The sequence below is a fragment of the Saccoglossus kowalevskii genome, chromosome 7, assembly GCF_978046115.1.
Source record: "Saccoglossus kowalevskii chromosome 7, keSacKowa6.1, whole genome shotgun sequence".
Taxonomy (NCBI): Eukaryota; Metazoa; Hemichordata; class Enteropneusta; family Harrimaniidae; genus Saccoglossus; species Saccoglossus kowalevskii.
Genome location: NC_140647.1, coordinates 38,919,045 through 39,044,807, shown reverse-complemented (window position 1 = coordinate 39,044,807; position 125,763 = coordinate 38,919,045). Strand labels below are relative to the sequence as shown.

The following is a 125,763-nucleotide window of genomic DNA, read 5'->3' as shown; positions in this document are numbered from 1 at the left end:
CTGACGTGCTAGTTTTGCCTGTATGATGACACACAAACATAGCCCTTTGATTAAAACGTAAATGCTCGTAGTGCAAAATGGCTTTTACCGGACACAAAGCCTTCTCCAGTGAATTATTGAGTTCAGCCTGTCTATTGAAGGAAGGTATGATAATATCAGTAGCCTCCTGAAGCAATGGTTGATTCTTGGCCCTGAATTCCAACACCGTTCTCAGTATGATTTTGCCTGGAAGAACCTGAGTGTCTTTCTAGACCACACCTCCAATGATGCTCTACTCATCGGTTCATAAGGGGCATGTCTCAAAGAATTCAGCACTTGGATAAAGACCAGTCTGGCTGGGTTCTTGGGCTCCGTGGACCCTGCTCCCTGGTTAAGCCCTTCAAAGAAAGAAAGCTTCAATTCCGGGCAATTCAGAAATGCTTAACCCCAAACTAATATGCAATACTGAATTCAGAGACGTCCTGACATTTCTTATTGCGTCTGCTTTCAGCTTCTTTGTATCAAACAAATATGAGAAGTAGTTTGTCAGGTCTGGAATAGTGGGATAGAGTGGATGCAAGTTTCTTTCACAACACCAAGCTCTATATGCCCTCCAGTGACTCTGGTACAACCCAGTAGTGGATTCTCTGACTTGTCTACACATACGTTATGATACCTCGTCTGAAAATCCGTGCAGTCTGTACAATTGCTTGATAGCCTCCATGCGTGTAACTGGTACAAGGTGGGGCTTACCAGGATGCAATCGGACTGATGATGTAAGCCTGGTTGTGATAGCAACTGGGGGTCGTGGGCCCGGGGGTGGGGGGTGGTTGGGGGTTGGGGGGTGGCTACTTCCACATTAAGTAGGTTAGGGTGTGCAGCCCACCTCTCGTAAACCATACTCACTTCTAAACCATTTTTTTTCGTGTTTTCAGCAAAAAAACACACCAAACTCACAACTTTCGCAACCAGTGAGCGGCGCATCCGGGCCATGCATTTTTTTTAGCCTTTCCCGGTATTTAGCTTTGAATATAAGAACCTGTAAAAAAGGAAATAAATGCTACACACACTAAACTAAACCATTCATTCATTGATAATGACACCCCAGTCGGGCGGCACATACCCGTATTGCACTTCTATGCAAGTAGCCCCCCAGCATTGTCAAATTGGAGGGTCAGTGTTGGTACTCTCACGGTACGGGTACAAGTAGGGGAGTAATGGTGATTGCCAGCAATATCAATATATCAGTAAGCAGGTTTATTCCGGACCCAGAGGGGAGGTTTATTTTATTAAAAGCAGTTATTGATGATATCCCATATTTATTAGTGAACACATATGCCCCTAACAGAGAATCCGAGCACAAGAAATATTTAGCCAAAATTGGTGGACTCTTATTAGAAAATTTTACAGACAAGGAGCACATAATCTGGGGGGGGGGGGGGGGGGTGATTTAAATTTTCCGGTGGATATAAGCATAGACAGAGATGGGGGAAATATGAGACCATGGCACCAGTCAGTATAGAAAAACTGCAGGATATTATGGAACAATCTGATCTAGTGGACATTTGGAGACTGCATCACCAAAATGAAAAAAAGATTTACTTGGCGGAGATGCCACCCCACAGTCATTCAAAGCAGACTTGACTATCTCATGATTTCCAATGATTTACAAAGCAACATAGATCGAATTGAAATTATCCCTGGATTCTCCTCTGACAACTCTGCTGTTAAATTATGTAAAGTTTTGAATCAGAGAATTCACAATTGACTATAGCAGAAATAAAGCCAAAATCTGATGGGAAAAAAATTGAAAAGTTAGAAAATGAACTAAACCAATGGGAGAAAATTTGTTCATGGACCCCAAGTGATGGAAATTTGAATGAATTGGAAAGAATTAAAACTGAGTTGGAATTGGAGTATGATTACATCACAGAAGGATTGATAATCCGCTCCCGTGTGGGATGGTACGATTAAACAGAGATTAAACTCTTTTATTCAAGACTCTACTCTGAATCTAATACTAATGAGCAACACATAAATGATTTTTTAAATTGTACAGTACCCCCAATTGAGCACTACTAAAAAGTTGTTATAGTACATACTTTATTGACATCATTCTGTTTGAAGAGAACATACAGTCAAGTTCTAAACTAATAATTAAAATTAAAAAAAAGGAAGAAATTAATATGTAGTTTAAATAAATACATATTTAAAATTATGAAATATTGATATATATATTTAAAATGCACCACATTCTCTAATATAGTTCGCAAGTTCCTTATCTACATTGCTCATAATGTATATGAACTTGTCATCTGGTTTCATCAAATTAAAATATGGATGTATATGAGCAATTTTTCCAAACAGCTGACATCTTGCATTTTTATGACTTGGACAATCAATCAGGAAATGGAATTCATCCTCCACTGCATCCGTATCACACTTTTTGCATACCCTTTCTTCAAACTTTATTTTTGGTCTAACATGCCTACCCTTCTCTATCATTAGACCATGGTCACTTATCCTGAATTTACAGATACTTTTTCTATAGTGGGGGTCTTTAATTTGTGTTAAATACTGTTCCATTTTGAATTTACAATAAGTTCTTAATTTATTATTTTCACCTGATGATGATTTTTTTGAGGTTATTTGTTTTTTCCATAATTCAATATAATTCTTTTCTATTTGGCTACTTATTTGTTGTATAGTTTTGTTACCTCTACTCCAAAATCCATTTATTTCACTTCCTATTATTTCCTGTACTGATTTTGCCCATTTTAGCTGATTATTAATATTGCATGTAATTGCATCATTTATTAGGATGTGTTTTTTGGTATTGAAAGTATTATGCCAATATCTAATCATCATGTTATATGAAGGACCATTAACTATGGGGGAGCTCTTTGCGGTCCTGTCCGAAATGCCGAAAAACAAAAGTCCTGGTAATGACGGACTGTCAACCGAATTCTGGCCTATAGTTGGTAAATTGGTAAGGGAATCTTTGAACGAAGGACACCGTGCAGGAGAATTCTCAGTGTCACAAAGACAAAGCATAATAACGCTAATAGAAAAACAAGGCAGAGATCAGCGATTAATTACAAATTGGAGGCCCATCTCTTTGATGAACGTTGATATTAAACTCGCATCTAAGTGCCTTGCTAAACGTATTGAAAAAGTCCTACCAGATATTGTGGGACCTACATGTATTCAAGGGGCCTTGGTTAAGGGACGAAATGTGGGGGAATATATCTGCCTCATAGAGGAAATTTACCAGTATACCGAAGAACAAAATACACCAGCCATATTGCTGGCTGTTGATTTTGAAAAGGCCTTTGATATGGTGAACTGGAAATACTTGAAATGTACCCTAAACAAATACTTCATTGCCTGGATTAAGGCTTGTATGCTAATAGTAGTGATTAAGAACAATGGATATAGTATGGGATATTTCAAAATATAAAGAGGCATCAGACAGGGGGACCCATTATCACTTGCCTTATTCATTCTGGTCCTGGAGACCCTGCTTATTTCAATTCGGGATAATGAAGATATTGCTGGAGTCACCATACAGGGGGAAAAATATTAAAGAATCAGCATTTGCAGATGACATGACCTGCTTCTTATCTAACTATGAATCGGTTGGGAGGCTTTTCGATTTGCTGGAGCTATTCCGGCTGGGTTCAGGATTCATAAGTCAATGTAGACAAAACGAAGGCAGTCTGGTTGGGGAAATGGAAAGACAGAGAACAAACTATGTTTGGGGTGAAATGGCCCACCACGCCTATCAAAATAGTTGGTGTACACTTTTCATACAACAAAAAAAATACTTACCTGAAAAATATTACCAAACCAATTGAAAATTTGAAAAAAATACTCAACTTATGGAAATGTAGAAAACTGACACTATTGGGAAAAATTCAGGTGGTTAAAACTTTAGATCTGTCACAGTTTCCATATATCATGAACCATACATTTGTACCTCTAAACAAAATTAAAAAAGTGCACACAATTGTATACAACTTCATATGGGAAGGGAGGGACAAAATTACAAGGAAGTCTATGATAGGAAGGGTGGGCAGTGGAGGGCTATCCATGACAGATTTGTATATTACTTGGAAATCACAAAGAGTCCTATGGATTACACGTCTTCTAAATGAAGAAATCAATCACCCCTGGAAATGGTTTGTCCAAAAAAAATTACAACAAGTAGGAGGAGAGATTCTCTTCAACTGCAACTTTAGGACCAGGCTGCTCCCAGTTAACTTCTCAGAATATATAACAGACTGTCTTGATGTGTGGGTTGAAGTGAACAGTAAAACATATGATGGGGTGGATTCCTGGAATAACCACAATATTAAAATAGGAGGAAAATCCATCTATCAGCAAAGATTTAACGCAATTGGAATTAAATACATATCAGCCTTGTATAAAAATGGAAGATTAAAACCATGGGTAGACTATGAACAGAAAGGCATGACAACGATAGATAAACTCAAATGGATAGGAATGATTCAGGCAATTCCGGGGGGTCTGAAACACAATCCACATGTGGACTAAAATACAAACGTGGAAATAAGCAATGTGACAAAGAAGGATCTGAAGCAGGAGCTGGTGAGTCAAGTTCTTTTAAGACCTAAGAGCGAAAGAACTATAAAACAGAATTTAAACGTTGTACTGGAATGGAAAAAAATGTATAAAATGATCATAAAACTATCTATCGAAACTAGGTCTAGGGAATTCCACTTCAAGCTACTGCACAATATACTATACACAAACCAGCGTTTACACAATATGAACCCACAAACATTTCCTACTCCCAACTGTACTTTCTGTAAAACAATTATAGAAGATTATGCACATCTTTTTAGTAACTGTAATTTTGTTGTAGCTCTCTGGAGAGATTTACGTTTTACACTGGGAAGACCATTGAAACTGAAATCACCACCTAGTAAACTGTGTATGATCCTCGGAGATCCAGAATTCAGCTGGCAAATCAATTTTATCTGCCTTCTGGTAAGAAAATATGTTTACTATGCTAAAATGCAAAACAAATTGCCAAACTTTACACAGTTTATTCAACTTTTGAAAAGAATATACCACATTGAAAGTTACATTGCTAAACAAAACAATAAAAAAGTGAATCATTACAAAAAATGGTCTTCCCTGATACCGTATATTATAAGATAAGATAACTTTATTGACATTATTCTTTCTATAGAAGATGAACATAGTCAAGTGAAATAAAAAAAAGTAAAAAGGATAATCAAAAAATTAAAATAACAGATTAATTAAAAGGCAATTACAAGGTAGTACAGAATCAGGTGTTTTATTAATACACACCTGTTTGCATTATAAACACACCAAGCTTAATGTGGCAGTTTGTCATAATGTAAATAAATTTATCGGGATGATCCATTGAAGTAAAATTAGGATTATCCTTATGTAAGTCTGTAAAAAGTATTTGCCTCATTTCATTGTGCTGTGGGCAGTCCATAATGTAATGGTACTCATCCTCAACTGAGTTATTGTCACATCTTGTGCAGATTCTGTGTTCCAGTTTTGTTTTTGGTCTAGTACTGTAAAATCTGTATTAGAAGCTGCGGCTTCTATTAAAATGGTACAATGCAACAGAGGGTATGCGGCTTCAATTAGAGCATCTACACATATGAGAAAATGATGAATGCTTGGTACTCAATTGCTCAAAAAGAATGGGTGCGACTTATATTAGAGATGCGGCTTCTAATACAGATTTTACGGTATACCTCCCTTTCTCAATCATAAGCTGATGGTCACTAATTCTTAATTTACAAATATATTTTCTATATTTTGAATTATTCACATCCATCAAATACTTTTCCATTTTGAAGTTTGTTTTAAACTTCCTGTAGGTGCGAAGTTTGTTGAGCTCTCCTGAATCAGATTTTTCTAAATTAATGTCACTCTTCCACTTTTTTGAATAATCATCTTCTATTTTTTCTAAAACTCCCTTCACACTTTTATCATCCCCCTTCCAGTAATAATTAATATTATCAACACCAGTTATTTGACTGATTGTTGTTGCCCACTTTGTTTTGTTGTCGATATTGTAAGACATTGCCTCGTGAATTAGAGTGTTTTCTTTCACAGTGCATGATCTATGCCAGTATTTTATCATCATTTTATTAATAAATACTAACAGTGGATGTCTACCCAGCTCTCCTCTTACAGCCAAATTTGTTGCAGACTGGTTAACTTGGAGGAGTAGTTTGCACAATTTTATGTTAATTTTTTTGATGACTGTTTTGTCTATATACTTTTCTATCCCCCAAATCTCGCAGCCATATGTTAATATAGGTCTAATAACATGATCAAAGACATTCAGCCAAGTTTTTATATTAATTTTGGTAGACTCACTAAGAGATTTTTTAATAAAGGAAAATGCTTTGACTGCCTTTTTATATAAATTTTCTTTTGCCAAATCAAACTTTCCATTTGGCTTAAACTCCATACCTAAATATTTATAACTACTGACAATATCAATTTCTATATTATTATAATAAAAATTGTATTTATGATTGAGCAACCTGCCATTTTTGTTAAATACGATTACTTTGGGTTTGGAAGTGTTTACTTCCAAATTCCAATCAGTGCAATAGGAATGTAGCTTAGTAAAACAATTTTGTAACCCTTCCTCTGTTTCAGAGAGTAATACTAAGTCATCTGCATAAAGTAGGCTACTTATTGATGACTTTCCAATTTTAACAGGCTGACATGTCTCATCCAATTTATCTGGGAAATCATTTAAGAAAAGATTGAACAATATGGGGCTAATGTTACAACCTTGTCTGACACCTCTGAGTGATTTAAACTGTTCGGTAATTATATGATGTAGTCCAGGTAATAATGTAATTCATACTTATGTAACCTTAAGTGTAAAGCCCAATTAAAAAAAAAAAAAAAAAAAAAGTTGTCCCTCCTATTGTGAACCTTCTGACTCTGAGGATGTATACCTATATGGTGATATGTGTTAGGGAGTTAGCCTTATGTAAGATATGGCGCCCTCAGCGTCCATACTGATAACCCGCTTGTTTATACACTTAATGTATGCAGCCTCTTTCTGACCTCTCGGTGTAGAATATAAACATGGCGTCTTAGATATGCTGTCAGTGTTCAGTCACTCGTCTTGTCATTAATTATCTTCAATGAACAGAACCCATAACATGGTGTCAGAAGTGGTGAAGTTTTGGCGAAAATAGTGTGGATCACAGTAGAAAAGCCTGGATTACAACACAGCTACCAAAACGAAGACCATTGAGCAAAGAAAAATACAAGACTGGCAAGTTTGACTCCGTACATGTGTTTGAGCACAGATCGCCGCTATTATTGTTGTGAACAGTTTGACAATATCACCGATTGAATATATGTGAGTGCAGACATTTTTTTTGAAGTATCCAGCCTTCAAACTGACTCAGATGTGTGCAGCACAACACCTCAAAACCGTGAGTAACATAGCGTAAAATTTTTTGTCAGAGTTGACCCCAGTGATTGATCATGGCAACGAACAATTCCATTCCCGCTCCAGAACCAATGAACTGTAATGGAAATATAGCAATAAATTGGCAGACATATCGTGAATCATATGAAGATTACAAAACAGCCACTGAGCTTGATAAGAAAGATAAACCCATCCAAGTTGCTACTCTTAAGATGTTAATGGGTACAGAGTGCAAGAAAATACTGAAAAGATTGCAACTCACAGATGATGAAATGAAAGAGCCTCAGACAATCTTAGATAAGTTAGAAGCACACTTTGTACCAAAACGCAACGTTCTGTATGAAAGATATGTTTTTCACAACGCAGAACAACAACCCAATGAAACCATAGACCAGTTAGTAATCCGACTACGTCAGTTAGCTGAACCATGCAAATTTGGCACATTCGAAGATGAGATGGTTAGAGATAGATTGGTCCTTGGCTGTAAAGATTCCATAGCAAGAGCAAGATTATTCAGAGAGCAAGCAAGTGACTTACACAAAGTCATAGAATCGCTTAGAATAAGTGAAGTTTCACGGCAACAGCTAAGTCAAATGGGAAATGATGTCACAGTAAACCCAGTCAACTATGTAAAGAAAGGAGGTAAACATACAGAAAGCAATCGACATAAATATACTGAGCAACGCAAAGAAAGACCCAAGTATAAGCAAACGAAAGATAAGTCCTCCCAGTGTAGATATTGTGGTAGCAACCATGAACGTGACAAGAACAAATGTCCAGCCTATGGTAAGACTTGCAGGAATTGTGGTAAGCAAAATCACTTTCAATCTGTATGCAAACAGAAGCGTCAAGTACAACAGAATCTACACCAGCTGCAGGATGAAGTATCAGATTCTGATGATTCCATATATAAGGTAGATACTATTGGTGCAGTTCAATATGGAAATAGAAAGAAATTCTATATACCAATAACATTTCGAGATACGACTGGTGAAACAAGAATAAATTGTCAATTAGACACTGGTGCAACCTGTAATGTGATGACATATAATGACCTGTGTGACATAAAACAGCATGGCAAGCCAGCATTAGAGAAAACAACAGCAAGGTTGAAGCTCTATGACGATAGCATAGTAAATGCTATTGGTGAATGTAACCTGATCTGCAAAGTTAAAGATAAAGAATACACACTGAACTTCAAAGTTATAGCAGGAAAACAGAAACCACTACTATCTGGTGATACATGTACAAATATGGGACTGATTACTCTTAATGTTGTGAATAGTATTTCACAGGAAGCAACTCCTACATGCACATCTAAAGATAACGTCATCAAACAATACAATGATGTGTTTGAAGGTCTAGGGTGCCTGCCTGGTGAATACAAAATTGAAATAGACTCAACTATTAAGCCAGTACAGCATGTACCAAGACGCGTTCCCATTCCACTTAAAGCAAAATTGAAAGCCAAAATAAATGAAATGGAAAGGAAAGGCATAATAAAGAAAGTTACTAAATCCACAGACTGGATAAGCAGTATTGTAGCTGTTCTGAAACCAAACAAGTTGAGAGTATGTCTCGATCCCAGAGATTTAAATCGAGCAATTAAACGTCCCAAGTATCAGATGCCAACGCTAGACGAAATTCTACCTAAGTTATCCGATGCCAAAGTATTCTCGATTCTAGATGCCAAAGATGGTTTCCATCAGGTCAAACTGGATGAACAAAGCTCCTACCTGACAACGTTCTGGACACCTTTTGGCAGGTACAGATATGTACGGATGCCGTTTGGCATTTCATCAGCTTCGGAAGAATTCCAACGCCGCCTTCATGACGCATTGGATGATATTCCTGGTATTGAAGTCATTGCAGATGACATACTTGTGTTTGGATGTGGAGACACTCCTCAACAATACATGGAAGACCATGACAAAAAGCTAAGAAGTTTACTGCAGAGAGCGAGAGAGGTTAACTTGAAATTAAACAAAAAGAAGCTAAGATTATCGCTCAAAGAAGTACCATTTATGGGAGAGCTGATTACCACTGATGGACTCAGACCAGATCCTCAGAAAATACAGGCGATACAGAATATGCCCAGACCAGATGGCAAAAAAGCAGTACAACGTTTACTTGGTTGCGTTAACTACTTAGCTAGATATTTACCCAAACTAGCAGAAATCAGCGAACCGTTAAGACGACTGAAAGAAGACAAAGCTGTATTTGTATGGGAATCGCAGCAAGAAGAATCGTTCAGTCAAATAAAGCATCTTATCACCCATGCACCAATTCTGAAATACTACGATGTAAATGACGAAGTAACCATACAATGCGATGCTTCGGAAAAAGGATTAGGTGCCACACTTCTTCAAAACGGACAACCTGTGACATTTGCGTCAAGATCGTTGTCTCCCACTGAGCAAAACTATGCCCAAATAGAGAAGGAATGTTTAGCAATCGTTTTCGCATGTGAACGATTTAATCAATACATACATGGACGAGAAGAAATCACCATAGATTCAGATCACAAACCGCTTGTACCTATCTTCAATAAACCGATACACCGAGCACCGAAACGCTTACAGCGCATGATGCTACGGCTTCAAAAGTACAACATCAAAGTACAATATAAACCCGGCAACCAAATGCACATTGCTGATATGCTCAGCAGAGCATACTTAACAGAGAAGAGTACTAGCTCCAACATGCCAGAATATCAGTTATTTCAGCTAAAAATAGAAGACAAGTTGTTTCAAGAAATAGAGTCCATTAACCAAGCTCAATACCAACACGTTAGTGATCCTACTCATCAGCAAATTCAAAAGCTAACACAAACAGATACAACTCTACAATCCTTAATGACAACAGTATTAGCTGGATGGCCAGACAACAGAGATGATGTTCCAATATGTGCAAGAGACTATTGGACATACAGAGAAGAAATCACAGTACACAATGGTGTTCTATACAAAGGAAATCAAATCATAATTCCAAAACAATTGAGACCACAAATGCTCAATAGAATTCATTCAAGTCACTTAGGTGCTGAAGCATGTATACGGCGAGCACGCGACGTACTATTTTGGCCCGGAATGACAGCGGAAATAAAGGACAAAATCACACAATGTAGTCCTTGCAACGAATACCTCAGTAAACAACAAAAAGAACCTTTGATGTCATATGAGATTCCATCACGACCATGGAAAATGGTTGGACAAGATTTGTTTACATACAACAAAACTGACTACCTAATTACTGTTGATTACTATAGTGATTACTGGGAACTTGACAAATTAGATACAGATACAACTTCATCAACTATAGTTAACTGTACTAAATCACACTTTGCCAGACATGGCATTCCAGAGAATGTAATTTCAGACAACGGACCGCAATTCATATCCAATGAGTATGAAACCTTCGCACGTGAATGGGAATTCGAACATATAACCTGCTCACCGTACCACAGTCAAAGCAACGGGAAAGTCGAGTCAGCTGTCAAGATATCAAAAAAGATCATCAAGAAAACAAACAAAGACAAGAAAGACTTACAGCTAGCAATTTTAGATTGGCGAAATACACCCAGCACTGATGGCAGCAGCCCACTACAGAAATTAATGTCACGTAGAGCCCGCACACTATTACCAACTCCAGAAGTATTACTTCAACCACAAGTTGTCCAAGGTGTAGCAGAAAACATAAAACTTAGAAAACAGAAGTCCAAATTTCATTATGACAAAAGTGCTAAAGAACTACCAGAGCTAAATATAGGTCAACAAGTTAGATTGCAACCTACAAACCCCAGAGAACCATGGAGAAAAGCCTCATGTGTCAACAAAGTGGGTCCACGTTCATATATATTGCAAACAGAGGATGGAAGGATGTATAGACGGAATCGTAAATTCATACGTGAAACTGCAGAACTATCTAGTCAACCACCGACTAATCAACCGTCTCAACTAGCAAGTCAGCCTGAATGCACTGTGTTACCAACTCAACAGTCAACACCAGCAGTGAGTAATGGTAAGCCAGATCATACATCTACACAACCAATTCCAGTGACAGAGACCTCACTGAGTCAAACAACAAGATCAACTCGAACCAGAAGCAACATTAAACCATCCGCCAAATACAGAGACTTTATAATGACATGAACACTAAGTTTAGTATTTAGATTAGTGATTTAGTTATATACATAGTACTAGCGTAGTATAATGATCGGACAATTATGCTGATATAACATTCGATATTTGATTCGATATTTGATTCGTTGTTTTATACGTATATGTTACTTGACACTGTTCGATATTTGATTCGATATCTGATTCGTTGTTTTATACATACATGTATATGTTACTTGACACTGTTCGATATTTGATTCGATATTTGATTCGATATCTGATTCGTTGTTTTATACATACATGTATATGTTACTTGACCCTGTTCAATATTTCATTCGTTATCTGATTCGTTCAAGATCTTTGCATATGAGAAATGACTTTTAGCATCCTGATGCAGCATCAACATCCAGTGTGAACATTGAACTTTAATCTTGATAAAAGAAGGGAGATGTTAGGGAGTTAGCCTTATGTAAGATATGGCGCCCTCAGCGTCCATACTGATAACCCGCTTGTTTATACACTTAATGTATGCAGCCTCTTTCTGACCTCTCGGTGTAGAATATAAACATGGCGTCTTAGATATGCTGTCAGTGTTCAGTCACTCGTCTTGTCATTAATTATCTTCAATGAACAGAACCCATAACAATATGCATTTCTCAGGTCCAATGAAGTTAGCCATTCGCCGATGCGTAGACTCACTCACATGGCAACTGGTGTTATCATTCTGAACTTGTCTGCTATTACAAACCTGTTGAGTGGTTTGAAGTTCATCACCAACCGATAACCACCTGAAGATTTCTCGACTAGAAATACTCCGGAGTGGAAACCGGGCTCTGATAGCTTCTTTACCGGAAACACTATGCCTGTCAACATAAGCTCGTTTACCAACTGTAACAGAGATTTGACCTTGTCCCTGGGGAGAGGGGTACACAAGCCATGACTGGGAATAAAATTGGGTTGCCTGGTCAATGGTATTTTGTAACCAAAACGGACTGTGTTTAAAACCCACTCGTCCGTTATTAATTATTTCCACACTGAGAATCTCTCCCTTAAGCGGAAAGCAATCGGTTTCTGAAATATTGACTGTTTTTCTAACAGCGCCCCATCTTGGGTTTATTAGCATACTCAACGATCTGCCAATCAGTGTTGAATACGCTGTTACCTTTTTCATCTCCCCGCCCCCAACGAGGCCAATTTCTTTTTTGCAAGTCCGCCATCTTGCTTGTTCAATCGAGGCAACTGCAATAGGGTCTGCACCGAGGATTCTGTGGGAACGCGTCCATCCTGCCTGGGAGAGTGCGCCGATTCCCGGTGAATTTCCGAATGTCCCACCCCCTCGATTTTTTTTGATCGATTGTGGGACATTGACATAATATCGCCTTGGAAATAATCTTCCGCTCTGACAGATTTTATGCCTGGAAATAGCCCTGAAAAGGGCTTTTGAGGTACATTTAACCCTATTACACATAAATGATTTACACAATAAACAATATGATCGTTTCCTGAATTTATTCTTAATAATTCGTAAGACATTTAGTCAGGATGATTCTTCATTAGCCGCTGGCGCTTTTGAGTCAGTATATCTTTTCTCAGAATTGCCACCGACACCCTACATCAACCTCTAGGGCGGTAATTACTTCGATTACCCCTAGAATCACCCCTTTGGTGATAATATGCATTTTTCAGCTTGGCAGATTTCTCAACAGAATCATATTTGAAAGAGTTACTGTTCTGTAAAGCTCTGCTCTTGCTCGGTGCGCCGGAAAACAAAGTCTTCTTGGTAAGTTGGTTTGATGTTTTGGAATTCAAATCGGCGACAGTCCCTGACATCTTCCCGTGTCCTCTCTAAAATCCGCCCTGCTTAGCTCGGCTTTAGTAGTGGATAAATCGGTACTAGCAGAATCCATTTCTTTCCAAACACCCTGGCGTTTCCAAAGCGAAAAAGTTGAACGCATGGCTAAATTTGCTTGCAACAAATCCTCGTCAGCTACCGTGAGCTTTCTAATATTGTCCACGATCAGGGCATGGGCTTCCGCACTTATATATTCGCCGCTGATCAGTTCCTGGACCGACATATCCAACGATAATGTGAACCAATCCTGATAAGAGTGCCAGCATGGAACAGTTAATAGGGTCATCTATACGCATCAGTGCCCTACAGTGTGGATCAAACGATACAAAATGACGGTTGTGTTGCACCGAATGAATCCATTCCGCGGTACGAAATCCCTGGTATCGTTGTCCCATAAAGGTGGATCGATACTGAGTGGCCATATAACCCGAGACGGAAGGATGTTTGACGGAATGCGTTTCTCATTGTCTGTAAGATCTCTACAAACGGATCGTTGTTTTAAGTCGTGGTTGGATCGCTGTTCGACCTCACAGGCGTCATCGTCTCCAATGTCCGTATCCTTATTACCAATAAACCCCCTGTTCTGTAGGGTTTCCCTGGTCAAATCCATGATTTGCTGTGAGTATGACGTGTTAGCCAAGGCTTCGCCCTGTTGGAATTGAGCTACCAACAAAGCCCATGTACTCTCTCCCCCAAAAGTAGATGCCCATTGTTGCATAAACTGTGACATCACCGCCATGGGGTCTTCTCTAACTCTCTTCGCATCGAAAAACGTCTCCGGTAGAGGCGATCCAGAATCACCATTCCCCGTCAGCAAAGTACGTTTCTGAGGCTGCTTCTCCCAATCCATCGACGGACGAAGGCTTAAATACCACCCGTCCGTTGACCAGTTCTCACAAACACGACAAGTATTCTCCTTAGAACAGGCACTGCCGCATAAATTACACAACGTATGCTTGTCAAACGTCGGAAAAGTGAAACCACATTGACATTTTGCCGCAAGTTCCGCCATTTGTTGAGGGTCGTCTGCCATCACTCGTGAGCGGGAAAACGGTTAGAGAACTGATGAGTGAGAAATTTCTTCCTAGTAGTTGTTTCGGTCTGAAACGTTGTCCAAACAATGACAAATGTCCCAGAAAGCGATAGACTGAGAGTCTGACAAAAAATGTAACGTTATTTTTCGCGGTCACTGACAATATCCTAAGAAAATTCTAGACTACAATGGTCGGATTTATAAAGGGAGTGATTGCCCGAGCGTACACACGCTATTCCAGGGATGGGGGCCACTCCCTCTGGAGGTAATCCCCACCCAAAATATTTTAATCCGAGTTGGGGTTACTGACAAGTCAATGACCAGATGTTAGATAACTTTTAGTTATCATAACAGTACGGTAGTATCATCCTATATGACATAGTTTCCCGGACAGATGGGCTGTGTTGTCCACATCAAGGAAAATACTGCACGGAACTGAAATATACGTAAACGAAGATCTCTGTGACGAAGACTACAGAAGAAAGAAAAGCAATATGGCGGGAAGGCAGAAGACCAAGATTTCAGAACGGGCGACTCTACATTGATGGAAAACCATGTGATAGCAGTGAGTAGATAGAAGACAAAATTGACTGATTGTGAACATTGGGACAATTATGATACTGGGGAAAATTGGGGAGGGTGAATTCTTAGATTTAGAAGGTTAGTTCAAAGGGGTGGCTGTAGCGTTAATGTGCATCGGTGATGGCAGACTTGAGTTTAGTCCTTTGGGGCTGGCACGTTTGTTGTGTTGTAGGTCGTGAGGCATGGGGGAGGGATTGGGAGGGAGCCCGTCGGGAAATGGGTATGGGTTTTGTTCTATTTTCTTGTTTTCTTTGTTGTTTCGTTTTTAATTTTGTTATTTTCTCTAAAAACTGAGTCCAAATGTTCATATAAATACAACAGTTATGCCGCAGTCAAAAATTAAAATTTGACTTTGAATGTTAGAGGAACTGGCCAATTCAGGGAAGCGTAAGCAAGTTTTTAATTGGCTGGCTAAACAGGGCAGCGATATCATAATGTTGCAAGAAACCCATAGCACAGCACAGTGTGAAAGTAAATAGCAGAGCCAATTTCTGGGAAATTTTGTGTTCATCAACAGCAAGGGGGGGGGGGGGTGATGAAAATTTTTAAAAACATTGACTATGAGATTCAGATGGTGACCTCTGACCCAGACGGTCGGTATCAGATCCTGGATGTCACATTATATGGTAAGCATTTTTTTATTATAAATTCCTATGCCCCCACTTTGGAAAAAGAGCACGCTATATATTTAAAAAAGTTACTTAAGGTAGCGGGACTATTATTTGCATACTTGTTTTCATCTTCTAATTGTGACTAAATGACTACAAATAGACCCGGGAAAGTATATATTTTTAGAATCGCCTAACTTCAAGCTTTTTACAAGTGTATTTTGCATGCCCGTATCTGCAATCTACGACGCATTACTCAATCAAAGGTGAAAAATTACTTTTTCTGTAAAAAAAATAATTACGCATTTATGCTGGCGATAAGAAGTATTTTTTTCACTTTTCCTAGTTGTTCAATAGTCTGGTAAATTGAATGTGTCTGGTTAGTTTTATTCAAGCAACGCGTTTTAAAAAATAGTGTCCTGAATTTCAATTACTGTTTTAGTCGCATTGCCCCCAACTCAAACCACAACTCGTTGGTAAATAATCGATGAAATAGTTTGTCTGGACACATTCAAGTTCCTCTCATTGTCACCTTAAAGCTGTGAAAATTTGGTGTTAATCCGACGACAATAAGTATACGTTATTTTTTGTTAAAGACCTTGTATTTTGAAAAACATAAACTCCTAGAAAACGTCCATGAAGTAACAGCAAAGATTTTCAAGCTTGTTTATCGGCACAATCAATTTGTTTTCCCATCAAGGTCTGTTTTACCATGTGTAGGGACATCCAAATGTGTAAGGCTATTAGAAACCAAAAAAATATAGGAATGGGATAGCTATAATTGGATAAATTCGGCATATGAAAACACCAAAATCAATGATTTTTTTTCAGTGGCTGTGTGACCTTGTGTCTGACACATTCATATGCAAATGACTAATCTGTGAAACAAACAGGGGCGGAGACAAACCACCCAAATGTTTGGAAACACTCATTGTGTGTCAGATAGCTACTGATAACACATCCTAACATTGCTTTGTCTTGAGTTTATCTTTGAAACTTATAGGCACACAGATTAAACCTGTGTTGTTGATTTTGGAAAACACTACTGAGGCTGCCTTGCTTCCCTTCAGAAAATCTGTATTTTAACCAACTTACATGACATTCTATGTTATGTTGACTTTATCATATGAAAGTTTATGGTGCATTTCATCAATTAATAAATAAATGTGAAAATCATAATTTTCAACACAAATAATAGTCTCGCTACCTTAAGGAGATCCAAGACGGTATGTCAGACCCAGAAGTGTGTTTGTTATGGGGTGGTGACCATAATTTGGTACTTTATATCAATAAGGATAGGAAAGGAGGAAACCCTCAGCCATGGCGCAAATCAAACAATCTACTAGTTGAATTCATGGAGGCTTTGGACTTAACTGATGTGTGAAGGGCACTCCATCCAAACAAAATTGCTTTCACTTGGAAACGTTTTCACCCACAAATAGTGCAGAGCCGTTTGAATTATTTTATTATTAATGATGCCCTTATGGGATGCATTCAGGAGTCTTCTATTGTTCCCTGTGTCTTGTCCAACCACTCTGCAGTTAGTCTAAATATTAGATATGAAGAAACAACCAAAGGGCCTTCCTATTGGAAGTTGAACACTAGTTTGTTGAGGGACTCTGACTATATTGAGTTAATTGAGGAAAATTTTCCAGACTGGGTGTTATTGTCAGCCGGGACTTTAATTTTATGTAACAGTTGAGATCTCTGCTGTTCATATTTTTGACAATCTAAAAGGAAATGGATCTCATCTTCAATGCAGTTATTACAAAATTGACAAATGATCAATGCAACCCAAAGACACAAATTATTAAATTTAACTTCTCTTTGTACCCTAATTTCAAAAGGAACTATAACGCTGTTACTGTAAAACATCTTGAAAATACCATATTCCAGCTTGCATCATGTTTCTGTTGAAGATTGGCTTATTATTAATAAGTACATTTCTATTGCTCCATACACAGCAAGACTCGCTACCGGAATTTGCTTGTGACCAGGAAAATAACATTTCTGTATAATAAATTGGTAGGTCCTTATAATATTTAACGTCATAATTACATAATAAAAATAGTTGTAAACCACCATATTTATGCATATAATTGTGCAGATATGAACAATCCTGGTAAGACACTAAGTGTCGTTTCAACCACATGATTTGTGATGATGCATTCATAGTTGGCAAGTGCTCTTAAACCACCCCCATCAAGATCCAGATTTAATATATCTCTACGCACCTTTTCGTTTTTGTTAGCCCAAATAAAACGGAAAATAATGCTTTCCATTTGTTTGACATAATTGTTTGGGACATGTAATAAATTGGCAGGAAACATGAATTTAGAGACAATATAAGTTTTGGCAATTTGTATTCTTCCTAGAAGCATGAGGTTTCTGGATCTCTAAATATTAAAACAACCGACAGCTTCTACGATTCTTTTTTGAAAATTCAATTCATTTGATCGCATTTCATCTTACGAGATATATATTCCTAGTATCTTGATAAGCGTGTCAGGCCATTTAATACCCAGTGGTTTATCTTTCCTGTAACGAAGTGACCCAATCCACATAACTTTGGTTTTGTAATTATTAATTTTAAGACCAGACATTTTTCCAAAGCATTTTATAACAGAAATTAACGATTTGGCAGAATTAGATCATGCAAGAGGGCAGTGGTATCATCTGCATATTGCGCCAATTTGATTACAACATTGTGAATATGAATACCTTTAATGTCATTGTCATTTCTAATTGCAATCGCCATAAGTTCGACTGCAATCAAAAATGGGTAAGGCGATAATGGACCTCCTTGTCTAGTGCCTCTATTGATATTGAAATAACCAGAGCTAACCCCATTGTTCAGACAGAACAGATGCACAGACAGATATGTGAAATATTAATCAACTAATTTGCATAATTAATCAATATTCAGCTTTTGATATTTCAAGTACTATTACTTCATTACTTTTCAATGAAACTTGGTACATAGATGCTCTAGAACAATCCAAAGAACTGATTAATTTTAAGCTAAAAATGTGTGCATATTAATCTAAACTATTTTGCATAATTAGTTAATTTTTGGCTTTTGCACTAATATCGCAAGTACTAATTATCCCATTTCAATGAATCTTGGTACATAGATGTTCTAGGACAATGCACATGTTTTGGGTTAAAATCAGATCATATTAATTACTTAAGTTGCATAATAAATCATAATTTTTGGTTATAATTACATTTCAATGAAACTTCGTATATAGATCTGTGACAGTACTTATCCTAATTTAATGAATCTTGGTACATTATGTACTCTAACACAATGTGATGATCTAATTAGTTTTAGGTTTATATACATCTATAATAATTACCTAATTTGCATGATAATTTACTTTTCACTAATTTAGTTAGGATTAATCATTAATTGTATTTTCTGTATGTATTATAAATTTTGATAATGTGAATCACATTTTTTTCATGTTATGCATCTCAAATAGCAGACAAAAAATAGTTGCCAAGCTTCTTGTTTGAAAAGCAAATCTTAAATTTTGAAGTAATTTTAATGTGTCTCCAATACTTGCAGCACACAAGAGTTCTTTCTAAGCTTTTATTACTTGTTTAATAAAACATGGTTCCATACAATCATGAATGTATCTTGTCTATTATTGTGGTCACATAACATACCGTGGAATGCTTTATTTGCACTGGCTTTTTATTTTCCCTGTTTTACCAGAAGTCAATTTTCCACAAAATAAATTCCAGTGAAAATGCAGCTTTCTCTATACGTTGCATTGAGCCTTAATACAGCATAGTGAAAATTAGATCCACACAATGCCAGAAATCTGTTTTCAGCAAAAATAAATTCCAGAGAAAATAAAGTATTTTACAGTAGTCAGCAATATTTCAAGCAACTTTTTTAACAATGTTTCTGTTTTAGTCTGTAAAATGTATTTAAACTAAAACAGTTAAATTGTTAGAGATATTGCATGCAATACCGTATTTGCTCTATTAGTAGCGCATGCTCTAATGTAAATAACAGAGGTGTTTCTATGGTCAAAATACATCATATTTTAATAAATAAGTATACAATCAATGCAATTGTTTCCGTACATGTGCTTCTATTGGAGATGTTCTTCTAATAGAGCATGTATGGTATAAAATCTAAATGCAACCAGAGTGAAATTGTTTCTGAATGTCGCATACGACTTATTTACCACTTCCGTGTCACTGAGAATGTTCTAGAACCGTACTGTGTCTGGGTGGAATATTCTATATTTTTAGAAATAGGTTGAATATGTAATAGAACACTGTAGGAGGCAATAGAAGGTAATGGAACATTCTAGAAATTTGTAGTAAGTTCCAGACTCATTATGTATGCTGATGTAATGGTCTATTTATAGACAGTGGGGGTATATATAGGGGAGTTGTTCAGATCGGAGATCTCGTTGAATTGTATTGGAGTTTAAGTATCTAGTTATTGGAGTAGTGGAGTTTTACCGCGTTATTGTACCAGTTGAAACCTCATCTGTTTGCTCCGTGTTCGTATGTTATCATCGCCGCCAGGGAAGTCTTTCTGTTACTGTTGCCATTTTGGTATTTGAACCATCACACCTGTACTATACCAATTACGGTAATAATACGTTGCGTGTGACACTGAAACTAATATTGAAATGCAAATATTAATTTTTCCTCTGCTATTAATTACAAACCAGAATCATTGACATCCATTTATATATGACCTAGTTTCTTCTTGCACTCTGTGCCCCCTTATCTTGGCAGGAAGAATTGGCATATTCTTATGACGCAGTAATTCAAGTGAATCTACTGTGTTCAGAGATGACACAACAACAGCTGACGGAAACATTTTTTTCCTAAGTCATACAGTAAAAAATATGTTTTTTACACTGGTGAAGCAATAATTCAGAATTTTTTTTTTTTTAATTCTGACCCCCCCCCCCCAAATCAAATGTTCCAACCCTTAGTCAACGTTCGAGGTTTGGTGGAAACGACTGTAAATACTGGTATCGTATTAGTGACTCACAAGACGGTAATATTAAAAACAAGCCTTTGAAGAACAAAAACAACAACATTTACATGTCTTAGGTACCAAACAAAAAGACACAAATTATTCTAAATTAATAATATCAATACTCCAGAAGAATTAAAAAGTGATGGCCAGATATTTAAATATATTATGAGTTCAAGGGAAGACAGAATAATAAGACAAGTTGGTGAATACTTGTATATATATATATATATTGTACTTTATTACTAACTATTCTCAAGATACAATAAATTTATTATTATTATAGTGGTTGTATTATGTTGTTTTTTACCAGAAATTGCATGCTTCAGCTCAGTAGAATGGCAATGCATTCACGCAGCTCATCAATATGGAAATCGTGGAGACTTCACAAACAAACAAACAAAATATGGAATGCAATGCAGAAAACACACATTTGTATCAAAACGTGGGTCTTGAAATATCAGTGGTAACTTACAGTCATTAAACAAGTTTACCATTGAAGGAAAACAGTTAAAATGCAGCTGCTAATAGCGAGTTGTTTGATTATTTGGGCAGGTATGTGGTCATCTATGGGCTAATAGTGTTTATTTGAATAGTATTCTTCCAAATGGAGTATGTTATATTATTGATGGTGATCTGGATTTGGCCAGTAATGTGAGGAAAGTTAGGCCTTGTTTAGGAGGTGAGTATTACATCTAGGCTAGACTATTTTACCACACTAGATTATTATAAAACTACAATTGAGCTGACTTAACCAGAGTAGAACAGACGAGAAAACAATTGATTTATTTTACAAAAGCCACTATGTATTTTTCCACACATATGAAAACCAATCTAGAAACGCAGATCAAAGCTGGTCCAGATCTTCGTGGTATAGCGTGGCATGGCTGGTGTCAAGCTGGAATTAGTGCACATTATACCAAAGATGGTTCATTATTATTGTTAGGAGCAGTTGGCTCCATCGCATGGAGAGGTGAGTTCAAGGACATCAATATAATTAAATAAACAATATTTATATATGAATATGCACCAACATGGACTTGATTGTTACTGTTGGTAATATGTAATATGTCATTTAAAAAAAGTAAAACAGCATGGTAACCCTGGTAACAATTGTTTATTAACTGTAGGCATGGTTAACAAGTGTTTAATAACTGTAGGCATGGTAACAAGTGTTTATTAACTGTAGGCATGGTAACAAGTGTTTATTGACTGCTGTACTTTGTGGTTGCTTATATAGGTACAGTGATATCAGTCTCTGATAGCTCTATAAGAGTTCCTACATTGACTTGGTACCCCGACGGTGAACAGGATGAAAGTTATATAGGTAGTTAATTTCTGTCTCAATGCAATAAGTGAAACAGCTGCAATCCCCATGACAACACATATGCCAATTTATGTTACATGTAATTATATTGTGATATAGAAGCATCAAGTGTAGTAAATTTGAATCACTGTACGAAAGTTTATTTGACTTTTGTTACTTTCATGTTTCTAGGCTATTCTATGAGTTCTGGAAATTTTTATTCAGATGATACAACAGAAGGAGTGACTGGAGCTCCACGTGCTAAACATGTTGGTAAAGTGTTTGTGTATGACTTACAAGATTTTTCAGTTTTAATTGAACTAGAAGGCCAACAGGTAATTTGTATACACATTGTATAAAATTTGTGGTTTTGTGAAATGTCAAGTCGGATTGGGATAAATCAAACAACTAATACATCATAATTATGCTAATGAAATGTCAGTATTACACATTTTGTAAGTGAAAGGTACAGTACTATATATTGGTAAAAGCGCCATGTGTATGTTCAGTATTGTATATTAATGAAAGCACCACATTCAGTGCTATACATTGAGCAAGACAGTCATACATATTGGTGGCAAAGCCAGCTGCAATACAATACATTAGTGTAAAAGCCATTACATTTATTAATGACAATTTGTTTTGTGAACTGCAACATTCATTATTGGTGAGATATAATAACACGTATAATAAAGACTAGTAAAGGAATCTAATTCATTGTACAATTCTGCATTTTATACATCAGATGGGTGCATATTTTGGCAGTTCTGTTTGTGTACTTGATCTAAATAATGACGGTTTATCAGATTTGTTTGTTGGTGCTCCATTGTATGCAGATATTGTGGAAGAAGGACGAGTGTATGTGTACATCAACCATGGACAGGTAATTTACATGCCAAAAAAACAGCGGATGCAGTAATTACACCCATTACGTTTATATAAACATACAATACAAGATGCAAAATATCTTGCCACTATGTAACCATAGTTTGATAGTAACCTGATTGATATTTTAAGCTACATAGCGGTATATACTTGATATTATCTTGCATTTATTTACAGGGTGTATTACAACCTTCCAATGAACCACTGCAAGGATCTAGTACTGCATATGGTAGATTTGGTTCAGCTATAGAACACATCGGAGACATTAACATGGATGGTTACAGAGGTAGGTATTATAAATTCGATAACAAATAAACCCATATTGAGCAAATAATAAACTTCAATCTGGTAAAACTACAAATTGAAATTTAGCATTTTCGAAATGAAACACACTTCTGCAGTTTTTGTATGTTATGGATGTAATATTTTGTTAAAGTTGATGTCCTTGTGAATTGATTTTTCGATTTCTTAGTTATTGAGACATATATTTAGTAATAAAGTATTTGCATCATTAGATGTTGCAATCAGTGCTCCATATGAAGGATCAGGTGTGGTTTATATATACCATGGTAGTCGGACAGGAGTTACAACCAAATATGCACAGGTAAACAAACCATAGAACGTTTAGTAAACATACACATACTTCTGATATGAAACAATATACATGTTAAAACAATAAATAACATGGCAAGGCAAATACTATGAAATCATAGTAAATACGTACTGCATGCATGACTTGAGCCAACACTCACGTATACGTCTTCCCATCGACCACTGGGCATCCCCCTAAATGTGGTATGACAAATATTAATAGATTGAATAGTTATGACGCCATAGAATAAAATTAGTATATTTTCTAGGCTATTATTGGCGAGACAGTAGTTCCTGGTATCCAGTCGTTTGGTATATCAATATCTGGAGGTTTGGATATGGACGGAAATGCTTATCAAGATATTGCTGTTGGTGCATATCTTAACAACACTGCTGTACTTTTTAGGTAAATGTTCCATTTCACCCAAATATATACTATATTAAAGTGGGAGGGTCGTCACCTGCGCACGCGCGAGAATTGAGTTCCAAGCGACGATAACAACACACACTAAAAACGCAAAGGCTCATGGGTAGACAGTGACACGCTATGGCCATCTGACACATGCACAGGTAACGACTCCCTCGCTTTAAGACGTACTGATATACACATATGTAATCAATAAAGTTTGCAGGCGAGTTATGTTGATTGTACCTCATTATTCTGAGAAACAAGTCCAGCATTTTCTTGAACTTCACAAAATAAGCTAGAAGTGGTTGTTTATTTCATTGCAGAACCCAACCTGTTATCAATGTGTTTCCAGAGTTACTCATTGAACCAGAACAGATAAATCTTAACACAACCCAATGTATATATAATAATGAACTGGTCAATTGTCTCATAGTATTGGTGTGCTTAAAGTACTCTGGTACAGCACTCCCAACACGAATTGGTATGTGGTAATTAAATTCTCATTTATTTATCTGATATGATATGAATGTATACTATAATGTTTATAAATTAATCCAGTGGCAAGCATAAACGTGTACTCCATATTCTACATCTTACAAAACCAATCTAACTCAAATCAAATTAAGATATAATTGTGATGTATGTTCTGTCAACAATTCAATCATTTGTGTTCTTAAACTTGTACACTAGAAAGCCATTGTTCCTAACTAATTAGTTATGTTGTCTATTCGCCACACAAACTGTTCCATATACAGTATAGAAGTGATTGTCAGGTTTTTAGATAAAACAAGCAGCCTCTCGGCTGAGATAGCTCCGCTGTTAGCAATGCACATTTCAATTGCGGTTTTCAACAAGAAGTCGAAAATTTCACTTTTTACCAAAAATATTCACCAAAATTAGAGAATTAAAGATATACAAAATGAACAAATCTGAGAGAGGTCCACATGTAGTATCTATATATGTAATATCAAAGCAATTGGACTTGCGGTTTTCAACAAGAAGTCAAAAATTTCACTTTTTACCAAAAATGACAAAAATATTCACCAAAATAAGAGAATTGAAGATATCATCATGAAATGAACAAATCTAAGAGAGGTCTGCCCAAGGTACATATACACCAAGTATCAAAGCATTCAGGCTTGTAGTTTTCAAGAAGAAGTCGAAAAAGTAAAACATTGACACGAACAATGACTGACAATCACTCATTTGATAAGCTCCGCTCGACAAAGTCGACAGCGGAGCTAAAGAGTACACAGTGACCTGTTTCACATAAGGCACCAATTTGGTCAGGTATTTGTTTCAGATTTCTTTATACCTGACATTAGCACATTTGACCAGACCATTTCACAACTAATTATGAATTCATAGATTATACTTCAACTACACAAATGCTGATATTCTTACATTTTCTTTGCAAGTTTTGTCATACAGACTTGAAGTAGAAAAGTTCAAAATATCCAATGGTCAGAATTCAAGGGTTCAGTTTGTCTCCAATGACACTGTCCTTGGCAATACACTAGAAGACAGGATTGTTTTGCGATATGGACAGAAGTATTGTGAACCATATAAAGCCCTTTTGAAGGTGAATATACCACATATTCAGGTTTGAGCTGATTTGGGTCTATCCCCATCTCATTTTAAAAACAGTACATTTGAAATAAATTGCATGGTTTACCGTTGTAAGTACCAAACCACCTTACTGAATATACATTATACAAACGAAAATGACTTACATTTAGAAATACTGGTTCATATAGTATAGCTATGCTACATTAATGGATAAGACGATACCTTGGCTAACTACATAATTTTATGTGTTATGTAATGTAGATAAATAAGTTATTACATGTATTTGCAGTCAGCAATATGAATTATATCTTTCTCTTTCAGAGTTCTATAACAGACTTATTGACGCCTATTCAAGTTGAATTATCATACGAGTTGAACACAAATGACAGTAACATTAGCATATGTGATGAATTATGCCCAGTGTTAAATGTAAATAGAATGAAAACAGTACAGAAAGAGGTACAGTTCAAAATATATTAAATAGTTAATAGAATTATTATTATACCCAGTCAATAACACCAAGTAATTGCTTACAAACATGCATCAGTGAGGGAAACTTAGGTTTGCTTCTAAAAGCCAAAAGCTTTCATTACCTTATAGACGATTAGATGGTGACCTTCCAAATGAAAGATAGTTGTATAACTCCTGGAAGTACCCATTGTTTTGCAAGTGAGATGTCTAGTTGGTAGTGATTAAGCTTTTCTACTTGGTTAGAATTAACCTTCTAGTTGATACCTCCATGGTATAATTGAATGCTAAACATTGTTACATCTCAACATTTGATTGACAGGTAGCATTTGTTCGTAATTGTGGTCCTGACAATGAATGTATATCTGATCTTCAACTTAAGGCTGCTTTTCAACTTCCAAGGTATGGCATCAAATGTCTAAATCTGTCAAAATTTCAAATGTATATTTTAACTAGTTCTGCTTTTTAAAAAATGGATTATTCCCAAATTGATGTTATGTGATATACAGTTATTGCTTCAGATTGTATTTATTTGGAAAATAAAACTAGTAATTTGTCAATTATAATGTATTTCAGTGGATATACCACATTTATACCCCTGGGTGTTACAACACAGATTATAATAGATGTAACCATTGGCAACCAGGGAGAGGATGCACATCAAACTAAAATAATGATCAATTACCCCAGCGTACTCAACTTCATCAGAATCGAAAGTGGCAGTTTGGTAAGTCATCAGAAAATCTGTTCATTTTGGATCAGTCTTTATGTATTAGAGTGTCTTATATTACCGGTAGGCTACAATACAAATCTGTAGTAGTCGCTGTGTCTGATAAAAGTTCAATATCATATGTAATCACTAAGTTTGTAAACAGTTTAAATAACATTGTATACACAATTGGATACAGAAACCCAGATGCAGAATATATGCTGTGCAAGTAAAAAATATATGTATGTTTTTATTGTTGCAGGGTAGTGTGATTCAGTGTCTACCGGATACTGACATACTAGATGATCAAATATCTGGCCTGACTTGTCATGTGGGAAACCCAATGATGTCAAATTCAAAGGTCTGGGATCATATATTTCAATTATTCAAATTTGTAAATTATCAATGACATAGACCAGTTACATTGTGAAATGTCACGATAGGGGTGGTAATATTGTACATCTAGTGAAATTATTGTGAAATGTCACGATAGGGGTGGTAATATTGTACATCTAGTGAAATTATTGTGAAATGTCACGATAGGGGTGGTAATATTGTACATCTAGTGAAATTATTGTGAAATGTCACGATAGGGGTGGTAATATTGTACATCTAGTGAAATTATTGTGAAATGTCACGATAGGGGTGGTAATATTGTACATCTAGTGAAATTATTGTGAAATGTCACGATAGGGGTGGTAATATTGTACATCTAGTGAAATTATTGTGAAATGTCACGATAGGGGTGGTAATATTGTACATCTAGTGAAATTATTGTAAAATGTCACGATAGGGGTGGTAATATTGTACATCTAGTGAAATTATTGTGAAATGTCACGATAGGGGTGGTAATATTGTACATCTAGTGAAATTATTGTGAAATGTCACGATAGGGGTGGTAATATTGTACATCTAGTGAAATTATTGTGAAATGTCACGATAGGGGTGGTAATATTGTACATCTAGTGAAATTATTGTGAAATGTCACGATAGGGGTGGTAATATTGTACATCTAGTGCAATTATTGTGAAATGTCACGATAGGGGTGGTAATATTGTACATCTAGTGAAATTATTGTGAAATGTCACGATAGGGGTGGTAATATTGTACATCTAGTGAAATTATTGTGAAATGTCACGATAGGGGTGGTAATATTGTACATCTAGTGAAATTATTGTGAAATTTTTTTTTTTTTCACAACTACCAATCTGTTTTATTATTAGAAATCCTTCCTGGTAATATTAGACTCATCCAAGCTATCTGGCATTCATAAAAATATTACCATATCATTAGTTGCCGTTACTTCAAGTGTAGAATTCAGTACACTGTCTGATAACTTCATTGAGTTGACTATACCTGTGTTTATAATGGCTGATATAACAATCACTGGGTAGGTCATTCATAGTAACAATGAACCCATCAGTATTTTCCCCATATACCGGTAGTATACAACACAAAAACACATACTACGATCGTGTGCCAAGTGTGAAGACATTAGCTGTTTCTCACTTTTAAACATCTATACTTCCATATGCCACTGAATTCACTGTGCATTGCTATGCATATTGTACTTGGCTTTTGTTTTAATACCCAATATTACAGATCAAAATTTGAATTTGTAGCCAATTGACATTTATCCCTATATGCACATATTTCACATCAATTGATGACTTGCCTCGATGTTTTATTTTGTACAATTTCTGATATTTTCTTTAATTAAACTTACACTATTTCAGCATATCCTATCCTGAACAAGTACATGTTGGTTTTGAAAAAGAAATATCCAATTGTGATAGTATAGGAGCACCATTCAGTGGAGCACATGTGACACACACCTATGATGTGAGTAAACACTCAAATACTAGTGTAGTAATTTGGTTGCTTAGCTTGTTTGTACAATTCACAAATGGTAAACACATGTTATATTGTTTACTAATGTTAACAATACAGGGCAACATTTCAATGCTTATACATGTCACAGGACTCTAAGTATTTAGACAAAAACTATCATGCAAACTACTACGCAACTTAATAAGCGACTTGAATTTTAGTTGGCTTATTTTAGGCTTGAGAGTGAAACCCCTAGCTGTTGGCCATTTCACAATGGTGCCCAATAATGAGAATAAATTGTTAACAAAATAGGTGAGAAACCAGAAGTTGAGTTCTTTGTCACCATGAATGCACAGCTACACTATTAAACTAGTATATTCTTGAGATCTAGATGTTAATTTCTGGCACATTAAGAACATATAAACATACAATAAGAACTCATGACACAACAAATGTGCCTTGTTTGTGAAGATACAATGACTACAATATACATAGAATCTGACATTCTGATGTCACAAATACCATGCACACATATAAAGCCATGATTGAGAATCACATATAAAATTGCATTTGCTCTCAGCAACTAGTATAACTAATACAATTATAACAGCTATTAGTAAATTGTACATGCAAACAAACAGACAAATATTACAACATGAAACAGATGATTCAAACTCACGATGACAACAATCACCTCACCTCACCAGTGCAGACAGTGCTACCTGCCCCTCCAGATTCACTGTGTCAAACAACACAGTTCAAAATGACGTATAGCCATTAGATGTAATGTAACTATAGGCTGGACTCCATGGCATGACACTATAACAGGACGGAATAACTGATTTTTTTTCAGGTCCGTAACATGGGGCCAAGTAATATACCCTACAATAGTAAAATTATTGTACACTTGCCGTGGAAGACACTGCATGGAAATTATATACTTTTTGTCAATCACATACATGTAAGTAAAATTTACCTGTAATTTTGATTTGATTCCTATATTTATTACTAGTTTCTTTGTTTTCAAGGAGGTTTATAGATGCATCGTCACTAAGCAAGTGGTTTGTTGTACATGTGGCTATACTGACACATACGTAAATATATGTCCTTTTATACAACACATATACACTGTGACAACACACAAACAGTCTTTGGCTGCAGAAAAATCATATAAAACTCGCCAAACTCACAGAATTTCTTCATCAAAGTATGGCAACCAGGATGCTAATGGTACCGGGTAGTTAGTGACCTGTTTATGGGCCTCTGCAAGTTATGAGAATCAAACCACAAACAGAATATACCATTAGCATCCTTGTAGCCATCCAATAACTGTAAATCTCTCTATATAACTATTTAGGTGGAAGGATCAGCTGGCAGCTGTCTTGCACAAGATATTTTTGATGAGCAAGCCATTGACACAGCTACATGTGACACCAGAGTACTAGTTGACATAGAACAAATAACTGAAGAAGCTTTGGTAGGTTGTTTTTTAACCGTGAAGCAAATGTTATTGTTTATTCAATTACTTTTTAGCTCTGCTGTCGACTTTGTCGAGCGGAGCTTATCATATGAGTGATTGTCCCTTAGATTTATTCATTTCATGATATCTTCAATTCTCTAATTTTGGTGAATATTTTTGTTATTTTTGGTATAAAGTGATATTTACGACTTCTTGTTGAAAACCGCAAGGCCAATTGCTTTGATATTTACATATATAGGTACTACATGTGGACCTCTCTCAGATGTGTTCATTTCGTGATGATATCTTCAATTCTCTATTTTTGGTGAATATTTTTGTCATTTTTGGTATAAAGTGATATTTACGACTTCTTGTTGAAAACCGCAAGGCCAATTGCTTTGATATTTACATATATAGGTACTACATGTGGACCTCTCTCAGATGTGTTCATTTCGTGATGATATCTTCAATTCTCTATTTTTGGTGAATATTTTTGTCATTTTTGGTAAAAAGTGATATTTTCGACTTCTTGTTAAAAACCGCAAGTCCAATTGCTTTGATATTAAATATATAGGTACTACATGTGAATCTCTCTCAGATTTGTTCATTTTGTAATGATATCTTCAATTCTCTAATTTTGATGAATATTTTTGTGATTTTTGGTAAAATGTGATATTTTCGACTTCTTGTAAAAAACCACAAGTCCAATTGCTTTTATATTGCCATAATAGGTACTACATGTGGACCTCTCTCAGATTTGTTCATTATGTAACGATATTTTTATTTCTCTAATTTTGGTGAATATTTTTGTCATTTTTGGTAAAAAGTGATATTTTCGACTACTTGTTAAAAACCGCAAGTCGAATTGCTTTGATATTACATATATAGGTACTACATGTGGACCTCTTTTAGATTTTTTAATTTTGTGGTGATATCTTCAAATATCTAATTTTGATGATAATTTGTCATTTTTGGTGAAAAGTGATATTTTTGAATTCTTGTTAAAAACAGCTAGTCTACATATTGTTCATTTTCTAATGATATCTTTTGTTCTTTAATTGAAATGTGCATTGCTAACAGCGGAGCTATCTCAGCCGAGAGGCTGCTTGTTTAATAATGTAATTAAATTTCTGAAATCTGTAAATCTCTCATTCATTTGAAAGGATTGTAGTTTGGTACAGTGTGCAGTATTTACATGTTATGTTGGACCATTAGATGTAAACGCAGCTACAGCAATAGAAGTGTCTGCTACACTCAAGAAATCAACTCTTATGGTAACTATCACAAATCTCTGTCACTATTTTGTTGTTTTATCAACAAACTAGATACACCACATTTCATAAAGTCATGAATGTTTTTTACATAAATATTTCTAAATGTTTCATGATAGTCAAATATTGGTTAAAAAAATAATTTAGCCAATCACAATGCAAAAATAGTTACTATGGCAACTGACTTGTCACAATTTCTTTTGTTACCTGCAATTGAATGATTCTATGTCAAACTGTAGTGACAATACTTCAATATAAACCAGTGAATAATCTATGTCAAACTGTAGTGACAATACTTCAATATAAACCAGTGAATAATCTATGTATTAGTGCAGGGGTTTCACAATAATAGCAGGCCATCATCCTGTAACAGCTTAGAAAGAACTCCTGTGTGCTGAGAGTATTGAAGACGCATTAACAATTAATTCAAAATTACTTGTACCTGAGATATTGATGGAAAAACTGAAAACTAATTATGTAAATCAGGTAATTATTATGAACAGAACAGAACAAAAAAATTATGAATTATTATGTTAATTAGAGAATAAGAACAAATTTTAACCCAAAATTAATCAGGCCTGTCTATTGTCCTAGAGCATTTATGGACCAAATTTTATTCAAATGTGATGATCAGTAATTGAGATATCAGTGTTAATTAATTATGTTAATTAGGTGATTAATAAGCACAAATATTTACTAAAAACTAATTGGGTCTCTGCATAGTTCTAGGTTCATTGAAGTGTGATGAGTACTCTTTAAAAGTTTCATTAAAACCCAATTCGTGTTTTTTTATATATCAGTCGAACATTCATAGAAACAATTAACTAATTATGCAAATTAGGTAATTAATATTCACAATTATTTACCCTAAAACTAATCAGGTCTCTGCATAGTCCTTTAATGATCTATGTAGCAAGTCTCATTGAAATATGACTAGTACTTGAGATATCAGGCAAAAAGCTAAAAATGAACTAATTATGCTAATAACGTAATTAATATGCACAAATATTTACCCAAAAACTAATCAGGGGTCTGTACAGTTCTTAAGTAACTATGTACCAAATTTCATTGAAATGTGATGATTACTGCTTGAAATATCAAAAGCTGAAAATTAATTAATTATGCAAATTAGGTAATTAATATGTACTTGTATTACCCTAAAAACTATCAGGTCTGTGCAGGGTCCTATGACATCTATGTACCAAGTTCCATTGAAATGTGATGATTAGTACTTGAGATATCAGTGGAAAAGCCGAAAATTGATTAATCATCATGCAAATTAGGTAATTAATATTGCACAGATTTTCACCCAAAACTAGTCAAATCTGTGCATTAGTTTGGAGCATCTATGTGCCAAGTTTCATCAAAATCCAATAAGTGGTTCTTTAGATATCAGTGGAACAGTCATGGAACAGCTAAAAATCAGCTAATTATCATGCAAATTGGTTGATTATTATGCATGGATTTTTACCAAAACCTAATCAAATCTGCGCATTGGCCCAGAGCATCTATGCACAAAGTTTCATAAAAAAAAAATGTATGGTTCTTGAGATATTGATGGAACAGACACACACACACACAGACACAGACACAGATAGACACACTAACTGCAAAGACTCCCTTTTTGTGCTTCGCACACGGGAGTCAAAAAGGCTCTCAGCAGTGCGAGCCGCTGCAGTGAGACTGTCATAGGCATGGGGGGGGGTAAGACAGTAGACTGCCAATTTACAATTGTAGCTCGCCGGCTCTCAACGAAACCCTTGTGAGTGGGAAAATACAGATTCATGAGTGAGTCTTCTAGGATGAGTGCTTTATAAATCTCCATGAAAGCATTCATACCTAAATGTCAAACGTAATAGTTTTATCAAGTGGCATATACAATGATTGAAAATGGTTGCATTATTATTGATATAATTTGAATATGCATTTGTAAAATAATATATTGTATATCTTGTGTAGAAACTGAGCAGCAGTTCATTTGTAGATATAATCTCATTAGCTAATGTGTCTGTAGTGGTGACATCATTAGGACAGTTTATACAGCCAGCCAATCAACTACCAGATACAGTACAGGTAATTGTTTTCCTCCATTGTATTTTTAAATATTTATTTTAATTGTCTTTCGGCATTATTCAAACTTTGAAATAAATAATATACACGGGAAAAATAATATTAAAAAAAGGCCAAAAGTAGAATGTTATACTAATGAGATTGGGTTTCTCTTCTCAATTCAGGTTGTGTCAACCATATTTCATTCATTGAACCAAGAGAAAAAGCAAGTTGCAGCATGGATCGTTATATTAAGCATTATTATCGGATTATTGGCATTGGGAATATTTATTGTAGGACTTTGGAAGGTATTTTATTTTTGTCTTTCAAATTTAATACATGTGTCAAGAAGTGATTTGTTGAGACATTGAATATTCAGTGTTAGTGGCTCGTGTTTTAGTGAGTGAAAACACATATGCATGTTTAGCACATCAATAGTACATGATTTCAGTTACTGATATTATCTCCATTACTGTTGGTTGGCAGTACATAATCTCAATCAGTTTAGTTGGTTACTGTTGGTTGATAGGACATGATCTCAATATGTTATAATAGGTTGATAGTATATGGTCTTACTACTTATCGGTAGTTACTGTCTAATGTTCAGAGTTTTTAATTTTACAAATAAACTAACATGACAAACCAACCAAAACAAATTACAATGTAGACAGAGTGTGGTGTATTGTAAACTTCACAATTCATTTACAGGTGGGTTTCTTTAAACGAAAAGAAAAAGAAGAACTCAGAAAATTATTAGATGCCAGAGATGAGGGTGAAGTATCAGACTGGAAACTACCAAGTGAGATTGAAAACTAATATGGAATAAATTCGGAACAACCAGTACACGAGTAAGAAAATGTGAACCCAGTAATTAGTAACAATGGGTCACTGTGAACCAATCGGTACAAGTTATTTTTAGTTGTCCCAAATATTGAAGATCAAAATTGTCAGTATTTATGAAATTATTTACATACATTATATGTCAATAAAAATATATTTACAATTATTAACACAAAGAAAACAAATAATTGCCTTAGTTATCAAGTTTAAGAAATAGTTTTGTATATCAAAATTTAGTTTGGATATGAAAGGACATATCAGATGGATTCAGAAATGAATTTATTAAAACAAAATGGCCAGTAGTGAGCTATTTTAAAATTGTTCTGAAAAACATCAAGGTCCCATAATGTCCAATGTATGTATCAAGTTTGAATGAAATGAGTCCAAACACGACAGAAATGCTAAATTTTGATGAATTATTAGCACAAAAATGGCTGCCATTCAGCCATCTTGAATAGAATCATGAAATAAATGTATGTGCATACATGTATGTCACCCAAAGATATGTGATGTATTTGTGATCGGACTAGGCATGTCTGAGATACAGGTGGAGATACATGGACACAAGCAGAGAGGTCAAAATATGAGTGAATAGTGAAACATACTAAATATATCTATTTTCAATCAATATTTTATTACATATGATACACAGTATAAAACAAACAATGATTTAAATGTTATGTTTAAAAAAAATTCGACACAGACAAATTATAATGTACAAATTTGGCAGTGAAAAATTACAACTAAATATACAAGCAGCCTCTCGGCTGAGATAGCTCCGCTGTTAGCAATGCACATTTCAATTAAAGAACAGAAGATATCATTAGAAAATGAACAATATGTATAGTATCAAGCAATAGGACCAAAAATATTCATCAAAATTAGAGAATTAAAGATATCATTACAAAATGAACAAATCTGAGAGAAGTCCACATGTAGTACGTATATATGTAATATCAAAGCAATTGCACTTGCGGTTTTTAACAAGAAGTCGAAAATATCACTTTTTACCAAAAATGACAAAAATATTCACCAAAACAAGTCATTATCAATGACACGTCCCCGTTCCGTTCATATTTGAGTGACATATACATTCAAAGCAGATCATGACCGAAATGCACCTGCATATGTACAACACATTGTACTAAATCTGAACAAAATCCATCCATGCATGACTGAGATCTGGTTCCGGAATTGTGAAAATACGTGATTTTAATGCATTTTCGGTCTTAAAATGGCCATCATTCAGCTATTGTTAAGCGGATCATGAAATAAATGCACATATCTATTTGTGACATGATGCACCATGTGTGTGTGAAGTTTGAACTTGATCAATCCAGACATGTCTTGGATACGGATCCAGAACTGAATTCTTTAAGAAAATGGCTGCCAGTCGGCCATTTCGAACTTGATCCGAAAAAAAAAATGACGTGCATCAAGGTCCTATTATGTTTAATGTAAGTACCAAATTTGAACGAAATCCGTCCATGCATAACTGAGATCCGGGTTCGGAATGGTGAAAATGTGCGATTTCAATGCATTTTCGGCCTTAAAGCGGCCGCCATTTCGCTATCGTTAATGGGATCATGAAACAAATGCACATACATATTTGTGACATGATGTACCTTGTGTGTGTGAAGTTTGAACTTGATCAATCCAGACATGTCTCGGATACGGATCCAGAACTGAATTCTTTAAAACAAAATGGCCGCTAGTCGGCCATTTCGAACTTGATCTGAAAAAAAAAATGACGTGCATCAAGGTCCTATTATGTTTAATGTATGTACCAAATTTGAATGAAATCCGTCCATGCATAACTGAGATCTGGGTCCGGAATGGTGAAAATGTGCGATTTCAATGCATTTTCGGCCTTAAAGCGGCCGCCATTTGGCTATCGTTAATGGGATCATGAAACAAATGCACATACATATTTGTGACATGATGTACCTTGTGTGTGTAAAGTTTGAACTTGATCAATCCAGACATGTCTCGGATACGGATCCAGAACTGAATTCTTTAAAACAAAATGGCCGCCAGTCGGCCATTTCGAACTTGATCCGAAAAAAAAAATGACGTGCATCAAGGTCCTATTATGTTTAATGTATGTACCAAATTTGAACGAAATCCGTCCATGCATAACTGAGATCCGGGTCCGGAATGGTGAAAATGTGCGATTTTGATGCATTTTCGGCCTTAAAATGGCCGCTATTCGGCTATCGTTAATCGGATCATGAAAAAAATGCATGTGCATATGTCCCATATAATGTGTGATGTATGAGTGAAGTTTGAACATAATCGGTCCATGCATGTTCCAGATACAGGTGATCACGGACGGACGCACGGACGCACACAGGGCAAAACATAAGTCCCCGTTTTCGGACTCCGTCCGAACGGGGACTAATTAGAGAATTGAAGATATCATGAAATGAACAAATCTAAGAGAGGTCTACCCAAGGTACATATACACCAAGTATCAAAGCATTCAGGCTTGTAGTTTTCAAGAAAAAGTCGAAAAAGTAAAACATTGACACGGACGACGACGACAATCACTCGTATGATAAGCTCCGCTCGACAAAGTCAACAGCGGAGCAAATGATACATGAAAGGAAACATCAGATTACATAACAATCAAACACATCTACTGAATATGTCTAGTTTTTTGTAGAAGGTGGAACATTGGAGACATGAACAAATCTGACAAACATTCAGTAATTTGGACAGCAATGATGTAGAAAACAAGCAGCCTCTCGACTGAGATAGCTCCGCTGTTAGCAATGCACATTTCAATTAAAGAACAGAAGATACCATTACAAAATTAACAATGTGCATAGTATCAATGCAATGGGACTTGCTGTTTTCAACAAGAATTCAAAAATATCATTTTTCACCATAAATGATTGTGGTTTTTAACAAGAAGAAAATATCACTTTTTTATTACCAAAAAAGCCAAAAATATTCACCAAAATTAGAGAATTGAAGATATCATCATGAAATGAACAAATTTGAGAGTGGTCCACATGTAATACCTATATATGTAATATCAAAGCAATTGGACTTGTGGTTTTTAATAAGAAGTCGAAAATATCAACTTTTTACCAAAAATGACAAAAATATTCACCAAAATTAGAAAATTGAAGATATTATCATGAAATGAACAAATCTGAGAGAGGTCTACCCAAGGTACATATACACCAAGTATCAAAGCATTCAGGCTTGTAGTTTTCAAGAAGAATTTGAAAAAGTAAAACATTGACACAGACGACAGACAATCACTCATATGATAAGCTCCGCTCGACAAAGTCGACAGCAGAGCTAAAAATGGCAGCTATTTTTAAATAACATAATATGGTATTACCGTGACACAATCTTAACAATTTGCACTTCACAATATTTACTAAAATAAACAAAACAAAACTAGTTCTCTTTTGTTTTTGAATGAGTAAAAGTACATTTTAAAGGAAAGAGTAGAAAGATTGTTGGGGAGGGAGGGAGGGGGGTAATATTGATACATTATCAGTACATTATTTACATCAGCAAAACATTTTGATTCACATAAAAACAACTAAACCAGACATGAACTTCAAATTTCGATTTGATTCTGTAGCACCTGAACAAAAAGCCTACAATGCATTTATGGAAAGCGTCCTCAACACACATAAATTATTGCCCAGCAATTTCAAAGTGGGGTCGTCACCTGTTCCTGCCACAGGCGATCTTAGCATACTGCTGTTTACAAACATGAAAATGACTACTTATAAGCTTTTGTAGTTTTAGTGTGCATTGTTATCAATGACCCCCCCCCCCTCTTTAATGGTGATATATACCAGTATAAAAATCAACCCCCGGAGACATAGTCACACAAATCTGTGCCAATCACCATATTGTCTGTACACTAATTAAAATATTGAAATTACACTACATTGAACAGTTTATACAGTTTACAAAAATAGAATTTAAACAATGTGCAAAAGCCACCCCCTCTTTTTTTGACACAGTGGGCCAGACAGTAATAATATGATAGATAATAAAATGAGACATGAATATTTCAACTCAAAAAAATAAATAAATTATGAGGAATGAGTTTCTAAGAACCCCAACAAGATGAAACACCATAGAAACAGACATTACTATAACGACCAAATACATTAAAAAAAATATCTATGGATACAAAATTTTCTTGGACTTGCTCTCTACAGCAAAAACAATTTCATTTTTTAAAATTTTAATATTAATATATGTGAATGTATAAATATATCCTTTTTTTGTCAATAAATATGACTAAACTTTACTGTAGCAACTGTTTGTGAATAATTTCCCAGACCATTCGCCGACGGAAATATGGCATGTGTGCCTGAAATGAATGAGAGTGTTTATTAATAATACTATAGTGCTCAAACTGTTCAAAATGTCATAACAAATGCAACCAATGTGTGGGCCAAATGTTTTTGCTCAGTGTAAAGTCAAATTATTTATGTTCCAATGGTGTAAAAAATAAAAGTGAACTTGACAACTGTATGAAAACTAAACAAGCTGGTTACATGAGTGGCAGTTATCCGAGTGATGGTAATTTTTGTTCCTTTTGTCAATTAGGCAAAAACTTCTGTTTCACCAACAAGGGATTTGCAAAATATGGCAAAGATTTTTATCGTGTAGAGTAAGCAAAGGTAATCGAAGATACTATCATAAACTCAAGTGACTGAGAGTTAAAGCGCGGTGGTCGTCGCGCAGCGTGTGTTTGAATTTCATGTAAATAAACAATTGTATTTTACATGCGTTGTGTATGTCGCTATGAACAGGACGCGGCGTGGCGTGGCGTGACGACTACCGCCCTTTAATCAAAACTCTTAAAAGATCCAAAAACATTTTTTAGTATGATGTCACTACAGAAGAGGTGTGCACCTACATAAAAAAGTAACATACATTGGTCAGCAGAGATTTACTGAGGACAATATTTCGTATTGTGACAAACATGATTTTTTTGCACAAGCAAGAGGCAAACAAAGTTAATTTCTTTTAATAAAGCTGGTGTCAAGATAAATCATGATTCAAACACGACATACAGACGTGCTTTGAGGTGTGAGCAAGCAAAATTCAGCAGTACATGTACATGAAAGCTCCTGGTGTAAACTTTATATTTATATATTAGTTTACAAGTCATCAGTTATGCAAAGATTATTCATTATTTGGACACTCAATGTCCCTGGACCTGTAAACCTGTTTTGTTTGTTGATGTGGTGCTCTGTCAGCAATATGCATAGCAGGCAATCTGGTTAAAAACTGATGTTGTTTGACAGCTAGCAAAAAGACTGATCCAGACACATCAATGACAGGGACTGTTATGATGTGAACACTTAGTCGATCTGAGCAGTAACTAACAATATATCATTAGCTATCGACACAAACCAAACACTCATTCCTACCTGTGTGAAAGTTATCTTTGAACCTCTCGTTATATATTCGGCGTATTTACAGGTGAACATTCCGCAATCACTTCCATTCATTTGTGGAGGGATATCCTGTTGTACCTCAAGTTTCCACTCCTTAATACTGCTGAATTCACTTTTCTTTTTGTCTCTGTGCTCGGCACATAGATATTCCCTGTATCAAATGATTACAATATCATGACAATGTCTGCTAAGATGATATCACGACAATGTCTGCTAAGATGATATCACGACAATGTCTGCTAAGATGATATCACGACAATGTCTGCTAAGATGATATCACGACAATGTCTGCTAAGATGATATCACGACAATGTCTGCTAAGATGATATCACGACAATGTCTGCTAAGATGATATCACGACAATGTCTGCTAAGATGATATCACGACAATGTCTGCTAAGATGATATCACGACAATGTCTGCTAAGATGATATCACGACAATGTCTGCTAAGATGATATCACGACAATGGTTGCAACAATGATATCACGACAATGGTTGCAACAATGATATCACGACAATGGTTGCAACAATGATATCACGACAATGGTTGCAACAATGATATCACGACAATGGTTGCAACAATGATATCACGACAATGGTTGCAACAATGATATCACGACAATGGTTGCAACAATGATATCACGACAATGGTTGCAACAATGATATCACGACAATGGTTGCAACAATGATATCACGACAATGGTTGCAACAATGATATCACGACAATGGTTGCAACAATGATATCACGACAATGGTTGCTACGATATCACGACAATGGTCGCTACGATATCACGACAATGGTCGCTACGATATCACGACAATGGTCGCTACGATATCACGACAATGGTTGCTACGATATCACGACAATGGTTGCTACGATATCACGACAATGGTTGCTACGATATCACGACAATGGTTGCTACGATATCACGACAATGGTTGCTATGATATCACGACAATGGTTGCTATGATATCACGACACTGGTTGCTACGATATCACGACAATGGTTGCTACGATATCACGACAATGGTTGCTACGATATCACGACAATGGTTGCTACGATATCACGACAATGGTTGCTATGATATCACGACAATGGTTGCTATGATATCATGAAACGGATTGTGAAACAAATTGATGTGCATATATATAATATTATGTATGATGTATGTATGAAATTTGATTGTGATTGGTCCAGGCATGTCTACTGCAGGTGTTCACATTGCTTCCCATGTTGGTAATGATATACCAAAATAAATATTCAAATGACAATAAATACAATAATATGTTTCATCTCAGCAGATAATTGTTTACTTTCACTACTAGCCTGTAATAAAGGTGTGGGCCAGGTCTTAAAAACAGACAAGATTAAGCCTTTACTTTAGCTTTTGTGCATTGCTACTTACCTGAGTGAATTGAGACACTGCTTATTTTCACCACCCATGGAGTCGTAATATGCTATTGTTTTTGTGCATTGCTACTTACATGAGTGAATTGAGACACTGCTTATTTTCACCACCCATGGAGTCGTAATATGCTATTGTTTTTGTGCATTGCTACTTACATGAGTGAATTGAGACACTGCTTATTTTCACCACCCATGGAGTCGTAATATGCTATTGTTTTTGTGCATTGCTACTTACCTGAGTGAATTGAGACACTGCTTATTTTCACCACCCATGGAGTCGTAATATGCTATTGTTTTTGTGCATTGCTACTTACCTGAGTGAATTGAGACACTGCTTATTTTCACCACCCATGGAGTCGTAATATGCTATTGTTTTTGTGCATTGCTACTTACCTAAGTGAATTGAGACACTGCTTATTTTCACCACCCATGGAGTCGTAATATGCTATTGTTTTTGTGCATTGCTACTTACCTGAGTGAATTGAGACACTGCTTATTTTCACCACCCATGGAGTCGTAATATGCTATTGTTTTTGTGCATTGCTACTTACCTGAGTGAATTGAGACACTGCTTATTTTCACCACCCATGGAGTCGTAATATGCTATTGTTTTTGTGCATTGCTACTTACCTGAGTGAATTGAGACACCCATGGAGTCGTAATATGCTATTGTTTTTGTGCATTGCTACTTACCTGAGTGAATTGAGACACTGCTTATTTTCACCACCCATGGAGTCGTAATATGCTACTTACCTAAGTGAATTGAGACACTGCTTATTTTCACCACCCATGGAGTCGTAATATGCTATTGTTTTTGTGCATTGCTACTTACCTGAGTGAATTGAGACACTGCTTATTTTCACCACCCATGGAGTCGTAATATGCTATTGTTTTTGTGCATTGCTACTTACCTGAGTGAATTGAGACACTGCTTATTTTCACCACCCATGGAGTCGTAATATGCTACTTACCTGAGTGAATTGAGACACTGCTTATTTTCACCACCCATGGAGTCGTAATATGCTATTGTTTTTGTGCATTGCTACTTACCTGAGTGAATTGAGACACTGCTTATTTTCACCACCCATGGAGTCGTAATATGCTATTGTTTTTGTGCATTGCTACTTACCTGAGTGAATTGAGACACTGCTTATTTTCACCACCCATGGAGTCGTAATATGCTATTGTTTTTGTACAAAAATTTATAACCTGGTAAAAAGAACAACATGTTATGTATCACTGTATTATGGCATATTTTATTATATGCTTAGAAAAATGTGCTACATTTAATCAATTTATTATCTAGTGATATTTTCTTTAAATCACGTATATGACAAATGTGGCGTGGTCAATTTCATTTAATGCATACTGTGTAATTTAATAATATTATATATTTTTTTCTTAAAAAAAACACTTTTTATATTGGCTTGTCTTGAAATAAAAGACAATAATAATTATGAAATATTATGCGAATTTGGTAATTAATATGACTAGATTTTAAACTGAAACCTATCAGGTCTGTGCATTGTTCAATAACATCTAAAAACCAAGTTTAATTGAAATCTGACAAGTAGTTCTTGATATAATGTGGAATAGACAGACATACAGACAAACTGAGTAACTGCAAAAACTCCCATTGTTTGTTTTACACATGGAAGTAAAAAATTAAGCATATTGGTTTCTAGGATCCATATAAATAATGTGCTGCAGTTAACTAGGCAAGTATGTTGATGCTTTGCATGACAAATGAACATTGTGTCCCTGATTGTGAGTGTGCAGGTTGTGGAGTAAAAACCCTCAGAGTGTAACTGACATGCACAGAACAGTGTCATAAGTGTCATAATTGTATTGTTGTATTATTATAATTATAATTGTACAGAGCATACTGGAAACTAAGGAAACATAATTTGTGCAAAATCAAAGTTTCAAATGTATTTAAGAAGTCATTCAACACATCTGTCCTGTCGATGTTATGAAGCCAGCAATAGCGGGAAAATATTACATATTCTATCGGACAACTATGGTAATATTAAGGTAGCGAGAAGGGAAATTTTCACTTTTTTCTTGATTTTTCAAAAATTTATAAAACGGTTACTTTAGACCTTGATACATCCACCCCAGGTTTACAAAAGATCGAAATTGCGAAATAACGTTGCTCAAATTGGTGTTTTAAAACACTAGCAGGAAAGACTACAACTGCCGTTTCGTGGATATTTGCATAGTGTTTATCTTTGAAAGGGTTTAAATGATAACATCTTATCTGTATACTCTGTTGTTGACGATTCTGATATAACGGGTGATAAGCTTCCAGTTGCAAACAATGCGTGTTTATCTAACGTCCATTGTCAGCATTATTGTCAGTCGAGACTTTTAAATCGTTTTATTTTCCAAGTCAATATTCTATTTTACCAATACATTTTTTTTCTAACGCAATGGCGAAGAAAAGAAAGAAAGCGTTGACAGACGAGGCAAAGAAAAATCTGCCACTCAGTGTCGCACTCTGACACAGCAATTTTTTTTCAAACATCGGCCATTTTGTTTCACCATGAAAACCGTTTTATTAGATGTCTTATCTGAGACACTTGAAGGATTAGCTTGTTTGTAAACTGTCGGCGTGTACAGTGGGACAGTAATGTTTGTCAGAGGATTATCCCTCGTTGTTCGTTAGCATAACAATGGAAAACCCGAACGTTCCTGGAGTGGGGACTCAAATGCCAGCAGTTTTCTTCATTTTTCATGCTCGAGCTTGAAATTATTCATTATCTGACACTCTTTATGAGTTCTATGATATCAGAGGTTAATATGTTTGGCCATTTTTAGTGTATATTTATAATAATGCAGCAAATCTACAGTGTTTTATTAACCAAAACTGTTTTTCACGTTTTTCTCGAGTTGAAGTTTTGATCGAGAACGACTCATTGGGACCGCCGCCAAATCAAGTGCGTTCGGACTAGGACATTCAAACTCGCATGATGGTGCGAAATATGTCTGGGTTTTTAAAGAAAATGCTTTGTCACAGAATAATAGTCTGTTAAAGGTGCTAAGTATGAAATAATTTGGGGACAAAAAAACAAACCTGCATAGAAATCAGAATAATAGGTCTTTTGATTACCGGGGACACATTTCAATGGACTTGATTACGGACAATGCATAACTTAAATTTCACCAGGAAATTCCGCAGTGTGCTCTCGCAATTGCGTACTTTTTACAAGGTTCGCCATTTTTGATGTCACGTGATAATTATGTAAACAATGTCTGTCCAGTTTGTGCGAACTTGCACCTCTATACTTAGTCTTTTGATATATATAACCTAAATTACTGTTCTGAACGAGACAACAGACAGACAATGTTTTATTTAAAAACGTCACAAAACCTTCTCGCTACCTTAAGTCAGTTTTCTGCTACAACAAGTGTTCCAGTTTTGAGTCATTGTACACTCTGAATAGTGCAACTAATGAATAAACTTACCGCTAAACACCAATGCATGCCTAAGTGGACAGGTACAAGTATTAAATCCATACTGAATAAATCAATTTTTCTGGTCCATCGACGAAGTGCTGAATGTCCTCCGCTGATGAGTTTCGGGTAGAAAAATGTATTGAAGGCATGTACCTTTAAGTAACCCTGAAAATGTATTGAAGGCATGTACCTTTAAGTAACCCTGAAAATGTATTGAAGGCATGTACCTTTAAGTTACCCTGAAAATGTATTGAAGGCATGTACCTTTAAGTTACCCTGAAAATGTAATTAAGGCATGTGCCTTTAAGTTACCCTGAAAATGTATTGAAGGCATGTGCCTTTAAGTTACCCTGAAAATGTATTGAAGGCATGTGCCTTTAAGTTACCCTGAAAATGTATTGAAGGCATGTACCTTTAAGTTACCCTGAAAATGTATTGAAGGCATGTACCTTTAAGTTACCCTGAAAATGTAATTAAGGCATGTACCATTAAGTTACCCTGAAAATGTATTGAAGGCATGTACCATTAAGTTACCCTGAAAATGTATTGAAGGCATGTGTCTTTAAGTTACCCTGAAAATGTATTGAAGGCATGTACCTTTAAGTTACCCTGAAAATGTATTGAAGGCATGTACCTTTAAGTTACCCTGAAAATGTATTGAAGGCATGTACCTTTAAGTTACCCTGAAAATGTAATTAAGGCATGTGCCTTTAAGTTACCCTGAAAATGTATTGAAGGCATGTGTCTTTAAGTTACCCTGAAAATGTATTGAAGGCATGTACCTTTAAGTTACCCTGAAAATGTATTGAAGGCATGTACCTTTAAGTTACCCTGAAAATGTATTGAAGGCATGTACCTTTAAGTTACCCTGAAAATGTAATTAAGGCATGTACCATTAAGTTACCCTGAAAATGTATTGAAGGCATGTGCCTTTAAGTTACCCTGAAAATGTATTGAAGGCATGTACCTTTAAGTTACCCTGAAAATGTAATTAAGACATGTACCTTTAACTTACCCTGAAAATGTATTGAAGGCATGTACCTTTAAGTTACCCTGAAAATGTAATTAAGGCATGTACCTTTAAGTTACCCTGAAAATGTAATTAAAGCATGTACCTTTAAGTTACCCTGAAAATGTAATTAAAGCATGTACCTTTAAGTTACCCTGAAAATGTAATTAAAGCATGTACCTTTAAGTTACCCTGAAAATGTATTGAAGGCATGTACCTTTAAGTTACCCTGAAAATGTATTGAAGGCATGTATCTTTAAGTTACCCTGAAAATATAATTAAGGCATGTACCTTTAAGTTACCCTGAAAATGTAATTAAGACATGTACCTTTAAGTTACCCTGAGATTGTATTGAAGGCATGTATCTTTAAGTTACCCTGAAAATGTAATTAAGGCATGTACCTTTAAGTTACCCTGAAAATGTATTGAAGGCATGTACTTTTAAGTTACGCTGAAAATGTAATTAAGGCATGTACCTTTAAGTTACTCTGAAAAATGAAATTAAAGGCCCAGGTATACTATAAATACACTCCTAAACAATAGGGATTATTTCCTTGCTTGTCACACTGTAGTAAACAGCTCCAGCCAAGCTCGATTATGTCATGCCAAAGTGGATGCATGTGACTATGAATATCTCACAGCAGTGACTGTGTGTAGTATTTATGACAATAAATTGTGTACGAGCTGAGATTTTGGCGAATAAAAGTCAAAAACACGAACCGGGGAAAGGAACGCGCTACTAATCTCTAATAATTAACTACTTTCAATCAAAGTAAAGTGATGTTGGACCGCTGAAACAGGATGCGTCATAGGCTATGCAAGTGATTAACAACACTCATTAGCATAGCCACACCTCCAATTCACAATTGCCCTGGGCAAGTGAAATGGGCCTTTAAGGCATGTACCTTTAAGTTACCCTGAAAAATGTAATTAAGGCATGTACCTTTAAGTTACCCGAAAATATGTACCATGTCTGTCAGCTGAAAGTAAAAAAAAAATCTAACTCACTTGTTTCTGCCCTCTTTCCATTAACAAATTCATATAAAAATTAATAACCTATAAAATATAATATGAAATACTATAATTTAGTGAAAACAATTTACAAAAAACACTTTCAATGGAGGAGTATCCAGTTCACGGATTTGCAGTGGTACAGACTGAGTGCAGTGGGAAAGTATTCTTGTAACATTCAACATCCAAAATTCTTGGGTGGCAGAAACTTCCTACATTTAAAACTCCTAGTAACATTGTATTGACAAATTTACATAGAACACATACTTAAACATACTCGAACAAAGTCAAAAACTGGTTAATTAATCAAATATTATGTTTGAAAAAATTAGATAAAAACTTTTTGAGTTATTGTAACCACAAGAACATCACCTTCATCTACAATGATACGAAATAATGTTTGAAGGTGTTGTTCCCTTGTTTTGTTTATGTTCAAATATGAAATACTTTATAATACACACGTTAACATTGTCTAATACAGTTTTATACTGATAGACAGAACACATAAACATACCTCATCATTCAACCAGTTTAATCCATTCAGAGTTTGCAGGTCCCCTCTGGTGATTGACAAGCGGAAACCCTCAACTAATATCTGAGTTGATGGATGGGATATCAAAGCATCATCAACTTCCATTTCCATGGAGTCTGATAATTCTGGCAACTCCTCCTCCTCCTCCTCTTCTTCTTCATCATCAAAGGAGACATATTTGTCATCAATGACTCCGATTTCCTTCTCAGATATGCGCATACGTTCTTGTATCTGTTTCAATTGGATTGAGAAAGAGATGACAAGGCACTTGATCATTACAGTATAAGGTTACTATTACTCAAATCCAACCAACTCCAGGTCACATGACTAATATGTCAATACCACCAGAAAAATTTGGCCCACAAACAATTTATTGAGCAGATTTTAGTAATTTACTGGCTTCTAAAATATCAACTGATCATAGTATTGAATCAAAAATTTGGTACGCCAAATGTATGGTTTGACTGTAATTTAGGCTGAGTTGACATACCATGGTGACTAGCTTTATGGTGATATTAAACAGATGAAATCTCAACTAATAATACAATATATAGTGTTTATGAACTCAAAAGTTATCAGGAATCAAATCAAAATTACAGGAAGTAAAACAAAATAATTTTCTTTCTTACCCTCTGCTCTATACTAGAATCATGTGCCTCTCGCTGAAAGAAATAAGCAGACTACAGATTCAAATCGAGTTTTCTGACTTGTTAGAATTGTAAACGGTATCAAAAACAAACAATGAATCAGACCATTTTAACTGATAACAGAAAAGAATGAGTGACTTACTCTTTCTTTCAAAATCTTCAATTTAATTTCAACCTCCTCAATCTCACGTGATGTCTTGCGGGCACGAGAATCATATTTTTCCTTTCTGTAATTGAACAATCAATACTAGGTACACACTCAATACTACTACTTCACAAATGATATTTCAATAGTCAACAAAATTGGCTTGACAAATTTTGCTTACATACTGTCAAATACTTTATTTTTGCTTGGAATTACCTTTCGATATTTTCGCTGAAGGAATGATTCAGTGAAAATAAAATCCAGCGAATATACCTCTTTTCCTATATTTAACATTAAACTCGCAAAAAATCAGTGAAAATAAATTCCATGCAAAACACCCAAAAAAGTCTTTTGAGCGAAAATTAATTCCAGCTAAAATTAAGTATTTCACAGGATTGTATTTCCCAAGTATCATTTTTATCCAATGAATAACTTGCCAAGATATATCTTAAGGTAGCGAAAGGAAATTTTCACTTTTTTATTGATTTTTCAAAAATTTATAAAACGGTTACTTAAGACCTTGATACATCATCCCAATATTACAAAAGATTGAAATTGCGAAATAACGTTGCTTAAATTAGTGTTTTAAAACGCTAGAAGAAAAAACTACAACTGCCGTTTCGTGGATATTTGCATAGTGTTTATCTTTGGAAGGGTTTAAATGATAACATCTTATCTGTATACTCTGTCGTTGACGATTCTGATATAACGGGTGATAAGCTTCCAGTTGCAAACAATGTGTGTTTATCTAACGTCCATTGTCAGCATTATTGTCAGTCGAGACTTCATCTGAGAAACATAGTCATACAGTCCGGGCATACAGTACTCATTTCGCCCAACCTTCCGCTTTTACATCAACCGACCGGAAACCGACCGCATTTTAATTGCGTTTTTTTTTGCTAGCTTACTCATTAAAACACCGACCGCTCGCCCAAACACGAATCACTGGCACATTAGTGGTCGAAATGGTGGTTTTGATAGTAAAGTGTGAACATACAACTAGTATTAACTCTTTAAATTCTGAACGACACTTCAAATCTAATAGTTGTATTACACTTGTATCGTAAAAGCAACTGAACTGCGACCTCTTGTTACGTGTTTTGGGTGCTTGTTCTATATGTACTATTTTTTATTCTTTTAATGACAATTACGTGAAAAAAGTATAGGTAACTCATTTTGACAGAGCAGAGAAACGAGGAAATGTTAATGATTAATTCCAAAAATAACGATACCAAATCCACGTCGGTCCATGTCTGGTAAAATTTGACATTCAATTTTCAAAAATAAGTCACAATCATTTAATGAGTTCAGTCTATACCGTATACGTACTGTAAAAGTGTTCCCACAAAAAATATTTTTGACTAAAAACGGCCACATGCCCTGAATAAATCAAACAGAGCTTGACAAGTATGAATAATTCATTGGGCTTAAAAAAAACGTGTCAAATTTAGTTATAGCCATAAATATTTGGTGGCCAGTCGATGAACAATTCAAAACTCAGGATTCACACGGATGTCCTTCAGGGCTGAAAATCATCGACCCTACTCTGGTTTACTTTATTTGCCAACCGTGGACTTTAATGTATCTAAGCCTAGTATTTTCTTGTTGAACTGAGGTCAAATTCCATTCGTTTGTCAAAATATACCAATGTTTTTCAGCGAATAATTTTGAAGCCTGTCACAGCACAAAAACACTATGTGAATCAACGCCGGAAATTGGATGGTACGACGACCCTTCAATTAGCGTCAAATATGCTTTGTTACAACATCATTGATTGGAGCACAACCTGGGTCACAGAACCATATTTGTCCGTATTATCAACAGGACCTCGCAAAAGAACCACACCCACATTTTCAATCTTTTTTAGAGTGGAAGTTGCCAACAAATGACAAAAAAAATTGTGAATTTCATGGATTATTCATTTTTCACGCTCGAGCTTGAAATTATTCACTATCTGACACTCTTTATGAGTTCTATGTTATCAGAGATTAATATTTTTGGCCATTTTTAGTGTATATTTATAATAATGCAACAAATCTACAGTGTTTTATTAACCAAAACTGTTTTTCGCGTTTTTCTCGAGTTGAGGTTTTGACTGAGTACGACTCATTGGGGCCGCCGCCAAATCAAGTGCGTTCGGACTAGGACATACAAACTCGCAGTTATTGTTCAAAAGATAATGATGGTGCGAAATATGTCTGGGTTTTTAAAGAAAATGATTTGTCACAGAATAATAGTCTGTTAAAGGTGCCAAGTATGAAATAATTTGGGGACAAAAAAACAAACCTGCATAGAAATCAGAATAATAGGTCTTTTGATTACTGGGGACACATTTCAATGGACTTGATTACGGACAATGCATGACGTAAATTTCACCAGGAAATTATGCAGTGTGCTCTCGCAATCGCGGACTTAGTCATTTTTACAAGGTTCGCCATTTTTGATGTCACGTGATAATTATGTAAACAATGACTGTCCAGTTTGTGCGAACTTGTACCTCTATACTTAGTTTTTTGAAATATATAGGCTAAATTACTGTTCTGAACCAGACAACAGACAGAGAATGTTTTATTCGAAAACGTCACAAAACCCTTCTCGCTACCTTAATTAATGAAATGAAAATCTAATGTATTGGACTACATTTCTGCCCTTCATAATACTTACAAATTGTTTATCCAATCTTCTGAGAGGTACTGTGATTGTAATAAATCGTTGACTGGTCTGGTTTTCCTCACAGTCTGTCTGACAGTTTGCTCAGGAAACCTGACTTTGGTTATTATAGGAGTGTCCCCAGTAAAACTGAAATCTTGACAAACACAACATACATTATTTAGTACAGTATGTCACACTTAGTGCATTCTATCCACATGTACATAATATAGAATGTCAAATAAAGTCTGAAAAAAGCATTGCATTTTGCTCCCAAACATGATGAGGATTAGACTAAGTTAGCATAAAGTAGATTTCACCAGCAAAGAAAACTTACTTACCAGGTTGTGTTGGCGTGTGTATTCTTGAGTATCCCAGAATTCTTGGTCTAGGTACAAAAGAGTCCTGTAATAACGATACCTCAGCAGGGTTCCTCTCAGCAGGGCTCCTCTCTTTCACTTCTACTCTCTGTCTCATTACAGCAGGTCTCGGCACAGAAATCTCAGGTGGTTTTATAAAGCTTCCCAATAAAGTTTCATTCCTAATAAAAATATTGAATGACAACACACATTCAACTGTTATACAATTCATTGTTGTGTCATTATTCATGAAATTATTTTCAAGAGATAATAGAGCCATGTAACAATTTTCTATATTCAGCGACAGGATTTCAAGAACTTGAGCATTACAGCGCCCTCACACTAGTGTGTTTTTCTTTTCACTTAAAACACATTCAGCTACTGCAATAACTAAATCAAAATATTCTAGAAAATCTAATTAAGATTAGGAAGGAAATATAATTGAACAAGTCATAGTCCCCGTTGGAATTATTATTCATGCCAAAAAAAAGGAATATGGACCAAAAGCATAGTTAGCAATTGAGAGTGAATGATTGGCTGGTCTGGTATCAACAGATATCAAAATATATGGTCAGAAATTAAACAGGATATGCTATTTATGCATTTTTTGTATCCAAACTGAATTTCATTTGTCCAGGCTCATGTACAGAGATATACCATACTGAAACGCGTTAGAGCCCAGTGTCCTCAACTCAGATCAAAGAAAGCTTAGAAAGAACTCCCATGTGCTGAGAGTATTGGAGACACATTAAATATAATTTGAAATTACTTAGCTGAAAACTAATTATGCAAATCAGAAAATTAACATGAACAGATTTGATTGTAAAACTAATGAGGTCTGCGCAATGTAACAAAAATTCTATGTACCAAGTTTAATTGAAATGTGATTAGAACCAAAAAATTATGAATTATTATGCTAATTAGGGAAATAATTTGAACAGAGTTTTACCCCAAACTAATTAGGTTTGTACATTGTCCTAGAGCATCTTTGTACTAAGTTTCATTAAAATGGAAATTAGTACTTTAGATATCAGTGTGAAAGTTGGAAATTGGTTAATTATGCAAATTAGGTGATTAATATGCACAAATATTTACCAAAAACTGATTGGGTCTCTGCATAATTCTAGATTCATTGAAATGTGATGATTAGTACTTGAGATATCAGTGGAAAAACCGAAAATTGACTAATCATTATGCAAATTAGGTAATTAGTATCCACGGATTATTACCAAAAACTAATCAAAACCTAGCATTAGTTCAGAGCATCTATGTACCAAGTTTCATCAAAATCCAATGAGTGGTTGTTTAGATATCAGTGGAACAGTCATGGAACCACTAAAAAATAGCTAATTATCATGCAAATTAGGTAATTAATATGCCTGGATTTTTACCAAAAACTAATCAAATCTGCGCATATGTTCAGAGCATCTATGTACCAAGTTTCATCAAAATCCAATGAGTGGTTCTTTAGATATCAGTGGAACAGCTAAAAATTAGCTAATTATCATGCAAATTAGGTAATTAACGAGCATGGATTTTTACCAAAACCTAACCAAATCTGCGCATTGGCCCAGAGCATCTGTGCACCAAGTTTCATCAAAAACCGATGTATGGTTCTTGAGATAGCAGTGGAACAGTCGGACACACATACACACTAACTGCAAAGGCTCCCATTTTGTGCTTCGCACATGGGAGTCAAAAATTAGCTAATTATCATGCAAATTAGGTAATTAACGAGCATGGATTTTTACCAAAACCTAATCAAATCTGCGCATTGGCCCAGAGCATCTATGCACCAAGTTTCATCAAAAACCGATGTATGGTTCTTGAGATAGCAGTGGAACAGACGGACGGACAGACGGACACACACACACACACACACACACACCCCCATACAGTACAGTTCTCGCGGAAGCTTTGGCTTCACTTCAGCATCAGCATCGCATCGTTATGGCATCATCGTCGCATCAATGTCGCGACATTAAAAAGTTAGGCGATTATCGCTTCGCTTCATTGTGGCCTCATTATGGCGACAATGTGGCATCAGCATCGCTTCATCAAACAAAGAAGTACTGTACTCATTTCCCCCAAACCTCTTGACCGCTTCCGCTTTTGACCGGTCAAATTCCGTTTTATTTTCGACCGTGCAAAAATTCGGACTACGAAATTTTTTCTGCTTTCATAGATCACGGTTACTAGTTTAGTAACCGTGCATAGATGTTGAACAACCGTCAAAAGTTAAAATACTTTTTGTTTTAACTATCTATAATTATATGCACGCAATCTGACCCTTCGACCTAGATTTGGCTGTATTTTAGACAATATTCCGACGTGACGCACTGCTACAAAATGTATTCAACAGAAGTACAACATGGTTGTCTGGGTTTCTTTTCCTGATTGTGTTGAGTTTACGATTTGTATAATTATTGTTGTTTCCCCCCAAGCAGAAGACAAGCCGAAGGACCATGAAGCTAAATAGAATTCCCACGCATGGACGTGGACTGAGTGAAAGAAAATATTTCTAAGGCTAAAATAAAAATGACCTACTATTGCACCTCTTTGTGTATTTGTCAATTTTGTATTTATTTGATATGACCGTATGATCGTAAATACCTAGACAAATCTCGCCTTTCGTTAATAATTTCATTTGTTTGAAATGTCTACCGACCGTAATTTGTTTCTCCAAACGGTCCCGACGTCCGTCATTCAACACAAGCAGCATTTATTTATCGCAATTCATGGGGATCATGTCCCGTAATTTGCGGGCTGTACAACCAAATAATTAAACAAGTATTATTTATTGTATTTTTGTTTTACCTCGCGAAACTACAACAGAGCGTAGAGTTGTCGCGGTTAAATAGTCGCCTTGAAATCGATGGAACTTCAACTACTAGTATCCACTTCTCACCTTGAAATAAAAAAATCGAAGAGCATCGGGGGATATATTATTAACCAGTCTTACGAATCGCTAGCTTTATTTTATTCGAATTCATAAAATTCACGAGTTTTCGACATTTGTTGGCAACTTCCGCGCTAAAATGGTTGAAAATGTGGGTGTGGTTTTCTCGCAAAGTCCTGTTGATAATACGGACAAATATGGTTTTGTGACCCAGGTCGTGCTCCGATCAGGTGACTCTCAGCCAATCAATGATGTTGTAACAAAACATATTTAACGCAAATTGAAGGGTCGTCGTACCATCCAATCTCCATCGTCGATTCACAAAGTTTTTTTTGTGCTGTGACAGGCTTCGCAATTATTCACTGAAAAACATCGGTATATTTTGACAAAAGGATGGGATTTGACCTCAGTTCAAAAAAAAGAAAAAAAAAACAGGGCTGAGATACAAATCAGTTTTGCGAGTTGGGAAATAAGGTAAACCAGACTGGGGTCGATGATTTTCAGTATCGAATGACTTCCGTGTGAATCATGATTTTCAAATTGTTCATAGGCTGGTCACCAAATATTTACGACCACACTAAATGGACACGTTTTTTTTCTGAAGCCCAATAAATTATTCCTGCATGTCAAGCGCTATTCGATTTTTTACAGGGCATGTGGCTCGTTTTCATTCGAAAATATGTTTGTGAGAATACTTTTAAAGTACGTATAGATCGAGCTCAGATCACTGATCGTGACTTAACTTTGAGAATTGGTTGTCAAATTTTACCAGACCGACGCCACCACAACCATTCAATCATATGTTGGAAATGTACGCACTTGTTTTGGAACTTTGTATCAAGATGACTGGCGACGACGCTGACTGACCAGGCAGCGTACGTGTGTATTGCATGTTTTAGTAGTCCGGGCATGGGGTCGGACTCGGCTAAAACTAAACGAAACACAGAAAAATACCACCGAAATTTGAAGTCTGAATCTGCTCTTCTAGCAGCAAATAAAATGAGCGAAAAAAGGGTAATTTTATAACAAGAACAGTTTCACTTCGCATACAACAAATTGTGTTGTATCAGAACGACGATTTGAATTTATCACGATTTTCCTTCCAGTCAATATGAAACTCGTCACCTTGCCGATTGTAATATACTTCGCAAAGTTTTTGGTGCCCAATACTCGCAACACTAAAATAATTGAACAAGATATCTTTTTAAAATGTCATTTTACTCTTGATCATATTATTTTATTCGCCTTGAATTTCAAATCGATTACATATCGAACTTCTGTACACGTTTTTGTCTACTGCCCTTCTGCGTGCAAATAATGAGGTCATACTCATGCCACAATAAGTTGAAGCTGATGCCATGTTGATGCCATGAGACTGCGAAGCTGAGGCCATGATGATGCCACAAAATAGCGAGGCGAACACAGCTTCAATTTTCAATGATGCGAAGCTGATGCCACAATGATGCGATGCTGAGGCGACAATGATGCAATGCTGAGGCGACAATGAAGCCATGCGTAGGCGACAATGATGCCACAAAAGCCAAAGCTTCCGCGAGAACTGTACTGTACATACATGTACATACAGACACACTAACTGCAAAGACTCCCATTATGTGCTTCGCACATGGGAGTAAAAAATCTTGATTTTTTAGGGATGGGCACTTACCAGAGCAATATTTATTACAATAATAATTACGTACCACCCACATTTACGAGGTAAAAATATTAGAGTTGGAACACAGTCAAAGTCAAAATCTTCATCATTATTTCCACTCACAAATATGTTGGATCGTATGCAAACCCTCGATGAAAAACACTTTCGGCCATAATGCATGATTTGACATGCAACAACGTCCATTGACCTAATGGGTCAAGCCTTTTATAAACCAATCAGAATGCTGTTTTGTACCTAACATGTATAATTTGAAGAGAAAAATAGACCAGTGGTCCTGACGGTAAATATAACATGAGCTAAGCAACAAACTAGAAATATAATATACAATACATGTACTTGCTCAAGTGTGTCAAGGCCAAGAAGAATCTGTATGTGTTAAATTTTGTAGCTGAAATTAGAAAATTTCACAAGTAATTGGTATTGCTTTAAGCATGCAATGTATAGTTAAGCAATGCTGTATGTGGGTGATCACTGTATGAATTATCAATGTATAGTTAAGCAATGCTGTATGTGGATGATCACTGTATGAATTGTCAATGTATAGTTAAAGTGCCTGTGCAATGCCCACCCTCACGTTTCCCATTTTAGATCTGTGTCCCACTGAAATGGGCAGTTATTGATTTTTTTGCTGAAAATGATTACTCGTATCCAAGTAAATTTGGGATATTTCTCGTTTTGTAGCCACGCCCACCTATCCTGAAACGGTCGACTGTTTCCGGATTTCCGACTCTCGCCGAAAGTGCGCCACCAAATGACAAAAATGTGAGAGGAAGTCATATCCCCCGAGCCGTCATTCAGTATAGTTTTAAACGATACACATTTTTCGGTCAGCGTTTCTTCATTTTTTTTTTTTTTTTTTTGTCTATTTTATTTTTTTTTGGGAGAGAGTTTTTAGTTGTTGTGTTGTGTTGAGGGCAGTTGCAGTGAAACGTATAGTCATAGTGTATGTATTCACACGTTTCTAATCGATCCGAAGGTGCGACATCAGTGGACGAAAGCCACTTAACGTAAACCTGGCGCAACACTTTTGAAAGAAATAGATTCCGGACCAGCCCATGATCACAGAGGCGGATTTTAGAAGAGAGAGAGAGACGTCCGGCAAGTGTTTCAAATGAGTTGACTTTTTTTGCGATCGTGATTATCATTTTATCGTTTAGTCCCTGTTAGGTAAAAGGTAGCAATAATTTTGACAGTGACACGAAAACGAAGCGTCGGACAAACAGGAAATTACACAGCCCTTACACACTTCTAATTGTTTTCATTTTCGAAGGCTAAAAGTTTCTGAATTGTTTGGTGATTGGTGTTGAATGTCGAATTCACACCTCTGTTCTTTTTTTACCACCATGCTTGCAGCTTGATCTGCGCAGTCACTCTAGTAGAGTTTATCTGTATGTGTGTCGATCTCGATTATTTTTGTTATCCAATTAAACGCCGCTTTTACTGACAAACGCTTCACAAACAAGGGCCATGGAACAGGACGTGGCCTAGGAGAGTTGCAGGGGAGGACAAACGCTGGGACCGTGGATGGCGAGGGTGAAGCCCTGAAGGCGGCGACAATGGCTGATACCGGACAGAGGGGGTCATTAAACGCCGCTTTTAACGCACTTGCCCTCGTCGTGACCCGACGCGTTCACCTATTTCAACAAAAAGTCAATTTATTTCCTCGCGGCTGTCATTTATTTAGTAACTGTGATTTGTCGTTTTTTTAATTATTTTATAGTGATCACTATAGTCTAATGTTTAGAATGTCAGAATATGTTCTCTGTTATTTTAATTTTGAAAGTTTCACTCAGACGATCGATGAAATAAAACAGTGTAGTGACGTGCCTAGTAACCTGCTAAATAACGAGATAATTCCGACGTCAAATTCTATTTTGTTCAGCGACAGTGTACAAACGTGCGCCGGTGTCCGTGACCAGCTGCACCAGAACGGACATATTTCGCATCTAACTCAACCCTATGCAACAAAAATTGATACTATGTGTTCATCATGGTCCATTCTTCCCCGATGAACAAGTACATAAGTGACAATTTAGTCAAAGACGAGAAAACTGCACAAGAAATTTGCCTTATTTACACGTATCGGCAATGCAAGCTGCCATGCGACTTCCCCTTCTGACGTCACAAGGGGAATTTCTGTATGCAAATGAGAAGCTAATGAGGAGCCTCGTTTTAAAATACACAAAAATAAAGTTGCCGTAGACTGAGTTTGAAACACATTTTTTCACCTAAAAAAAATAATTCATGCTTAGAAACATAAAAATTAATAATATTTATGTATCAAATGATAATTTTAGGCGTGAAAATAGCAGCCATTTCACAGGCACTTTAAGCAATGCTGTATGTGGGTGATCACTGTAAGTGCTACCTGTTGAAAATCAAATAGGGAAATTGTACAGTTTAAAAAAAAAGCAGTTTCATGAGAGGGCACTTCAGATTCTAGAGCTTGTCTATAATAATAATTGTTTGAAAGAAAAATTGAGATGTTTTGGCATTTCTGACTTAATTTGCAGATTTATTAGTCAATCTACACCTTTTGAACAAATTACCATCTTCAACCAATAAGAAACCTTCACACCTGAAATAATAGGCAAATGGCCTGTTGCTAAACCCAAATTAATAGTCCCCGTTTTCGGACTTCGTTGCTCAACGGCTATTGTACAAAAGATTAGTGCTGTATATGACAAATACCCAAAAGGCAGTGAGTGAGACAATAAAACATAATGCTAAAAGTGGAATTTTTTTACAAAAATAACAGAAATATTCAATAAAATTAGAATCAAAAAGAGCTTTAAAAAAACTCCAGCGTGTTGAGAGAATAACATAATATGATATTTGCAATTATCTGAATTCGTAATACATGTATATACCAAGTTTTGTTGAAATATGTTGAATGGTTCTTTAAATAGCACCCAAATAGCTTGAATTTCACTAGCTGATATGCAAATTAGATAATTTGCTTAAATTTCCACCAAAAACTAAATATATCTGGAAACTGCCCCAACACATCTATGCATCAAGTTTTATTAAAACATATTAAATGGTTATCACCAAAATAGCCTAAATATTGGTATGTAAATTAGGCAATTTGCATAATTTTCCACCAAAATCAATTATGTCTATACACATTTAAATATGTGGTTATGGTTTCATTACAACCACAATAAACCAATCAAAGAAAACTTAGAACTACCATGTGCTATGTGAGAATGAGAAACAGTTGACAAAACAAATGGGAAACATTACATATCTCCCTGTGAGCATATAATTTCAATATGGCATCATTGTATAATCTTCCCAAATGTAAATTTTTAGCTTTTTTGACCCAATTTGCTAAATCTTAGACTGATATATGAACAAAAATTCCTATCTTATAAAGAAATTCCAATATCTACTCCACAGGGTATATTCACACCAAATATCAAAGCTGATGGTCACTGCTTAGGCCTATGCATTCTTTAATCCCATGTAAAAAAAATGCAGAAAAAAAATCATAAATTGCACAAAATTGCAGATATCATTACGAAATGAACAACCTTGAGAGGTCTGCCCCAGATCCCTACATACTAAATATGAAACCAATTTGACTGACAATTTTGAAGAAGAAGTTGAAAAATCTGGCTAAAAATATCAAAAATTCATTTAAAATACAAATTTGAAGATAATGCTACCACATCACAGCCCAAACAGAGGATCAGCCCAGGTACCTATGGGTACATACTAAACAGCAAGTCTATCAGACTGAAGTTTTTTGAGAAATTGACAAAAATATAAATTTTCAGCTTTTTTGACCCAATTATCAGATTTGTTGATCTCTTGAACAAATTACTATCTTTAACTGATAAGGAATCTTCATACCAAAAATCAGAACTAAATGTCCAGTGGTTTTGGAGAAGAAGTCGTCCATAGACAGCCTGGCATGTCAATGATAAATATAGAAACAAATTGGCTGCTAGTTGGTAATTTTGGATTCAGACATGAAACAAATGAATCATGAACATGTATCAACATGTATAATGTTTGTATCAAATTTGAATGAAAAATTACAAATCCTGTCAAATACCACATTTTCCAAAAAAAACGAGTGGATGCTAGTAGGCCATCTTAGGATTAAACAAGTCATTGTCAATGACACGTCCCCGTTCCGTTCATATTTGAGTGACATATACATTCAAAGCAGATCATGACCGAAATGCACCTGCATATGTACAACACATTGTGCTAAATCTGAACAAAATCCATCCATGCATGACTGAGATCCGGTTCTGGAATTGTGAAAATACGTGATTTTGATGCATTTTCGGCCTTAAAATGGCCATCATTCCGCTATTGTTAAGCAGATCATGAAACAAATGCACACATCTATTTGTGACATGATGTACCATGTGTGTGTGAAGTTTGAACTTGATCAATCCAGACATGTCTTGGATACGGATCCAGAACTGAATTCTTTAACAAAATGGCCGCCAGTCGGCCATTTCGAACTTGATCCGAAAAAAAAAAAAGACGTGCATCAAGGTCCTATTATGTTTAATGTATGTACCAAATTTGAACAAAATCCATCCATGCATAACTGAGATACGGGTCCGGAATGGTGAAAATGTGCGATTTCAATGCATTTTCGGCCTTAAAGCGGCCGCCATTTGGCTATTGTTAATGAGATCATGAAACAAATGCACATACATATTTGTGACATGATGTACCTTGTGTGTGTGAAGTTTGAACTCGATCAATCCAAGCATGTCTCGGATACGGATCCAGAACTGAATTCTTTAAAACAAAATGGCCGCCAGTCGGCTATTTCGAACTTGATCCGAAAAAAAAAATGACGTGCATCAAGGTCCTATTATGTTTAATGTATGTACCAAATTTGAATGAAATCCGTCCATGCATAACTGAGATCCGGGTCCGGAATGGTGAAAATGTGCGATTTCAATGCATTTTCGGCCTTAAAGCGGCCGCCATTTGGCTATCGTTAATGAGATCATGAAACAAATGCACATACATATTTGTGACATGATGTACCTTGTGTGTGTGAAGTTTGAACTCGATCAATCCAGACATGTCTCGGATACGGATCCAGAACTGAATTCTTTAAAACAAAATGGCCGCCAGTCGGCTATTTCGAACTTGATCCGAAAAAAAAAATGACGTGCATCAAGGTCCTATTATGTTTAATGTATGTACCAAATTTGAATGAAATCCGTCCATGCATAACTGAGATCCGGGTCCGGAATGGTGAAAATGTGCGATTTTGATGCATTTTCGGCCTTAAAATGGCCGCTATTCGGCTATCGTTAATCGGATCATGAAAAAAATGCATGTGCATATGTCCCATATAATGTGTGATGTATGAGTGAAGTTTGAACTTAATCGATCCATGCATATTCGAGATACAGGTGATCACGGACGCACGGACGGACGCACACAGGGCAAAACATAAGTTCCCTTTTTCGGACTGCGTCCGAACGGGGACTAATCAGTAAACTTCTGCATGTGTCCAAGATAAAGTACCGTTAAAGTCCTAATATAAACCGCAGTTTATATTACAATGTATAAATTTAAAAATTGAGATCAAAACTCAAGTTCGGGGTGCGGTTTCTATTACGTACATGTACATATTGCAAATCACTAAATGGGCGTGGTCATTTTTTGTCCACAACACATGCACAAAACAAACAATACACCGTACAATCTCTTGAATAGGCGTCAGGGAAGAGTGAAAGGCCTTACTTTGGTTCTAAAATTAGTCAATCAAAAAAAACTGTCCATATGATAAAAAATATTATTCAGTATATTTAATGTAATATGCATGTTAATGACAGTTCAGCGACCTCATGGTGAACGCAACACGGAAAAGATTTACCGATAATGTAGTGCGATCTTTTGGCTTTGATTTCCATAGGAAAACGGCATGATTTTTTTTTCAAATCAAAAAATTATTTGTTTTCGAAAGATAAACTGAGCATTGAATTAGAATTTAACACTTTTACAATGATAACAGCTCATTGTCGAAAATTACGAAACACAGACGTATTCAGAAAGAGTATTGACAGAGGTTGCCGCCAGAACAAAAGCAGTTTCATTGCGTGTCTGACATCTTATCACCGCTGAACAATAAATAGGTGTGAATATTTTTAGGCATGTTGTCAAAACAAATGAATAGGACTAGGAACAATGTCGTTTTTGACCAGCTGGTTGAAACAATGAAGTCAGTCACGGTCTTGTTGAATTGGGGGTGCGGTTAGTAATAGGTACTTTTCAAGTTCTCATTTTTTGTTAAGAACGGATGCGGTTTATAGTAGGACTTTAATGGTACTAGCCACATGCAAAGAATGAACAAATTTGGTCCACAGGGTTCTAGAATACGACTCTGAACGGACGGTCTTCTTGCCTGGAAAAATGAGGAATAGCTTGGATTTAACATACTCGTCCGACTTAGCACCCAGGGTACACAGCTCACAATATCATGTTTTGAGGATGGTGGGCACTTAAATTGAGCACCCCACTTAAAAAATTGCCAAAAGTCTTTTTTGGTGAAATGACAATTGTAAAATGAGTTGCATTGTCATTGATTTTCATAACACTTTTACAATGATGAAATAGAAGTGATCGCAAAAAATATGCACATTTTATTACAATATTATTTACATACCATCAAAATATATAGTATATAGTCAAACAATAATGCTCAAAGACCAGGTTTTATGACTTGGCAGTCAAATTTGAAAGGGATGGACACTTAGCCGAATATGTGAACCAAAAATAGAAATGCCCCAAAAGTGAGGGATGGGTGATGGGGTCAAGCATGGGTGCTGAGTCAGACAAGTACGGTGTAACACTGGCGATATTCAGCCCATCAATGTTAGAATGCTATTACCTCAACATGATTCTACCACAAGAGGGCGCTAGCATCAAAACCCACAAGTTATTACTTGCCTTGTATCCGCTTCAATGAATGTAGATTTTGATAATTGAGAACAGGAAGTATCTGTGGGTAAGTATGCATCAGTGAATTGCTGAAGTAAATTACGATATGCATCTTTCTCCTCTAAGGCTATAGTCTATGGAGAGAAATTGAATGAATTAGTACACAGGTTATTTCACATAATCACCAGGCAGGTCATATTAAGTGGTAAAACACTTAATTATCTGTCTGAGCTTTTGCAGTGGAACTTTCACACATGAATCCAGATAACTTATTTATTGTGCTTTTATCATTGTACCTTCCACATACCGGTAGCCTCTAACATTACTACCAGCAGTCTGGCAGATCTAATAATTAACGTCCCAACGAGCAGCTTCTCGGCTGAGATAGCTCCACTGTAAGCAATGCACATTTCAATTAAAGAACTGAAGATATCATTAAAAAATGAACAAATCTGAAAGAGGTCTATCTGAGGTACTTACATCAAAGCAATCGGATTTGCAGTTTTTAACAAGAATTCGAAAATATCACTTTTTACCAAAAATATTCATCAAAATTAGAAACTTGAAGATATCATAATGAAATGAACAAATCTGAGAGGTCTATCTAACAATTGTAGTTTTCAATAAGAAGTCGAAAAAGTAAAAAGTTGACACGGACGACAACAGGCAATTGCTCATATGCTCGTATTTACTTCCTACTTTTGTGATCGGAACAAGATTACTAAACATACAGCTGTGAACTATCTGCAAAATCCGTCTTTTTGCATAAGAAGAACTTTATAAAGAAGGTTCACTACTCAGTACAAACTTTATAAAGAAGGTTCACTACTCAGTACAAACTTTATAAAGAAGGTTCACTACTCAGTACAAACTTTATAAAGAAGGTTCACTACTCAGTACAAACTTTATAAAGAAGGTTCACTACTCAGTACAAACTTTATAAAGAAGGTTCACTACTCAGTACAAACTTTATAAAGAAGGTTCACTACTCAGTACAAACTTTATAAAGAAGGTTCACTACTCAGTACAAACTTTATAAAGAAGGTTCACTACTCAGTACAAACTTTATAAAGAAGGTTCACTACTCAGTACAAACTTTATAAAGAAGGTTCACTACTCAGTACAAACTTTATAAAGAAGGTTCACTACTCAGTACAAACTTTATAAAGAAGGTTCACTACTCAGTACAAACTTTATAAAGAAGGTTCACTACTCAGTACAAACTTTATAGAGAAGGTTCACTACTCAGTACAAACTTTATAGAGAAGGTTCACTACTCAGTACAAACTTTATAAAGAAGGTTCACTACTCAGTACAAACTTTATAAAGAAGGTTCACTACTCAGTACAAACTTTATAAAGAAGGTTCACTACTCAGTACAAACTTTATAAAGAAGGTTCACTACTCAGTACAAACTTTATAAAGAAGGTTCACTACTCAGTACAAACTTTATAAAGAAGGTTCACTACTCAGTACAAACTTTATAAAGAAGGTTCACTACTCAGTACAAACTTTATAAAGAAGGTTCACTACTCAGTACAAACTTTATAAAGAAGGTTCACTACTCAGTACAAACTTTATAAAGAAGGTTCACTACTCAGTACAAACTTTATAAAGAAGGTTCACTACTCAGTACAAACTTTATAAAGAAGGTTCACTACTCAGTACAAACTTTATAAAGAAGGTTCACTACTCAGTACAAACTTTATAAAGAAGGTTCACTACTCAGTACAAACTTTATAAAGAAGGTTCACTACTCAGTACAAACTTTATAAAGAAGGTTCACTACTCAGTACAAACTTTATAAAGAAGGTTCACTACTCAGTACAAACTTTATAGAGAAGGTTCACTACTCAGTACAAACTTTATAGAGAAGGTTCACTACTCAGTACAAACTTTATAAAGAAGGTTCACTACTCAGTACAAACTTTATAAAGAAGGTTCACTACTCAGTACAAACTTTATAAAGAAGGTTCACTACTCAGTACAAACTTTATAAAGAAGGTTCACTACTCAGTACAAACTTTATAAAGAAGGTTCACTACTCAGTACAAACTTTATAAAGAAGGTTCACTACTCAGTACAAACTTTATAAAGAAGGTTCACTACTCAGTACAAACTTTATAAAGAAGGTTCACTACTCAGTACAAACTTTATAAAGAAGGTTCACTACTCAGTACAAACTTTATAAAGAAGGTTCACTACTCAGTACAAACTTTATAAAGAAGGTTCACTACTCAGTACAAACTTTATAAAGAAGGTTCACTACTCAGTACAAACTTTATAAAGAAGGTTCACTACTCAGTACAAACTTTATAAAGAAGGTTCACTACTCAGTACAAACTTTATAAAAAAGGTTCACTACTCAGTACAAACTTTATAAAGAAGGTTCACTACTCAGTACAAACTTTATAAAGAAGGTTCACTACTCAGTACAAACTTTATAAAGAAGGTTCACTACTCAGTACAAACTTTATAAAGAAGGTTCACTACTCAGTACAAACTTTATAAAGAAGGTTCACTACTCAGTACAAACTTTATAAAGAAGGTTCACTACTCAGTACAAACTTTATAAAGAAGGTTCACTACTCAGTACAAACTTTATAAAGAAGGTTCACTACTCAGTACAAACTTTATAAAGAAGGTTCACTACTCAGTACAAACTTTATAAAGAAGGTTCACTACTCAGTACAAACTTTATAAAGAAGGTTCACTACTCAGTACAAACTTTATAAAGAAGGTTCACTACTCAGTACAAACTTTATAGAGAAGGTTCACTACTCAGTACAAACTTTATAAAGAAGGTTCACTACTCAGTACAAACTTTATAAAGAAGGTTCACTACTCAGTACAAACTTTATAAAGAAGGTTCACTACTCAGTACAAACTTTATAAAGAAGGTTCACTACTCAGTACAAACTTTATAAAGAAGGTTCACTACTCAGTACAAACTTTATAGAGAAGGTTCACTACTCAGTACAAACTTTATAGAGAAGGTTCACTACTCAGTACAAACTTTATAAAGAAGGTTCACTACTCAGTACAAACTTTATAAAGAAGGTTCACTACTCAGTACAAACTTTATAAAGAAGGTTCACTACTCAGTACAAACTTTATAAAGAAGGTTCACTACTCAGTACAAACTTTATAAAGAAGGTTCACTACTCAGTACAAACTTTATAAAGAAGGTTCACTACTCAGTACAAACTTTATAAAGAAGGTTCACTACTCAGTACAAACTTTATAGAGAAGGTTCACTACTCAGTACAAACTTTATAGAGAAGGTTCACTACTCAGTACAAACTTTATAAAGAAGGTTCACTACTCAGTACAAACTTTATAAAGAAGGTTCACTACTCAGTACAAACTTTATAAAGAAGGTTCACTACTCAGTACAAACTTTATAAAGAAGGTTCACTACTCAGTACAAACTTTATAAAGAAGGTTCACTACTCAGTACAAACTTTATAAAGAAGGTTCACTACTCAGTACAAACTTTATAAAGAAGGTTCACTACTCAGTACAAACTTTATAAAGAAGGTTCACTACTCAGTACAAACTTTATAAAGAAGGTTCACTACTCAGTACAAACTTTATAAAGAAGGTTCACTACTCAGTACAAACTTTATAAAGAAGGTTCACTACTCGGTACAAACTTTATAAAGAAGGTTCACTACTCGGTACAAACTTTATAAAGAAGGTTCACTACTCAGTACAAACTTTATAAAGAAGGTTCACTACTCAGTACAAACTTTATAAAGAAGGTTCACTACTCAGTACAAACTTTATAAAGAAGGTTCACTACTCAGTACAAACTTTATAAAGAAGGTTCACTACTCAGTACAAACTTTATAAAGAAGGTTCACTACTCAGTACAAACTTTATAAAGAAGGTTCACTACTCAGTACAAACTATATAAAGAAGGTTCACTACTCAGTACAAACTTTATAAAGAAGGTTCACTACTCAGTACAAACTTTATAAAGAAGGTTCACTACTCAGTACAAACTTTATAAAGAAGGTTCACTACTCAGTACAAACTTTATAAAGAAGGTTCACTACTCAGTACAAACTTTATAAAGAAGGTTCACTACTCAGTACAAACTTTATAGAGAAGGTTCACTACTCAGTACAAACTTTATAAAGAAGGTTCACTACTCAGTACAAACTTTATAGAGAAGGTTCACTACTCAGTACAAACTTTATAAAGAAGGTTCACTACTCAGTACAAACTTTATAGAGAAGGTTCACTACTCAGTACAAACTTTATAAAGAAGGTTCACTACTCAGTACAAACTTTATAAAGAAGGTTCACTACTCAGTACAAACTTTATAGAGAAGGTTCACTACTCAGTACAAACTTTATAAAGAAGGTTCACTACTCAGTACAAACTTTATAAAGAAGGTTCACTACTCAGTACAAACTTTATAGAGAAGGTTCACTACTCAGTACAAACTTTATAAAGAAGGTTCACTACTCAGTACAAACTTTATAAAGAAGGTTCACTACTCAGTACAAACTTTATAGAGAAGGTTCACTACTCAGTACAAACTTTATAAAGAAGGTTCACTACTCAGTACAAACTTTATAAAGAAGGTTCACTACTCAGTACAAACTTTATAGAGAAGGTTCACTACTCAGTACAAACTTTATAAAGAAGGTTCACTACTCAGTACAAACTTTATAAAGAAGGTTCACTACTCAGTACAAACTTTATAAAGAACAGTTTTATGAGTTCTCTTGAGGTGGAGACGACAACACTACACTAGTACTCAGGAGTGGTGCATGCTGGGACAATATTTAGGTGCTGCTGCAACAGTTTTTTTTGCAATGCTACATAGACGTGAAAAAATAATTGTTTTTCGAATCTTCTGCACGATGACTTGTAATAAATACCATGGATATAATGCAGCAGCAGCAAATGGATATAATTTCAATATGGCAATTTTTATTAGCATCATATGCATATCGTTTTCTATATTTGAGGCAAAAGAATGAAAGCGTGATTTCAGCATGAGCAGTGGTCCCAAGTGGATCACTGACTAACACAACTGCTGTAATCCCTCTGCAGACACAAAAGATTAAAAATTTCAGTATGTGCCAAGATCTTTTAATGTTAACGTAGCAAATGTGATGCAAGCAAGCAAGCAAGCAAGCAAGCAAGCAAGCGAGCAAGCAAGCAAGCAACAAAACAACAGAACCAGGATTGTACTCCTTCCGATTATGTACAGGGGTTTTTCTAAAACGGGGAACACAGACGCAGCACCCTGATACTCTTGGCTGGCGCCCTCTTACTGATTGAACTTCCAATTCATAAATATATTTCTTGAGCCGTGCACTTCCGTGCTGCCGTACAACATAAAATCTTTCTCAAACATATTTTTCACTGAAAACTTCCCAGCAACACCAGCTGACAATGTGTCTGGACACCAAATACACTAAAATTACTCCAAAAATATTTCACTTGCGATAGATACACCATTAAAACAGTGCAGAAACTTTCTGATATGGAGTTTCCTGGTTGATCTGCCATGTTGCTCCGCTCCCTCGCCTGTATGTGCTCCCTCTTGTTCATTCTTTCTAGATAAACCCTGATGGTATTTTTCACAACTAAATGTTACAGTAGACCCTTTCTTTTGTTGCAGTACATTTCATTAACCCCATTTTGTATATTGATACATCCCACTTAACCCATTTCTGAAATAGTATATTTTTCTCTTACCTCCTGTAGGGTAAACTTTTTTTTCCTGTGCATTATATTTGCTTTGTCTTTGTTGAATATCTTGCTATAGACGCAGCACTTCTCAGTAGAGAAGTTTTTTGATCGACAGTCAACATTGGTGGCTTCAGAATTTGGGTTAGATCTGTACCTTCCAAACCAATCATTATGAACTGGAAGACTATTATTAGATGACAATTATGATGTAAGAAAAATAAAATACACATAAATGAAGAAAAGATCAGAATTTCTATATTTGCTATATTGGAAACACATCTTTATAAATTGCAGGTATTCCAAAAACTATTGTATACTAGATTATTCAGATACAAGTTATTTTGAGCATAGACAAGTCAATATGCTACTAGCAGAGCAAATGCACTAGATAACAGGTTTATTATTGCGTTTTTATTCAGTCCTAAACCTGGACTGATATTGCTTTGTGATGAAAATTCATAATGACTTGAGAAAAGCCTGAATCATGATCTGTTACGACAGATAAGATTAAATATTGATCAAAGAAATATATTTAGTACATTTACCTCATCGAGTTCCCCTTTTCTGTTCTATTCCAGTTAAATTTTACTTGTTTCTTTTCATGGTGGGTTTCTCTTCCTCTTCCCCGTGCAGGTTTCATTTGTTTCCTCTCTTTGCGGCTGGTACCAGATGGAACTGATTCAGACATACCTATAAACAGATAAAAATCATAATGAAAGAACAGAACTCGGTGCTTGCCCATCACTTCTGTGGATAGCTATGCATGATATTGTATGTAATTTGACAAACACAAATTTAGTATTTTGAGAGAAATTACATTATAATGTGATTGATATGAGTGTTCTCCCCAGTATATGCCACAGTGCTATGTTTTTACGAACACACTGGTCTAACATCGCCATTATTGATACCGCTACACTCATTCATTTCCACAGCATCATTGGGTTCTGCTCAATATCTATTACCGTATTTATCCGGGTATAAGCCCAGGGTCCTGAACATGGAAAATTGCCAAAAAATAGGGGTGGGCGTTTGTTAGGAGATCCCCGACAAAAAAAATTGACAACACGCAGATCGAACTGCGGCAGGAAATATGACGACAAATGAAAACATGCAACGGAAATAAATGAACAATATGCAGCATTAGAAGTAAAACAAAATTAATGTATTGCTTATAATGTGACAAATAAACCAGAAATATCAAAAATCGACAGTGAGGAATCGATTGAATTAGGATTTTCCTGCCGACAAACACGCCCAATACGTGTGAACTCAAAATGAATTAAAATGTCAGGGGTTAAACTGCGTGAAATGATTTCCGGTCTCGACAAATTACGAATCAACTGTCACACAAGATCAATAATAATTTACAAATTTACACAGTAAAAATTATAAAAATTCATAGGTGTTTGAAAAAACTTCTCAGATCTTTATTTGTACGTTCATTGCCATCTTCGTCAAACTCAAATCCCTCAAAGTCCAAGTCGGCGTCACTGTAGCCGTCAAACAAAATCCCTACAACTTCTTCCTGAAGTTCGTCGATCACAATTTGGACTTTTAATCCACGGATTTCGCAGTCTGTCAGCTTGGCACTTTTCATTCATGTCTAATCACATTAAAGAGACAAGAAAAATGGGGTCGCGCTGCTGCGATGCTTTTGTTTACAGTCTGGCAATCATTTTTGACCTTTATGCATCTGCTTTACTGATTGGCTAAGAATGACATCACTACTAGAATTTCATCATAAAGGTCAAATCGTGACATTGCTTTCTTATTAGACTTGACGCTTATCAATCACGGTGAAAGTTATTATTCAGCAAGTTCCAGGGGTTTGAATGTCTCACTATATGGATATCGCGGAGGATATCCAACGACAGAAGAATAGTTTTCATGACAGAAATGCAATAGCGGTGATGAAAGATGGTAAAAAAGTTGGCAGTCTTCGGCGTGACATTGCAAAATTGCTGGCCCCAGTTATGGATTTGCGAGCTGCTCCCATTAATAATGTGATTTCAACCACTCTCCCAGGTACGGGTTGCTACAATATTGCAACATTGGTTTCATTGTCGACGACGCTAAAGCCGACCGAGTGCAACACTTGCTTAGCGGCTCTCCTTATACGAATTTCTTGAATCGTTTCTAAGGAAGCACAAACCAAAAGGCCGGCCCTTTTTAGGGCCTCGACATATTTCAAATTGAAAAAGAGAACTATCGTTTCTGCTTTAATATATATTTTTATAGACTTGCTGACTGTTATGATTCTGAAAAAAATCAGTGGTGAACAGAAAGCTGTCACAGCTATTTCACATTCACCCCTTGTTTTACGCAATTAACAATTATATTAAAGAAATTTTTATAAGCATCACGACAGACTTCAAGAAAGTCAACTGTTAATACAACCACAGTCAATGAATAGAAAATAGTTTGTTTTGTTTTTTTGTGTAGAAAAAGACCCCCTGGGCGTGTGCCCGGATATGACCTCAACTTCTTTATTGTGTCAAAAGTGGGGGGCGGGCGTTTGCCCAGGCATGGGCTCATACCCGGATATATATGGTACTTGCACGTGACAAGCCAAACACCCTGCCAATATGGCATCATTACCTCCAGTTGAAAAATTTGATTTCCGGGCAGCACAGGCAAATGGTAAAACCAGAACACTACAACTTGATCAATGCTTACTTTTAAGGTAGTGAGAGGGGGGAAACAAGAGAAACAAACCATGCATGACACAGTCTCTGTTAGTTTTTAAATTTAAGATGTATATCTTTGTTTATGGTAATATAGTTGGATTTTTTTTTATAGTAACATAGCTGCTTGATTATGATGATTTTTTTAACAATAAAATGGTTGACATTCAGTCATCTTGTATCTGATCTTGAAACAAGTACTTCTCCAAATTGAGAGATATTGCTCTGGAAAAGCATTAATTAGAACAAATTGGCCACTAGTCGGCCATTTTGATTACATCTCTGTATCTATGACATGATGTATAATGAATATATACAATCTGAACATAATCAGTCAAAGCAAGTCGGAGATATGGCACTAGAACCATATTCATTAAAACAAAATGGCCGCCAGTCTGTCATTTTAAAACCGATGACATGCATCAAGAACCCATAATGTCCAATGTATGTTTCAACAAAATCTGTAAACTGTTGAGATTCAGTTCCGGAATGCCAGAAATGATTTTTTAGTACAAAAATGGCAGTCATTTGGCCATCTTGGATCAGAAGGTGAAACCAATTGAAGTGAATTTGCATAGTACATTTTTGTACATGTACTGTGAAATTAATTTTCGCTGAAAAAGCTTTTTGGATGTTTTGTTGGGAATTTATTTTCACTGATTTTTGATGAGTTGAATGTGAGACATAGAAAAAAAAGTATATTCGCTGATTTTATTTTCACTGAAGCATTCCTTTAGTGAAAATAAGTTCCAAGCGGAAATAAAGTATTACATATGATATAGGTCCAGAAGCATGCACAATCCATAAATCCCTGCATCTGAACAGGGACTAACAATTTTCTGAGACAGCCATGAAATTTTGAATTGATTTGTCTCCATGTTGCATGTATTATTTAAAATGTCTTTTTCAAAAATAATATACGCTAATACACTTTCTTCATATACTACATAACAATCTCAAACATAGCTACGTTAAATTGTTTTTATCAGAAGCATAACAATCAACCAGGGATCTCGCCAGCCCAACGTGAGTGCCGGTTGGTCATGAATATTAATGAGCTATATGAATATTAATTAGCAATGAATATTAACTAGTTCGGTCGCAGTGCAAATATTTTTGGGATTAGACATTATGTTTCACAATTTAGAAGAGTTTGAATTTAAAAATTAAATATATTTGAAATGCAAATGATGCAGACTAAAAAACAGAAACAAATAAATTAATGTTGCAATATTAATGTATATTGTAAAAAGTTAAATAAAACGCATTTGAAACGTTTCAGCCAGGAATATTTTCACGATCACGTAATTGTTGTTGTAATTTATTATTCGTACCATCAATTTCTAAAACGTATATATTCACAGTAATGAACGAACAAATAAAACTTCCGAACTTTCAAAGTTACGACGTAACATAACTAACTTCGCGATGTTATACACCGATTATACCAATAATTCCTCTTACTCAGTCATGATGCCAAGCGAAAAATGTTACATCGTTTTTTTTACAAGAAATAAAAGTAAAATTTGACTTAGTTTTAGTGGATATTTTTGATCACTCGATCGCTACGGTAAAAAACACAGCCCGCCATGTTTGTGACGTATTAGTTGGCCGGCATGTGTCCTTCGACCTGATGGGTCAATAATTCCATTAACCAATCAGAATGCTGCATGGTAATGCCCGTAGAATCTGAAGTTTTCCCAAATGGTAGTGATCACAAAAATTAAATTGCGGAAGTAAAGCGATGTCGCAGCACGATGTGTTGACTTCGATTTCAGTTGAAAACTGTACGATGGTTATTGAAAGAAGTGATTAGCAATTTTTAAAAGGTAAAATAGGTCTTGAAAGAAGAGTTTTTTACATGAATCGCGATGATAACAGTTCAAATGTATTTTACCAAATCACGCAATAAACACGTTGATTTTTTTCTTGAGTAGCGTAAACTGTCAGATCATGAATTTTGAGTGCTAATTTTGAGTGCCGGTCGGGGACGACCACCGCCGACCAGCGTGGCGAGAACCCTGATAAACTCTAACATCTCCATAGGCAGAGTAAGGCAAGTAAATGGATGCTGTAATGATGACCCGCCACATGTTTAGAATCAAAGAAAGCTTAGAAAGAACTCCTGCGTGCTGAGAGTATTGAAGACACATTCAAAATTAATTCAAAATTACTTGTACATGTACTTGAGATATTGATGGAATAGCTGAAAACTATGTAAATCAGGTAACTGATATGAACAGATTTGAGTGTAAAACTAATAAGGCCTGCGTAATGTAATATCTATGTACAAAGTTTCATTGAAATGTGATTATAACAAAAAAAACTATGAATTATTAGAGAATTAATATAAACAAATTTCAACCCAAAATTAATCGGGCCTGTCTATTGTTCTAGAGCATTCATGTACCAAATTTTATTTAAATGTCATGATCAGTAATTGAGATTAATTAATTATTTTAATTAGGTGATTAATAAGCATATTAAACATTTACTAAAAACTAATTGCGTCTCTGCATAGTCCTAGGTTCATTGAAATGTGATGATGAATACTCTTTAAAAGTTTCATTAAAACCCAATTCGTGGTTTTTTATATACTGTGGAATATTTTATTTACGTGATTTCAAGATACCCGGCACTTTCGCGGGATTTTATTCTTGCGTAGTTGAATAGAGAATTCGCGGGATTAACTTCCAGGATCAACACTTGCCCAGTTGTGCAGGAAATGCTCCAGATTTTGATTAGTGAAAGCAGAAGCTACTTATTGTTTGAATGAAAAATAATCACACCTTCCTAGGTCTAGACATCGATACAAAAGTCAGTACCTGTTTTAATAATAGATCATATTAACGCCAAAGTACAAAGGTTTTTACCTTTAAAAACCAGTGATTTTCATCAAGTTTGTCAGTTTAATTTACGTTCGAGTACTGTATACACCATGTCTCTGATAACGAATTGGCTAAAGCAAGTTAATCCACCGTCATTCCCGGGTCTTTGTCTCTCTGACCCACGTGAAGAAGTATCCCTCTCGAGGCTAAAGCCATCGAAACTGCTAACACCGCTGTTGAATGAAGTGTTTCTGTGTCCCGCAAACGAAAACGAGGTGACTACAATTTTTGTTCTGATGAAGTTCGGGCAAAAATTGGACGATCGGCTCTCGAAAATGGTGTCATGAAGACTGCTCGAAAGTTTAGCAAAGATCTTGAAAAAAATGTTTCTGAGAGTAGTGTTAGAAGCACGAGAGATTCTTATGTAAGGAAACAAAAACAAGATTCGAGTTCAATTGTCACAGCTTTACCGAAGGATCAACAGGATCAGCCACTTCTCATCGGCCGTTAGCTTGATATCAAGGCGCAGCAGTGGATTCGTAAAGTGCGTGTAAGTGGTGGGGTAATAAATACAAGAATTGTTATGGCTGCAACACAAGGAATAGTGCAAAAAGTCGATAGAACAAAACTTCAACAGTATGGGGGAACAGTAAACATTAGTAAATCCTGGGCGAAGTCACTTCTGAAGCGGATGAATTTTGTAAAGAGAAAAGACTCGAACAAGGTAAAGAAACTTCCAAGTAATTTTGACGATATCAATTTTGCGTTCCTCCAACGATTTAAGAATGTGGTGTCTGAACATGATATCCCGAATGAGTTGATTGTTAATTGGGATCAGACCGGTGTTAGTTTGGTTCCTGGTGGAGAATGGACTTTGGAAGTTACAGTGAATGGCATTGACGACAAGTGGCAAATCACCGTACTGTTGGCGATCAGTAAAGCAGGACATTTATTGCCACCTCAACTCATCTATGCTGGGAAAACTGACGTTGTCACCCAAAAGTAAATTTTCCCCGAGTCACACCACACCACACAGACCACTTCTCACTGGAGCAATGAAGATTCCATGATTCGGTATGCAGAGAAAGTAATTGTGCCGCAGTGTTCTCCCCAGGATGTAAACAGCATTGCGGTCCCGCCACAGTGCTTCGATTTGCTGCCACACCGGTCTGACAATGCCACGGTGATTAGCAAGACCGCCATAGTGCTTCTTTTCATTGGGGGATCTCGTCACGCTGGTCGGCCTGACCGGCACTCAAAATTAGCGACCACCACGGAAACGCTTCCGACTATTGTCATATTGTTATTATACTTACGTACCGACCGACACGCATCCTGCCAGTCGTGGATAATAATTTGTAAACAATAGACATAGTCGCGTGATGTGGTAGCGGCTTTGAACAATACAAGTCAATTTTGTAAAGTAAATACTTTCTGACAATAGACGCAGTCTTTAGTTTGAAAGCTAAAATTCTTTCAAAATCAATTCCACCCAATATAACATGGGCAAATTGGAGTTCACAATCAGTTTACGCTACTCAAGAAAAAACAACGTGTTTATTGCGTGATTGGGTAAAATACATTTGAACTGTTATCATCGTGAATCATGTAAAAGCTCTTCTTTCAATACTTTTAAAAATTTCTAATCACCTAATTTCTAATCTAATAACCATCATGCAGTTTTCATCTGAAATTCATACTAACACATCGTGCTACGACATCGCTTTACTTCCGCAATGTAATTTTTATGATCACGATCATTCGGAAAACTTCGGGTTCTACCGGCATTACCATGCGGCATTTTGATTGGTAAATGGCGTTTTTGACCCACCGGGTCAAAGGACACATGTCGGTCAACTAATGCGTCATAACTATCATGGCGGGTCTGTGTTTTTCATCGAAGTGATCGAGTGATCAAAAATAATTTCTCCCGATAAAACTAGCTCAAATTTTACGTTTTTTCATATAAAAAAAAGAAGTATTTAATTTTTGCATGGCATCATGACCGAGTAAGAGGAATTATTGGTATAACCGGTGTATAACATCGCGAAGTAAGTTAAGTCACGTTGTAACTTTGATCGTTTGAAAGTGTTATTTGTTCGTTCATTTACTGTAAATGTAAACGTTAGAAGCCGATGGTCGGAATAATAACCAACAATCCGCCAAATAATTATGTGGTTGATTTTTTGAAGGAGAATTTTGTAGTAAATAAGATCATGAAAGTGGTGAACATAATCCTGGCTGAAACGTTTCAGATGAGTTTCATTTAACCTTTTACAATTTATTTGTTTCTTTTTAGTCTGCAGCATTTGCATTTCGAGAATGTTTCATTTTTAAATTCAAACTCTTCTAAATTGTGAAACGTAATATTTTGACTCCAAAAAAAAAATATTTTCCCTGTGACGGACCTCATTAATATTACTAAAGTGCCCAAAATAAAAGTGTTTATAACACTGTGTGAAGCAAATAAATATCTGCCACTTTGTTTTTAAAAATATATGTTGTTTATTGTGTGGGTGTAAATGTGCTTTGGTCAATTTTTATTATTATGTAAATGATATGCTAATTATATACAAATTAGGCCGCCACAGTGGTTTAAATTCCTGGGGAGAACACTGTGCCGTACTTCAAAAATCAACACACCCTACTTGGCCTCCAAGAAAATCAACGAGCTCTGTGTTTGCTCGATGTTTACAGAGCCCACCGATCTAAAGAGATGCATGAAATACTGCAAAGAAATCATATACATGTGATATATATTCCAGCGTGTTGCACCGATCAACTACAGCCATTAGATTTGGCAGTCAACAAAGAATTCAAAGACGAATTAAAGAACTGTTTCCAGTCCTGGTATGCAGACAAAGTTACCGAATCACTCGACAACAGTGTAAATGTTACAGGTATTGACGCTAACAACGTAGATCTTAGTACATCGTACATGAAACCATTGCATGCTAAAGGGTTGATTAAATGTTATGACATTATCGTCAGTGGATTTACACTGGCGGGACTTGTTTAAGAAAGTTGTGTAAAATAATAGTATTGGCTATGAATATTTGCCCTACATCGGAACTGAACGAACTTGTGAAATTGTGAATTAATATTGCCATTTTTTTTACTGTACTAGTATTTGTATGTATAAATATTTATGTAAAGGAAATAAAACTTAATTTTGTCATGTAATAACTTGTATATTGTTTTAGAGTGTGTGTAGAAACGTAGCGTGTTATTCACTACGATCCAATATGGAGACAAGCTGGCCTCATTAATTATTCATGAGATGCTAAAACAGCACTTCGCGGTGTTTTTATTTTCGCGCTAATTTCCCTACCACGAAATAAGCGAAAATAAAATCCCCGCGAAAATAAAGTATTACACAGTATCAGTGGAACATTCATGAAAAACATGAAATAATTATGCGAATTAGGTAATTAATATCCACAATTATTTACCCTAAAACTAATCAGGTCTCTGCATAGTCCTAGAGGGTATATGTAGCGAGTCTCATTGAAATATGATGATCAAAAGCTGAAAATTAATTAATTATGCAAATTAGGTAATTAATATGTACTGATATTACCCTAAAAACTATCAGGTCTGTGCAGTGTCCTATGACATCTATGTACCAAGTTTCATTGAAATATGATGATTAGTACTTGAGATATCAGTGGAAAAGCTGATATTGACTTAGTATGCAAATTAGCTAATTAATATGCACAGATTTTCTCTAAAACTAATCAAATCTGCGCATTAGTTCAGAGCATCTATGTACCAAGTTTCATCAAAATTTGATTAGTGGTTCTTGAGATAATGGTGGAACAAAAAAAAGTGACATACATACGCACACGGGAGTAAAAAATGACATACATCTGGGTCCCATAATGTCTTATGTATGTACCAAGTTTGAACAAAATCCATCCATAAATGAGCAAGATCTGATCTATTTTGTATCAGATAGTCAAACAAATATATCTGTACATCTCAGGGATCTGCCCATGCTGGTCAGCACCGACACTCAGAATTTCCGACCAGGACAAAAAGTTGGCGACCGGCACTATTCTATTTCTTTATGATACACACAGGATGTAGGCAACTGGACCATCACTCTACTGTCCTTTAACACGCAACAACACAATGTAAATAATTAACACACAACAAACTTGAAAGAAGACACCGCTGTTCAAAATCAACGTACACGTGTGACATCTGCCTAATGTGTTTTTGTTTTAACCTCCGATTGACATTCTGTTAGTTTTAACAAACGAACCAGATCGGAATATGCCGTACATCAAGATAATGGAAGGGAAGACAATGATAAATAAACACAAGGAAAGATTACCATCACAAGTTTAGTTGCGTGTAAGATTTGTCGAGTTGAACAATAACTTGCTCACTTCACCGGCATCGATCAAGTCAAGCTGTCGTTCCTTTAATCTGCACTTGCACTCGAGAGTAGTTTTTGGCTTCATGACTCGTTCATAAAATTAAATTCATAACTATATTCAGTCAGCTATACAAGGAATACTTATTTTTTATTATTAATGTGATTTACCAGCCTTCCATCGGAAAAGAAAGCAATTAAATTCTTGCTTCCACTTTGGCTGTAACAAACTGACGACGTGCTTTGAAAATATCTCAAAATACGTATTTTAGAAGTGATTGCGAAAATGAAGTGTATATATTTTTCCCTATTATCAAATCAGATTAATTTTACATTGAAATATTTAAAATAAAAGTTAAAATAATTAAAGTAGTTAAATTGTAGCTAGTAGAATAGAAAATGAATATTAATTAGCTCATGAATATTTATTAGCGACTGGCGCTCAAATATATGAAATTTGAACATAATCAGTCAAAGCATGTCAGAGATATGGCACTAGAACTGCATTCCTTAAAACAAAATGGCTGCCAGTCGGCAATTTTACATCCGATTTGAAAAACAATGTCCAACGTATGTACCAAGTTAGAACAAAATCCATCCATAAATGCTTGATTTTGATGATTTTCAGCACAAAAATGGCTGCCATTCAGCCATCTTTAATCGATGTGCATATGTGTATTATGTATGTGCGAAGTTTGAATGTAATCAGTCAAGGTATGTTTAAATATAGGTTCGGACGCATGCACACATAGACGAACGAACAGACACACAGAGGTCAAACAATAAGTCTAATAATCTTTGCTTTCTTCCAGAGAAATATAAGCTAGAGCAATAATGTGTCACATAGCTGAGATACCTGAAGAAATTCTGTCAATTTCACTACCATTTAATCCATTCCGTTGACTTGAAACTGAAAAATATCAAGATATACATTAATAATGTAACAAGTCATTGTCAATGACACGTTCCCGTTTCGTTCATATTTGAGTGATATATACATTCAAAGCAGATCATGACCGAAATGCACCTGCATATGTACAACACATTGTACTAAATCTGAACAAAATCTATATATGCATGACTGAGATCCGGTTCCGGAATTGTGAAAATATGTGATTTTGATGCATTTTCGGCCTTAAAATGGCCATCATTCAGCTATTGTTAAGCGGATCATGAAACAAATGCACATATCTATTTGTGACATGATGTACCATGTGTGTGTGAAGTTTGAACTTGATCAATCCAGACATGTCTTGGATACGGATCCAGAACTGAATTCTTTAAAACAAAATGGCCGCCAGTCGGCCATTTCAAACCTGATCCAAAAAACAAAAAAAATGACGTGCCTCAAGGTCCTATTATGTTTAATGTATGTACCAAATTTGAACAAAATCCGTCCATGCATAACTGAGATCCGGGTCCGGAATGGTGAAAATGTGCGATTTTGATGCATTTTCGGCCTTAAAATGGCCGCTATTCGTCTATCGTTAATCGGATTATGAAAAAAATGCATGTGCATATTGTCCCATATAATGTGTGATGTACGAGTGAAGTTTGAACTTAATCGGTCCATGCATGTTCGAGATACAGGTGGTCACGGACGCACACAGGGCAAAACGTAAGTCCTCGTTTTCGAACTACGTCCAAATGGGGACTAATTACAGTCGTGCATATGAACTGCTAGAAATTTTCTCAATTTCAAGATTTTATAGTATTTGTGAAGACAACATTTTACGAAAGTCACTGGCACACCACGACGTAGGATCCCAGTGATATTTTTACCGCTACTATTTTTTTTTATTTAAACTGACTTACGAAAATTGCTCTTTCATGATATTAAGTGGTTCATAGCATCTAGACACTAAAGTAGGTGCAGATATACAGTACATATAATTTATCAATTTTAGATTATATTGATTATATTCCCATGATGCAACACTTACAATTCTATTGGAGCATCTCATTTTTAGAATTGGAAATCTTAACAACTGCATCATAAATAAATGTAAATTTCACTTACCAGGGTATTTTACATTTTCATCATCAGACTTGAATTTTTTATTACAAGCCCCAAAATTCTCCTCAAAATCTGAATAGCTGTAAAAATAAAAGTATACATGTATGTTGAGTACAACCACTGCTTAGGGCAAAAAACACATACAATGTATGTGGTTCAGTTTAACAGGCCATTTTAAAAATGGTAAATTTACTCAAATTTTTGCTGACATCATTCAAAGTAAATCAAGGTAATGATACCAGTAAACTCACAACAAATGAGAAATTTAATTCATTCATTCATTTATTTCTGTTTGGTTTCTTAGCTCAAACCAATAACCAGTTCTGATCTGCAAGCTGAATTTGATGAAAATTTATTTACTCCTAATAATTTAAAAAATCAATAAAAAATATGTACCGGGGGTAATGGCGTTTTATCCCATTTCATGTTGCCCAAAATATCAACACCTTGTATTGACGATCCATATACATGTAGTAATATGCATAGATGTGGATACGTCTTGCAGTATTTCTTTGGGTAATGCTTTTTTAATGTTTTTTTTTTAGTCCTGGTACATATAGCTTATATGCTAGCCAAGATGTAGCCTCACTGAATTTACGATTTTCAAGATAAGACTAAGAGTATTTATTGAAACATTTAAATGTTAAGTTTGGTAATAAAATTCCTTTCATTACCCCTTTTTGAAAATCATAATTTTAGTTTTGGTTAGATTAACCTGAAGCTTCTATTTTTGACAGTATTCCTGTAATTGGTTTATTGAATTCCGTATTTCTGAAATCAGTAGCAAATCATCTGCATATAATAATGAACTTATCTTACTATTATTTAACATTACCTGATTTAAATTACTATACCTAATGTAATGTGCAAGTTTTTTAGATATAGATTAAATAGCATTGGGCTGATCATACAACACTGTCTTACTTTTTTTGTTGCATTAAATATTGGTGACATTTTGTTTTGCATTGCAGGTCATTGAGGGTTTTGTATAAGAATACAGTCAAAATTGGCCAGATAAAAATAGTCGAACTCAGCCTGTTGTAATCAATCGCCGAAGTGTGAAGTGGTCAGTGACACAAGTTTACAAAAAAAACTAAACTATATGCTACACAACACGCCCAGCAATACTACTGTTTTCTGACATGTTGTTGATTTCAATAATTCCTGTGCCTGTTGTCAATTACAGTGATGCAAACTCACAAAAAAAGACATTACATCAAAAACACAAGACATTGCATTGGTGACTGTCTAACTCTGCTATGTAAAAACAACACGACTAATGCTGGTATTGTACAGTTTTTTTTATTTCTTTACCATGTTATGACTGAAATAAAAAACACTTGCAGACGAAAACTGTATAACTTCAACCGCTGACCGGGTTCTACCGCAGACAGAGTTCAAATCTGTCAGACACCTTGTATAGCAATATTTGTTTTTTAATTAAGTTGTACAAGTATTAAGTTCTATTTATACTTGCAGCTTAATTAAATTATTTCAATATTCACTATATAAAACGTTACATTTCAATATTTTTTATCATTTTTTGTGTACATGTACATGTATATCATGGCTATGAGTTCCTGATATTTGTTTTTCGTCTTGATTTTGGGGTGGGAATGGGTGTCAATGAAACTTTTTTCCAGTAACTTGTTAGTGGTACTCTAGTTTATATCTTACTTACTAGTACTAGTTCATTTCTTTTTGAGAAAACTAGTAAATTAAGGTAGAGATGCAGTTTACCTGACAGGTATTTTAATTAGTTAATTAGGAAACCAAGATGACCTCCCTTGTCCACAAAACTATATATTTTCGGAAAGCTTATTGTATGAATTTTAAAATTGTATTTTTTGTTTATGGACAATGTAGTTTGAAATATGCACAAAAATGTGTTTTTTTGGTCAAAAGTGATTAAAAAAAAAATAGCTTCTACACCATGCTTCTATTTCCTGTCAAAATTGGTTTATGGGTACATCTGTTTACTATGAAGAAAGTGCCGTCTTGAAAACTGTCTACCAGTTGTCAATTTTGCAGGGCAGCAGCTCAAATTTCACTACTTCAAGTTTATGCATAAATTAACACCAAGGCTAGTTGTCTGTACGATTGTTGTAACACTGTTCAACCAAAAACAATGCCCTGACGGCGTTTTGAAGATAAACATATTGTCAATCATTTGTGAAAATTTCAAAACAAAAGGTCAAAGCGTCTAGAAGCTATTTTTTTTTTAAAGTTCTGGGATGTGCACTAAAAAGAAGCTGAGATAATTGCTAATTTGCATAACAATTCACTCTGTAAGAAGTTCGCTAATGCTCATAATTAAAATGGCTGTAACAGTTCCAAATTTAAATGTATTATCGTTCTGTAAAAAGTTAAATATAGTGCATAATATGGAGATCCTGTCATTCCTGTTTTTCAACATGTTTCTTTTTTATTATTTATGTACAGCCCTGCTAAATCTTACTAAGCGTTCAAAAGAGAGAATGTTTGTACCTGTTATCTATATTTTAAAATCGTCTTTTGAGTATGTTCCTCTATTCACAATTCTACAAAATTTTAACAGTCTACAGCCAAGACTGTTTGAATAATAAAAAGCAAAAAAAAAAAAAAAAAATTCACTCCCAAGTGCCCACGAACCTGCATCTCTACCTTAAACCCCATTGTTGTTTGCACTTACGGCGAAGACAGCTTTCCAAGCAGATCTCTCACCTGTGCGACTTGATTTGGTATAACCATGAATTTCGCTATCTAATTTATTTTGGCAAACTATTAAAGTATTCCCCCAATCAGTTGAGTTTTAATACAAATTAACATGACATGGGTTATATGTCAGAACTAAGTTACACTCAGAAAAACCAACAACTTGGTAGTAAATTAACATACCTTTCGTAAGTTCGCTGTCTTTTTTGTGGTCTGACCTCACGTTGTATATTATCACCGACGATCAACTTTTGAATACATTTAAGTGCGTTTGAAGCGAAGGCTAACATTTCCAACTTTACTAAACGTATATATTTTATATATTAAAACACCGGATCATGCGAAACACACATTTCATTCATGGCGTTCAAAATCCAATATGGCGGGTTATTATCACGCATGCGCAGTACGCATCTCGGATACGAGTAAGTCGATTAACAAAGTAAATTCTTTATTGTGTGCTAGGCGGAAATTAAATAGTGGGAACATAAAAACTAAAAGATGCTCAGGAAAGGCGTTTAATTAGGAGGGAATGACAGCTATCTGGGTAAATGTGGCCAGAAATTAATTTTATCATAACATAACTAAGGATTCGCCAATTTGAAATCAATAGTGGTGGCGGGAAGTGTGTGATTAGTGGATTTTTTCAGTGTCTTTCAGTTTCTGTACATGTTTCTTTTTTTTTAATGTGGCAACATTTTATACCTGGAACATCTTGTACGCATTATTCTTTTGCCTTTTCATTTTTTCTTCCCATGCATCTCCATGTTTTCAAAAGTCTGATCACGGAAATATCTAAATAACGGGCACAGTGGAACTGGACAACTATAATACCTAACACTATACTGCAATAAGTTACGTGTAATATATTTCTACACAATTTTCACAGGAGATGTTAATTTTTCTAATATGTCTACAAATATATCACTCCACAAACTAAAGCAATATACATTACATGTATTAAGAAAGCACAAAACAGATCACATTTAACACTCTCCGAGCAATGGCAGAATTTATTAACATAAACAAGATTTCACCATGGAAAATTATCTGGAAACTATTAATCCAGAACACAGGTCGGCGATGACCAAACTAAGAATCAGTGAGTGAATTGGAATACACGACATATAGCCTGGATAGCTGGTGTATGAGTGAATTGGAATACACGACATATAGCCTAGATAGCTGGCGTATGAGTGAATTGGAATACACAACACATAGCCTGGATAGCTGGTGTATGAGTGAATTGGAATATACGACATATAGTCTGGATAGCTGGTGTATGAGTGAATTGGAATGCACGACATATAGCTCAGATTGCTGGAGCAAGAGTGAATTGGAATATACGACATATAGCCTAGATAGCTGGTGTATGAGTGAATTGGAATACACGACATGTAGCCTAGATAGCTGGTGTATAAGTGAATTGGAATACATGACATATAGCCTAGATAGCTGCAGTATGAGTGAATTGGAATACACGACATATAGCCAAGATAGCTGGTGTATGAGTGAATTGAAATACACGACATATAGCCTGGATAGCTGGTGTATGAGTGAATTGGAATACATGACATATAGCCTAGATTGCTGGAGTATTAGTGAATTGGAATACACGACATATAGCCTGGATAGCTGGTGTATGAGTGAATTGGAATACACGACATACAGCCTAGATAGCTGGTGTATGAGTGAATTGGAATACACGACATATAGCCTAGATAGCTGGTGTATGAGTGAATTGGAATACACGACATATAGCCTGGATAGCTGGTGTATGAGTGAATTGGAATACACGACATATAGCCTGGATAGCTGGTGTATGAGTGAATTGGAATACACGACATATAGCCTAGATAGCTGGCGTATGAGTGAATTGGAATATACGACATATAGCCTAGATTGCTGGAGTATTAGTGAATTGGAATATACGACATATAGCCTAGATAGCTGGTGTATGAGTGAATTGGAATACACGACATGTAGCCTAGATAGCTGGTGTATGAGTGAATTGGAATACACGACATATAGCCTAGATAGCTGGAGTATTAGTGAATTGGAATACACGACATATAGCCTAGATAGCTGGTGTATGAGTGAATTGGAATACACGACATGTAGCCTAGATAGCTGGTGTATGAGTGAATTGGAATACACGACATAGAGCCTGGATAGCTGGTGTATGAGTGAATTGGAATACACGACATATAGCCTAGATAGCTGGAGTATTAGTGAATTGGAATACACGACATATAGCCTAGATAGCTGGTGTATGAGTGAATTGGAATACACGACATATAGCCTATATAGCTGGTGTATGAGTGAATTGGAATACACGACATGTAGCCTAGATAGCTGGTGTATGAGTGAATTGGAATACACGACATATAGCCTAGATAGCAGGAGTATTAGTGAATTGGAATACACGACATGTAGCCTAGATAGCTGGAGTATTAGTGAATTGGAATACACGACATATAGCCTAGATAGCTGGTGTATGAGTGAATTGGAATACACGACATATAGCCTAGATAGCTGGAGTATTAGTGAATTGGAATACACGACATATAGCCTAGATAGCTGGTGTATGAGTGAATTGGAATACACGACATGTAGCCTAGATAGCTGGTGTATGAGTGAATTGTAATACACGACATATAGCCTAGATAGCTGGAGTATGAGTGAATTGGAATACACGAAATATAGCCTAGATAGCTGGTGTATGAGTGAATTGGAATACACGACATGTAGCCTAGATAGCTGGTGTATGAGTGAATTGGAATACACGACATATAGCCTGGATAGCTGGTGTATGAGTGAATTGGAATACACGACATATAGCCTGGATAGCTGGTGTATGAGTGAATTGGAATACATGACATATAGCCTAGATTGCTGGTGTATGAGTGAATTGGAATACACGACATATAGCCTGGATAGCTGGTGTATGAGTGAATTGGAATACACGACATATAGCCTGGATAGCTGGTGTATGAGTGAATTGGAATACACGACATATAGCCTAGATAGCTGGTGTATGAGTGAATTGGAATACACGACATATAGCCTGGATAGCTGGTGTATGAGTGAATTGGAATACACGACATATAGCCTAGATAGCTGGCGTATGAGTGAATTGGAATATACGACATATAGTCTGGATAGCTGGTGTATGAGTGAATTGGAATACACGACATGTAGCCTAGATAGCTGGTGTATGAGTGAATTGGAATACACGATATATAGCTTAGATAGCTGGAGTATTAGTGAATTGGAATACACGACATATAGCCTAGATAGCTGGTGTATGAGTGAATTGGAATACACGACATGTAGCCTAGATAGCTGGTGTATGAGTGAATTGGAATACACGACATATAGCCTAGATAGCGGGAGTATTAGTGAATTGGAATACACGACATATAGCCTAGATAGCTGGTGTATGAGTGAATTGGAATACACGACATATAGCCTAGATAGCTGGTGTATGAGTGAATTGGAATACACGACATGTAGCCTAGATAGCTGGTGTATGAGTGAATTGGAATACACGACATATAGCCTAGATAGCTGGAGTATTAGTGAATTGGAATACACGACATGTAGCCTAGATAGCTGGAGTATTAGTGAATTGGAATACACGACATATAGCCTAGATAGCTGGTGTATGAGTGAATTGGAATACACAACATATAGCCTAGATAGCTGGTGTATGAGTGAATTGGAATACACGACATATAGCCTAGATAGCTGGAGTATTAGTGAATTGGAATACACGACATATAGCCTAGATAGCTGGTGTATGAGTGAATTGGAATACACGACATGTAGCCTAGATAGCTGGTGTATGAATGAATTGTAATACACGACATATAGCCTAGATAGCTGGAGTATGAGTGAATTGGAATACACGACATATAGCCTAGATAGCTGGTGTATGAGTGAATTGGAATACACGACATGTAGCCTAGATAGCTGATGTATGAGTGAATTGGAATACACGACATATAGCCTGGATAGCTGGTGTATGAGTGAATTGGAATACACGACATATAGCCTGGATAGCTGGTGTATGAGTGAATTGGAATACATGACATATAGCCTAGATTGCTGGAGTATTAGTGAATTGGAATACACGACATATAGCTTAGATAGCTGGTGTATGAGTGAATTGGAATACACGACATATAGCCTAGATAGCTGGTGTATGAGTGAATTGGAATACACGACATATAGCCTGGATAGCTGGTGTATGAGTGAATTGGAATACACGACATATAGCCTGGATAGCTGGTGTATGAGTGAATTGGAATACACGACATATAGCCTAGATAGCTGGTGTATGAGTGCATTGGAATACACGATATATAGCCTGGATAGCTGGTGTATGAGTGAATTGGAATACACGACATATAGCCTAGATAGCTGGCGTATGGGTGAATTGGAATATACGACATATAGTCTGGATAGCTGGTGTATGAGTGAATTGGAATGCACGACATATAGCTCAGATTGCTAGAGCAAGAGTGAATTGGAATATACGACATATAGCCTAGATAGCTGGTGTATGAGTGAATTGGAATACACGACATGTAGCCTAGATAGCTGGTGTATGAGTGAATTGGAATACACGACATATAGCCTAGATAGCTGGAGTATTAGTGAATTGTAATACACGACATATAGCCTAGATAGCTGGTGTATGAGTGAATTGGAATACACGACATGTAGCCTAGATAGCTGGTGTATGAATGAATTGTAATACACGACATATAGCCTAGATAGCTGGTGTATGAGTGAATTGGAATACACAACATATAGCCTAGATAGCTGGTGTATGAGTGAATTGGAATACACGACATGTAGCCTAGATAGCTGGTGTATGAGTGAATTGGAATACACGACATATAGCCTAGATAGCTGGAGTATTAGTGAATTGGAATACACGACATGTAGCCTAGATAGCTGGAGTTTTAGTGAATTGGAATACACGACATATAGCCTAGATAGCTGGTGTATGAGTGAATTGGAATACACGACATATAGCCTAGATAGCTGGTGTATGAGTGAATTGGAATACACGACATGTAGCCTAGATAGCTGGTGTATGAGTGAATTGGAATACACGACATATAGCCTAGATAGCTGGAGTATGAGTGAATTGGAATACACGACATATAGCCTATATAGCTGGTGTATGAGTGAATTGGAATACACGACATGTAGCCTAGATAGCTGGTGTATGAATGAATTGTAATACACGACATATAGCCTAGATAGCTGGAGTATGAGTGAATTGGAATACACGACATGTAGCCTAGATAGCTGGTGTATGAGTGAATTGGAATACACGACATATAGCCTGGATAGCTGGTGTATGAGTGAATTGGAATACACGACATATAGCCTGGATAGCTGGTGTATGAGTGAATTGGAATACATGACATATAGCCCAGATTGCTGGAGTATTAGTGAATTGGAATACACGACATATAGCCTAGATAGCTGGTGTATGAGTGAATTGGAATACACGACATATAGCCTAGATAGCTGGTGTATGAGTGAATTGGAATACACGACATATCGCCTGGATAGCTGGTGTATGAGTGAATTGGAATACACGACATATAGCCTGGATAGCTGGTGTATGAGTGAATTGGAATACACAACATATAGCCTAGATAGCTGGTGTATGAGTGAATTGGAATACACGACATATAGCCTAGATAGCTGGAGTATTAGTGAATTGGAATACACGACATATAGCCTAGATAGCTGGTGTATGAGTGAATTGGAATACACGACATGTAGCCTAGATAGCTGGTGTATGAATGAATTGTAATACACGACATATAGCCTAGATAGCTGGAGTATGAGTGAATTGGAATACACGACATATAGCCTAGATAGCTGGTGTATGAGTGAATTGGAATACACGACATGTAGCCTAGATAGCTGGTGTATGAGTGAATTGGAATACACGACATATAGCCTGGATAGCTGGTGTATGAGTGAATTGGAATACACGACATATAGCCTGGATAGCTGGTGTATGAGTGAATTGGAATACATGACATATAGCCTAGATTGCTGGAGTATTAGTGAATTGGAATACACGACATATAGCTTAGATAGCTGGTGTATGAGTGAATTGGAATACACGACATATAGCCTAGATAGCTGGTGTATGAGTGAATTGGAATACACGACATATAGCCTGGATAGCTGGTGTATGAGTGAATTGGAATACACGACATATAGCCTGGATAGCTGGTGTATGAGTGAATTGGAATACACGACATATAGCCTAGATAGCTGGTGTATGAGTGCATTGGAATACACGATATATAGCCTGGATAGCTGGTGTATGAGTGAATTGGAATACACGACATATAGCCTAGATAGCTGGCGTATGGGTGAATTGGAATATACGACATATAGTCTGGATAGCTGGTGTATGAGTGAATTGGAATGCACGACATATAGCTCAGATTGCTAGAGCAAGAGTGAATTGGAATATACGACATATAGCCTAGATAGCTGGTGTATGAGTGAATTGGAATACACGACATGTAGCCTAGATAGCTGGTGTATGAGTGAATTGGAATACACGACATATAGCCTAGATAGCTGGAGTATTAGTGAATTGTAATACACGACATATAGCCTAGATAGCTGGTGTATGAGTGAATTGGAATACACGACATGTAGCCTAGATAGCTGGTGTATGAATGAATTGTAATACACGACATATAGCCTAGATAGCTGGTGTATGAGTGAATTGGAATACACAACATATAGCCTAGATAGCTGGTGTATGAGTGAATTGGAATACACGACATGTAGCCTAGATAGCTGGTGTATGAGTGAATTGGAATACACGACATATAGCCTAGATAGCTGGAGTATTAGTGAATTGGAATACACGACATGTAGCCTAGATAGCTGGAGTTTTAGTGAATTGGAATACACGACATATAGCCTAGATAGCTGGTGTATGAGTGAATTGGAATACACGACATATAGCCTAGATAGCTGGTGTATGAGTGAATTGGAATACACGACATGTAGCCTAGATAGCTGGTGTATGAGTGAATTGGAATACACGACATATAGCCTAGATAGCTGGAGTATGAGTGAATTGGAATACACGACATATAGCCTATATAGCTGGTGTATGAGTGAATTGGAATACACGACATGTAGCCTAGATAGCTGGTGTATGAATGAATTGTAATACACGACATATAGCCTAGATAGCTGGAGTATGAGTGAATTGGAATACACGACATGTAGCCTAGATAGCTGGTGTATGAGTGAATTGGAATACACGACATATAGCCTGGATAGCTGGTGTATGAGTGAATTGGAATACACGACATATAGCCTGGATAGCTGGTGTATGAGTGAATTGGAATACATGACATATAGCCCAGATTGCTGGAGTATTAGTGAATTGGAATACACGACATATAGCCTAGATAGCTGGTGTATGAGTGAATTGGAATACACGACATATAGCCTAGATAGCTGGTGTATGAGTGAATTGGAATACACGACATATCGCCTGGATAGCTGGTGTATGAGTGAATTGGAATACACGACATATAGCCTGGATAGCTGGTGTATGAGTGAATTGGAATACATGACATATAGCCTAGATTGCTGGAGTATTAGTGAATTGGAATACACGACATATAGCCTGGATAGCTGGTGTATGAGTGAATTGGAATACACGACATATAGCCTAGATAGCTGGTGTATGAGTGAATTGGAATACACGACATATAGCCTGGATAGCTGGTGTATGAGTGAATTGGAATACACGACATATAGCCTGGATAGCTGGTGTATGAGTGAATTGGAATACATGACATATAGCCTAGATTGCTGGAGTATTAGTGAATTGGAATACACGACATATAGCCTAGATAGCTGGTGTATGAGTGAATTGGAATACACGACATATAGCCTGGATAGCTGGTGTATGAGTGAATTGGAATTCACGACATATAGCCTAGATAGCTGGTGTATGAGTGAATTGGAATTCACGACATATAGCCTAGATAGCTGGTGTATTAGTAAATTGGAATTCACGACATATAGCCTAGATAGATGGTGTATGACTGAATTGTAATTCACGACATATAGCCTGGATAGATGGTGTATGAGTGAATTGGAATACACAACATGTAGCCTAGATAGCTGGTGTATGAGTGAATTGGAATACACGACATATAGCCTAGATAGCTGGTGTATGAGTGAATTGAAATACACGACATATAGCCTGGATAGCTGGTGTATGAGTGAATTGGAATACATGACATATAGCCTAGATTGCTGGAGTATTAGTGAATTGGAATACACGACATATAGCCTGGATAGCTTGTGTATGAGTGAATTGGAATACACGACATACAGCCTAGATAGCTGGTGTATGAGTGAATTGGAATACACGACATATAGCCTGGATAGCTGGTGTATGAGTGAATTGGAATACACGACATATAGCCTAGATAGCTGGCGTATGAGTGAATTGGAATATACGACATATAGTCTGGATAGCTGGTGTATGAGTGAATTGGAATGCACGACATACGGCTCAGATTGATGGAGCAAGAGTGAATTGGAATATACGACATATAGCCTAGATAGCTGGTGTATGAGTGAATTGGAATACACGACATGTAGCCTAGATAGCTGGTGTATGAGTGAATTGGAATACACGACATATAGCCTAGATAGCTGGAGTATTAGTGAATTGGAATACACGACATATAGCCTAGATAGCTGGTGTATGAGTGAATTGGAATACACGACATGTAGCCTAGATAGCTGGTGTATGAGTGAATTGGAATACACGACATATAGCCTAGATAGCTGGAGTATTAGTGAATTGGAATACACGACATATAGCCTAGATAGCTGGTGTATGAGTGAATTGGAATACACGACATATAGCCTATATAGCTGGTGTATGAGTGAATTGGAATACACGACATGTAGCCTAGATAGCTGGTGTATGAGTGAATTGGAATACACGACATATAGCCTAGATAGCTGGAGTATTAGTGAATTGGAATACACGACATATAGCCTAGATAGCTGGAGTATGAGTGAATTGGAATACACGAAATATAGCCTAGATAGCTGGTGTATGAGTGAATTGGAATACACGACATGTAGCCTAGATAGCTGGTGTATGAGTGAATTGGAATACACGACATATAGCCTAGATAGCTGGAGTATTAGTGAATTGGAATACACGACATATAGCCTAGATAGCTGGTGTATGAGTGAATTGGAATACACGACATATAGCCTATATAGCTGGTGTATGAGTGAATTAAAATACACGACATGTAGCCTAGATAGCTGGTGTATAAGTGAATTGGAATACACGACATATAGCCTAGATAGCTGGTGTATGAGTGAATTGAAATACACGACATATAGCCTGGATAGCTGGTGTATGAGTGAATTGGAATACACGACATGTAGCCTAGATAGCTGGTGTATGAGTGAATTGGAATACACGACATATAGCCTAGATAGCTGGAGTATTAGTGAATTGGAATACACGACATATAGCCTAGATAGCTGGTGTATGAGTGAATTGGAATACACGACATATAGCCTATATAGCTGGTGTATGAGTGAATTGGAATACACGACATATAGCCTAGATAGCTGGTGTATGAGTGAATTGGAATACACGACATATAGCCTAGATAGCTGGTGTATGAGTGAATTGTAATACACGACATATAGCCTAGATAGCTGGAGTATGAGTGAATTGGAATACACGAAATATAGCCTAGATAGCTGGTGTATGAGTGAATTGGAATACACGACATGTAGCCTAGATAGCTGGTGTATGAGTGAATTGGAATACACGACATATAGCCTGGATAGCTGGTGTATGAGTGAATTGGAATACACGACATATAGCCTGGATAGCTGGTGTATGAGTGAATTGGAATACATGACATATAGCCTAGATTGCTGGTGTATGAGTGAATTGGAATACACGACATATAGCCTGGATAGCTGGTGTATGAGTGAATTGGAATACACGACATATAGCCTGGATAGCTGGTGTATGAGTGAATTGGAATACACGACATATAGCCTAGATAGCTGGTGTATGAGTGAATTGGAATACACGACATATAGCCTGGATAGCTGGTGTATTAGTGAATTGGAATACACGACATATAGCCTAGATAGCTGGTGTATGAGTGAATTGGAATACACGACATATAGCCTATATAGCTGGTGTATGAGTGAATTGGAATACACGACATGTAGCCTAGATAGCTGGTGTATGAGTGAATTGGAATACACGACATATAGCCTAGATAGCAGGAGTATTAGTGAATTGGAATACACGACATGTAGCCTAGATAGCTGGAGTATTAGTGAATTGGAATACACGACATATAGCCTAGATAGCTGGTGTATGAGTGAATTGGAATACACGACATATAGCCTAGATAGCTGGAGTATTAGTGAATTGGAATACACGACATATAGCCTAGATAGCTGGTGTATGAGTGAATTGGAATACACGACATGTAGCCTAGATAGCTGGTGTATGAGTGAATTGTAATACACGACATATAGCCTAGATAGCTGGAGTATGAGTGAATTGGAATACACGAAATATAGCCTAGATAGCTGGTGTATGAGTGAATTGGAATACACGACATGTAGCCTAGATAGCTGGTGTATGAGTGAATTGGAATACACGACATATAGCCTGGATAGCTGGTGTATGAGTGAATTGGAATACACGACATATAGCCTAGATAGCTGGTGTATGAGTGAATTGGAATACACGACATATAGCCTGGATAGCTGGTGTATGAGTGAATTGGAATACACGACATATAGCCTGGATAGCTGGTGTATGAGTGAATTGGAATACACGACATATAGCCTGGATAGCTGGTGTATGAGTGAATTGGAATACACGACATATAGCCTAGATAGCTGGTGTATGAGTGAATTGGAATACACGACATATAGCCTGGATAGCTGGTGTATGAGTGAATTGGAATACACGACATATAGCCTAGATAGCTGGCGTATGAGTGAATTGGAATATACGACATATAGTCTGGATAGCTGGTGTATGAGTGAATTGGAATACACGACATGTAGCCTAGATAGCTGGTGTATGAGTGAATTGGAATACACGATATATAGCTTAGATAGCTGGAGTATTAGTGAATTGGAATACACGACATATAGCCTAGATAGCTGGTGTATGAGTGAATTGGAATACACGACATGTAGCCTAGATAGCTGGTGTATGAGTGAATTGGAATACACGACATATAGCCTAGATAGCGGGAGTATTAGTGAATTGGAATACACGACATATAGCCTAGATAGCTGGTGTATGAGTGAATTGGAATACACGACATATAGCCTAGATAGCTGGTGTATGAGTGAATTGGAATACACGACATGTAGCCTAGATAGCTGGTGTATGAGTGAATTGGAATACACGACATATAGCCTAGATAGCTGGAGTATTAGTGAATTGGAATACACGACATGTAGCCTAGATAGCTGGAGTATTAGTGAATTGGAATACACGACATATAGCCTAGATAGCTGGTGTATGAGTGAATTGGAATACACAACATATAGCCTAGATAGCTGGTGTATGAGTGAATTGGAATACACGACATATAGCCTAGATAGCTGGAGTATTAGTGAATTGGAATACACGACATATAGCCTAGATAGCTGGTGTATGAGTGAATTGGAATACACGACATGTAGCCTAGATAGCTGGTGTATGAATGAATTGTAATACACGACATATAGCCTAGATAGCTGGAGTATGAGTGAATTGGAATACACGACATATAGCCTAGATAGCTGGTGTATGAGTGAATTGGAATACACGACATGTAGCCTAGATAGCTGGTGTATGAGTGAATTGGAATACACGACATATAGCCTGGATAGCTGGTGTATGAGTGAATTGGAATACACGACATATAGCCTGGATAGCTGGTGTATGAGTGAATTGGAATACATGACATATAGCCTAGATTGCTGGAGTATTAGTGAATTGGAATACACGACATATAGCTTAGATAGCTGGTGTATGAGTGAATTGGAATACACGACATATAGCCTAGATAGCTGGTGTATGAGTGAATTGGAATACACGACATATAGCCTGGATAGCTGGTGTATGAGTGAATTGGAATACACGACATATAGCCTGGATAGCTGGTGTATGAGTGAATTGGAATACACGACATATAGCCTAGATAGCTGGTGTATGAGTGCATTGGAATACACGATATATAGCCTGGATAGCTGGTGTATGAGTGAATTGGAATACACGACATATAGCCTAGATAGCTGGCGTATGGGTGAATTGGAATATACGACATATAGTCTGGATAGCTGGTGTATGAGTGAATTGGAATGCACGACATATAGCTCAGATTGCTAGAGCAAGAGTGAATTGGAATATACGACATATAGCCTAGATAGCTGGTGTATGAGTGAATTGGAATACACGACATGTAGCCTAGATAGCTGGTGTATGAGTGAATTGGAATACACGACATATAGCCTAGATAGCTGGAGTATTAGTGAATTGTAATACACGACATATAGCCTAGATAGCTGGTGTATGAGTGAATTGGAATACACGACATGTAGCCTAGATAGCTGGTGTATGAATGAATTGTAATACACGACATATAGCCTAGATAGCTGGTGTATGAGTGAATTGGAATACACAACATATAGCCTAGATAGCTGGTGTATGAGTGAATTGGAATACACGACATGTAGCCTAGATAGCTGGTGTATGAGTGAATTGGAATACACGACATATAGCCTAGATAGCTGGAGTATTAGTGAATTGGAATACACGACATGTAGCCTAGATAGCTGGAGTTTTAGTGAATTGGAATACACGACATATAGCCTAGATAGCTGGTGTATGAGTGAATTGGAATACACGACATATAGCCTAGATAGCTGGTGTATGAGTGAATTGGAATACACGACATGTAGCCTAGATAGCTGGTGTATGAGTGAATTGGAATACACGACATATAGCCTAGATAGCTGGAGTATGAGTGAATTGGAATACACGACATATAGCCTATATAGCTGGTGTATGAGTGAATTGGAATACACGACATGTAGCCTAGATAGCTGGTGTATGAATGAATTGTAATACACGACATATAGCCTAGATAGCTGGAGTATGAGTGAATTGGAATACACGACATGTAGCCTAGATAGCTGGTGTATGAGTGAATTGGAATACACGACATATAGCCTGGATAGCTGGTGTATGAGTGAATTGGAATACACGACATATAGCCTGGATAGCTGGTGTATGAGTGAATTGGAATACATGACATGTAGCCCAGATTGCTGGAGTATTAGTGAATTGGAATACACGACATATAGCCTAGATAGCTGGTGTATGAGTGAATTGGAATACACGACATATAGCCTAGATAGCTGGTGTATGAGTGAATTGGAATACACGACATATCGCCTGGATAGCTGGTGTATGAGTGAATTGGAATACACGACATATAGCCTGGATAGCTGGTGTATGAGTGAATTGGAATACATGACATATAGCCTAGATTGCTGGAGTATTAGTGAATTGGAATACACGACATATAGCCTGGATAGCTGGTGTATGAGTGAATTGGAATACACGACATATAGCCTAGATAGCTGGTGTATGAGTGAATTGGAATACACGACATATAGCCTGGATAGCTGGTGTATGAGTGAATTGGAATACACGACATATAGCCTGGATAGCTGGTGTATGAGTGAATTGGAATACATGACATATAGCCTAGATTGCTGGAGTATTAGTGAATTGGAATACACGACATATAGCCTAGATAGCTGGTGTATGAGTGAATTGGAATACACGACATATAGCCTGGATAGCTGGTGTATGAGTGAATTGGAATTCACGACATATAGCCTAGATAGCTGGTGTATGAGTGAATTGGAATTCACGACATATAGCCTAGATAGCTGGTGTATTAGTAAATTGGAATTCACGACATATAGCCTAGATAGATGGTGTATGACTGAATTGTAATTCACGACATATAGCCTGGATAGATGGTGTATGAGTGAATTGGAATACACAACATGTAGCCTAGATAGCTGGTGTATGAGTGAATTGGAATACACGACATATAGCCTAGATAGCTGGTGTATGAGTGAATTGAAATACACGACATATAGCCTGGATAGCTGGTGTATGAGTGAATTGGAATACATGACATATAGCCTAGATTGCTGGAGTATTAGTGAATTGGAATACACGACATATAGCCTGGATAGCTTGTGTATGAGTGAATTGGAATACACGACATACAGCCTAGATAGCTGGTGTATGAGTGAATTGGAATACACGACATATAGCCTGGATAGCTGGTGTATGAGTGAATTGGAATACACGACATATAGCCTAGATAGCTGGCGTATGAGTGAATTGGAATATACGACATATAGTCTGGATAGCTGGTGTATGAGTGAATTGGAATGCACGACATACGGCTCAGATTGATGGAGCAAGAGTGAATTGGAATATACGACATATAGCCTAGATAGCTGGTGTATGAGTGAATTGGAATACACGACATGTAGCCTAGATAGCTGGTGTATGAGTGAATTGGAATACACGACATATAGCCTAGATAGCTGGAGTATTAGTGAATTGGAATACACGACATATAGCCTAGATAGCTGGTGTATGAGTGAATTGGAATACACGACATGTAGCCTAGATAGCTGGTGTATGAGTGAATTGGAATACACGACATATAGCCTAGATAGCTGGAGTATTAGTGAATTGGAATACACGACATATAGCCTAGATAGCTGGTGTATGAGTGAATTGGAATACACGACATATAGCCTATATAGCTGGTGTATGAGTGAATTGGAATACACGACATGTAGCCTAGATAGCTGGTGTATGAGTGAATTGGAATACACGACATATAGCCTAGATAGCTGGAGTATTAGTGAATTGGAATACACGACATATAGCCTAGATAGCTGGAGTATGAGTGAATTGGAATACACGAAATATAGCCTAGATAGCTGGTGTATGAGTGAATTGGAATACACGACATGTAGCCTAGATAGCTGGTGTATGAGTGAATTGGAATACACGACATATAGCCTAGATAGCTGGAGTATTAGTGAATTGGAATACACGACATATAGCCTAGATAGCTGGTGTATGAGTGAATTGGAATACACGACATATAGCCTATATAGCTGGTGTATGAGTGAATTAAAATACACGACATGTAGCCTAGATAGCTGGTGTATGAGTGAATTGGAATACACGACATATAGCCTAGATAGCTGGTGTATGAGTGAATTGAAATACACGACATATAGCCTGGATAGCTGGTGTATGAGTGAATTGGAATACACGACATGTAGCCTAGATAGCTGGTGTATGAGTGAATTGGAATACACGACATATAGCCTAGATAGCTGGAGTATTAGTGAATTGGAATACACGACATATAGCCTAGATAGCTGGTGTATGAGTGAATTGGAATACACGACATATAGCCTATATAGCTGGTGTATGAGTGAATTGGAATACACGACATGTAGCCTAGATAGCTGGTGTATGAGTGAATTGGAATACACGACATATAGCCTAGATAGCTGGTGTATGAGTGAATTGTAATACACGACATATAGCCTAGATAGCTGGAGTATGAGTGAATTGGAATACACGAAATATAGCCTAGATAGCTGGTGTATGAGTGAATTGGAATACACGACATGTAGCCTAGATAGCTGGTGTATGAGTGAATTGGAATACACGACATATAGCCTGGATAGCTGGTGTATGAGTGAATTGGAATACACGACATATAGCCTGGATAGCTGGTGTATGAGTGAATTGGAATACATGACATATAGCCTAGATTGCTGGTGTATGAGTGAATTGGAATACACGACATATAGCCTGGATAGCTGGTGTATGAGTGAATTGGAATACACGACATATAGCCTGGATAGCTGGTGTATGAGTGAATTGGAATACACGACATATAGCCTAGATAGCTGGTGTATGAGTGAATTGGAATACACGACATATAGCCTGGATAGCTGGTGTATGAGTGAATTGGAATACACGACATATAGCCTAGATAGCTGGCGTATGAGTGAATTGGAATATACGACATATAGTCTGGATAGCTGGTGTATGAGTGAATTGGCATACACGACATGTAGCCTAGATAGCTGGTGTATGAGTGAATTGGAATACACGACATATAGCTTAGATAGCTGGAGTATTAGTGAATTGGAATACACGACATATAGCCTAGATAGCTGGTGTATGAGTGAATTGGAATACACGACATGTAGCCTAGATAGCTGGTGTATGAGTGAATTGGAATACAAGACATATAGCCTAGATAGCGGGAGTATTAGTGAATTGGAATACACGACATATAGCCTAGATAGCTGGTGTATGAGTGAATTGGAATACACGACATATAGCCTAGATAGCTGGTGTATGAGTGAATTGGAATACACGACATGTAGCCTAGATAGCTGGTGTATGAGTGAATTGGAATACACGACATATAGCCTAGATAGCTGGAGTATTAGTGAATTGGAATACACGACATGTAGCCTAGATAGCTGGAGTATTAGTGAATTGGAATACACGACATATAGCCTAGATAGCTGGTGTATGAGTGAATTGGAATACACAACATATAGCCTAGATAGCTGGTGTATGAGTGAATTGGAATACACGACATATAGCCTAGATAGCTGGAGTATTAGTGAATTGGAATACACGACATATAGCCTAGATAGCTGGTGTATGAGTGAATTGGAATACACGACATGTAGCCTAGATAGCTGGTGTATGAATGAATTGTAATACACGACATATAGCCTAGATAGCTGGAGTATGAGTGAATTGGAATACACGACATATAGCCTAGATAGCTGGTGTATGAGTGAATTGGAATACACGACATGTAGCCTAGATAGCTGGTGTATGAGTGAATTGGAATACACGACATATAGCCTGGATAGCTGGTGTATGAGTGAATTGGAATACACGACATATAGCCTGGATAGCTGGTGTATGAGTGAATTGGAATACACGACATATAGCCTGGATAGCTGGTGTATGAGTGAATTGGAATACATGACATATAGCCTAGATTGCTGGAGTATTAGTGAATTGGAATACACGACATATAGCCTAGATAGCTGGTGTATGAGTGAATTGGAATACACGACATATAGCCTAGATAGCTGGTGTATGAGTGAATTGGAATACACGACATATAGCCTGGATAGCTGGTGTATGAGTGAATTGGAATACACGACATATAGCCTGGATAGCTGGTGTATGAGTGAATTGGAATACACGACATATAGCCTAGATAGCTGGTGTATGAGTGCATTGGAATACACGATATATAGCCTGGATAGCTGGTGTATGAGTGAATTGGAATACACGACATATAGCCTAGATAGCTGGCGTATGAGTGAATTGGAATATACGACATATAGTCTGGATAGCTGGTGTATGAGTGAATTGGAATGCACGACATATAGCTCAGATTGCTAGAGCAAGAGTGAATTGGAATATACGACATATAGCCTAGATAGCTGGTGTATGAGTGAATTGGAATACACGACATGTAGCCTAGATAGCTGGTGTATGAGTGAATTGGAATACACGACATATAGCCTAGATAGCTGGAGTATTAGTGAATTGTAATACACGACATATAGCCTAGATAGCTGGTGTATGAGTGAATTGGAATACACGACATGTAGCCTAGATAGCTGGTGTATGAATGAATTGTAATACACGACATATAGCCTAGATAGCTGGTGTATGAGTGAATTGGAATACACAACATATAGCCTAGATAGCTGGTGTATGAGTGAATTGGAATACACGACATGTAGCCTAGATAGCTGGTGTATGAGTGAATTGGAATACACGACATATAGCCTAGATAGCTGGAGTATTAGTGAATTGGAATACACGACATGTAGCCTAGATAGCTGGAGTTTTAGTGAATTGGAATACACGACATATAGCCTAGATAGCTGGTGTATGAGTGAATTGGAATACACGACATATAGCCTAGATAGCTGGTGTATGAGTGAATTGGAATACACGACATGTAGCCTAGATAGCTGGTGTATGAGTGAATTGGAATACACGACATATAGCCTAGATAGCTGGAGTATGAGTGAATTGGAATACACGACATATAGCCTATATAGCTGGTGTATGAGTGAATTGGAATACACGACATGTAGCCTAGATAGCTGGTGTATGAATGAATTGTAATACACGACATATAGCCTAGATAGCTGGAGTATGAGTGAATTGGAATACACGACATGTAGCCTAGATAGCTGGTGTATGAGTGAATTGGAATACACGACATATAGCCTGGATAGCTGGTGTATGAGTGAATTGGAATACACGACATATAGCCTGGATAGCTGGTGTATGAGTGAATTGGAATACATGACATATAGCCCAGATTGCTGGAGTATTAGTGAATTGGAATACACGACATATAGCCTAGATAGCTGGTGTATGAGTGAATTGGAATACACGACATATAGCCTAGATAGCTGGTGTATGAGTGAATTGGAATACACGACATATCGCCTGGATAGCTGGTGTATGAGTGAATTGGAATACACGACATATAGCCTGGATAGCTGGTGTATGAGTGAATTGGAATACATGACATATAGCCTAGATAGCTGGTGTATGAGTGAATTGGAATACACGACATATAGCCTGGATAGCTGGTGTATGAGTGAATTGGAATACACGACATATAGCCTGGATAGCTGGTGTATGAGTGAATTGGAATACATGACATATAGCTTAGATTGCTGGAGTATTAGTGAATTGGAATACACGACATATAGCCTAGATAGCTGGTGTATGAGTGAATTGGAATACACGACATATAGCCTGGATAGCTGGTGTATGAGTGAATTGGAATTCACGACATATAGCCTAGATAGCTGGTGTATGAGTGAATTGGAATTCACGACATATAGCCTAGATAGCTGGTGTATTAGTAAATTGGAATTCACGACATATAGCCTAGATAGATGGTGTATGACTGAATTGTAATTCACGACATATAGCCTGGATAGATGGTGTATGAGTGAATTGGAATACACGACATGTAGCCTAGATAGCTGGTGTATGAGTGAATAGGAATACACGACATATAGCCTAGATAGCTGGAGTATTAGTGAATTGGAATACACGACATATAGCCTAGATAGCTGGTGTATGAGTGAATTGGAATACACGACATATAGCCTAGATAGCTGGTGTATGAGTGAATTGGAATACACGACATGTAGCCTAGATAGCTGGTGTATGAGTGAATTGGAATACACGACATATAGCCTAGATAGCTGGAGTATTAGTGAATTGGAATACACGACATGTAGCCTAGATAGCTGGAGTATTAGTGAATTGGAATACACGACATATAGCCCAGATAGCTGGTGTATGGGTGAATTGGAATACACGACATATAGCCTAGATAGCTGGTGTATGAGTGAATTGGAATACATGACATGTAGCCTAGATAGCTGGTGTATGAGTGAATTGGAATACACGACATATAGCCTAGATAGCTGGAGTATTAGTGAATTGGAATACACGACATATAGCCTAGATAGATGGTGTATGAGTGAATTGGAATACACGACATGTAGCCTAGATAGCTGGTGTATGAATGAATTGTAATACACGACATATAGCCTAGATAGCTGGAGTATGAGTGAATTGGAATACACGACATATAGACTAGATAGCTGGTGTATGAGTGAATTGGAATACACGACATGTAGCCTAGATAGCTGGTGTATGAGTGAATTGGAATACACGACATATAGCCTGGATAGCTGGTGTATGAGTGAATTGGAATACACGACATATAGCCTGGATAGCTGGTGTATGAGTGAATTGGAATACACGACATATAGCCTGGATAGCTGGTGTATGAGTGAATTGGAATACATGACATATAGCCTAGATTGCTGGAGTATTAGTGCATTGGAATACACGACATATAGCCTAGATAGCTGGTGTATGAGTGAATTGGAATACACGACATATAGCCTGGATAGCTGGTGTATGAGTGAATTGGAATACACGACATGTAGCCTAGATAGCTGGTGTATGAGTGAATTGGAATACACGACATATAGCCTAGATAGCTGGAGTATTAGTGAATTGGAATACACGACATATAGCCTAGATAGCTGGTGTATGAGTGAATTGGAATACACGACATATAGCCTAGATAGCTGGTGTATGAGTGAATTGGAATACACGACATATAGCCTAGATAGCTGGTGTATGAGTGAATTGGAATACACGACATGTAGCCTAGATAGCTGGTGTATGAGTGAATTGGAATACACGACATATAGCCTAGATAGCTGGAGTATGAGTGAATTGGAATACACGACATATAGCCTATATAGCTGGTGTATGAGTGAATTGGAATACACGACATGTAGCCTAGATAGCTGGTGTATGAATGAATTGTAATACACGACATATAGCCTAGATAGCTGGAGTATGAGTGAATTGGAATACACGACATGTAGCCTAGATAGCTGGTGTATGAGTGAATTGGAATACACGACATATAGCCTGGATAGCTGGTGTATGAGTGAATTGGAATACACGACATATAGCCTGGATAGCTGGTGTATGAGTGAATTGGAATACATGACATATAGCCCAGATTGCTGGAGTATTAGTGAATTGGAATACACGACATATAGCCTAGATAGCTGGTGTATGAGTGAATTGGAATACACGACATGTAGCCTAGATAGCTGGTGTATGAGTGAATTGGAATACACGACATATAGCCTGGATAGCTGGTGTATGAGTGAATTGGAATACACGACATATAGCCTGGATAGCTGGTGTATGAGTGAATTGGAATACACGACATATAGCCTAGATAGCTGGTGTATGAGTGAATTGGAATACACGACATATAGCCTGGATAGCTGGTGTATGAGTGAGTTGGAATTCACGACATATAGCCTAGATAGCTGGTGTATGAGTGAATTGGAATTCACGACATATAGCCTAGATAGCTGGTGTATTAGTAAATTGGAATTCACGACATATAGCCTAGATAGATGGTGTATGACTGAATTGTAATTCACGACATATAGCCTGGATAGATGGTGTATGAGTAAATTGGAATACACGACATGTAGCCTAGATAGCTGGTGTATGAGTGAATTGGAATACATGACATATAGCCTAGATTGCTGGAGTATTAGTGCATTGGAATACACGACATATAGCCTAGATAGCTGGAGTATTAGTGAATTGGAATACACGACATATAGCCTAGATAGCTGGTGTATGAGTGAATTGGAATACACGACATATGGCCTAGATAGCTGGTGTATGAGTGAATTGGAATACACGACATGTAGCCTAGATAGCTGGTGTATGAGTGAATTGGAATACACGACATATAGCCTAGATAGCTGGAGTATTAGTGAATTGGAATACACGACATGTAGCCTAGATAGCTGGAGTATTAGTGAATTGGAATACACGACATATAGCCCAGATAGCTTGTGTATGAGTGAATTGGAATACACGACATATAGCCTAGATAGCTGGTGTATGAGTGAATTGGAATACATGACATGTAGCCTAGATAGCTGGTGTATGAGTGAATTGGAATACACGACATATAGCCTAGATAGCTGGAGTATTAGTGAATTGGAATACACGACATATAGCCTAGATAGATGGTGTATGAGTGAATTGGAATACACGACATGTAGCCTAGATAGCTGGTGTATGAATGAATTGTAATACACGACATATAGCCTAGATAGCTGGAGTATGAGTGAATTGGAATACACGACATATAGCCTAGATAGCTGGTGTATGAGTGAATTGGAATACACGACATGTAGCCTAGATAGCTGGTGTATGAGTGAATTGGAATACACGACATATAGCCTGGATAGCTGGTGTATGAGTGAATTGGAATACACGACATATAGCCTGGATAGCTGGTGTATGAGTGAATTGGAATACACGACATATAGCCTGGATAGCTGGTGTATGAGTGAATTGGAATACATGACATATAGCCTAGATTGCTGGAGTATTAGTGCATTGGAATACACGACATATAGCCTAGATAGCTGGTGTATGAGTGAATTGGAATACACGACATATAGCCTGGATAGGTGGTGTATGAGTGAATTGGAATACACGACATATAGCCTAGATAGCTGGTGTATGAGTGAATTGGAATACACGACATATAGCCTAGATAGCTGGCGTATGAGTGAATTGGAATATACGACATATAGCCTGGATAGCTGGTGTATGAGTGAATTGGAATGCACGACATATAGCTCAGATTGCTGGAGCAAGAGTGAATTGGAATATACGACATATAGCCTAGATAGCTGGTGTATGAGTGAATTGGAATACACGACATATAGCCTAGATAGCTGGTGTATGAGCGAATTGGAATACACGACATATAGCCTGGATAGCTGGTGTATGAGTGAATTGGAATACACGACATATAGCCTGGATAGCTGGTGTATGAGTGAATTGGAATACACGACATATAGCCTAGATAGCTGGTGTATGAGTGAATTGGAATACACGACATATAGCCTAGATAGCTGGCGTATGAGTGAATTGGAATATACGACATATAGTCTGGATAGCTGGTGTAAGAGTGAATTGGAATGCACGACATATAGCACAGATTGCTGGAGCAAGAGTGAATTGGAATATACGACATATAGCCTAGATAGCTGGTGTATGAGTGAATTGGAATACACGACATGTAGCCTAGATAGCTGGTGTATGAGTGAATTGGAATACACGACATATAGCCTAGATAGCTGGAGTATTAGTGAATTGGAATACACGACATTTAGCCTAGATAGCTGGTGTATGAGTGAATTGGAATACACGACATGTAGCCTAGATAGCTGGTGTATGAATGAATTGTAATACACGACATATAGCCTAGATAGCTGGTGTATGAGTGAAATGGAATACACAACATATAGCCTAGATAGCTGGTGTATGAGTGAATTGGAATACACGACATGTAGTCTAGATAGCTGGTGTATGAGTGAATTGGAATACACGACATATAGCCTAGATAGCTGGAGTATTAGTGAATTGGAATACACGACATGTAGCCTAGATAGCTGGAGTATTAGTGAATTGGAATACACGACATATAGCCTAGATAGCTGGTGTATGAGTGAATTGGAATACACGACATATACCCTAGATAGCTGGTGTATGAGTGAATTGGAATACACGACATGTAGCCTAGATAGCTGGTGTATGAGTGAATTGGAATACACGACATATAGCCTAGATAGCTGGAGTATTAGTGAATTGGAATACACGACATATAGCCTAGATAGCTGGTGTATGAGTGAATTGGAATACACGACATGTAGCCTAGATATCTGGTGTATGAATGAATTGTAATACACGACATATAGCCTAGATAGCTGGAGTATGAGTGAATTGGAATACACGACATATAGCCTAGATAGCTGGTGTATGAGTGAATTGGAATACACGACATGTAGCCTAGATAGCTGGTGTATGAGTGAATTGGAATACACGACATATAGCCTGGATAGCTGGTGTATGAGTGAATTGGAATACACGACATATAGCCTAGATAGCTGGTGTATGAGTGAATTGGAATACATGACATATAGCCCAGATTGCTGGAGTATTAGTGAATTGGAATACACGACATATAGCCTAGATAGCTGGTGTATGAGTGAATTGGAATACACGACATATAGCCTAGATAGTTGGTGTATTAGTGAATTGGAATACACGACATATCGCCTGGATAGCTGGTGTATGAGTGAATTGGAATACACGACATATAGCCTGGATAGCTGGTGTATAAGTGAACTGGAATACATGACATATAGCCTAGATTGCTGGAGTATTAGTGAATTGGAATACACGACATATAGCCTGGATAGCTGGTGTATGAGTGAATTGGAATACACGACATATAGCCTAGATAGCTGGTGTATGAGTGAATTGGAATACACGACATATAGCCTGGATAGCTGGTGTATGAGTGAATTGGAATACACGACATATAGCCTGGATAGCTGGTGTATGAGTGAATTGGAATACATGACATATAGCCTAAATTGCTGGAGTATTAGTGAATTGGAATACACGACATATAGCCTAGATAGCTGGTGTATGAGTGAATTGGAATACACGACATATAGCCTAGATAGCTGGTGTATGAGTGAATTGGAATACACGACATATAGCCTAGATAGCTGGCGTATGAGTGAATTGGAATATACGACATATAGCCTGGATAGCTGGTGTATGACTGAATTGGAATGCACGACATATAGCTCAGATTGCTGGAGCAAGAGTGAATTGGAATATACGACATATAGCCTAGATAGCTGGTGTATGAGTGAATTGGAATACACGACATATAGCCTAGATAGCTGGTGTATGAGCGAATTGGAATACACGACATATAGCCTGGATAGCTGGTGTATGAGTGAATTGGAATACACGACATATAGCCTGGATAGCTGGTGTATGAGTGAATTGGAATACACGACATATAGCCTAGATAGCTGGTGTATGAGTGAATTGGAATACACGACATATAGCCTAGATAGCTGGCGTATGAGTGAATTGGAATATACGACATATAGTCTGGATAGCTGGTGTAAGAGTGAATTGGAATGCACGACATATAGCACAGATTGCTGGAGCAAGAGTGAATTGGAATATACGACATATAGCCTAGATAGCTGGTGTATGAGTGAATTGGAATACACGACATGTAGCCTAGATAGCTGGTGTATGAGTGAATTGGAATACACGACATATAGCCTAGATAGCTGGAGTATTAGTGAATTGGAATACACGACATTTAGCCTAGATAGCTGGTGTATGAGTGAATTGGAATACACGACATGTAGCCTAGATAGCTGGTGTATGAATGAATTGTAATACACGACATATAGCCTAGATAGCTGGTGTATGAGTGAAATGGAATACACAACATATAGCCTAGATAGCTGGTGTATGAGTGAATTGGAATACACGACATGTAGTCTAGATAGCTGGTGTATGAGTGAATTGGAATACACGACATATAGCCTAGATAGCTGGAGTATTAGTGAATTGGAATACACGACATGTAGCCTAGATAGCTGGAGTACTAGTGAATTGGAATACACGACATATAGCCTAGATAGCTGGTGTATGAGTGAATTGGAATACACGACATATACCCTAGATAGCTGGTGTATGAGTGAATTGGAATACACGACATGTAGCCTAGATAGCTGGTGTATGAGTGAATTGGAATACACGACATATAGCCTACATAGCTGGAGTATTAGTGAATTGGAATACACGACATATAGCCTAGATAGCTGGTGTATGAGTGAATTGGAATACACGACATGTAGCCTAGATAGCTGGTGTATGAATGAATTGTAATACACGACATATAGCCTAGATAGCTGGAGTATGAGTGAATTGGAATACACGACATATAGCCTAGATAGCTGGTGTATGAGTGAATTGGAATACACGACATGTAGCCTAGATAGCTGGTGTATGAGTGAATTGGAATACACGACATATAGCCTGGATAGCTGGTGTATGAGTGAATTGGAATACACGACATATAGCCTAGATAGCTGGTGTATGAGTGAATTGGAATACATGACATATAGCCCAGATTGCTGGAGTATTAGTGAATTGGAATACACGACATATAGCCTAGATAGCTGGTGTATGAGTGAATTGGAATACACGACATATAGCCTAGATAGTTGGTGTATTAGTGAATTGGAATACACGACATATCGCCTGGATAGCTGGTGTATGAGTGAATTGGAATACACGACATATAGCCTGGATAGCTGGTGTATAAGTGAACTGGAATACATGACATATAGCCTAGATTGCTGGAGTATTAGTGAATTGGAATACACGACATATAGCCTGGATAGCTGGTGTATGAGTGAATTGGAATACACGACATATAGCCTAGATAGCTGGTGTATGAGTGAATTGGAATACACGACATATAGCCTGGATAGCTGGTGTATGAGTGAATTGGAATACACGACATATAGCCTGGATAGCTGGTGTATGAGTGAATTGGAATACATGACATATAGCCTAAATTGCTGGAGTATTAGTGAATTGGAATACACGACATATAGCCTAGATAGCTGGTGTATGAGTGAATTGGAATACACGACATATAGCCTGGATAGCTGGTGTATGAGTGAATTGGAATTCACGACATATAGCCTAGATAGCTGGTGTATGAGTGAATTGGAATTCACGACATATGGCCTAGATAGCTGGTGTATTAGTAAATTGGAATTCACGACATATAGCCTAGATAGATGGTGTATGACTGAATTGTAATTCACGACATATAGCCTGGATAGATGGTGTATGAGTGAATTGGAATACACGACATGTAGCCTAGATAGCTGGTGTATGAGTGAATTGGAATACACGACATATAGCCTAGATAGCTGGAGTATTAGTGAATTGGAATACACGACATATAGCCTAGATAGCTGGTGTATGAGTGAATTGGAATACACGACATATAGCCTAGATAGCTGGTGTATGAGTGAATTGGAATACACGACATGTAGCCTAGATAGCTGGTGTATGAGTGAATTGGAATACACGACATATAGCCTAGATAGCTGGAGTATTAGTGAATTGGAATACACGACATATAGCCTAGATAGCTGGTGTATGAGTGAATTGGAATACACGACATGTAGCCTGGATAGCTGGTGTATGAGTGAATTGTAATACACGACATATAGCCTAGATAGCTGGTGTATGAGTGAATTGGAATACACAACATATAGCCTAGATAGCTGGTGTATGAGTGAATTGGAATACACGACATGTAGTCTAGATAGCTGGTGTATGAGTGAATTGGAATACACGACATATAGCCTAGATAGCTGGTGTATGAGTGAATTGGAATACACGACATATAGCCTAGATAGCTGGAGTATTAGTGAATTGGAATACACGACATATAGCCTAGATAGCTGGTGTATGAGTGAATTGGAATACACGACATGTAGCCTGGATAGCTGGTGTATGAGTGAATTGGAATACACGACATGTAGCCTAGATAGCTGGTGTATGAGTGAATTGGAATACACGACATATAGCCTAGATAGCTGGAGTATTAGTGAATTGGAATACACGACATATAGCCTAGATAGCTGGTGTATGAGTGAATTGGAATACACGACATGTAACCTAGATAGCTGGTGTATGAATGAATTGTAATACACGACATATAGCCTAGATAGCTGGAGTATGAGTGAATTGGAATACACGACATATAGCCTAGATAGCTGGTGTATGAGTGAAATGGAATACACGACATGTAGCCTAGATAGCTGGTGTATGAGTGAATTGGAATACACGACATATAGCCTGGATAGCTGGTGTATGAGTGAATTGGAATACACGACATATAGCCTGGATAGCTGGTGTATGAGTGAATTGGAATACATGACATATAGCCCAGATTGCTGGAGTATTAGTGAATTGGAATACACGACATATAGCCTAGATAGCTGGTGTATGAGTGAATTGGAATACACGACATATAGCCTAGATAGCTGGTGTATGAGTGAATTGGAATACACGACATATCGCCTGGATAGCTGGTGTATGAGTGAATTGGAATACACGACATATAGCCTGGATAGCTGGTGTATAAGTGAACTGGAATACATGACATATAGCCTAGATTGCTGGAGTATTAGTGAATTGGAATACACGACATATAGCCTGGATAGCTGGTGTATGAGTGAATTGGAATACACGACATATAGCCTAGATAGCTGGTGTATGAGTGAATTGGAATACACGACATATAGCCTGGATAGCTGGTGTATGAGTGAATTGGAATACACGACATATAGCCTGGATAGCTGGTGTATGAGTGAATTGGAATACATGACATATAGCCTAGATTGCTGGAGTATTAGTGAATTGGAATACACGACACATAGCCTAGATAGCTGGTGTATGAGTGAATTGGAATACACGACATATAGCCTGGATAGCTGGTGTATGAGTGAATTGGAATTCACGACATATAGCCTAGATAGCTGGTGTATGAGTGAATTGGAATTCACGACATATGGCCTAGATAGCTGGTGTATTAGTAAATTGGAATTCACGACATATAGCCTAGATAGATGGTGTATGACTGAATTGTAATTCACGACATATAGCCTGGATAGATGGTGTATGAGTGAATTGGAATACACGACATGTAGCCTAGATAGCTGGTGTATGAGTGAATTGGAATACACGACATATAGCCTAGATAGCTGGAGTATTAGTGAATTGGAATACACGACATATAGCCTAGATAGCTGGTGTATGAGTGAATTGGAATACACGACATATAGCCTAGATAGCTGGTGTATGAGTGAATTGGAATACACGACATGTAGCCTAGATAGCTGGTGTATGAGTGAATTGGAATACACGACATATAGCCTAGATAGCTGGAGTATTAGTGAATTGGAATACACGACATATAGCCTAGATAGCTGGTGTATGAGTGAATTGGAATACACGACATGTAGCCTGGATAGCTGGTGTATGAGTGAATTGTAATACACGACATATAGCCTAGATAGCTGGTGTATGAGTGAATTGGAATACACAACATATAGCCTAGATAGCTGGTGTATGAGTGAATTGGAATACACGACATGTAGTCTAGATAGCTGGTGTATGAGTGAATTGGAATACACGACATATAGCCTAGATAGCTGGAGTATTAGTGAATTGGAATACACGACATGTAGCCTAGATAGCTGGAGTATTAGTGAATGTAATACACGACATATAGCCTAGATAGCTGGTGTATGAGTGAATTGGAATACACGACATATACCCTAGATAGCTGGTGTATGAGTGAATTGGAATACACGACATGTAGCCTAGATAGCTGGTGTATGAGTGAATTGGAATACACGACATATAGCCTAGATAGCTGGAGTATTAGTGAATTGGAATACACGACATATAGCCTAGATAGCTGGTGTATGAGTGAATTGGAATACACGACATGTAGCCTAGATAGCTGGTGTATGAATGAATTGTAATACACGACATATAGCCTAGATAGCTGGAGTATGAGTGAATTGGAATACACGACATATAGCCTAGATAGCTGGTGTATGAGTGAATTGGAATACACGACATGTAGCCTAGATAGCTGGTGTATGAGTGAATTGGAATACACGACATATAGCCTAGATAGCTGGTGTATGAGTGAATTGGAATACACGACATATAGCCTGGATAGCTGGTGTATGAGTGAATTGGAATACACGACATATAGCCTAGATAGCTGGTGTATGAGTGAATTGGAATACACGACATATCGCCTGGATAGCTGGTGTATGAGTGAATTGGAATACACGACATATAGCCTGGATAGCTGGTGTATGAGTGAATTGGAATACACGACATATAGCCTAGATAGCTGGTGTATGAGTGAATTGGAATACACGACATATAGCCTGGATAGCTGGTGTATGAGTGAATTGGAATACACGACATATAGCCTGGATAGCTGGTGTATGAGTGAATTGGAATACATGACATATAGCCTAGATTGCTGGAGTATTAGTGAATTGGAATACACGACACATAGCCTAGATAGCTGGTGTATGAGTGAATTGGAATACACGACATATAGCCTGGATAGCTGGTGTATGAGTGAATTGGAATTCACGACATATAGCCTAGATAGCTGGTGTATGAGTGAATTGGAATTCACGACATATGGCCTAGATAGCTGGTGTATTAGTAAATTGGAATTCACGACATATAGCCTAGATAGATGGTGTATGACTGAATTGTAATTCACGACATATAGCCTGGATAGATGGTGTATGAGTGAATTGGAATACACGACATGTAGCCTAGATAGCTGGTGTATGAGTGAATTGGAATACACGACATATAGCCTAGATAGCTGGAGTATTAGTGAATTGGAATACACGACATATAGCCTAGATAGCTGGTGTATGAGTGAATTGGAATACACGACATATAGCCTAGATAGCTGGTGTATGAGTGAATTGGAATACACGACATGTAGCCTAGATAGCTGGTGTATGAGTGAATTGGAATACACGACATATAGCCTAGATAGCTGGAGTATTAGTGAATTGGAATACACGACATATAGCCTAGATAGCTGGTGTATGAGTGAATTGGAATACACGACATGTAGCCTGGATAGCTGGTGTATGAGTGAATTGTAATACACGACATATAGCCTAGATAGCTGGTGTATGAGTGAATTGGAATACACAACATATAGCCTAGATAGCTGGTGTATGAGTGAATTGGAATACACGACATGTAGTCTAGATAGCTGGTGTATGAGTGAATTGGAATACACGACATATAGCCTAGATAGCTGGAGTATTAGTGAATTGGAATACACGACATGTAGCCTAGATAGCTGGAGTATTAGTGAATGGAATACACGACATATAGCCTAGATAACTGGTGTATGAGTGAATTGGAATACACGACATATACCCTAGATAGCTGGTGTATGAGTGAATTGGAATACACGACATGTAGCCTAGATAGCTGGTGTATGAGTGAATTGGAATACACGACATATAGCCTAGATAGCTGGAGTATTAGTGAATTGGAATACACGACATATAGCCTAGATAGCTGGTGTATGAGTGAATTGGAATACACGACATGTAGCCTAGATAGCTGGTGTATGAATGAATTGTAATACACGACATATAGCCTAGATAGCTGGAGTATGAGTGAATTGGAATACACGACATATAGCCTAGATAGCTGGTGTATGAGTGAATTGGAATACACGACATGTAGCCTAGATAGCTGGTGTATGAGTGAATTGGAATACACGACATATAGCCTGGATAGCTGGTGTATGAGTGAATTGGAATACACGAAATATAGCCTGGATAGCTGGTGTATGAGTGAATTGGAATACATGACATATAGCCCAGATTGCTGGAGTATTAGTGAATTGGAATACACGACATATAGCCTAGATAGCTGGTGTATGAGTGAATTGGAATACACGACATATAGCCTAGATAGCTGGTGTATGAGTGAATTGGAATACACGACATATCGCCTGGATAGCTGGTGTATGAGTGAATTGGAATACACGACATATAGCCTGGATAGCTGGTGTATAAGTGAACTGGAATACATGACATATAGCCTAGATTGCTGGAGTATTAGTGAATTGGAATACACGACATATAGCCTGGATAGCTGGTGTATGAGTGAATTGGAATACACGACATATAGCCTAGATAGCTGGTGTATGAGTGAATTGGAATACACGACATATAGCCTGGATAGCTGGTGTATGAGTGAATTGGAATACACGACATATAGCCTGGATAGCTGGTGTATGAGTGAATTGGAATACATGACATATAGCCTAGATTGCTGGAGTATTAGTGAATTGGAATACACGACATATAGCCTAGATAGCTGGTGTATGAGTGAATTGGAATACACGACATATAGCCTGGATAGCTGGTGTATGAGTGAATTGGAATTCACGACATATAGCCTAGATAGCTGGTGTATGAGTGAATTGGAATTCACGACATATGGCCTAGATAGCTGGTGTATTAGTAAATTGGAATTCACGACATATAGCCTAGATAGATGGTGTATGACTGAATTGTAATTCACGACATATAGCCTGGATAGATGGTGTATGAGTGAATTGGAATACACGACATGTAGCCTAGATAGCTGGTGTATGAGTGAATTGGAATACACGACATATAGCCTAGATAGCTGGAGTATTAGTGAATTGGAATACACGACATATAGCCTAGATAGCTGGTGTATGAGTGAATTGGAATACACGACATATAGCCTAGATAGCTGGTGTATGAGTGAATTGGAATACACGACATGTAGCCTAGATAGCTGGTGTATGAGTGAATTGGAATACACGACATATAGCCTAGATAGCTGGAGTATTAGTGAATTGGAATACACGACATATAGCCTAGATAGCTGGTGTATGAGTGAATTGGAATACACGACATGTAGCCTAGATAGCTGGTGTATGAGTGAATTGTAATACACGACATATAGCCTAGATAGCTGGAGTATTAGTGAATTGGAATACACGACATGTAGCCTAGATAGCTGGAGTATTAGTGAATTGGAATACACGACATATAGCCTAGATAGCTGGTGTATGAGTGAATTGGAATACACGACATATAGCCTAGATAGCTGGTGTATGAGTGAATTGGAATACACGACATGTAGCCTAGATAGCTGGTGTATGAGTGAATTGGAATACACGACATATAGCCTAGATAGCTGGAGTATTAGTGAATTGGAATACACGACATATAGCCTAGATAGGTGGTGTATGAGTGAATTGGAATACACGACATGTAGCCTAGATAGCTGGTGTATGAATGAATTGTAATACACGACATATAGCCTAGATAGCTGGAGTATGAGTGAATTGGAATACACGACATATAGCCTAGATAGCTGGTGTATGAGTGAATTGGAATACACGACATGTAGCCTAGATAGCTGGTGTATGAGTGAATAGGAATACACGACATATAGCCTGGATAGCTGGTGTAGGAGTGAATTGGAATACACGACATATAGCCTGGATAGCTGGTGTATGAGTGAATTGGAATACATGACATATAGCCCAGATTGCTGGAGTATTAGTGAATTGGAATACACGACATATAGCCTAGATAGCTGGTGTATGAGTGAATTGGAATACACGACATATAGCCTAGATAGCTGGTGTATGAGTGAATTGCAATACACGACATATCGCCTGGATAGCTGGTGTATGAGTGAATTGGAATACACGACATATAGCCTGGATAGCTGGTGTATAAGTGAATTGGAATACATGACATATAGCCTAGATTGCTGGAGTATTAGTGAATTGGAATACACGACATATAGCCTGGATAGCTGGTGTATGAGTGAATTGGAATACACGACATATAGCCTAGATAGCTGGTGTATGAGTGAATTGGAATACACGACATATAGCCTGGATAGCTGGTGTATGAGTGAATTGGAATACACGACATATAGCCTGGATAGCTGGTGTATGAGTGAATTGGAATACATGACATATAGCCTAGATTGCTGGAGTATTAGTGAATTGGAATACACGACATATAGCCTAGATAGCTGGTGTATGAGTGAATTGGAATACACGACATATAGCCTGGATAGCTGGTGTATGAGTGAATTGGAATTCACGACATATAGCCTAGATAGCTGGTGTATGAGTGAATTGGAATTCACGACATATAGCCTAGATTGCTGGTGTATTAGTAAATTGGAATTCACAATATATAGCCTAGATAGATGGTGTATGACTGAATTGTAATTCACGACATATAGCCTGGATAGATGGTGTATGAGTGAATTGGAATACACGACATGTAGCCTAGATAGCTGGTGTATGAGTGAATTGGAATACACGACATATAGCCTAGATAGCTGGAGTATTAGTGAATTGGAATACACGACATATAGCCTAGATAGCTGGTGTATGAGTGAATTGGAATACACGACATATAGCCTAGATAGCTGGTGTATGAGTGAATTGGAATACACGACATGTAGCCTAGATAGCTGGTGTATGAGTGAATTGGAATACACGATATATAGCCTAGATAGCTGGAGTATTAGTGAATTGGAATACACGACATGTAGCCTAGATAGCTGGAGTATTAGTGATTTGGAATACACGACATATAGCCTAGATAGCTGGTGTATGAGTGAATTGGAATACACGACATACAGCCTAGATAGCTGGTGTATGAATGAATTGGAATACATGACATGTAGCCTAGATAGCTGGTGTATGAGTGAATTGGAATACACGACATATAGCCTAGATAGCTGGAGTATTAGTGAATTGGAATACACGACATATAGCCTAGATAGCTGGTGTATGAGTGAATTGGAATACACGACATGTAGCCTAGATAGCTGGTGTATGAATGAATTGTAATACACGACATATAGCCTAGATATCTGGAGTATGAGTGAATTGGAATACACGACATATAGCCTAGATAGCTGGTGTATGAGTGAATTGGAATACACGACATGTAGCCTAGATAGCTGGTGTATGAGTGAATTGGAATACACGACATATAGCCTGGATAGCTGGTGTATGAGTGAATTGGAATACACGACATATAGCCTGGATAGCTGGTGTATGAGTGAATTGGAATACACGACATATAGCCTGGATAGCTGGTGTATGAGTGAATTGGAATACATGACATATAGCCTAGATTGCTGGAGTATTAGTGAATTGGAATACACGACATATAGCCTAGATAGCTGGTGTATGAGTGAATTGGAATACACGACATATAGCCTAGATAGCTGGTGTATGAGCGAATTGGAATACACGACATATAGCCTGGATAGCTGGTGTATGAGTGAATTGGAATACACGACATATAGCCTGGATAGCTTGTGTATGAGTGAATTGGAATACACGACATATAGCCTAGATAGCTGGTGTATGAGTGAATTGGAATACACGACATATAGCCTGGATAGCTGGTGTATGTGTGAATTGGAATACACGACATATAGCCTAGATAGCTGGCGTATGAGTGAATTGGAATATACGACATATAGTCTGGATAGCTGGTGTATGAGTGAATTGGAATGCACGACATATAGCTCAGGTTGCTGGAGCAAGAGTGAATTGTAATACACGACATATAGCCTAGATAGCTGGAGTATTAGTGAATTGGAATACACGACATGTAGCCTAGATAGCTGGAGTATTAGTGAATTGGAATACACGACATATAGCCTAGATAGCTGGTGTATGAGTGAATTGGAATACACGACATATAGCCTAGATAGCTGGTGTATGAGTGAATTGGAATACACGACATGTAGCCTAGATAGCTGGTGTATGAGTGAATTGGAATACACGACATATAGCCTAGATAGCTGGAGTATTAGTGAATTGGAATACACGACATATAGCCTAGATAGGTGGTGTATGAGTGAATTGGAATACACGACATGTAGCCTAGATAGCTGGTGTATGAATGAATTGTAATACACGACATATAGCCTAGATAGCTGGAGTATGAGTGAATTGGAATACACGACATATAGCCTAGATAGCTGGTGTATGAGTGAATTGGAATACACGACATGTAGCCTAGATAGCTGGTGTATGAGTGAATAGGAATACACGACATATAGCCTGGATAGCTGGTGTAGGAGTGAATTGGAATACACGACATATAGCCTGGATAGCTGGTGTATGAGTGAATTGGAATACATGACATATAGCCCAGATTGCTGGAGTATTAGTGAATTGGAATACACGACATATAGCCTAGATAGCTGGTGTATGAGTGAATTGGAATACACGACATATAGCCTAGATAGCTGGTGTATGAGTGAATTGCAATACACGACATATCGCCTGGATAGCTGGTGTATGAGTGAATTGGAATACACGACATATAGCCTGGATAGCTGGTGTATAAGTGAATTGGAATACATGACATATAGCCTAGATTGCTGGAGTATTAGTGAATTGGAATACACGACATATAGCCTGGATAGCTGGTGTATGAGTGAATTGGAATACACGACATATAGCCTAGATAGCTGGTGTATGAGTGAATTGGAATACACGACATATAGCCTGGATAGCTGGTGTATGAGTGAATTGGAATACACGACATATAGCCTGGATAGCTGGTGTATGAGTGAATTGGAATACATGACATATAGCCTAGATTGCTGGAGTATTAGTGAATTGGAATACACGACATATAGCCTAGATAGCTGGTGTATGAGTGAATTGGAATACACGACATATAGCCTGGATAGCTGGTGTATGAGTGAATTGGAATTCACGACATATAGCCTAGATAGCTGGTGTATGAGTGAATTGGAATTCACGACATATAGCCTAGATTGCTGGTGTATTAGTAAATTGGAATTCACAATATATAGCCTAGATAGATGGTGTATGACTGAATTGTAATTCACGACATATAGCCTGGATAGATGGTGTATGAGTGAATTGGAATACACGACATGTAGCCTAGATAGCTGGTGTATGAGTGAATTGGAATACACGACATATAGCCTAGATAGCTGGAGTATTAGTGAATTAGAATACACGACATATAGCCTAGATAGCTGGTGTATGAGTGAATTGGAATACACGACATATAGCCTAGATAGCTGGTGTATGAGTGAATTGGAATACACGACATGTAGCCTAGATAGCTGGTGTATGAGTGAATTGGAATACACGATATATAGCCTAGATAGCTGGAGTATTAGTGAATTGGAATACACGACATGTAGCCTAGATAGCTGGAGTATTAGTGATTTGGAATACACGACATATAGCCTAGATAGCTGGTGTATGAGTGAATTGGAATACACGACATACAGCCTAGATAGCTGGTGTATGAATGAATTGGAATACATGACATGTAGCCTAGATAGCTGGTGTATGAGTGAATTGGAATACACGACATATAGCCTAGATAGCTGGAGTATTAGTGAATTGGAATACACGACATATAGCCTAGATAGCTGGTGTATGAGTGAATTGGAATACACGACATGTAGCCTAGATAGCTGGTGTATGAATGAATTGTAATACACGACATATAGCCTAGATATCTGGAGTATGAGTGAATTGGAATACACGACATATAGCCTAGATAGCTGGTGTATGAGTGAATTGGAATACACGACATGTAGCCTAGATAGCTGGTGTATGAGTGAATTGGAATACACGACATATAGCCTGGATAGCTGGTGTATGAGTGAATTGGAATACACGACATATAGCCTGGATAGCTGGTGTATGAGTGAATTGGAATACACGACATATAGCCTGGATAGCTGGTGTATGAGTGAATTGGAATACATGACATATAGCCTAGATTGCTGGAGTATTAGTGAATTGGAATACACGACATATAGCCTAGATAGCTGGTGTATGAGTGAATTGGAATACACGACATATAGCCTAGATAGCTGGTGTATGAGCGAATTGGAATACACGACATATAGCCTGGATAGCTGGTGTATGAGTGAATTGGAATACACGACATATAGCCTGGATAGCTTGTGTATGAGTGAATTGGAATACACGACATATAGCCTAGATAGCTGGTGTATGAGTGAATTGGAATACACGACATATAGCCTGGATAGCTGGTGTATGTGTGAATTGGAATACACGACATATAGCCTAGATAGCTGGCGTATGAGTGAATTGGAATATACGACATATAGTCTGGATAGCTGGTGTATGAGTGAATTGGAATGCACGACATATAGCTCAGGTTGCTGGAGCAAGAGTGAATTGGAATATACGACATATAGCCTAGATAGCTGGTGTATGAGTGAATTGGAATACACGACATGTAGCCTAGATAGCTGGTGTATGAGTGAATTGGAATACACGACATATAGCCTAGATAGCTGGAGTATTAGTGAATTGGAATACACGTAATATAGCCTAGATAGCTGGTGTATGAGTGAATTGGAATACATGACATATAGCCCAGATTGCTGGAGTATTAGTGAATTGGAATACACGACATATAGCCTAGATAGCTGGTGTATGAGTGAATTGGAATACACGACATATAGCCTAGATAGCTGGTGTATGAGTGAATTGCAATACACGACATATCGCCTGGATAGCTGGTGTATGAGTGAATTGGAATACACGACATATAGCCTGGATAGCTGGTGTATAAGTGAATTGGAATACATGACATATAGCCTAGATTGCTGGAGTATTAGTGAATTGGAATACACGACATATAGCCTGGATAGCTGGTGTATGAGTGAATTGGAATACACGACATATAGCCTAGATAGCTGGTGTATGAGTGAATTGGAATACACGACATATAGCCTGGATAGCTGGTGTATGAGTGAATTGGAATACACGACATATAGCCTGGATAGCTGGTGTCTGAGTGAATTGGAATACATGACATATAGCCTAGATTGCTGGAGTATTAGTGAATTGGAATACACGACATATAGCCTAGATAGCTGGTGTATGAGTGAATTGGAATACACGACATATAGCCTGGATAGCTGGTGTATGAGTGAATTGGAATTCACGACATATAGCCTAGATAGCTGGTGTATGAGTGAATTGGAATTCACGACATATAGCCTAGATTGCTGGTGTATTAGTAAATTGGAATTCACGATATATAGCCTAGATATATGGTGTACGACTGAATTGTAATTCACGACATATAGCCTGGATAGATGGTGTATGAGTGAATTGGAATACACGACATGTAGCCTAGATAGCTGGTGTATGAGTGAATTGGAATACACGACATATAGCCTAGATAGCTGGAGTATTAGTGAATTGGAATACACGACATATAGCCTAGATAGCTGGTGTATGAGTGAATTGGAATACACGACATATAGCCTAGATAGCTGGTGTATGAGTGAATTGGAATACACGACATGTAGCCTAGATAGCTGGTGTATGAGTGAATTGGAATACACGATATATAGCCTAGATAGCTGGAGTATTAGTGAATTGGAATACACGACATGTAGCCTAGATAGCTGGAGTATTAGTGATTTGGAATACACGACATATAGCCTAGATAGCTGGTGTATGAGTGAATTGGAATACACGACATATAGCCTAGATAGCTGGTGTATGAATGAATTGGAATACATGACATGTAGCCTAGATAGCTGGTGTATGAGTGAATTGGAATACACGACATATAGCCTAGATAGCTGGAGTATTAGTGAATTGGAATACACGACATATAGCCTAGATAGCTGGTGTATGAGTGAATTGGAATACACGACATGTAGCCTAGATAGCTGGTGTATGAATGAATTGTAATACACGACATATAGCCTAGATATCTGGAGTATGAGTGAATTGGAATACACGACATATAGCCTAGATAGCTGGTGTATGAGTGAATTGGAATACACGACATGTAGCCTAGATAGCTGGTGTATGAGTGAATTGGAATACACGACATATAGCCTGGATAGCTGGTGTATGAGTGAATTGGAATACACGACATATAGCCTGGATAGCTGGTGTATGAGTGAATTGGAATACACGACATATAGCCTGGATAGCTGGTGTATGAGTGAATTGGAATACATGACATATAGCCTAGATTGCTGGAGTATTAGTGAATTGGAATACACGACATATAGCCTAGATAGCTGGTGTATGAGTGAATTGGAATACACGACATATAGCCTAGATAGCTGGTGTATGAGCGAATTGGAATACACGACATATAGCCTGGATAGCTGGTGTATGAGTGAATTGGAATACACGACATATAGCCTGGATAGCTTGTGTATGAGTGAATTGGAATACACGACATATAGCCTAGATAGCTGGTGTATGAGTGAATTGGAATACACGACATATAGCCTGGATAGCTGGTGTATGAGTGAATTGGAATACACGACATATAGCCTAGATAGCTGGCGTATGAGTGAATTGGAATATACGACATATAGTCTGGATAGCTGGTGTATGAGTGAATTGGAATGCACGACATATAGCTCAGGTTGCTGGAGCAAGAGTGAATTGGAATATACGACATATAGCCTAGATAGCTGGTGTATGAGTGAATTGGAATACACGACATGTAGCCTAGATAGCTGGTGTATGAGTGAATTGGAATACACGACATATAGCCTAGATAGCTGGAGTATTAGTGAATTGGAATACACGACATATAGCCTAGATAGCTGGTGTATGAGTGAATTGGAATACACGACATGTAGCCGAGATAGCTGGTGTATGAATGAATTGTAATACACGACATATAGCCTAGATAGCTGGTGTATGAGTGAATTGGAATACACAACATATAGCCTAGATAGCTGGTGTATGAGTGAATTGGAATACACGACATGTAGCCTAGATAGCTGGTGTATGAGTGAATTGGAATACACGACATATAGCCTAGATAGCTGGAGTATTAGTGAATTGGAATACACGACGTGTAGCCTAGATAGCTGGAGTATTAGTGAATTGGAATACACGACATATAGCCTAGATAGCTGGTGTATGAGTGAATTGGAATACACGACATATAGCCTAGATAGCTGGTGTATGAGTGAATTGGAATACACGACATGTAGCCTAGATAGCTGGTGTATGAGTGAATTGGAATACACGACATATAGCCTAGATAGCTGGAGTATTAGTGAATTGGAATACACGACATATAGCCTATATAGCTGGTGTATGAGTGAATTGGAATACACGACATGTAGCCTAGATAGCTGGTGTATGAATGAATTGTAATACACGACATATAGCCTAGATAGCTGGAGTATGAGTGAATTGGAATACACGACATATAGCCTAGATAGCTGGTGTATGAGTGAATTGGAATACACGACATGTAGCCTAGATAGCTGGTGTATGAGTGAATTGGAATACACGACATATAGCCTGGATAGTTGGTGTATGAGTGAATTGGAATACACGACATATAGCCTGGATAGCTGGTGTATGAGTGAATTGGAATACATGACATATAGCCCAGATTGCTGGAGTATTAGTGAATTGGAATACACGACATATAGCCTAGATAGCTGGTGTATGAGTGAATTGGAATACACGACATATAGCCTAGATAGCTGGTGTATGAGTGAATTGGAATACACGACATATCGCCTGGATAGCTGGTGTATGAGTGAATTGGAATAAACGACATATAGCCTGGATAGCTGGTGTATGAGTGAATTGGAATACATGACATATAGCCTAGATTGCTGGAGTATTAGTGAATTGGAATACACGACATATAGCCTGGATAGCTGGTGTATGAGTGAATTGGAATACACGACATATAGCCTAGATAGCTGGTGTATGAGTGAATTGGAATACACGACATATAGCCTGGATAGCTGGTGTATGAGTGAATTGGAATACACGACATATAGCCTGGATAGCTGGTGTATGAGTGAATTGGAATACATGACATATAGCCTAGATTGCTGGAGTATTAGTGAATTGGAATACACGACATATAGCCTAGATAGCTGGTGTATGAGTGAATTGGAATACACGACATATAGCCTGGATAGCTGGTGTATGAGTGAATTGGAATTCACGACATATAGCCTAGATAGCTGGTGTATGAGTGAATTGGAATTCACGACATATAGCCTAGATAGCTGGTGTATTAGTAAATTGGAATTCACGACATATAGCCTAGATAGATGGTGTATGACTGAATTGTAATTCACGACATATAGCCTGGATAGATGGTGTATGAGTGAATTGGAATACACGACATGTAGCCTAGATAGCTGGTGTATGAGTGAATTGGAATACACGACATATAGCCTAGATAGCTGGAGTATTAGTGAATTGGAAAACACGACATATAGCCTAGATAACTGGTGTATGAGTGAATTGGAATACACGACATATAGCCTAGATAGCTGGTGTATGAGTGAATTGGAATACACGACATGTAGCCTAGATAGCTGGTGTATGAGTGAATTGGAATACACGACATATAGCCTAGATAGCTGGAGTATTAGTGAATTGGAATACACGACATGTAGCCTAGATAGCTGGAGTATTAGTGAATTGGAATACACGACATATAGCCTAGATAGCTGGTGTATGAGTGAATTGGAATACACGACATGTAGCCTAGATAGCTGGAGTATTAGTGAATTGGAATACACGACATATAGCCTAGATAGCTGGTGTATGAGTGAATTGGAATACACGACATATAGCCTAGATAGCTGGTGTATGAGTGAATTGGAATACACGACATGTAATCTAGATAGCTGGTGTATGAATGAATTGTAATACACGACATATAGCCTAGATAGCTGGAGTATGAGTGAATTGGAATACACGACATATAGCCTAGATAGCTGGTGTATGAGTGAATTGGAATACACGACATGTAGCCTAGATAGCTGGTGTATGAGTGAATTGGAATACACGACATATAGCCTGGATAGCTGGTGTATGAGTGAATTGGAATACACGACATATAGCCAGGATAGCTGGTGTATGAGTGAATTGGAATACACGACATATAGCCTGGATAGCTGGTGTATGAGTGAATTGGAATACATGACATATAGTCTAGATTGCTGGAGTATTAGTGAATTGGAATACACGACATATAGCCTAGATAGCTGGTGTATGAGTGAATTGGAATACACGACATATAGCCTAGATAGCTAGTGTATGAGCGAATTGGAATACACGACATATAGCCTGGATAGCTGGTGTATGAGTGAATTGGAATACACGACATATAGCCTGGATAGCTGGTGTATGAGTGAATTGGAATACACGACATATAGCCTAGATAGCTGGTGTATGAGTGAATTGGAATACACGACATATAGCCTGGATAGCTGGTGTATGAGTGAATTGGAATACACGACATATAGCCTAGATAGCTGGCGTATGAGTGAATTGGAATATACGACATATAGTCTGGATAGCTGGTGTATGAGTGAATTGGAATGCACGACATATAGCTCAGATTGCTGGAGCAAGAGTGAATTGGAATATACCACATATAGCCTAGATAGCTGGTGTATGAGTGAATTGGAATACACAACATATAGCCTAGATAGCTGGTGTATGAGCGAATTGGAATACACGACATATAGCCTGGATAGCTGGTGTATGAGTGAATTGGAATACACGACATATAGCCTGGATAGCTGGTGTATGAGTGAATTGGAATACACGACATATAGCCTAGATAGCTGGTGTATGAGTGAATTGGAATACACGACATATAGCCTGGATAGCTGGTGTATGAGTGAATTGGAATACACGACATATAGCCTAGATAGATGGTGTATGACTGAATTGTAATTCACGACATATAGCCTGGATAGATGGTGTAT

The 125,763-nt window shown here is 37.0% G+C and overlaps 2 protein-coding genes across 2 annotated transcripts; one reads left to right on the top strand and one right to left on the bottom strand.

Annotated features, from left to right (window-relative positions):
* The first annotated feature begins 22,163 nt into the window (after window positions 1-22,163).
* LOC102803700 (integrin alpha-9-like) lies at window positions 22,164-34,963 on the top strand. The gene is made up of 19 exons (XM_085501549.1): window positions 22,164-22,301; window positions 22,712-22,849; window positions 23,029-23,137; window positions 23,367-23,455; window positions 23,712-23,848; window positions 24,175-24,332; window positions 25,270-25,433; window positions 25,742-25,879; window positions 26,211-26,290; window positions 26,465-26,615; window positions 26,860-26,958; window positions 27,821-27,987; window positions 28,334-28,439; window positions 29,281-29,388; window positions 29,785-29,904; window positions 31,050-31,160; window positions 33,117-33,230; window positions 33,392-33,514; window positions 33,915-34,963. The coding sequence occupies exons 1-19, from the start codon at window positions 22,167-22,169 to the stop codon at window positions 34,020-34,022; spliced, it is 2,355 nt and encodes a 784-aa protein (XP_085357675.1). The 5' UTR covers window positions 22,164-22,166; the 3' UTR covers window positions 34,023-34,963.
* A 2,457-nt stretch (window positions 34,964-37,420) lies between these two features.
* Window positions 37,421-82,925, bottom strand: LOC100376078 (sentrin-specific protease 1-like). The gene is made up of 16 exons (XM_085501550.1): window positions 82,725-82,925; window positions 79,851-79,927; window positions 78,687-78,740; window positions 68,480-68,624; window positions 67,941-68,118; window positions 62,228-62,352; window positions 50,697-50,896; window positions 50,371-50,512; window positions 47,704-47,788; window positions 47,544-47,576; window positions 46,897-47,145; window positions 46,380-46,427; window positions 44,372-44,527; window positions 42,033-42,112; window positions 39,467-39,644; window positions 37,421-38,397 (listed from the first exon to the last, which is right to left on the bottom strand). The coding sequence occupies exons 1-16, from the start codon at window positions 82,829-82,831 to the stop codon at window positions 38,332-38,334; spliced, it is 1,923 nt and encodes a 640-aa protein (XP_085357676.1). The 5' UTR covers window positions 82,832-82,925; the 3' UTR covers window positions 37,421-38,331.
* Window positions 82,926-125,763: the final 42,838 nt, after the last annotated feature.

Coding starts and splice junctions, on each gene's coding strand:
- LOC102803700 (XM_085501549.1), top strand. CDS start 22,167: ATGAGTTCTGGAAATTTTTATTCAGATGATACAACAGAAGGAGTGACT. Junction 23,849..24,174: donor AACACTGCTGTACTTTTTAG/GTAAATGTTCCA, acceptor ATTTCATTGCAG/AACCCAACCTGTTATCAATG. Junction 31,161..33,116: donor TCAAGAAATCAACTCTTATG/GTAACTATCACA, acceptor TATCTTGTGTAG/AAACTGAGCAGCAGTTCATT.
- LOC100376078 (XM_085501550.1), bottom strand. CDS start 82,831: ATGTTAGCCTTCGCTTCAAACGCACTTAAATGTATTCAAAAGTTGATC. Junction 79,928..82,724: donor AGACAGCGAACTTACGAAAG/GTATGTTAATTT, acceptor TTATTTTTACAG/CTATTCAGATTTTGAGGAGA. Junction 42,113..44,371: donor GCATGCATTGGTGTTTAGCG/GTAAGTTTATTC, acceptor TCTTTTTACCAG/GTTATAAATTTTTGTACAAA.